General features: G+C 46.8%; 1 protein-coding gene across 2 annotated transcripts; it reads right to left on the reverse strand.

The window, feature by feature from the left end:
- Positions 1 to 34,606: 34,606 nt before the first annotated feature.
- Positions 34,607 to 96,111, reverse strand: P2RY2 (purinergic receptor P2Y2). Of its 2 annotated transcripts, none has more exons than XM_084841591.1 (3): positions 95,797 to 96,111; positions 35,607 to 38,879; positions 34,607 to 35,316 (listed from the first exon to the last, which is right to left on the reverse strand). In XM_084841591.1, exons 1-2 carry the CDS (start codon positions 95,838 to 95,840, stop codon positions 37,808 to 37,810), a joined length of 1,116 nt encoding a protein of 371 aa, XP_084697717.1. In that variant the 5' UTR covers positions 95,841 to 96,111; the 3' UTR covers positions 34,607 to 35,316; positions 35,607 to 37,807. The 2 variants fall into 2 exon arrangements, with proteins under 2 accessions (XP_084697717.1, XP_084697716.1); XM_084841590.1 differs by having other exon boundaries at positions 34,632 to 35,316; positions 36,947 to 38,879.
- Between the last annotated feature and the right edge of the window lie 48,068 nt (positions 96,112 to 144,179).

Consider the following 144,179-nt stretch of genomic DNA (forward strand, 5'->3'; position numbering starts at 1 on the left):
GCCTCAGTTTCTTCCACCACAGGTGGCCACCTGAAGGAACGTCACCTCCCATATTTATGTATCTGGACATTAAGATCATAATCTGAGGCCTTCTTCCAGGTGCCCCTGGAAAATGAGATGAGGTAGGTGGCTACAAGAGAGAATGCCTCTTCTGTGGTGGCACCCTGTTTGTGGAATTTTCTCCCCAGAGAGGCTCACCTGGCACCTACGTTATACTCTTTCTGGTGCCAGGTGAAGAGCTTTTTTATTCTCACAGACATTTTAAGAACTGTTTTTAGTACTTTTAACTCTCTATTCTGCTGCTGGTTTTATTGTTATGTGCTGGAATGGTTTTATCTTGGTTTTAGTCTGTTTTTATGTTTTGTTTTTATGTTTGCATTTTATGTTTATAATAGAGCTGTACACAAATGGCAGACTTTGTGAAGTCAGTGATAGACTTTGTCTTTCTAGGTGCAAAGATTACTGCAGATGCTGACTGCAGCCAGGAAATCAGAAGACGTTTACTTCTTGGGAGGACAGCAATGACAAATCTTGGTAAACTAGTTAAGAGCAGAGACATCACACTGACAACAAAGGTCCGCATAGTTCAAGGAATGGTATTCCCCGTAGTAACCTATGGCTGCGAGAGCTGGACCATAAGGAAGGCTGAGCGAAGGAAGATAGATGCTTTTGAACTGTGGTGCTGGAGGAAAATTCTGAGAGTGCCTTGGATTGCAAGAAGATCAAACCAGTCCATCCTCCAGGAAATAAAGCCAGACTGCTCACTTGAGGGAAGGATATTAAAGGCAAAACTGAAGTACTTTGGCCACATAATGAGAAGACAGGATAACCTGGAGAAGATGCTGATGCTAGGGAAAGTGGAAGGCAAAAGGAAGAGGGGCTGACCAAGGGCAAGATGGATGGATGAGATTCTGGAGGTGACAGACTTGACCTTGGGGGAGCTGGGGGTGGCGACGGCCGATGGGAAGCTCTGGCATGGGCTGATCCATGAAGTCACGAAGAGTCAGAAGCGACTGACCGAATAAACAACAACAACACAAATGGCCTCTCAAAATTCTCCACCCTATTTCCCGGCAGAGAAATTGAGGGGATAATTTCACCGAATTTCTCCAGGTGGAGGAGAAATTCACCCACAGTTTCTCCCAGGTAGGGCTCACCATTGGCAGGGGCTGTAGCACTGCTTCTTTCTCCTTTCCTATGGTTTTTTTGGGGGAGGGGGAGGGTCGCGCTGCCACTGAAGTGGCCACAGCAGCAACTGCCTTGGCAACCTGGCCCCCATTTTACATCCTCCACAATGCCCCATCCGTAGCGTCGTTCCAGGGCATTGTGGGGGAAGAGAGAGAAGCCAGCCACCATATAAAATGAACCAAAGTGCAGGAAGCCAAGGGGGCTGCAGGCTGCCAGAGAGATGATTGTCCAATGAAAGCATGACAGTCACATGCAGTCCTTGGGCACCTCCTAAGTAAGGTAAACACAAGAATTCCCAGCCCATGAGAATGTCTCCAAAATGTTCTTCTCCTTTGAATTTCTTTTCGGAAGCAATTTCTTTTCTATTAAATAGAATGAGAACGGTCGAATAAAATGTGGGAGAATTTTTTGGCACAGCACTCGCTTATACCACCCAGAGAGCTTCGGTTATGCAATGCCCCATTTCGGAGAAGGTGCCTGACTGGTAGCGGTGGTGGCAGCAGTGGGTCAACATGGTGGCCCTTGTGGCAGCACAAGGACCTGGCACTCGCAGGCACAACAATGGGCCCTCCAGAGCCCTTGGCAGGTGCCCAGCCATGCCAACCCTGACACTGGCCTTGAATCGGGGCATAATTTAGAAGAGACATTTGCTAAGCTGTGTGAAGACTTGGCCTCAGAAATGAACCTGTCTTCGACAGAAAGATGAATCTGTGTTAGCCCAGCTGGTTGACAAGTGACCTTGGCTTCAATTCCTTTTCCACCCACCCCAGCTTGCTTACTGTAACCTTGCCTGCATAACAATGCCGCGTGCGTTTCTGGCTGCATCACGCAAGCGGATGCAGGAAGGAGGAGGCAAACATGAAATCATGGCAAACAAAGCCATGATTTCAAACAGAATGCAGAAAGGAGCTCCACAAGTCCAGAAAAATGCAGATCTAAGCAGAGTTGCCATCCCCCTTTTTAAAATGCGCTCTGCTGTTGAGCTTTTAACACAAAAGTGGATAATTCTGATGTGGGTTACTAGCTCCATTTCCTTATTTGTGAGAAACAGAGTGCAGTCAGTAAACTGAATAAGGAATATTATATGCACCCGAAACTAAACTTGGGAGTACTCCATTTATTTATTTATTTATTTATTTCATTTCTATACCGCCCAATAGCCGAAGCTGTCTGGGCGGTTCACAAAAACTAAAACCAAACAACACACAATAAAACAATTTAAAATATATAGAACATTAAAACCACAATATAACAATACAACCACAATAAAACCTAGCAGCAGTACAGGAGTTTAAAATACAGATTTAAAACAGCAAAGATAAAAATTTAGAAAGCTAAAATGCCTGGGAAAATAAAAAGGTCTTCAGCTGGCGCCGAAAGGAGTACAATGTAGGCGCCAGGCGAACCTCACTAGGGAGCTCATTCCAGAGCCGGGGTGCCACAACAGAAAAAGCCCTCCTCCTAGTAGCCACCTGCCTTACTTCCTTCGGCAGGGGCTCACGGAGAAGGGCCGCTGATGATGCCACAGTCTTCCCCAGCATGGTAGTCCAACACATCTGGAGGACACCATATTGGGGACAGCTGCAGTATCATGTATTCCTATTTTATTTATTTATTTACTTACTTAACTTACTTACTTACTCCATTTCTATAACCTCCAATAGCCGAAGCTCTCTGGGTGGTTCTCAAAAACTAAAACCACAAAGCGCAGCAAAAAACAATATGAAATATGAAAACTTAAAACAACAGAATGAAATTTAATAGGGATAAATGCCAAGTTCTGCACCTAAGAAAAAGAAACAAAATGCACAGTTACAAGATGGGCGATACCTGGCGCAACAATAATACAAGCGAGAAGGATCTTGGAAAAGTTGTCGATCACAAGCTGAATATGACCCAACAATGTGATGTGGCTGCAAAAAAGGCAAATGCTCTTTTGGGCTGTATTAATAGAAGTATAGCTTCCAAATCCCGGGAAGTACTAGTTCCCCTCTACTCAGCACTGGTTAGGCCTCATCTGGAGTACAGTGTCCGGTTCTGGGCACCACACTTTAAGAAGGATGAAGACAAACTGGAGAGGGTTCAGAGGAAGGCAACAAAGATGATCAGGGGACTGGAAACAAAGCCCTAGGAGGAGAGACTGAAAGAACTGGGCATGTTCAGCCTTGAGAAGAGAAGACTGAGGGGAGGTAGGATAGCACTCTTCAAGTACTGGAAAGGCTGTCACAGAGAGGAAGGCCGGGATCTCTTCTTGATCATCCCAGAGTGCAGGACACGGAATAATGGGCTCAAATTACAGGAAGCCAGATTCCGGCTGAACATCAGGAAAAAATTCCTGACTGTTAGAGCAATACGACAGTGGAACCAATTCCCTAGGCAGTGGGCTGTCCCACACTGGTGGCATTCAAGACGAGGCTGGACAGCCATCTGCCAGGGATGCTCTGACTTGGATTCCTGCATTGAATAGGCCCCTCCCAACCCCACTATTCAATGATTCTATGAAATTAGGATATTTGTTCTTAGAAACAGAACCTAAACAGAGAGCCAGCGCATGGTGTAGTGGTTTGAGTGCTGGACTGGGACTTGGGAGATCTGAGTTCTAGTCCCCACTTGGCCATGAAGCTCCAGATAAACTACCTGGCAGCAGTTGTGTGCTTCTCATCATCCCCACACCGAGTTGTTACCTAGGACAGATGTCCCATTTGTTCAGTGGTAAGGCTGGCCCTGGTCAGCAAAAGGGGTAGAGTCTTCTATTCGGAGCAGGGCTTTCTGTTCTATCCTAATAGCCAAATACAGAATTCCATTGATCGAGCCTCTCCTGTCTTGGGGCTGGCTCACACATATGCATGTACCTCGCACGCTTTCTCTGCCTCTGATTGCTGTGCATTTGATAAAAGGGTGAAGTGACTCTTGCCATGTTTCCCCCAAATGCTGGATATACGTAGATCTCCCAGTGCAGTGGGGGAGAAGGCAGGCATGGGTGCTCCAAAATGTTGGCTTGCTGGTCCTGTTGTTTTTCCCCTCCTTTACCCCTGTGGGAGCACATCAGCAACCGGACGGAAGCCACACACAAAACCCCAGACCTAATCACCCAGTTTAACCATTTTTTAAAAAATGTAATAATAAACTACAGCAAATCAAAGCAGAATCAAAAGTGCACGTGTGATGTAAACCACATCACTGAAAACAATAGGGCACGAAATATACAGTGGAGTTTCTGAAGAGGCAGTCCATAATATCCCAAAGTAAGAATGCTCCGCATGGATCTTTACTGTGGAATGGCTAAACCCTTCTTATTATAAAAAATAAAATGTGCAAGGGGGCACCGATCCCACCACCTGTTTCAAAATTATCTGACTTAGGAGCGGTCAGAGATACTAATGCTGGCTGAGGAATGCTGGGTGCTGTAGCACTTTTCTCCATCTAAACATGCAGAGGAGTGTGCCCTAAGATCCATGTGTTGTCAAAATGGCGAAGACAGCTATAAACATGAGCAGTTTCGTCCTCCTTTAAGTTCTCAAGGCGTTGTTGTGGATCATGGTAAGGCTGCACTGGTTTAGCCATGGAATGTTGCACCGAATCAAACCCAAATGTTGTGTGTGTGTGTGTATACAGGGTGGAGGCGGAGGGATGAAAGAGAAGGGGGGGGAAATTGGGTGGAGGTGAGAGAGAAATAAAGGAAGGAGAAACCAGCAAGGGAGAATAAGACAGGATAGTGGGAAGAAGAGAAGGGAAAAAAGAGAAGGAAGAGGAAAATTAATGGACCGAAATGAAGAGAGACTGACACAGGCCAAGCTACACATTACAGGATTGGGGCCATGGCATGAGAGGAAGAAGGGATTACCCTCCCATGCCCTGAAAAATGGGCCTGATCCAGATCACTCACACCTCACCCCACCCAGACTGCTTGAAGTTTTAACCCCGTAGGTTTCCCCCTCAGTCTGGAGCTAACAGCAGCCTCAGGGGGGAGATCTGGACTGGTGCTGCCCTGTGGTGCAAGGGGGAAAGGGTTCGGTCATCTTCCCCATGCCATGATCCTGATCCAACTTGGGGCTCTCTGTGGCTGCTTTTACAGAAAGAAAAACACACCATTGGGAGCTTCAAACACAGAGCTCCGGCGTAACATAGTTTGGCCGTAACTTTTAACATTCTCGAGAAATTGCAGCTAGGGAAGGAACATTTGATGCATATAGTTATTATGTGGTTTTTCAAAAGGAACCACAAGAAATGCACTTAAAATATACTCTTTTTTCCTTTTCCTTTTTATTTTTTGCTATTTAATTTTGAATAAATCCAGGTCAAGCGTTTAGATGTTGCTGAAAATTTTACCTCCTTGAACTGAAATCTCTTTAGCCTGACCCTGACCTCACTCCCACTCCATGAAAGACAAAATGGAGTCTCTGCTTTGGTCATCCCAAATGACCAAAGCATGGTGCATTGGATGACTGAACTGGTGCAATCTCAGAAATGTGCCTCAAAAACACTTGCAATGTCACAAATGGTCTGTGATTGCACACGTCTTCGCTACTGGTCACAAAACTATGGCAGCATAACGTTGCCTAGAGAGTGAAATATTCCACACAGTTTGATGGTGTGGCAAGAACAGTTATCTAATGTGGTAAGATGTTTTGATGCATCAGGGAACATATATTTATGATAACTACATTTGAGAACATGGTGGCAATTATTATTACATATAAAGGAAGGGTTTTTTTAAGTTTATTTTTTTGTTAGTTTGAGATGATGTACCTTCTTTGATTGCACTGTAGCCCCCATGAAGATTGCTGCCCACATTTTGCAGTCCAGCTGGGGTGTGTAAAGGCACATGTACGCGGTAGCCTCAAACTCTAGCACTGTGTACATGGAGGGAAGTAGGCACTGTGTTGGGTGGGAGGAGCTATGATGCTTTTGAACACGGAGGTTCCCTTTAACTATTCTAGCTAACAGTAGTTAAAAGACTTCTCTTCTTCCTCCTCCTCCATGAATTACCTAATCCTTTCTAAAGCCATCTAAGACCATGACATCACACCATCACCTTGCCTAACTCACAGAATTTTATGGGGGCAGGTCCAGATGTCAGAACCTTCCATTCGTAACCCTCCCATGTTTTCCCACCACGTCTTCCATCTTTTTTCTCTGAGGTCGGTTCCCAGAAAACCAGATATCCTATGGCCGTCTAGCCACTGACTAGCGGCCATAGGATTGCTCCCTTACTTATGTTTTTTAGGCTTGTTGGATGAGGGTTAAGGAGAAAAAGACAGAATAGCTGCAGAAATGCCTCCTAATTAGTAGGGCTAGGAGCCCTCTGTATGGAAACACCCCTAGCCTGTGGATTACTTGGGGTTTAAAATGATCTGTGCTAATAGTAATTCTGTATTCTGTATCCCAAACAGCTGAATCCTGCAACCTATATTATGTAACTTAAGCACATGGGCATATAGTATTTGCAAATTTTGCTCATACTTGCTACTAGTCCTGGGGTGGGGGGACAAACAGGGCAATGAATTCCCGGTCCCCTTGGAAATCCTGCTCAACGTTTCACCATCTGTCAGCTGTCATTGTCCACAGTCTTTCAAAGCTGTCTTCATGCTCTTAAGATAAAAACCTGATTTTAAGAAATTAACATGCAAAATAATGCTGAATTCTGCACCCGGTCTGAGCTTCGGGGCACAACGATGCAACCTTGTGCTTTGCGAATTTTTATTTTCATTAATTGGATGCTGCTGTCCTGTAATTGCTTGACTTGGATTTGTAAATTGTACGATGTGTTTTTTTTATGTTCATCGTGTGAGGCATCTTATGAAGACTTGGCACTAAAAGCTGGCATAAAACAAGGATCCAATCCTATGCATTTTTAGACAGAAAAAAGTCCTACAACTCCCAGCATGCTGGCTGGGGATTGCTGAGAGTTGTAGGCCTTTTTGCTGTCTAAACATGCATAGGATTGCGCCCTAAATTTTTAGGGCGCAATCCTATGTATGTTTTTGTGAACTGCCCAGAGAGCTTCGGCTTTTGGGCAGTATATAAATGTAATAAAGAGAGAAAGAAAAAATAGCCTTCAAAATAGCTTTCTGTCCATGTGACTGTGCCAAGGGGGACTTGAAGGAGGACCTGAAGTGTTTAAGGGAAAGAGTGAAATCTGTGATGTACACAACAATCCTAAATGAATGAAGACTCATATTGTAGGAGCTTTTTTAAGCTACATTGCAAAGAACGCCTTTTAGTTCAGAAAGGTGATGATTGTGATTGATTGATTGATTATGTGTGTGTGATAGATCTTTATAAAATTATTAACAAACCAGAGAGAATGAAAAAAAGATCAGCCGTTTTCAACACACGGAGCCACCTATTGCAATGGATTGACAATAAAAAATACATCTCCACATAATATGCACTTAGCTAACGGAACTCACTGCCACATGGTATGGTACAGTGGCCACTGACAAATTGCCCCAAAAGAGGACAAAAGAGGAGAGTGATCTGCATAAAATGTGCATCTGTGACTTTATATGTATTGATGCAAATTTGGAAATAATCATTACAATTTGAATGGAAATAGAGTAAATCTCATGATAGTGCAGCAGACTGGGACCAGGTGACCTGTGTGTGGCTGGCTCTTTGGTCTGCTGCCCAGGTGTTAACTGCGGATGAGCCACAGTTCTGATGGTTCGTTATCTTTAAACGGGAATTGGACAGGGCAGCCTTTTAAATAGCGGACAGTCTGCTGGCAGCCTTTCTAATGCAGGATGGTGCGCTGAAAGAGAGGACACGTGGCCACCCTATGGAGTGGTGAGGGCCACAGGCGTACGTGACTTTAAAAGGGGATTAGACAAATTCATGGATGAGGAGGAGGAAGGGTCGATGCATGGCTGCTAGCTATGATGGCAAAATGAAACTGCCCTGTTCAAAGGCAGTCTACCCCAGTATACCAATTGTTGAGGAGCAATGACGAGAGAGTGGTGCTGCCTCTGTGCCCTGCGTGTGGGCTGGCTGGTGATGGAGACAGAACGCTGGACTAGACGGCCCTTTGGTCTGGGTGTTCTCATGTGCTCACATCCCCTTTGCACTGCACAAAGAGACCCACAAGCAGGAAGCTGTCTCCAAACATCCTACCCATGAGGGCTCCCTGCGGGGGCCAGGGGTCAAAGGCAGGGCCCAGAGGCTGTTCCCACCCTGCCCAGCGGCCTTCCCTCCAAGACAAAGTTCTAGACCACGGCAACGAGACCACCCATCCCTTCCCCACCTTATTTTTCCAAATGGTGTAGCTTAGTCTGTTATCCTTCAACCACCACGGGGGGGGGGGGGGGAGGGCTTTTGATATAGCACAGGATGATGTGTCTGCCAAGCCGCGGTTATCTGACGGGATGTGGCTGCACACATTGCTCAAGACGGATCGGACTGTTTGCTTTCTCTCAGTGTCTGGAGAGGCTCAACTTTCCCTTGCTTGTACCCCACAGGGAAAGAAACATGGCAGGAGAGAGCTGACTTCAAAGAATCGGTATTCTGGGCAGGATGGCGGCAGCTGAGAGCTATTGCTGCATTTGCACAGACCTAGAGCTGCCTGACGCAATGTGTGTGTGCTTTCTGTGCGCGCGGACACTGCCAGTTTCCCCCAGGCGCACTCTTGTGCAGACAAGCATGAAGTGTGAAGATATGCAGCTACGGGTATGGCCTGCAGCAATTCCTATGATCCCCCTGTAATGGCCGGGGAACTAACCGGCAGCTGGCTTAGGCCCAATGGAAGCAGTTCTTTGCACCACGCATAATCAGCTGATGGGATTCCATTTACCGCAAGATGTGTGAAGGCCAGCAGCTTAGCTCCATTTCACAGATTACTCAGCAGCAATTTGGGGCTTCCCACTGAGAATGCAAATAGGACACTGCAGCCAATCAGCTCCCTTGTGGGTGTGGCTTATCAGTACACATGCTTGCAAGCATGTGTTCACTGCATTCATGCTGTACATTTTTCAGCTGTATACTTCAACAAAAATGTAATGTACGAAATAGACCTTACACGGCTTTTTCATCTTTTTTTAAAGGATTAGATGAATTCGTGGAAATAAATAGGAAATGGAGACCGTAGCTCACTAGTGGAAGACGTGCTTTGCTTGCAAGAGGTCCCAGGCTCAACCCCTGGCATCTCCAGCTGAAAGGGCCAAGCAGCAGGTCATGGGAAATAATCCCGCTCAGACTAATACCCTGTAGAAGAGGGGTGTTGAACCTCTTTCCACTGAATTCCAGTGATTCCAGTGATGGACAAGGAGACGCTCTCAGCGGCTGCATTCCAGTGATGGTTGGGGCCCAAGGCAAAGGGGGCAGGGCCAAAAATGCCAGGATATTGTAACTTAAGGGCACAGACCATAGGATTGCAGTCCATAATCGTAGGGACTGCGTCCCAACTCGGAGGTTTCCGAGATTCATATACCCTAGCGGGCTGAAACCAACAGGGCAGAAGGAGCAGTAAAGGCGATCGTTGTCTCCTTGTCCTCTGATCTTTGATTTTTTTACTAGATGGGCTTTTCAGTCCATCTAGCAACGATGCTTCAGAGGAGGAGGGAAGGCGGCTGGAGGAGGCTCAGGATAAATTGGATCCTGGCCTCTCCGGCCTCCTTCCCTCCCTGCCCACTGGAACACCCTCTTTCCCCCCTCTCCAAGGTTGATTTTCCAACCTCACAGAGGCAGCTGGTGCAGTTCTCTCCATGCTGGCTGTGAGGGGGTGGGGCCACGGGTTTCTGTCTCTGACCTCGGAGGGGGGAATCCAAGCTATCCTATGGTCCCTGGGATGCTCAGCCAGGGACCATAGGATTGCTCCCTAAAGCTCTTACTGCCAGCAACAAAGCTGCAGGAAAGGCATTTCACCCCTTGAGCATAGGGGAAAACCTGCAGAAATCCAGGAAGACATCACATGATCAGTGGTGGGAGAAAGGGGGTGGGAGCATGGGGCCAACTGGGGAAAGAGTATAAGACGGCTTTCATATGTTAGCTAAATGGAAGTGGTGTGCCTGTAGTCACCATATAATGGGGTGGGGGGGAGGAAGAGGAATATGCAATAAGAGAGGAATTCCTTTCTGCTCTTGCTTGCATGCAGTTGTCTTCTTTTTGCTCGCACAGGTTGCTGTTCCCGTCTGTAATCATCTCATGCACTGTGGAGAGAGAGTGTGCCTGTGAAATGGTCTGGTTGAACCTGCTGGCAAGTTGCTCTTGAAGGGACCGGGCCTGCCCTCACCCATACTGGGCCAACCAGCAAAACCAGTCACTGACCAGGCCTATGGAATTAATTCTATGGCATTGATTTGTGGATGCAACACACCTTAAGCAATCATGTTTATCCTCAGTGCTGTGGAGCCAGTTGTAGTCACTATGGCGGAAAGTCATGGTTTTGTTTGTTTTGATTTTGCATCACTCTGTCAGCTCATACAGCTTTTATGGCACCAGAAATCCACCTGCAAGCAACAGTCCCCTCTTCCCATCAGCTCAGTACCTGCTATAAAACCATCAGGTTCAAAGGCTGTGACAGTAACAAGCAGGGAGAGGTTGGAATCTTGATCTTCATCCGGAGCTTCTAGCAACCACCCACATGCGACTTTCATGCTGAAAGAAAAGGGAAGCAACCATTACTGCTGTCGGCTTTGTCTCTTCACCGTCATAACAAGATGTAAAAGAGAAGCCCCTCCTACTGTAAGCTGAGTCTCGGGGACCACCAAGCTGGAACAGGCACATGCGTGTTCTTTTTTGCTCTTCTCATTGGGGCAAGACCCACATTTTGTGAAGGAAGCCTTTGGGTGCAAACCTATGCCTGTTTAAACAGAAAAAGTCCTACAATTCCCAATGCTGGGAGTTGTAGGATTTTTTTCTGTCTAAACATAAGAACATAAGAAGAAGAGCCCTGCTGGGTCAGACGAAGGGCCCATCTAGTCCAGCATTCTGTTCACACTGTGGCCAACCAGCTGTCGACCGGGAACCCACAAGCAGGGCTTGAGCACAACAGCACCCTCCCACCCATGTTCCCCAGCAACTGGTGAACATAGGCTGACTGCCTCTGGAACTGGAGGTAGCACAGAGGCATCAGGACTAGTAACCATGGATAGCCTTTTCCCCCAAGAATTTGTCCAACCCCCTTTTAAGGCCATCCAAATTGGTGGCCATCACTACATCCTGTGGTAGCAAGGTCCATAGTTTAACTATGCGCTGTGTGAAGAAGCCCTTCCTTTTATCTGCCCTGAATCTCCCACCAATCAGCTTCATGGGGTGACCCCATTGGGTTCTAGTATTTTGAGAGAGGGAGAAAAATGTCTCCCTCTGCACATTCTCCACACCATGCATAATTTTGTACACCTCTATCCTGTCTCCCCTTGCCCTCCTTTTTTGCAAGCGAAACAAGCCCAGCTGTCGTAACCTTCCCTCATAGGGGAGATGCTCCAGCCTCTTGATCATTTTAGTTGCCCTTTTCTGCACTTTTTCCAGCTCTACAATATCTTTTTTTAAGTGTGGTGACCAGAACACACATAGGATTGCATCATTGTTTCTTTAATGGCTTCCTTGACACAGGAACAACTGGTCACCGTGCTGCCGTCCTCTTGGACTTAGTGGTATTTTTCCTATGGTATACATTCCAGCTTCTATTCTGAGTAACCCTCAAGCCTTTTGGAGAAATTTGACCCTCTTGACTTCCCCTTTCAACCTACTTTTCACCAGTCCCTTCTTTCTAGAGAAATGTCCTGTTTCGAAGACAAAAGTGGCAATTTCCCACTAATGTATACATACAGTTTGATTGCACTATGTATTCTGTCTACTTTGCTTCTCCAGCAATATGGCAAATAAATTGCATAAGCCGATGGCCTCCAGCATCTTCACATATCAATGGCTCACTTGTGGTTGTGATGCATCATGGCTTTTGAAGGGTCATTTCATGTGAGAGAGTTGGTTGTTGTTAGCATAATACAAAGGTCACTGTTGCATAGTCATCATTGTTGAGAAATAGGAGGACAGTTGCGACAAGCAAACTTTGACCCACACCAATTGACTTCAGCCAAGGCTGCTGCATTGCCATGACCACGTTGGCCTCCTCTTCCTGACGCTGAGCAAACGGCTTTGTTTAGACTGCTGGTTCACCAGGCAGGCAGTGCAGACTGCTCTGTGAATGACTTGACCTCCCATTGACAGAGAGTTTCCTTCCGCAATAGCTACTCATCGTTTGGCTCACAACCTGACTCCACACAGCCCCAGTGTTTAGAGACCTGTGGTGGGTTAGCCAGTAGTGCGGCAGCCAATTCAGAAGTGCAGGGTCCCTTTGGGACAGGCACAGCCATGCCCCTTCTAAGATTGTACACCCTTGTAAGATACACAACCGGGATCCAAAAACAGTGCAGCTGAGAGTAAGGTATTTCAATTGGACGTATGAGAAAAAATGCAGGGGTGTTAAAATATTTTTCACTCAATCAAACACGACCGTTTTAGGGACTCTAGGGAAGCTTCACCCTCTCAACTCAGCCCTCATGGACAGATCCCTTCTCATTTAAACAGCCCCAGCCCTGGCACACTCCATTAGTGCCCCAACATTACCCATTAGCCTCCCCCTCCAACAGAAACGTCCAGCTGGATTGAACTACATGCACGCACGCACGCAGGCACACACACTGGTGTAGTGGTAAATTTGGAAATGCAGGAGCTCACTGTGAAAGTCTCCAAGGGCAGTCCAAAAATTTCAGGCAGCCGTGTCGATCCATATCCACAAACCAGTTCTAGGAGTTTTCATCTCCACCAGGAGCAGGTCTTTGGTAAAGCGGATAGGTCTTAATTGCCCATTCCAGATGAAGTCATCCCAAAGACTTTGCATTCCAACATGGAACAATATATTGTTGCTTGGAAAATTCATTCCCCTCACAGGTACAGTGAGGATCGCAGCTAAGCTCAGAGGGAACAGGGAATTCTGAGGGGGGTGGCAGATGACATCAGAGTCCCTGCTAGTGAAAAAGTGCCAGGGCTGCATCCCTGCGAGCCCGGCCTCTACTATACCACTGGGGTTAGTGGCCAACACTGGAAAGAGTTTGGGTTGATAGTGCAAATCTTTCACTTGCAAACCCTTCTTGAACATGCTGGTTGACCATTCAGAAATGTCCCATACTTCAGACTCATCTGCTTATGAGTGACTTGTACATGAATAAGCAATGAATATTTACACTGTGCTTGCATTTTCATGATATGCTAACCTTTTCACACCAGACCATCTTTAACATTTTGAGTGATCATGCATGAAAGCAAATCTTTGTGGAGTCTTAAGCCTACAGAAACCATGACACTCTGACTGCAAGCAAAAGTAAGGGTTGCTTTTGTTTATGTGATTAAGGTTGCAATCCTATGCATGTTTAGATAGAAAAAAAGTCCTACAACTCCCAACATTCCCCAGCCAGCATGGCTGGCTGAGGAATGCTGGGAACTGTGGGGGGTTTTCCTGTCTAAACATGCATAGGATTGCACTCTAAATTGCATTATTACCAGAGTTGCTGGCATAGGCAGAACCAGATAACATTTGAGCAGACAGTTGGATCTGTAATTTTATTTTGGTTTTGCGAAACTCCATTGCTCAGGGAGGGCAAAACAGAATTTCACTTCCAGGTTTCGCACTTGCTTAATCTGCGTTTGTGTTGTGCAGCCCCATCCTGAAGGAAAGTCCACTTGATCCCCGCAGAGCCTTAATCCAGAGACAACCTGGTTTGACATCTTGTCCTGCACTTCCAGTATCATCAGAAGTTCAGGGATGGGCAACTTCTGAAGGTTCGGGGGCCCCTTCCACCCCCTGAAGCTCTGGCATGGGCTGCAGTCTGTGAGGTGCCTAAAAGCTAAATTTGGCCGTTTGGATGCTCTGAAACTGCTATGGAAGCCAGTTTTTCTACGAAAACATTTAAAAAAAAATGGGGAGGGGGCAATGTGGGGGGTGAGAGTTTCAGCTATTGGGCGGTATAGACATGAAATGAATGAATGAATGAATGAATGAATGAATGAATGAATGAATGAAATGCCTTAAGTGGTGGGCTAACAGATGCGAAAGTCGCCCCCTTCTGGCTGGGCAAGAACAAATATATTCAAGAGCTCCAGGTATGCACCAAGAGTAGGGCTGGGCTTGTACACATCCATGGAGAACGTATCCTGTATGCTGCCCTGAGATCTTAATGATATAGGGCAGGATACAAATGTTTTAAATATAAATAAATAAAAATACCCCCAAATAAGGAAACAGGAGAGGGCTCTGTGGTTCAAACTGAGCGTGTGAAGCTGCTTTATACCAGCTGAAGCGCCTGCTCTGACTGGCAGTGCTTCTCTGGGGCAGGAGGCAGACCCTCTCTCAGCCTGCGGGCTGGATTCACTTCCTGAGTTCTCAGGGGCCGCGTTCCAGTGGGGGGTGGCACCAAAGGCAAAAAGGGCGGGGCCAGAAATACCAGCGTATTTTACTTTAAAGCTCTTACTGCCAGCACGTAAGCCATAGCAAAGGCATGTAAGAACATAAGGAGAGCCACAGTGGATCAAACCCATGTAGTCCAGCATTCTATTCAAACAGTGGCCAACCACCTGCCTCTGGGAAACTCACAAGTAGAGCATGAGGGCAACCAGTGGCGGCTGGTGGCTCCGATGTCAGTGGGGCGATACATCCGCACCTTGGAGAGCTCCTTTAAGGTTCTAACTGGTTCTGACTGAAACCCGGAGCAGATCTACCACCCCACTGACATTGGAGCCACCAGCCTCCACTGAATACAACAGCTCCCTCCTGCCGATGTTTGCCAGCAATTGGTGCACATAGGCATACTGTCTCTGGCACTGCCTCTGATTTCAGCCTCTTAGAATGGGGGACAACTGCACAAAAGAAAAGCAAACCAGTAACGGAAAAGGGCTGCGCCAGAGGAAAGGGGGTGTGGCCGTGCAGGACATGGAATAATGGGCTCAAGTTCCAGGAAGCCAGATTCCGGCTGAACATCAGGACAAACCTCCTGACCGTTAGAGCAATACGGCAATGGAACCCATTCCCTAGGGAGGTGGGGGGCTCTCCCACACTGGAGGCCTTCAAGACGAGGCTGGACAGCCATCTGCCAGGGATGCTCTGACTTGGATTCCTGCACTGAACAGGGGATGGGACTCGACGGCCTTGTAGGCCCCTTCCAGCCCTACTATTCTATGATTCTGTGACCTTGGATACTCCGGAGGGCCAAATCGGAACCCCAGTCCTGAGTCCTGCATTGCTGCTCTAGGGTTTCAGCCAATGGTCTGTTTGAGTCCTGCTTCCTGAGCTCCTTTGAGTTGGAGACGTCAGGGACTGATGTCCCAGCCCAAACGTAAAGACTCTCCCCTCCCCTCGCTCTCCACCAGCATCTGGCTGCATGCGAGATGTCGGGTTCATGGCCCAGGGACTGCTTTTTCACCGTGAACTAACAAGTGAAACCGATCCAAAACCAACATTCAGGAACAGCCGCAAGTGATTCAAAGGGACTTCGCTCATGAAAGCAAGCACTCCCACTCGCCAGACTTCCTCTCCGTTTCTTACGAGTCCAGGGTTTCGGCATCTCTGCAGGCTCGATCCATGATTAACACCACGTTTGTTTGGGGCAACACTTCCTGCCCCAGCTGCTCATCGGGACATATTCTGCTTCCCCAGTGACCAGGGGCCGATAAGGCTGGATAAGCCCAGAGATAGGATGGGGCGCTTACGTCTGAGGCGCAGCTCTTGTGCCGGGCGGGCTCTGTGCCCAAGGTCGGCAGCGGCCGTTTGTTCTGTTCCTCTTTTCCACCTACTCTTCTACACTCCCGTGTTCTCACAATTCACTCAGCTTAACCAATTCATCACTGGTTATACAACATAAGCATCCCATTTGGGTTAACCTGGTATGGCTTCTCTCTCTCTCTCTCTCTCTCTCATACACACACACACACACACACGAACACTCACAGGTTCCATACATACGTCCAGCCAGTTCACACGTACTATGGAAAGATATTCTTCAGTGTCATTTGAAGACCTGGGTTTTTTAATTTATTAATTAAATTTCTTAATCGCCCATCTGGCCAGTCACCTGGCCACTCTGGGTGATGTACAACAGTGCAAACAGTTTAAAACAGTAAAATTACAAATTAAAACATCGTATTTCTAAAAATACACTAATCCACCCCAAATGCCTGCCTGAACAACCACGTTTTCAATGCGTGGTGGAAGCTCATTAAAGAGGGGGCATGGCAGAGTTCCCTAGGGAGGGAGTTCCACAGAGTGGGGGCCACCACAGAGAAAGCCCTCTCCCTCATCCTCACCTGCCTACCTGTCCTGGCTGATGGGACAGAGAGAGAAGGCTATCCGAGGCTGATCTTGTTGAGTGGCCTGTCTGGTGTTACTGGAGGTGCTCCTTGAGATAGGTTGGGCTGGAACTGAACAGGGTTTTAAAGGTCAAAATCAACACCTTGCATTTGGCCCAGAAAACAACTGGTAACCAGTGCAGCTCCTTCAGCACCAGAATGATGTGATCATGCCGGCGGCTGCCTTTAATTAGGCGAGTCGTCGCGTTCTGTACCAGCTGCAGCTTCCAAACCGTCTTCAAGGGTAACCCCACGTAGAGCGCATTACAGTAGTTTAGATGAGAGGAGACCAGGGCATGTACTACTGATGGGAGCAGATGGTCGGGAAGGTAGGGGCGCAGCTGCCGTATCAGATGGAGCTGGTACAGCGCTGTCCGGCTCACAGCTGACACCTGAGCCTCCATGGACAGCTGGGAGTCCAAAATGACCCCCAGGCTGCGGACCTGGTCTTTCAAGGGTAGCCGTGCCCCATTCAACACCAGGTTAACATCTCCCAACCTCCTCTCGTCTCCCACCAAAAGTACCTCGGTCTTGTCAGGGTTCAGCTTCAGCTTATTCCTCCCCATCCAGCCACTCACCGTCTCCAGACATTTGGACAGGGTTCAAATCCTTTCTTAACCGTGAAACTCTCTTGGGCCAATCACTACCTCCCAGGCTAACTTACCTCACAGGATTGTTGTGAGGCTAAAGAAAGCATGGAGAGAGTGGTGTGTGTTGCCCTGAGCTCCTTGCCCTGAGCTCCTTGGAAGCAGGGTGGGGATATTAATTAATTAATGGATTGATTAATTAAATGTGATTCTTGAGCACTGGTTCAGACAAGCATGCCATGTTCATTGCTTCATGGCTGCAGCAACTGGTGCTGCTGGGCTCATGCCCTGCTTGTGGGTTTCACGGTTGGCCACTGTGTGAACAGAATGCTGGGCTAGATGGACCCTTGGTCTGATCCAGCAGGGCTCTTCTATGTTCTTATGATTTGTACGTGTGAACGAGAGCGAAACTATACACCACACTCAGCTTTAGTAAAATGCAGATGCAGTGGAAGACCCACATCAGGGTGTGTGAGAGTGGGGGGTGGGTGGGATTCTCAGCCCTTTCACCTCCGGTGGGTTTTCTACTAAAACTTGCCCCCAGCTGCTTTCATGCCCTCCCCCAAATGGGGGAAAGACAGATGTAGCGCACGCCCCTCTGCAGAGTATGCTGCTTAAAAAAACAAACTCAAGAACAGAACTACCCACAACTGAGCACCATCTGTAGCTTGGTTCTGAGTCATCAACCACTACAGGATTATTACATCACTTTATATCAAGCATGGCAGATGGAGTGCTTTTCAAGTGGAATTCACAGCCACATTCAGCTACAAGTCATGAAGCGTTTAAATAGTCCACTTCTAAGAACGCCCAATTACGGGCGAATTTGTAAATTCATATGGGTTAATTGCAGCAGAAAATGTGACTGGTCTCTTGAAAACCCTCTTGCGTCTAAGCTGACATATGGTGTTTGGTGTGCGAGGGCTCTGAAGTGTGCTACCCCGGGATGCTTGCCTCAAGCATGGACAACCCACGGCAAGCTTCCGACCTTCTCAGCTGTAACTCAGGTTGGCTGAATCTATCCATTCTGGTTTCTCTCTGTTTCTCATTTTTCCAATCTTAAGTTCAGTTTGTCCCAAATTTTGAGAATTTTCTTTTTAAAGTTCACATGAAAATTCATGGGCATTTTTGTGCGCATCTCTCTTAATCCATGCATTTTGAAGCACAATTTATATACATTTTTGTTTTCTGTTGGAAAGTTCAGAGAAGTGAGAATGTTGAAGCGTATTGGTTCGAAAACAAATTTCTTCCTCATGCCTAGCTGTAATGTGCAGAAGTGCTTAACACATGACCCAAGGCCACCATGCTGTGAACCCCAGCAGTCCAGTTCAGAAGCTGCTGCAGCAGAGGGGCCAGCTCTGAGCCAAGAGGTCCCTAGGTCAAACCTCACTTCTTCTGCCATGAAATAAAATGGCGGCCTTAGACAACTCACTCTCTAGGCTGCCCCCCCACCTCCAGCATGGGGACAATAATGTTTAACTGCCTAACAAGGTTATTGCAAAGGTTACAACACAACAGTATGTTTCATGTGTGGAATTCACCACCACAAGAGCTGGTGAAATGGCCATATGCTTAGATGGTTTTAAAAGGGGGTTGGGCAAGAAATTGCAAGGAGATAAATAGGTACCGCCTTGGCGGGAAAGGTAACAGCGTTCCGTGCACCTCGGTGTTCAGTCATGCCGGCCACATGACCACGGAAGCGTCTTCGGACAGCACTGGCTCTTTGGCTTAGAAACGGGGATGAGCACCGCACCCTAGAGTCGGACACGACTGGTTGGGGACACCTTTACCTTTACCTTGGGCAAGTTCACAGACGAAAAGGCTATTAGGGCGCAATTCTATGCATGTTTAGACAGAAAACTGCTGGCTGGGGATTGATTGATTTATTTTATTTAAAACATTTGTATCCTGCCTAGGGATGGTGTGGACACCCATTTCAGACCGCAAATCCATCAGACCACCCGTGTCCACACCCACCAAGCTGCACCTGCAAAGACCTCCCCCCAGCTTGGGCCCCTGCCATGTTCGGTGAGCAGCCTGCAAATTAACTGGACCTGTCCACCTCCACAGTGATCGCCATGTTTTTAAAAAACATGGTGATCAGAAGTCTGTGTCCATAGACTTATACACAAAAAATGCCATGAATCTTGTGCGTATGGGCATTTCACAGCACTTTTTGCGTATAAGTCTATGTGTGGGAGGGGCTCAAGCGCGGTCTGGGGACTGGCGAGCAGGGTCAGGGTCTGGGCAGGCATCCAGAGTACTCAGATGTGGGGGCATCCATCCATCCCTAATCCTGCCCTATATCATTAAGATCTCAGGACGGCGTACAGATAAAATCAATGTAGACAGTATAAAAGCATAAATATAAAATGTAGACAGTATAAAAGCATAAAGCCATGTTTTTACTTGGTGCCAAAATGAAACCAATGTACACACCAATTGGGCCTCCAGAGGGAGGGCATTCCACAATTGGGTGCCACAGCAGAGAAGGCCCTCTGCCACGTCCCACATCTTGCACTGGTTCTTGGTTCTTAGTTCTTGGGCAGGCATATATAGGGAGAGGCGCTCCCTCAAATATTGAGGTCCCAAGCTGCTTAGGGCTTTAAATGTCATCACCAAAACCTTGAATTCCGACCGGAAGTGTATTGGCAGCCAGTGCAATTCCTTTAAAACTGGTGTTATATGATCTTTATGAGATTTCCAGTCAGCAGCCTAGTTGCTGCATTTTACACTAGCTGCAACTTCTGAGTCATCTTCAAGGGCAGCCCCACATAAAATATATTGCAGTAGTCTAATCAGGAAGTTATCAGCGTGTGCACTACTGAGGCTAGGTTAACCCTGTCCAGGAAAGGCTGTAGCTGTAGGGATGTACGAATCCCTTACCTTGCGTCCGTGGGGGGTCCGCCAGGTGGGGGGAGGCGATCCGTTCCTCCCCCTGGAATCCTTGCTGGCCGGTTCCACTCCGCATTGACTCCGCGGAGCCGCAGGCCAGCTCTGTTTTGCCAGCAATACGGCCGCCATTGCTGTCTGTACCGCTGCTGAGCAGAAACAGGAGGTGATCCGGATGCACATGGTGTCCGCAACACCGTTTGCATCCCTGTATTTTCTCATGATAGGCTATGCATTTGAATTTGCGTAGATAATTGCATAGCCTATCGCGTGAAAAAGCAGGGACGCAAATGGCTTCCACTACACCATTTGCGTCCCTGCTTTTTCACGCGATAGGCTATGCAACTATCTATGCAAATTCAAACACGTAGCCTATCATGACAAAATACAGGGACGCAAATGGCGTCATGGACGCCATTTGCATCCGGATCACTTCCTGAACGGAGCCGCCGGGAGGGAGGATTCAGTCCTCATGGGTCCAGGAGGTGGAGGTGAGTACATTCGTTCCGCCACGGACTCCGGGGGGCCGAATTCAATGTAATTTGGCCTCATTTGAGTCCGTGGCGGATTCTGCAGACATTCCTACGTAGCTGGTGGATCAGCCAATGCTGGCCCCAAGGACTCTGGGCCATGGAGTCCACCTGGGTCTCCAGTGACAGGGATGGATCTAGGAGTACTCCCAAGCTACACACCTGCTCCTTCATGGGGAGTGCAAACCCATCCAGGACAGGTCACTTACCCAGTTCCCAGACTCAGGAACCACCAATCCACAGAGCTTCCATCTTTTCAGGATTCAGCTTCAATTTATTGGCCCTCATCCAGCCCATTACAGCCTCCAGGCACTGGTCCAGCACCTTCACCGCCCCAGCTGACTCTGACGACAAGGAGAAGTAGAGCTGAGTATCATCAGCGTACTGGTGACGCCCCGCCCCAAAACTCCTACTGACCTCACCCAACGGCTTCATATAGATGTTGAACAGCATGGGGGATAGAAAAGAACCCTGTGGCACCCCACAGCTTAATAGGGGTAGAACAGGAATCCCCCAATGCCACTCTCTGGAATCAGCCCCGCAGGTAGGAGTGGAACCACTGTAGCACAGTGCCCCCAACTCCCATCCTGCAGAGCCGGTCCAGGAAGACACCGTGATCAAAAGCCTCTGAGAGATCCAGGAGGATCAATAGGGTAGCACTCCCCCTGTCTGTCACCCGGAGTAGATCATCAGTCAGAGCAGCCAAGGCCATTTCAGTGCCATACCCTGGCCTGAAACCAGACTGAAATGCTGGGAGTTTTAGGGCTTTAAAAACACACACACAACTTTGAAAAGGTACATACGCTTGAGAATTATACCTCTGAATTTTGAAGGATACCTTTGAGAAGATAACTCCTTACTCAGAATTTGGCAATTAAACTTAAGTCTATAATTTTTTCTAGACAGCTATATTTCAAGCTTTTTGATGTCTGTACTTTGCACAGTATTTTTTGCTCATGAATTGATAAGAAAAAAAACTTTAAGTACACTTTTGACCTGGAATAATACATTCTTACACCTGCTCATTATGCTGCCTCCCCAGAATTCATTGTGAACTTGCTTGTGTCTCTGTGCTGTCTTCACTTTAAAACAATTACTACTTTTTACATTTACAATTACTATTTACATTTAATAGTAATTAATTACTATTACTATTAATTAATTACTATTAATAGTAATTACTATTACTATTAATAATTTAATTGTTCATCAGTAGCTATTTACATTTAATTCTTAATTATCCATCATTAACATTTGGTATTTGCATTTCATAATAAGTCATCTTATATTATTTTAAGAGCGGTGGGTTAGCATTTTCTCCACAGTTTTCCCACTCTAATAAAGCAAAATCATCTGTTTCCTAAAAATCCAGGACACCTTTCCCAGCAAACCTATCATGAAGCCCACCAGTCATCAATGCCGGCATGTTATCACTTGATCCTGTGGGTCAGTAAGTGATGAACACTCTTTTAAACTTCTGTCTCTATACACTTTACTTACAATCTTAAAAGTAAATATGGTACAGAATAAGAAAATTAAAATAAACAAATAATAATAATGAAAAAGGACCGGGTGGTATGCTTTTATAAGAGCACATCACAACTGCAAACAAGGAATGCTTTTGCACAATGCAAAAACAAGAGAGAGGATGACCCTTGAGTCCGCATCAGGGGAGGCGTCTTCTGTGGATTAGAGGCATCCATTTCCGAGAACAAAATTAAGGGTCACTGTACAACAACAGCCACAAAAGGCTGCTTGTGGTGGAGAGGGAATTTCGGTGGGTGCTCAGCTGCCCTTTAGGACAAGCTGCCCCTGCCAAATGCCCCTCTGCTGCTTTGCAACGGTTAAAGGTACAGGAGCCTTGGTCTGCTTGTCAGCAGGTTAGTCTAGAACACCCTCCCGCAACCTGCTGTCCTCCAGATGTGTTGGACTGCAACTCCCATCAACCCCAGCCAGCACAGCCAATGCCAATCACAGTCAGAGTGATTTCCTTAGTACTCTAGTATCCAGCCCGTACAAATGAAAAATATGGGGCGGAAATACATCTCCTCAGCTTCCTTTGCTCAGGGTATCCGAGATGTTTTGGACTGCCATCTTCCCCGACCATTGGCCAGGGCTGATGGGAGTTATAGTCCAGAACATTTTGAGGGTGCTGAGGCTGACTCAGGGAGTCTCCCGTAGGAACGGCCACCAGGGCAGCCACCTCATGCACCAGGCCCTGCGCCTTTATCAGTGGTCTGAACTGTACTCATGAGCAGGTATGGATGGTCACTAAGTCAGTGAAAAGTCTCTCCAGTTGAGTTCTCCATGTCAGGCGGCTGTGAACAGCAGAGGTGCAGCTCAAGTCAGTCAGGCAACCCCAACAGCCACCCGGAGGGACAAGCTGCTCTGCAGATTTTACTGGTTGCAGAATCAGCACCAGGAAACCCTGCGAAGTTGAGATTAGGGCGGGGGGGGGAATGCGATATCGACATAATACAGTTTCTCGCAAAATCCAGAATCTGTGTACTGAAGATCTGTCCAAGTTCCTCTTTGAATATCACAACAGAAACTCAAATTAATAGCATGAGTCTCTTGGCTTTTTGCTAGAGGGACTTTAGCTTTTTCAGTCCTGCCACCTTGTGGTGAATCTGGGCTTTAACAGTCCTGAAACACTAATTTCCAGAAAGTAAATAAGAGCTTACCTAAAACGGTGTGCACACTTCACCTGTTTTATTCCACTTAAACCCTGGTCGCTTCCGAAGTGGGGCCCATTAAGACTTCTGAGAACTCCTGCTCCACACCTTGTTGTTGTTGTTCAGTCGTGTCCGACTCTTCGTGACCCCATGGACCGCAGCACGCCAGGCCTTCCTGTCCTGCGCTCTCTCCCGGAGCATGCTCAAGTTCATATTCATTGCATCGGTGATGCTATCTAGCCATCTCATCCTCTGCCGTCCCCTTCTCCTTTTGCCTTCAGTCTTTCCCAGCATCAGGGTCTTTTCCAGGGAGTTTTCTCTTCGCATTAGGTGGCCAAAATATTGGAGCTTCAGCTTCAGTCTCTGTCCTTCCAATGAGCACTCAGGGTTGATTCCTTTAGGATTGACTGATTTGACCTCCTTGCAGTCCAGGGGACTCGTAAGAGTCTTCTCCAGCACCACAGTTCGAAAGCATCAATTCTTCGGCGCTCAGCCTTCCTTATAGTCCAGCTCTCACAGCCATACGTTGTTACTGGGAAAACCATAGCTTTGATTAGATGGACCTTTGTCGGCAAGGTGATGTCTCTGCTTCTTACTATGCTGTCTAGGTTTGCCATAGCTTTTCTCCCAAGGAGCAAGCGTCTTTTAATTTCATGGCTACAGTCACCGTCTGCGGTGATCTTGGAGCCCAAGAAAGTAAAATCTGTCACTGCTTCCATTTCTTCCCCTTCTATATGCCAGGAAGTGATGGGCCAGATGCCATGATCTTAGTTTTTTTAATATTGAGTTTCAAACCAGCTTTTGCTCTCTCCTCTTTCACCCTCAACAAGAGGCTCTTGAGATCCTCTTTGCTTTCTGCCATTAGGGTGGTGTCGTCTGCATATCGGAGGTTGTTGATAATTCTCCAAGCAATCTTAATTCCGACCTCTGATTCATCCAACCCGGCATTTCTCATGATGTACTCTGCATATAAGTTAAATAAGCAGGGTGACAATATGCAGCCTTGTCGTACTACTTTCCCAATTTTGAACCAATCGGTTGTTCAATGTTTGGTTCTGACTGTTGCTTCTTGACCCTTGTACAGGTTTCTCAGGAGACAGGTAAGGTGGTCTGGTACTCCCATCACTTTAAGAATTTGCCACAGTTTGTTGTGATCCACACAATCAAAGGCTTTAGCGTAGTCAATGAAGCAGAAATAGACGTTTTTCTGGAATTCTCTTGTTTTCTCCATGATCCAGCGAAAGTTGGCGATTTAATCTCTAGTTCCTCTGCCTCTTCGAAACCCAGCTTATACTTCCGGTAGTTCTCGGTTCGCATACTGCTGAAGCCTAGCTTGTAGGATTTTGAGCATCACCTTGCTGGCATGTGAAATGAGCGCAATTGTGCGGTAGTTTGAACACTCTTTGGCGTTGCCCTTCTTTGGAATTGGAATTTAAACCGACCTTTTCCAGTCTTGCGGCCATTGTTGAGTGTGCCAAATTTGTTGGCATATTGAATGCAGCACTTTAACAGCATCATCTTTTAGGATTTTAAATAGCTCAGCTGGAAGACTGTCATCTCCGCTAGCTTTGTCATTACTAATGCTTCCTAAGGCCCATTTGACTCCACTCTTTAGGATGTCCGGCTCAAGTTTAGTGACCGCGCTATCATGGCTATCAGGGACATTAAGATCTTTCCTGTATAGTTCTTCTGTGTATTCTTTCCACCTCTTCTTAATCTCATCTGCATCTGTTAGGTCCCTGCCTTCTTTGTCCTTTATCATGCCCGTCTTTGCACAAAACATTCCCTTGAGATCTACGATTTTCTTGAAGAGATCTCTAGTCTTTCCCATTCTGTTGTTTTCCTCCATTTCTTTGCATTGTTCATTTAAGATGGCCTTCTTGTCTCTCCTTGCTCTTCTCTGGAACTCTGCATTCAGTTGGATATCTCTTCCCCTTTCTCCCTTGCTTTTCGCTTCCCTTCTTTCCTCAGCTACTTGTAAAGCCCCATCAGACAGCCACTTGGCTTTCTTGCATTTCTTTTTCTTTGGGATGGATTTCGTTGCTGCCTCCTGAACAATGTTACGGACCTCTGTCCATAGTTCCTCAGGCACTCTGTCTATCAGGTCTAATCTCTGAAATTATTCAGGGATTAGACCTGAATAATTTCTATTCCTGGTCTATTCCTGGTCTATTCCTCACCTCCACTGTATATTCATAAGGGATATGATTTAGGTCATACCTGAATGGTTTAGTGGTTTTCCCTATGTTCTTCAATTTCAGCTGAAATTTTGCAACAAGAAGCTCATGATCTGAGCCACAGTCAGCTCCAGGTCTTGTTTTGACTGACTGTATAGAGCTTCTCCATCTTTGGCTGCAAAGGACATAATCAATCTGATTTCGATATTGACCATCTGGTGATGTCCATGTGTAGAGTTGTCTCTTGTGCTGTTGGAAAAGAGTGTTCGCTGTGATCAGCGTGTTCTCTTGGCAAAACTCTATTAGCTTTTGTCCTGCTTCATTTTGTACACCAAGGCTATGCCTGCCTGTTATCCCGGTGATTTCTTGACTTCCTACTTTAGCATTCCAATCCCCTATGATGAAGAGGACATCTTTTTTTGGTGTTAATTCTAGAAGGTGTTGTAGGTCTTCATAGAACCGATCAACCTCAGCTTCTTCGGCATCAGTGGTTGGGGCATAGACTTGAATTACTGTGATGTTGAATGGTTTGCCTTGGATTCGTACTGAGATCATTCTATCGTTTTTAAGATTGTACCCCAGTACTGCTTTTCCCACCCTTTTGTTGACTATGAGTGCTACTCCATTTCTTCTAAGGGATTCTTGCCCACAGTAGTAGATATGATGGTCACCTGAATTAAATTCGCCCATGCCTGTCCATTTTAGTTCGCTGATGCCCAAGATGTCGATGTTCAATCTTGCCATCTCATGTTTGACCACCTCCAGCTTACCTTGATTCATTGATCTGACATTCCAGGTTCCTAAACAATCTTGTTCTTTACAGCATTGGATTTTCTTTTCACCACCAGACACATCCACAGCTGAGTGTCCTTTCGGGTTTGGCCCAGCTGCTTCACTCTTTCTGGCGCTACTTGGAAATACCCTCTGCTATTCCCCAGTAGTATATTGGACACCTTCCGACCTGAGGGGCTCATCTTCCAGCGTCATCTCTTTTAGCCTTGTGATACGTTCCATGGGGTTTTCTTGGCAAGAATACTGGAGTGGGTTGCCATTTCCTTCTCCAGTGGACCACATTTTGTCAGAACTCTCTGCCATGAGCTGTCCGTCTTGGGTGGCCCTGCATGGCATAGCTTATGGCTTCACTGAGTTACGCAAGCCCCTTCGCCACAACAAGGCAGTGATCCATGAAGGGGGCTCCACACCTAGCTGGAAGCAAAACTGTAGCCCTAGGTCCCCCTTGAGAAGGACGCAGCCCGCCACACCGCCCCAGTCCCTCCCTGCCAAAAAGAAGGACATTTTTAATGTTGAATTTTATTGCATGAACTGTTTTTATTGTTGTACATCGCCCAGAGTGTCTGGGTGACCAGCTAGATGGGGCAATAAATAAACAAACAAACAAACAAACAAATAAATAAATGGAGCACCTCTTTGCTGCAAATGGAATTCTGCTCAAGCGCAACAACAAAAAAAGTATTTTAAAAATTCTCCTGGCCTTGTTATCATTTTTTAAAACTATTCTCAGTACTGCCGAAGAGGGGAACTGCACTCACAACAAATACAATTTCAGAAATTAAAAATGAGCGAGCCATCTTGGCTCTCCTCAGTGCTGAGACCACGGATGTTTGCTGGGAGTCATAACTGGAATGAAGAAAAAGATATGAATGTATGTATTTGGCTACTGTACTTTGGCTTCCCCTGAAGAAATCCTTCATTGACATTTTACCGGAGTGACATGAGATGAAGCCACAGGGAAGTACAGTGCTGCCGTCGTAAGATCAGGGCTCACAACAGAACACGAAAGAGATGGCGTTCTGTTTCTCCCTGGCATTTGGTATTCATCACTACCTTCCCTTATACATACGACCTTTAAGATCGTCAGAGGAGGCCTTGCGGGTCATTCCAAAACTAACAGAATGCCGCCATGCAATAGAGCGACAGCAGGCCTTCTCGGGTGGCGCCCACCCTTTGGAAAACCCTCCTCTGTGCAGTTTGGGAGGCAGAAAATGTGGCATCTTTTTAAACACCTCCTGAAAACACCCTTGTTCACCCAGGCTTTCCCTGGGCTGTAATTAAATTAATCATGCTGCTCCGTTTTACTGCTCCTTATATTGCTTTTATTGTAATTGAAGTGTTTTAATATTGTGCTTTTAATGGGATTTTAATATTTATTGTGAACTGCTGAGGGATTTTATTATATTTAGCGGTATAGTAGTATCACAAACAAACAAAAAACCCTCCCTCCATGCAATTCAATAAATGGAGGTTCCTAGTAATTTTAAATAAATAAAATCTTTCACATTGGGGAAGCAACTGAGAGGAAAGGAGCAAACTCCTAGTGTCATGGCTCCAATCTGAATTCCCACCCTGGTGCTGCTATTCATATATTTTTTTAAAACTGCAGGAAATCCTGATTGCAGTACTCCTGCACTGTTTCTGGTTTGGCCCTAAATGAAACCTCCATGTTCAGAGACAGTATATCTCTGAATTCTACATACTGGGGAAGAATAGCATGGAAGAATAGCATGCCTTCATGTGCTGCTGGTAGGTTTCCCAGAGGCATCTGCTAGAGATGGCATGCAACAGCCAATGCTGGAAATGGAACATGCCTTTGGTCTGGTCCAGTAAGGCAATTCTCATGTGTGAAAAGAGAGCTGAGGAAGAAATACAACTTTGTTCTAATGAAGTTTCCATGTGCATAGGAAAGGGTCAGGGACGGCATCCTGTTCTACTCCACTTCTAATGCTCGTGTCGAATTAATGGCCCAATGCATATTGCAGGGCTGGCCCTACCACTGGCACAATGAGGTGGCCGCCTCAGGTAGATGGTTTTGGTTGTCCTGAGAGGGCATAAGAACATCAGAAGAGCCCTGCTGGATCAGACCAAGGGTCCACCTAGTCCAGCATTCTGTTCACACAGTGGCCAATCAGCTGTCGACCTGGAATCCACAAGCAGGACACAAGCACAACAGCACCCTCCCGCCTATGTTCCCCAGCAACTGGTGTACATAGGCTTATTGCCTCTGGTACTGGAGGTAGCACAGAACCATCAGGACTAGTAACCATGGATAGCCTTTTCCCCCAGGAATTTAACCAACCCCCTTCTAAAGCCATCCAAATTCGTGGCCATCACTACATCCTGTGGTAGCGAGTTCCATAGTTTAACGATGGACTGTGTGAAGAAGTCCCCCCTTTTATCTGTCCTGAATCTCCCACCAATCAGCTTCATGGGATGACCCCATTGGGTTCTAGTATTACGAGACAGGGAGAAAAATGTCTCCCTCTCCACATTCTCCACACCGTGCATAACTTCGTACACCTCTATCCTGTCTCCCATTATCCTCCTTTTTTTCCAAGCTAAACAATCCCAGCTGTTGTAACCTTCTCCCATAGGAGAGATGCTTCAGCCCCTGGATCTTTTTAGTTGCCCTTTTCTGCACTTTTTCCAGCTCTAGTACAGCAAATTGTTAGTTATTTAAGGCCTAATCCTATGCCTGTATAGACAGAAAAAACTCCAACAACTCCCAGCATTCCCCAGCCAGCCATGCTGGGAGTTGTAGGACTTTTCTCTGTCTAAACATGCACAGTACTGTGCCCTTAATTTGTTTTTACTGTGGGCAGTATCCAGTGCTGGCAATCTGCTAGGTGTAAACACATTGCGCTAGTGGGAATAAACATCAGCACAATGGGAAACTAGTGCTTGCGAGCGCAACCCAGCAGACGATGGACACTAGCTCTTCCAGAACAGGACAAGTCAGCAGAGCTCAGTTCCATGAGCTCTGCTGAGTAGTCCCATTCCAGAAGTGGTAGTTTCGGCCAGTTTCTGTTTGCGCTAGCCAGTGCTAACTTCCCATTGGGCTAGTGGCTGTTCCTGCCAGCACAGTGGCAGTACTGGATACTGCCCTGTATTTTTAGTGCTGGGGAAGGGGAGAGGTTCTTGTGGGATTTTCTGCCTCAGGTGCCAGAACAACTTGACTGGCCGTTGGCACTATGCATCTTAACATGGGCTGTGTGGACTACCCTAAGTAGCTGGTGCGAATCCCCTGCAGAATGCTGGACGAGATGGACCTTGGTCTGATCCAGCAGAGCTCTTCTTATGTCCTTATGTTAGATCCAGACCCCTGCGCCGTGCAGGACACTTGCAACCACAGCCTCTCTGACAGATGGCTAGCCAGTGTCTGATGAAATGCCTCCAGCACAGATGAGCCCACCACCTCCCGCAGTCGTCGGACCCAGTCACACAGCTTTTATAGTTAGGAGGGTTCTCCTAATGCTTAGCCGAAATCTGCTCCCTTGCCATTTCTCCCCAGTTGTTCCAGCCCTGCCCTCTGGAGCAGCAGAGAACAAGTCTGCTCCATTGTTCAAAGGGGCTGAAGTTTAAAGAGAAGCTTTGCCAGAAGCTACGGTAGGCGGGGCAGAAATGGAAGCTGGTCTCTTCCAGACAGTGTGACGTGGTGTCTGGCCTATCCTTCCTTATGGGCAGAGCTGTATCTGGCTCATGTGCAACTCTGGGTAGGAGCAGCAGCCCATCTCGATAGCCTAAACCTAATGGAATGCAGGATCCGGATGGGAGCTGTCTCTGAACAGCTTTGCCAAGTGAGCAGAACATGAAGCAGGAAAACATGTACATATTCAGGATGGGACACATTTTAGGGGCATTATTTTGAATTCTGTGTAGAACAGATTGACCTAGGGTGGACATTTTTACGCAAAGAGGAAATGCATCACGAAAGAAAGCACCGATTTGCATGACATTTGCATTTGCTAATTTATAATTCCTATAATGTAAGTAGACTTACCGTACAATATATCTCACTATAGTGAGGAAGTCTGGCCAGGTGACCTGTGGGCCTGCTCCATCTGCATTCCAGGTGCTAACTCTTGATGGGCACCTTCAGGCCCCTGGCGCTCTCCCTTCCTACAGCCCTTCGACTTTAAACCACCCTTGCACTGGGTAGCCCATCAAACAGAGGACGCCTTCAAAGAGAAGACTGCCCTGGACAGCTTGTCAAATAGAGGAATATTGCCTATAAAGTAGGACACCTGGCCACCCAGAAGCCCTTCTCCCATGGCAAGCATGTCCTTGCCCATTGTTACCTGGTGTGGTCCAGCTCATAGGAAGGCTACCAGGGCGGCCACTTTGGAATGGTTGAGAAAGGTGGGTATGTTTAGCCCAAAGAAGATAATACCTGAAAAATATCTCAGGGGCTGTCATGGAGAAGATGGAGCAGACGTGTTCCAGAGGGTAGGGCTAGAACTAACGGGTGGAAATGGCAAAGAGGCAAATTTCAGATAAACGTTAGGAGAAACTTCCTGATGGCACCAAACGCTCCGCAGTAGAAGAGGCTGCCTCAGCAGCTGTGGTGAAGGCTCTCCCTTGTTGAAGTCATTTACAGGGAGTGGTTGGACCCTCCCTTGCAGATCCTTCCGTGGGGGCCAAAGCCCTACTCTATGATTCTGTGATAGCTACAGCCTGGATCTGGCATCTCAGCAGGACCAGCAGATTAAAGAGGCACTATCCTTTTAAATTATTATTATTATTATTATTATTATTATTATTATTATTATTATTAAACTTCCCAATAGCCAACATTCTCTGGGCAGATTACAAACAGTAAACATTACACATGGGCGTTGAATCCGAAGATCATCCTGATGGAGTCAGCTCCTATATTAATTGAGTAGAGAATGGTGGGAACGGCCCTTACGTTGGTACAGTGAAGGCTGCAAGCAAGCGTACTCCACTGTCAGAGTTGGACCCATTGTGCCTGACCTGTCTGAGTGAAGCCAGGCCTGTTGGCACCCCTGGGCATGGCCCCTACCTGGTGCACCCTTGAGTCCCCTGAGGGAGACAGTCTGTCCATTCCGTTCCCCTCAGGTGGGTGGGGGGGCTGCCCCACAACGGGAGGGGGGAGCTGTATAGCTCTGTTCCTCAACCTATGAATCTCCCCTGGTTTCAAACTGTATGTGCTGGTTAGGGAAATCTGCCCCTGGTGACTGATGATTTTACTGAGAACTTAAACCACATGGATACATTAACATTAATTAAAATTAATACGTTTTAAAAATAAAATAACCCCGAGGTGCACACCCCAGGGTCCCCCCAGAATGCCTGCCAAGTTTCAGGTGTCTACTTTACGTGGTCATGGTACTATGGCAGTGACGGGAGGACAGATGGCTTTAAAAAGGGATTGGACAAGGTCATGGAGGAGAAGGCTATCAATGGCTACTAGTCCTGATGGCTATGTGCTACCTCCAGTATCAGAGGCAGTAAGCCTATGTACGCCAGTTGCTGGGGAACATGGGCAGGAGGGTGCTGCTGCACTCGTGTCCTGCTTGTGGGTTCCTAGTCGACAGCTGATTGGCCACTGTGTGAACAGAATGCTGTAGTTCCTGGACCCTTGGTCCAATCCAGCAGGGTTCTTCTTACGTTCTTCTGGCCAGCACACATCCTCTTTTATTATTATAAATTTATGTTTCTGCTGTGGGCTTGCCGGAGGTATTTGGTGGCCACTGTGTGGAACAGAAAGCTGGGCTAGATGGACCTTGGTCTGATCCAGCATGGCTCTTCTTATGAAATATTAAATTAGGTATTATATATTACCAGTGTTAAAAGGTGATCTCCAATGATATATACATTCCTGGGCAATGGAGTGTCCGGGACAGACTTCAAATGTTTTTCGAACAGCATTATTGCCATTCCTGAACTCTCCAGAGCAATCCTGGTTGGTTAGCAGTCAGTCCTACAAATGACTGCACCAGAGGGGTGGAGATCATCTTTGAAATCTGGGTTGTCTTGGCACATGGCTGGTTGCACAAATAACAACACCCATCGACCCAAATGCAGTCTCAAAAATATACATCGGCCCAATCAAGAAGCAGCAGGCACGGGCTAGCCAACTGGCAACCATGGGTGTGACAAGTGAACACAGGCCTGAGGCTCTACTTGTAATCTGCTATGGTTGCTATGGAGGTGTTTGGCAGGGTCGGGCCCAATGATCCAACAGGCCCGCTTTGGGGGCCTGTAGGTTCTCATGTTTGTCCTTTCTTGGTTCCTGCTCGAGGTTTAGGCCTCTTGCACTAAAAACACACGCCAGAAACTTCAGGACACCCCTCCAAAGAGTCTCACTTTTGTTCACATGGGAATTACAGTCAATTTTTCTCCATGGTGTTTTCTTCACACCTCCACACAAATTCTAGTCCGGACAGGAAGTGTTTACACCCCACTGTCCTTGCAATATTTACAGTTGGCTGGAAGAACTAGATCTTTCAAACCAGGCTAATATTTGAGGCCCTTTGCCATGGGGATATGTGTTGTTGTTTCTGATTAACAACAGAAAGAAACATCTATTGTTTTGCTTCTGAGGCCTGCGCGCTCCCACATGATCTGCGGTTTAAGGGCTTTAGGCTTCTACACAAAGTGTACCTTGATGAGGGCTGTATCGAATTGACAGGGGCCCATTTCTGAAGTCACAGTGATTGAAGCCAGCTTGCTAAAACTATAAAGGCACATTGTGTCATTCCTATTTTTAAATCTGAACTAATAGGAAAAACATTTTTATGTTTGGATTTTTTAAAAATAAGAATGTCTAGCAAAAAAACCAAAGATGATTTACTCGAAAGCAGAACCAAAGCTTTAAGAGGTGCCCCCTGCATTTTTGGAAGAGGAATCAGAGATTAAGGGAAGAATCCTATGGCCCCTAGGTAGCCTCTGGGGGGCCATAGGATAATTCAGATTCCTGGATCCGAGGTTGGCGACAGCGCTCTGACCTTGGACCCAGGACTCTGAGCTCCCCGTCCCTTCCCTGCTGGCACGGAGAGAACCACGCCAGCTGCCTCTCCAAACTCAAGAGGTGACCTCGGAGAGGCAGGAAAGGGGATGTGCCGGTGGGTGGGGAGGGGAGGGGAGGGGACTGGAGAGGTCCTCTCCCCTCCCCTTCCCTCCCCTCCCCTCTCCTCCAACATGCCCCAGCTAGATGTGGGAAAATGCCCATCTAGCCAAAAGACAGAGTGGAAGGAGCATGGAGGTGAAGATCCCCTCCGTCGTTCCTCCTGCTCGACGTTGGATGTCCGTAAGCCTCCAGATTTGGAGGCTTACGGTCATCCCAATAGGATTGTGCCCTAATAGTCCAATCCAACGCACATCTAATCAAAACACAATGGAACTTCCTCCCAGGTAAACTTGCTGAAGAATCAGCAAAATGATTTGCAGAAAAACAGTGTTAGTAGAGGGGTGAAACTATTTATCCTTGAATGACCGGGTCAGTTTCATGATTTTTTGTCAAATTACAATTTCTCCCCAGCCCTAACCACAGTTGTATGTTATTCTTTGTGAGAGATTATATGTTTGCAACCAACCAGAATAGCAAGCAGGATCTCTAATTTTGCTTTGTGTGTTTATTTATTGCATTGATGTTTGCTGCCCTCCCTCCGTCACACACACACACACACACACACACACACACTGACACACACGCATACACACATGCTGATTTGGAGGAGCAAAATAGCATCGCCATTTTGTGAGGGTGCCACAAATCCCTTTGCAGACTCCCCTAGCCCATTCACACAGCTACAGATCCCCCAGAGTGCTTTGGCTAAGAGCCAAGACAATTAAACAGTTTTAGTGTAGACCATGGGATGGGCAGAAGTTAGGTCTGGATCTGCTGGGAGATCTCTGGGCAATTTGAAGCAGATTAGGGAGGATTTCTGACTGTTAATTGTTTAACAATAACAGCAACAAAATGACTCCCTTCCTGCAATAAACTATACTGCTGAAATGAAGAGAGCCTTGGCGTAACCAGGAGTGGATGTTGTGTGGAAGAGCTGTGACCTCCACTCAGTTCTGGTACTCAAAACAGATTCCTGGGCTCAGAATTCTTTAATTCTCAGTGTACGTCTTTTGCAGCAATTGGTGGATCTCAGGGTTCTAGCAAAAAGCAAAGGAGATCCTGCAACCCTGAAATTTGCCCAGGGCTGGCTGGCTGGCTGGCTGGCTTGCTTGCTTTCTTTCTTTCTTTGAATTATTTTTTATTGTGACATTTCAACAAAACAAAACAAAAAAGAGGAAAGGAAAAAAAAGGCCCACGGCTAACTTTGATTAGGGAGAATACTTCTACTTCTAGCTATTAGGTAGCCACCGGTAGACCTCTCTCCATGGAGGAAAAGAACTTCATGGATTTCACACTTGGATACAACCACAATACATTGGCTTGAGCTTTCCAAAATATCTGAGATTTTATTCTTTATTTTTGCAGAAATGTCAGTCATGTTATCAGTCAATAGATCAATGTTACTGAATCATTGGGAGGGAAGCTCCTCAGTTGTGTCATCGTCCTAATGTTGCCAGCTTTCGTTCTAGCTGCACTCCTAGGCCTTATAAACAGCTGCGTAGCTGGCAGAAATTCAGCGGGTGAAATTTTTCATATTGCGTTTTCTCCACACATACCAAGAACGTCTCCTCCTGCTAGATTGCTGCCAACGGGACAGCTGTAGAAGGCACAGCAGCAGGGCTAGCAAAAAAAGGTGGCAACCCTTATTATGACAACCCCCCCACCCCGTCACAAACTAAACCTCAGTTATGCAAAACGTTACTGGCGTGTCTCCACTGTACCGGAATAGCCCTGCTAGATCTGTCATTGTTATCGTTAATAATAATAATAATTTCATTTAAAATATCAATAGGCCCTTCTCCTTTCGAAAGAGCATATATTGAAAAATAACAGATCATAAAAATCATATGACCAAACAGCAAACAATCATTACAAAAACAGAGCAAAACCAACTAATTCAGCCAAATCCCTGCTGAAATAAAATAAATATTACAGCCCTTGTGCAGTTTTAGGCTGGGTGTGTGTGTGTAGGGGGGGATAGGGGGGTTCTATGCAGGAAAAAGCCAAAGACAGACAGCTGCTTATGTCAAAAGATTCCAGTGGAGGCTGGTGGTTCCAATGTCAGTGGGGCAATGAATCAGCTCCGGGTTTTAGTCAGAACTCTAAAGGAGCCATCCAGGTGATGGCTCTTTAGAATTCTGACTGGTTCTGATTGAAACCTGAAGTGGATTCACCACCCCACTGACATCGGAGCCACCAGCCTCCACAGGATCATTTCATAACGCCTTGGGGCCACTGCAGTGAAAGCCCTGCACTGTGCAGTCACAGATCTAACTTCTCACAATGTGTGCACAGGAACTACAGCTTGAACACTTCACAGGAACTGGTATGTGGGCTGATATACGGAGAGGTGGTCCCTCAGGCATGTGGGTTCCAGACTATGAAAGTCATTAGAGGTCAAAACAAGCATCTTGAATTGGTCCTGCAAAAACACTGATAGCCACAGCAATCAGCAATAGGGATGTATGAGAGTTTCATATATGTTCACAAAACATGCGAACATGCACCCTAAATGCAAATGTGAGCAGGAGAGCGTGTTCTCTGAAAATGCTTGCAAATTCCCGAACTTATGTTTGTGCTAAAAATTGCAAATTTAAAAAATGCACTCTTTTTAAAGTGCGCACTTTTTAAAATGTGCATTTCTACACTTTAATCTATGGGGGGAAGGTGTGCGTTTTCAGAATGCTTTCAAAATGCATTTTGCCATTCGAAATGCAGTTTTCCGGTTTGACCGAAATGCAAAAAGCGTGCAAGCAAACATGGGGAACGAGGAGAATAGAGCTTAGGCTTGGTGTTTGGAAAATCTGAGCAATCCCAAAATTTGCTTGTTCACCCATCCCTACGTGGCATAATGCCAGCTGGCTATGGTTGCACCTTCCTGTGTCTGTTAAAAGACAGGCAACTGTGTTTTGAACCGATGGAACCTGCCAAACCATCTTCAAAGGCAGCCCCATGGAAAGCCCTTGCAGCATTCAAACCTGGAGGTTGCAAAGCAGGGGTGAACACAGCGAGGTCTTCTCCACCCGGAAAGGGGTGAGGACTAGCAATAGGTTTAAATCAGTGGTGGGAAACTAAGTGGCCCTCCAGATGTGGTTGGCCTACAATTCCCATCATCGCTGACCATTTGCTATGCTAGTATGTGAGGGACCCAACATCTGGAGGGCCACAGGTTCCCCACCCCTTGTTTAAATGGCAGAAAATATCCCTAGCCACAGCCACATCGAGCTCCTTGAAAAGCAAGCTGGTACCAGGGGAAGCCTGAAGCTCCTAAACGGATCAGATGCGTCACAGCAACGGCACTCAGTGCCTCACAGGATAGCGCTGGTATTCCACCCTTCCTCTAGGGAGTTCAGGGCAAAATACAAGGGACTCATTTCATCTTCACTGCAGCCCTATGAGAAAGGCAAGGGTGAGAGAGAACGGCTTGCCCAAGTATACCTAGTGAACCTTATGGCTGAGCAAGATTTGAATCCAGGTCTTCCCGGTCCAATTGGTTGACTGCATGAGGGTTGTCAGCTTGCCAGAAAAAGAAAAAAGCAGCCCTGGGCTGCTCCTGTGCCTTTAACAGAAGTTTGATCTGCAGAAATTACTAGGTGAAGCTCACAGTGGCATGGCAACAAACGTGATCTCCTACTACCTGCAGCAGAACAAACCGCTATTCAAGGGACGGCTACACGGGCTGGTTCAAAAGCTCTATCCAAACGGCAGATGGAGTGACAAAACTGTTTCTGGACTGTACTACTTCAGAGTGAACATGGGGCATTTCAAGCCTGAATGTTCCTCCAAATAAAAGATTTCCAAAGGAAAGTAGATGTTAAATGGGGAAAGGTTCTAGCTGGGTCCCTCACATGCTAGTTTTCTGTGTGTATGGTCTTTTAGCATTCACACATAAGCCCTCTCTACCTGCAAGTTGAAATGGTGCAGTCCAGGAACAATTCTATCATGTGATTTGATACACTGTTTGCGTAGACTGGGTTTAAGCCCAGTGCTTTATCCACCATACTGCATTGCTTCTCACTGCACAGACAGCCTTGTTTATTCCAGCTTCTGATTAACGGCCTTTTGTAGAATGAATGTTCCCTTTGCAGCCATTTGGATAACTAGGTTTCTATCAGTGGAGGTTGGTGACTCCGATGTCAGTGGAGCAGTGAATCTGCTCCAGGTTTCAGTCAGAACCAGTCAGAATTCTAAAGGAGCTCTCCAAGGTGCTTTGCACCTTGGATAGTTCCTTTAGAGTTCTGACTGGTTCTGGCATCAGAGCCACCAGACTCTACTGGTTTCTATTGTGCTGTCATACAGTTTGCCAGGTGGGACAACACGTTTAATAGTACCTTCCCATAAAACAAAAGTGCATAGGAAAAGTGGGGTGTTCTCACAGATACCCCTGTTGTACCATTTCCTGCTCATACAGGTTGAAAATACACTTCCAGTGTCCCAGAAATTGAGTATGTAAACTCTCCTTCCTGCGATATGGAAATCCTACCAGCGTGGATAGGTAGGTAATACTTTGCAGATTGATGGTCAGAAATATCTCCGGCTAAGACACCATGCTTTTAGTCTTCATAGCTAGATGGTTTCTGGCCCGCATGTGGCAATTAGGCATGCTGTCCGTGCCAGACTGGTTGGTATCTTTTGCTGGTGTTTGGGGGCAGGCGAACTTCACAAATTTTTGCCCTGCTAAAAAGTACAAAATGGGGTCCAGGCAACTGTTAGTGCTAGCCAACGGCCGGGTGACTTTATATGCCAAGTTGATGGCATTGAGGGTGGGACAGCTCAGGTCCCAGTTGCGGAAGGAGTAATACAAGGTGCGAGTCACGTGGAAAGGCAAGAAGCAAACAATGAAAACCACCAAGACGATGATGATCATCTTGACAGACTTCTTCTTGGAGCTGGACATGCGGGTGGTACCACGGGTGGGCTGGAGCAGCTTGCGGGCCATCAGGCAGTAGCAGACGATGATGACCAGGAACGGGATGCAGAACAGCAGGACAAGCATCACCGAACTATAGATGACGAACTGTCCAAATTGCTCTTTAGCCGACGTGTCGTGGCAGGTGATGCTGTTGCACCGCTGACTGGTGGTGACAAAAAAGAGCACCGGGGACTGGCAGGTAATAACGACCACCCAGACGATAGCTGACACCCAACGGGCATAGCGGACGTGGCCCCACTCTAGGGACTTCAGTGGAAGGCAGATGCCCATAAAACGATGGATGCTGATGCAGAGCAGGAAGAGGATGCTACAGTAGAGATTGGTGTAGAAGAGGAAGCGGACGATCTTACACAAGCCCACGGTGAAGGGCCAGTTGTCCTCCATGGCATAGTAGTAAACCAGAAGAGGTAGCGAAACCACGTAGAGAGTGTCAGACACAGCCAGATGGAACATGTAGGTGGTGGAGGCATTCCAGGTCTTGATCCTGAAGATGAAGATGTAAAGAGCCAGCAGGTTGAGGCAGAGGCCCACCACAAACACAATGCTGTAGGAGACGGGCAGCAGGATGTACTTGAACTCCTCATCAAACTTGCACTTGTAGGTGTTGTCCTCCTTGCTGCAGTTGGCATCTGAGAAGTTGGCGGACTGCAGCAGGAGTGTGACGTTCGCCATAGTGCTACAAAAACCAGAAAGGAAGTCAGAAGTGAACAACAGTGGCAGTTTAAGAACATAAGAAGAGCCCTGCTGGATCAGACCAAGGGTCCACCTAGTCCAGCATTCTGTTCACACAGTGGCCAACCAGCTGCCCACAGGAAACCCACAAGCAGGGCATGAGTGCAACAGCACCCTCCCACCCATGTTCCCCAGCAACTGGTGTACATGGGCTTACTGCCTCTGATACTGGAGGTAGCATAGAGCCATCAGGACTGGTAGCCATTGATAGTCTTCTCCAGGAATTTAAGAACATAGTTGAGAGTAATCTTATTTATTTCATTTCATTTCATTTCTATACTGCCCAATAGCTGAAGCTTATAATGGGGTATGGTCCAAACACTGAGAGACTGGTGTGTAGGCTTGGTTGAAGCCATGGCCTCAACCACACAGCACAACCAAGGGGAGGTTCATGCAATTATAAATAGTGCAGAACGAGTGGGAAGGGAGGATCATTTTCTCCCTCTGATAATGCCAGCAGGAAAGTAACACAGTTACATGGACTAGCAACAGGTTCAGGACAGAGGAAAGAATGTATGTCACACATTATTGTTGTTAAGCTGATGTCTGTCCTGGCTTTCCATCAGTAAGATAAACAAGGAGGAGACCAACAAAACTAACAAATAATCAAATATGTCAAATCATCTGATAAATCATAAAATTAGCAATAAACCACAAGCCTAAAAAGCAGAAAACCACAACAGAAGCAGAATGATTTAAAACAGCGAGCAGCTGAGGATTGGCTAAGAATGCAGCAGCAGCCAGCAAGTGAGAGGCAGCTAAGTGACCACATTTCAAAAGGCCTTTTGGAACTGAAAAAGAAAAATCTTTACTCTCCCTGGAAAAACAGCAAGAAGGACGACAGATGGCTCTCTCAAGGGAGAGAATTCCAAAGCCTGGGGGCTAGTTGCAAAAAAATGGTTTGAAAGCAAATTGTCCTTAGTAAGCCTCCATAGTGGAAATTCAGTGGCAAGCTGCTGGTTTTTTCTCCCCTCCCCCTGATTTCTTGGGGGTGATGGGAGGCAGTGTGGACCATGCCAGCGGGGCGGGGGGACATGCCCACCCACGATCTACACTACCATTGTCACCTCTGGCTGCCAGTGGCCCTCCGAGCTCTCAGACAGAGGTTTTTCCCAGCCTTGCTCCCTGAAATCCTTTAGCTGCAGTTGCAAGGAATGCACTGTGCGATCTTCCGAGAGGAGATCTGCCCCTCTGTCATGGCCCCTCTACTCCGTAATTCAGATGAGGCATAATTATGGGTGGGATGGCCACTTATGTATCGCCAAAACAGAGGACAAAAGAGGACTCTGTTTTGCATACAATTTGCATATGCTGATTTATATGCATATATGCAAATGTTGAAATAATCACTTCATTTAAACAGAAATACAGTGCATGTGGTTCATTATTTTTAAACTGAACTTGGACTGCACAGCCCTCCAAACAGAGGACTGTCCTCTGTAAAAGAGGCCACCGTAATTATGGAACTCACCCCCACACAATTTAGGTGTGTGGCTTCTTTGAATCCACAGAGGACTGGTCTGGCAAGGGCTATTGCCCATGAATGATAGCTAATGGGGCCTCTCTATGCAGAGGCATGGAGGCTGATGGCTCCGATGTCAGTGGGCCATGAATCCACTTTGGGTTTCAGTCAGAACCAGTCAGAACTCTGAAGGAGCTTTGCACTTTGAATAGCTCCTGGAGAGTTCCGCCTGGTTCTGGCTGAAACCCAAAGCGGATTTACCGCCCCACTGACATCAGAGCCACCAGCCCCCACTGTACAGAGGTGGTACATCTCAGCCTGTCAGAGGTTGTGGACAAACAACATCACTGTGCCCTGCCGAGAAACACCCCAGAAACATCTGGCTTGTTGGTACTGGAATTCAGCAAAACACACAAGTTGCAAGGAACCTTACAGGACTGCAATTTACCCATCTATATTGTATGAAAAGAATAAATTTTATAATAATTTGAAGACGTGTGTATGGCTGGTGACTGGCTTTTGGAGCACAAGTACAAGTATGTTCTGGAGAAAGAAATTTCCACATTTCATACAATCTTTTTTTTTTTTCCAGATGAACTAATCAGCTCACAATTTATAATAAACACAGGTCCTTGGAATTATTTAATTGACCAGTGTACCACTGAAAATGTATAATATTGAGGAAGTGGAATGTTTTCTTGTGATACCAGATTTCATACTGTACTATATATAATGATTATGAAAAGTGGTCTATATTGTTCCTGAGGAAGACTATTTCTAGTGGAAATGGTAATACACCAGGGTTCCACTGATGGAGATGATTGATATGATATACATGTACTGGAAGTATTTACTTCTTTTGTCATTGACTGATATGGTTGATACGATGTATATGTATTGTAATTATTTATTTTCCCTGCAATTTGGTGTGTGTAACTGATTGCGTCTTAATTGCTTGTTTACATGCCTTCAAATTAATATAAATGTTACTCCTTCCATACAATAAATTGCAGTTCTGTAAGGTTCCTTGCACCTTGAGTATTTCTGTGGAACTCCCTCCCTAGGGAACTCCGCCATGCCCCCTCTTTAATGAGCTTCCGCCATGCATTAAAAACGTGGTTGTTCAGGCAGGCATTTGGGGTGGGTTAGGGTATTTTTTATTATGTTTTTAATGTAGAATGTTATTGTTTTAACTGTTTTGTTGTTGTACATCGTCCAGAGTGGCTGGGTGACCAGCCAGATGGGCAATTAATAAATTTAATAAATAATAATAAATAATAATAATAACTGTAATTGGGGCTCCTTTCTTTTTTGTTTCATTGCAGGTTGATACTGGAAACAGAATGCAGAAGCAGGTCGACTCTCATTCTGAAGCAGCAGGCAGTTCTTCTATTCTTTTATGTGCATGAATTCTGAAATGTACCCAGAGAAGGTAATCCACGTGCAGAAGCAGGCTTCCATATGCATATGGGGAACCACAAGCATAAATGGGATGTGCATGCAAGCCCATATCTGAAAGCAGAAGTTGTCAATCCACACTGCATTGTTTTCAATGGGATGAGGATTTGGGATGCAAATCTGAAATACACATGCTATTGAAAGTTGCAGTGCATAATGACGACTTCTCCATTGGGTACATATTTGGATATGTATCCCCCTTGAGCTTGTGGTTCTTGACAGGTGCATGAAAACCTAGTTCTGCATACAGCTCTCCTTCTCTGCATCAGAGTCTCTTGCTTTTTTTTTTTAATGCAGAACTTTATTTTGGTATAAATTTAGATATCCTGTTTTATTACACCAAGCATGCTGTTGTTGTTCAGTCGTTAAGTCGTGTCCGACTCTTCGTGACCCCATGGACCACAGCACGCCAGGCCAATAGAACTCATGAGCCTTTTGTATCTGAAATTCTGAATCAAAGTAAACAAGGCAAAACCAAGACCCACTGCTCATTTTTTTCCTTCTTTTTAACATGAACTTAAGTTTTTTGTGATGGTTCATTGTCCCTGCACTGCATATTATACAAATAAAAATGACTAACGTTCTGTTTTATGAGAATTTCACAAGCAAAATTCTCTCATTGCACAAGCAAAATGCTTTAATTGCTTGTCATCCCGCCTTTCAAATTACTCTTTCCGGGTTCAGGAGGAAAGTTCGCATTTTAATTATTAACTTGCAGAAGGTGCTGGCCAGCTGTTGTAATGAATGTGGAGATGCAAAGCAAACAGGCCGGTTCTGCGGCATGAGTGGCAAGCTTTGCATTCGATCTGATCTCTAGCAGCAACAGCCAAACCACCCAGGAAGCCTCCTACCGGGCCAGGCAGAGTGACCGAGCAAGATATCCAGGACAGCTCACTGGTTTGAGTAGCAAGCAAATGATCCATCTGACCAAATAATCCTTGCACACATAGGACCTAATGTAAATCAATGTGCTCCCAGACAAGGCTATTAATGTGCAATGGCCCTGATTCATTCATGGAATTTTATGGGGGGTCCAGATGTCATCATCATCCACTTTGCAACCCTCCTGTATTGTCCCATTGCTTCTTCCATCTTCCGTCTTTAAGGAAGAAGAACTGCACAATGCCTTCTTGTTGGTAGGAATCGGAGTCCTCCATCTGGAAGCATCTTAATCCTTCCTGTGAACCTTTCCACTACCATCCTGTGATATCCAATGGTGTAGTAATTCATTTTGCAGCCACTTATCAGTATAATCTCCACAGCCACTTTCCCAAGGAGAGTCCAAAAATGCAGGTATCTGTGTTGCTCCATATCTGTGAGTGCGTGTGAGTGTGTGTGTGTGTGAGAGAGAGAGAGAGACAGAGAGAGAGACAGAGAGAGAGACAGAGAGAGAGATCGTTCACAACAAGATATTGTCGCTGGGAAAATCCGTTTCCCCCCAGCTACTGAGAGGAGTGAAGGTAAGCTCAGAGGGAACAGGAAAGTCTGAGCAGGGTGGAGGATGACGTTGGCATCCCTGCTAATCAAAAGGTCCCAACGCTTTGACCCTGTGAGCCCTGGCTCCAGCACACCAAGGATTCAGGGTGAGTTACTAATATAAGGGCAAAACTCCCAGGAACATACAAGGAAACAAAACAGTCATCACCTTTAAAACCTTTTGAGCTCACAGCCCACAAAACCACAGTAAGTTTGAAACCTCAAAGCCACACAAAATCCCCACAATTGTCAAACTTGTCAAGTTGGGAATTCATTTTGAGTAAATGAGCTGACACTGGCTGCTGGACAGCTCAGCCAATAAGGATCGCTCGTGTTTGTAGTCGCCAACATGGGGAAATTCAAAAGGGGCGCATAGTTCAGCGGTGGAGCTCATGGTTTGTACGCAGAAGGCCCAATTTCATTCTCCAGTTAAAAGGATCTCACATAACTTGTCTGGAAAGTTTGAAAATGGTTACAGGTTGGAAAAAAAGACCGATAAAGCACACTTAGGAATTTGTAACAGGTTTGTCTTCCTCCTTTCCACATGTCAAAAGGGATGTTTCCCTCCAAGGTCCTGTACATTGCCATGCATTGAGGCAGAAGAGTAAGTGAAGGGTTCTTCTTTTAGCAGTCTGTACATTCCACTGTTGCTGTTGTTTACAAATTCCCACGCATTTGACCTCTCAAGACCTCCAGGCCGCGGATTGCTCATTCTTAACGACTTTGCATAAAATTATATAATAATACTACTACTACTAATAAAAAACACATCTTTGCAAAAACTTAATTGCTTTTTCAGCTGAACACTTAAGCAGCATAAACACAAGTGAGCTGCAGGATTCTTCCTTCCTTCCTCCCTTTCTCCACCCTCTGCCTTCTGGAGCATGAATTCCCACTGCCAGACATAGGCACTTTTAGGCAGTAAGGGCATCAGCCTCATTAAGGCTAAGCAAGGTTCCCACCGAAATTAGCATCAGACCCCCATTTCAAATCCTGGTTTAAATGGGTTAACTTCAACTGGTCCAGAATGCTGCAGCCAGAATGCTGACTGGGGCCAGTTACAGGGAGCACATGGCTCCCTTGTTACAGCAGCTTCACTGGCTACCAGCCTGTTTCTGGGCAGAATTCAATGTGCCGGTTATGACCTACAAAACAGCGTTGGGACCAGGACACCTGAAAGACCACCTTCTCCCATATGAGTTTGCCCAGATCTTAAGATCTTCTGGAGAGTTCCTGCTTTCAAGACTAACGCCTTCAGAGGCGCATCTAGTAGTGACCCAAGAGAGGGCCTTCTTGGTGGCTGCTCCTAGGCTAGGTTCACTTCCTCTCTGCTGTCCTTCCAGCAGCAAGCAAAGACCATTTTATTCAAGAAGGCCTTTGGCCTGTGAGTGGGTCTGTTGGGTTGGGTGCTGTTTTTATTCTGTAATTGTTCTGTTTTTCTTGTATTTTAATGTATTGTTTTAAACAATTTTGATTGTCTCTGTAAGCCACCTTGAGTGCCATTTTTTGGTAGAAAGGCTGGGTAAAAATCAAATCAATCAATAAAGTGGCAGACAGGTCTCTCAGTTGTAGAACTGACAAATCCAGAGGCGGTGTGCTTCTGAATACCACATTCTGGGGACTAACCCCAGGCAAGCAGCCATGGCTGGTCCATTAGGTGTATTCCCCTCCCACAAACTCTTGTTCCAGTCACAGCTGCCCAACCCCTGCATGCACAGCCACAAAGAAATGTTGTTAACGCCAACAGCAAGCATGCCGCCACACCTGCAGCACACTGTCCTGAGCAAATTTGCACATGTGCAAAGGAATGGAGCTCTGCGCAGGCTTGCGCTGTTCTCTTCTTTCTCCTCCTCCAGTGTGAGGTGCGAGCAGCAAATCAGCTTCTCTGCTCTGTGGCAGGGGATTCAAGAGACCCCAGCACCCCAGCTGTGGAATGAGCTCCCTAGAGAGGTTCGCCTGGCGCCTACGTTGTGCTCCTTCCGGCGCCAGGTGGAGACCATTTTATTGTCCTCGTATTTTAGCATTTTAGCTTCCTAGTCTTTTAGCTCTGGTGTTTTAAATCTGCATTTTAAATCTCTGCATTGCTGCTAGGTTTTATTCTGGTTGTACTGTTATATTGTGGTTTTAAGCTTTCATATTTTTTATTGTTTTATGCTGCACTCTGTGGTTTTAATTTTTGTGAACCACTCAGAAAGCTTCAGCTATTGGGCAGTATAGAAGTGAAATAAATAGACAAACAAACGAATAACAAACAAAAGGCTGCTCTGCCTTTGGTGTCCGCTTGGCTCCAGCAGTGGTGACCCGGCCCTCTCTCTGCTCCACCAGTCCCAGTGGGCACCAGCTGCCACTGCTGCCGTGCCATCTTCCTTTGCTTATCTGCTTCCCACTTGCATCTGGCTGGCCATGGGTGGACACAGGATGCTGGTTTAGATGGGCATTTGGTGTGACCCAGCAGGGCTCTTCTTATGTTCATAGATGACATCAACACCACTGTTGATTCTAAGTGAAGACGAAGGCTGGAGCAAGGCAGGGGAGGGTGGTGGCTCCAATTTCTAAGGTGCTGAAACTGTTTTGGGGACAGCGTTCAGCACCATGGATGGCTCCTTGAGACTTCTGGCTGGTTCTGACTGAAACCCAGAATGGATTCACAGCCCCACCGAAATCGGAGCCGCCAGTCTCCACTGGAGGTAGGGACTCACTCAGCTGAGAGGAGGGGGCCCATGTGTCCACAGCCCACTCCCAGGTTGCTTAACCATGGTCATGCAACTGGCAGCATTTCCCTTTCTCCTCCTCCTCCTCCTCCTCCCCTGTCCTTCCTCTTCTTCCTTCTTCTCCTTCTTCATCATCAGCCCTGCATGTTATCTTCCTCGGTGGGTGGAGGTAGGCGTTACACGGCCAAGTGGCATTTCTAATCTGCCTGGACTGCTTCTTCTTTGCAAAGCAAAGGGGAGGCAAGGGCTGGATGTGCCTGATCTTGTCTGATAGCCAAAGCTAAGCAGGGTCAGCCCTGGTTAGTACTTGGATGGGAGACTGCCTGGGAATCAGGCTTCCTGCACTAAGCAGGGGATTGGACTCGATGGTCTTGTAGGCCCCTTCCAACCCTATGGTTCTATGAGGTTTGCAGGGGAGAAATGGTGGGTATTACCTTTCCTGTGCCTGGTGCCTTCCCACAGCAGCAGTACCAGACTTATATTTGCAACTGGATTGTGTGGATAGGAGGGGAGTTGCAAGGGGGGTGGGGAAGCAGGGGGAGGTTTAAAGGGGGAGGTTCCATCTCCTGCCTGCCATTCCTCTCCTGAAAATCACTCCCCTGCCCTCGCCTCCAATGCTGCTTTGCAGAGAAGACAGGATGGCTGGGCTTGGAGGTGGGGGCAATGCTTTGGACATGTAACATGTAGCTCCAGCCATATACGTATCTAGCTAAGGACGAGTGACTACCCATATCACTCCATCCATATCCTTCAACAGCCAGATGCAGTTTTTTCTCTGAAAGATGTGTGGTTCTGTCACCTGACCTAGTTTGCATTTGCCTAAGGAAACATGAGCAACTATAGTTTGGGGGTAATGACAGATTATGTAAATATTAGTAAAACAAGTAGGCCCCTATTGAGATTACTGTTTTGCTCTGTGACATTAGTTTATTTCATGCTCTCACATTAGAGCATGAAACATTTCATTTCACACACACACACACACACCCTGGCTGCACGTGCAAAAGAGGCATCATGCAGATAAGGCTTTTGGAACAAACAGAACTTTACCAGAAGAAGGCTAAACATTTTTGTTTTCGCAATTTTCCCAAGGAGGAATGAGCGCTCACCATGGTCCTGATTGCTAAGGATCCGTCCAAATGGATCTTATTACTGGGTTATTATTTCAAGAAGTACGTTTATGCATTGGCTTTTGGCAATTCCACTGTTACGTGATTTTGGTTGGTGGGAGGGACCGTATCGCCTTAAGGCAAAAATGGGGACAAGTGATATACCAGAGGCTTGTCAGGAAATAGGGAGCGCTCTGAGCTGCTGGTGGTGGTGGTTGTGATGATGACGAGGATTAAATTTATATCCTGCCTTTTTTTCTCTTGCAAGGAACCCAAGGCAGCTCCTCTCCATTTTATCCTTCCCACAACCCTGTGAGGTAGGCTAGGCTGAGAGTCAGTGACTGGCCCAGAGTCACTCAGGGAGCTTCACGGCCGAGTGGGGACTAGAACCCAGATCTCTCGAGCCCCAGTCCAACACTCTAACCACTACACCACACTGCCTTTCTCAGTTGGCACATATGTGCAGCCTGTTGCTCCAAGGAAAGATCTGTGCCAGCTGTTCAAAACCAAACACCCTCCAGATGTTTTGTACTACAACTCCCATCACCACAGCCAGCATGGGTGAAGACTGGCCTCTGCAATAGGGTACTATGGCTCGTGTGGCTCTGTGGGGATTATGGGAATTATAGTCCAAAACATCAAGGGGGCTTGATTGGGGGAAACCAACCTTGATCCTTCTGTGCAGCAGCAGGCTGTCTATATGCTCCATTTTCTCAGGGCAGTCCTTTCTTCCTAACCAAAATGCATACACATTTTTGTGTGAGCTGCTTTATAAAATGAAATCAAAATCTCAAACTGATGTGGGAACAGGATGAGTTAAACTCAAGAATGGACAAAAGAGAAACTGCCCAGAGAGCTTTGGCTATGGGGAGGTATAGAAATGATGATGGTGATGATAAATGGGGAGAAATGGAAAGAGACACATTTGTCCATCCCTAGTAGTATATTAACCCACTGGAAAAAGAGTGTAATGGGGCAGCTCCAATTCCCAGCCCCTCCTCAGCGCACATGGGGAGCTGTCACTAGGACCGCAGCAGCTTTCCCCAAGCTCCCTCTTCCCAAACCCGGTTGGGGTGAGGAGGCCGTGATGGAGGCGACACACCTATGTGTCCCATGTGAATCAGTGAGACGCCTCTGCTCTGCCAGGGGGCAACCAACCTCCCCAGGACATAGAAGCTGGGGGAGGCAAGAGGGCTCCACTGACGCCAGGATGCCTTGTCCCACTGGAGCATCACACCCCTGCCTCCCACGCACCCTAGTTTGAGAACCACTGTGCTGGGCACCGCCCCCAGGCTTTCAGGGCTGTCTCCAGCACTGTGGAGGCTACAATCTGCAGAGAGAAACAAAAGGCAGCCTCTCAGGGCGCTGGATTCTTTGCCAGATGCCACATTCCATCCTTGTGCAGCCGTGCAGAACAAGCACACGGCCTTGTCACAGCACCAGTGCTCTACAAAGCCGGCACTGTCCCCTGGCAGCCCAGAATGCCCCGGCCTGTTGATTGTTGACATCCTTTGGCAATGTGAAACTATTGGGTTGCCGGGTTCCGAGAATTGGCCTCCCCTTCTCCTTCTTCTCCTCCTTCTCCTTCCCCTTTCTTGTCTCTAAATGCCTCAGACAAGAGCAGCTCCCTTTGTGACCGAAACCCTACCAGCCCCACATAATGGCACAAGGCGGAGCAGAAGCGCCCGGTGTCAGGCGAGGCCAAGACCCCTTGGGGCATCCAGGGAACCCTTGCCTCAAGGCGTGGCTGGGATGGTGTAGAGGCCTGAGGAGAGTCACGAGCTGTCTTTCTCCAGGGGCACCCAGTGGCTGAGGCTGCTTCTCCAACCAGGCCTCGCCACCCCAAACATTGGGCAAAGGAAGAAAATAAGGGACAAATAAGGTCTCTCCTGCTGCTCCCTCAAATGACTTTTATTAGGGCTGTGCACAGCTTTGGCCTGAGGCCCAAACCCCGAGTCGAGGCAGGCTGCTTCGGGTCACTTCGAGCACCTTCCAAGCCAAAGGGGAGGGGGCACGAAGCGATCCAGAGCAGGTCAGGGGCTCTCTGAAGCACTCGGTGTGCTTCAGAGCTTCGGCACCCCCGGCCCAGCCACGCCAGCGCCTCCAGGTCCTTACCTGAACCACTGTCGCTGCCACCCTCTGTTGCTGCCACCTCCACGGCTGTTGCTGCCGCTGCCGCCGCCTCCTCCTCCGCCGCCACCTCTGCCGCCTTCTCCGCTGCCGCTGCCTTCACCACCGCCGTTGTCACCTCCACCAGCTCTTGAGGCCTGGATGCACACTGACTGGTCTTCTTCAAGGGAGTTGCCATTCTTCAAGTGGCCACCTCCTGGAAGACCCTGGAAGTTGCCATTCTTAAAATGGCGGCTCCCTGCAGTAAGAGTCAGCACGCATACAGGCCTCAGGAGCTGGCAGCAGGGATGCCGGTGGCGGTGGAGAAGGTGGCGGCAAGGTAAGGAGCTGGTGGTTTGCGCGGGGGCATCAGGGGGGAACCCGAAGAGGGGTCCAGCAGGGTTCAGGGCCGAGTCGTGTCAGGGGCCCATGAATCAGCCTGAGCCAAATCAGGCCCGCCTCCGAAGCCACGACATGCCTTCTGAGTTGGATCAGGTGGTCCCTGCACAGCCCTAACTTTTATTTACTTATTTTATTTATTGAACACTATTGTTAGGCTGTCGTTAAGGGTAGAACCCTCCCAGAACTCCTGAAGAAACATCTCCCAGGACACCTGCATGACGCCACCTCTCTTACCTTTTCCACAAAACCTTTACAGGGGTGGGGAAACTGTGCCCACCAGATGTTGATGGACTACAACTCCATCACCCCTGACCACTGGCCATGATAGCCGGGGCAGATGTGGCTTGGAGTCCAGCAACATCTGGAGGGCCACGGGTCCCCCCCCTGATGTTAGCACAACCTCTTCACCTCCCCCTGCCCTACAGTACCCAAGCCAGCAACTAAGTCCAAGTATATGTGTCAGGAACAGTTGCGTGTTCTCCCGTTTTCCCCTGCTTCTACTTCCCTCTGTTTCCTGTGTTGTTCCCCCATCCCAAATTTATACCGTGTAAAGCAGTCTTCCCCAACCTGGTGTCCTCCAGATGTGTTGGGCTGCAATTCCCATCATTCCCAGCTAGGCATGTTGGAGAAATCTGCAAGGGAATCAATTGAGTTTGGATTTCTATGAATCTGCCCTGTGAATTCTGCAGCAGACCAGCTTTTCCCGAGTCTCAAACATACGCAAATGTAGTCATAGAAAAATACATAAAATTAAAAAACACTGGCCAAAAATGTGCATTTCCCCCATAGACTAAAGCATGAAAATGCGCATTTGGGGGGATTTGCACAGGATTCGCAAGTGTGAATTTGCGTAAATGCAGGAAATTGGGGAAAATCTGATTCCACCCATGAGCGGATGACATAACGAAAAGTGCCTGACAAACCATGAAACCCAGACGGGGTGGATTTTACAAAATCCATGCATCCCTATTCCCAGCCGGTATGGCAGTTGATGTCCAACACACCTTGAGGGCAGCAGGTGGATGGTGCTAAATAAATAAAGGCATCGTGCTGCAAGGTGTTAGTGTGCTGGAAGCATCACATGCTGGGTGGCAGGTGGAGCTAGGGAGGCACCGAGTAACAGGATTAGTGGGAGGTGGATGCAGGCAAGATCAAGATCCTGCACACTGAGGAGGGCTGAGCAGAAGCGCCAAGGATCAGTCCGAAGCAGAGTGCTTGGCGTGCCTAAGGCTACTCCATATGCCCTTGCAGCACGGCTGGAAACCATGCAAGCTGAACCTTTGGAGGCTGGTGGGATCATACCCACTGCCCACATGACTGACCTTCATGTGTTCACGGGCACGCAAAGCCCATGAGCATGTGGAGGTCTAGAGTGGGGAACAATGGTGTGATCCTGCTCCCCTTCCACATTTTCTGCCTACACGGTTTCTGCAGTGTGTCAAAAGGGCTTGCGCCACATGCTCCCTGTATGGAGATGATGCCCATGCGGAAAGTGCGTATGTCTAAACAGTCATGTTTGATGTGCCTCTGGCATCCATAGATGGGGCAGAGGACTCACACATCGAGGCACTCAGGGCAAGGGCAGCTGTGCTCACTGGGGATAGTGGGAGTTGGACGACACCAGGTTAGGAGAGGCTAAGGATTGGCAAAAGAGCAGCAAAGAGTTTGAAATTGGAGACAAAGAGTTGAGATTGGGGTGGGGGTGGGGGTGGGGAGAGAAGCACGTAAGTTTGCCCTATTTTTTCCTGGTCCTGTTTCTGTGCAGCTGGCGGGCGTGCTTAAAATTAGGCAAGTGAGGCTTCCGCGTCACCTGCCTAACTTCAGTCCATCAGACTGCTTGTGGAGGCACAGGAGGCAGGGTCAGTAATGAAACGTGATGACCCGGGGGCAGGGCCATTGTGCAGCCAGGCCACATGGGGAGCCTGCCTGATGTGTGACCCTCTCAGCTGAACTGAGCCTCCAGCATTGGCTGTCTGCATGGCATGAGGCTACAAGACAGGTGGGTTGCATGGGGTCTGGGCCAGCTCTGTGGTCAAGGTTGCCACTATTTTTGCCATGCCCTGCTCTTGTGCTTTTCACAGCAGCAGATGAGCACAACACGAAGCCGCCTTGTGCTGAGTCAGGCCACTGGACCAACACTGCCTAGTCCCACTGGCCACAGTTCTCTGGAGGAGAGGTTTTTTCCTGTCCTTGCACTCTCTCTCTCTCTCTCTCTCATTCAAAGTTGGAGGTCCATAGACTGAACTTGAAGGAATCTATAAGAAATGTGTTTCAGTTTGTTTTGGACCAGTATTTACCCAGTTTGCACTTCCTGGAACCAAAGACAGGCCAGAATGCAGCTGAGGTCCATACATTTCCGAGCCTGTGATGCGATTCACAGAACAAAAAAAAAGTGCACATTTGAAAAATCTGCATGAAAAAAAATGCATACTTTGGGAAATGTGCACAAATGCACTTTAATTAATGGGAGAAAAATGTGTCCTTTTAAAATGTACCCAACTGATGTGTACATTTGGGGAAATGCACATGGAAATATGCGCGAATTTCATGCGAAAAGAAAAAATGATGCTGGCAATCTGATATGGAGATGAATCAGAATGAGCTTCAATGTGGAATTCAGACAGCCTCACGAAGGTCACGTTTTGCTGGTTCACACATCCCTTTGTCTACATACAAAGCTCGTTTCGGTCAATAAGCTCCAGCCCCTCTGGCCTGATGTGGAGAAATTTAGGGTACTTCCATTTGAGGGTTTTCATGTGCAATCACCCTGCTGCATTCATGGAATTTTACAGGGGTCTACACATCGTCATCTTCAACTTGTAGACCTCCTGTGTGTCCCTCACCCCCACTTCTTCCATTTTTTTTCTTCCCAGGAAAAATCTGAGAAGAAAGAAAAGACCGAATTGCTGCAAGATGCCTTTTGAGCATTAGTGCTCGGAGCCCTCTCCTCTCTGGAAGTGCCCCTAGTCAGTGAAGTTTTTCCTGGTATAGAGAACAAAAAATATGGAGGAACGTTTTCTGAGGGCACATCGGGCAGAATGCAGCCCCAGTTCTCTACTTTCCCTTTAGCCAGAGAGGAAGATGGTTAATTTCAATTTCCTGATGGTTGAGAGACCTACGGGGAGTATAATTTCGATCCCGCCCTTCTTTCCCTTCCAAGGTCTGTTTAGCTCTCGAGGAGTGTTTGTGTGTGTGTGGTGGGGGGCGGGGGCGGGGGGGGGAGAGAGAGAGAGACAGCTGCACAGCTGAAGTGTTTGTGCTCCACAGAACATCCGTGTTCTTGCTCGCAAGGGCCCGCAATGAGCCAGCAACAACACAGCCCTCTGCATCAGGAGGAGCCCAAGAGGACAGACCTTTCTTCCTCTGAACGCTTTCCCATCTGTTCTGGTGTGGGCAGCGTGGCAGTAATTCAAAGGGTGGGAGACAATCAGCCATGCTTCGGGGCTGGGGGACAGAAACATCCTGCAGTCCAAACATCTCTGGCCAGGCTTGGGAACCTTAATGGTGGTTAAACAACTTAACAGGCCTTGGGACAGGGCCCAGCTGATGGTAGCCCTATCGGCCATGACCCTGCATCGGCGGGTCGCAGTGCTAACATCTCTGCCAAGACCAAAAGGGGAGCTCAAGGCAACTATGCAGGGGCCGGGCAGGGTCCCTTGGAGAAGGGCGCAGCCAGGGATCTTATGGCGTGTCGATCTGTTGTGCAATGCAGTCAGCGCAGGCGCCCGAATCCAACGCGCTCGGAGCGCACCAGGTTGCTTTTGCCAGGCCTCTGCATTCGGCACTTTCAGGGTGAGCTGACAATGGGCGCGCTTGGCTCTTGGTGACCGATGGTTGGCAGCAAGGAGAGTGGCTGAATACTGCAAGCACAGCTGCCGTATCATTTCAAATGCGGTGCTTTCAGATGGGAGGCAATGGTGTGGGGTCAGCTGCTGCAAGAAAACCTTTGGAACAATCCCTGAGTCCAAATACCCTATTGCAGTCTTCCCCAACCTGGTGCTGTGCTGGACTACAGCTCCCAGTATCCCCCAGCCAGCTATGCTGTCACTTGGCTGTGGATACATCTAAAGGGTGCTATTAAACGATAAGTATTTTTTGGTGAGCGATGCACAGACATGTGTGAATCAGCCCTAACGCCAAATCTTCAGCCCTGATGACTGTACGATTTCAAGCCGCTATGAAAATCTGCCAAGTGAACTAAAATAAAAGCAGAGGCCTACAAGCGTAATTTACTGCACTGGCTGCCAGTCCATTTCCGGGCCCGATTCAAAGTGCTGGTGTTAACATTCAAAGCCCTTAACGGCTTGGGGCCAGGTTACCTGAAGGGTCGCCTCCTCCCATATGTGCCTGCCCGGACCTTAAGATCATCCTCAGCGGCCGTTCTCCGTGAGCCCCTGCCAAAGGAAGTGAGGTGGGTGGCTACTAGGAGGAGGGCTTTTTCTGCTGTGGCACCCCGGCTCTGGAATGAGCTCCCTAGTGAGGTTCGCCTGGCGCCTACATTGTATTCCTTTTGGCGCCAGGTGAAGACCTTTTTATTTTCCCAGGCATTTTAGCATTTTAGCTTTCTAAATTTTTATCTTTGCTGTTTTAAATCTGTATTTTAAACTCCTGCACTGCTGCTAGGTTTTATTGTGGTTGTATTGTTATATTGCGGTTTTAATGTTCTGTATATTTAAAAATTGTTTTTTTGTGTGTTGCTTGGATTTAATTTTTGTGAACCGCCCAGAGAGCTTCGGCTATTGGGCGGTATAGAAATGAAATAAATAAATAAATAAAATTTAATCCAGACACAAAACCCACCAAGAATTGCCAGGTTTGGCACATAAGGCGCTATCCTATGCGTGTTTAGGCAGAGAAAAAGTCCTACGTGCTGGTTGGGTTGGGGAATGCTGGGAGTTGTAGGACTTTTCCCTGTGTAAACATGCGTAGGGTTGTGCCCTGGGAAGAGCAGTGCTAGATCAGACCAAAGGTCCATCTTGTCCAGCATTCTGTTCCCACAGTGGCTACCCAGATGCCCCAGTGGGAAGCCCACAAGTAAGACATGAGTGCAGTAGCAGCCTCCCCCTCATGTTCCCCAGCAGGAACTGTTATTGGGAGACATGCCGCCTCCAGTACTAGAGGTCATATAAAGCCACCACGGCCAGGAGCCACGACAGCCTTATCCTCCATAAAATTGGAGCTGGCTCTTTTTCCAACAGGCCTTTAACAACCACTCTATCTGCAGCCATTACACATTACCAGGCGATTGTGATTTATCCCCATGTATCACCTGCTAATTCCTGCAGATTCAACTACTGTTAAATGCACAGAGCAAGCGAGATTGGTTTGTTTTGTTTTCTGGCCAGCTGACAACCCTAGACTCGCCTTGAACATCAACCTTCGACACTGGATCCACTTTTCATGTTTGACATTTCTCCTTTTCTCTCTCTTCCTTTTCCAGCAAGCACTTATACCACCCTTCCCTAACCTGGCACCCTCCAGATGTGTTGGACTACAACTCCCATCATTCTCAGCCAGCATGCTGGTTGAGAATGATGGGAGTTGTAGTCAACACATCTGGAGGGTGTCAGGTTGGGGAAGGCTGCCTTAAAATTCCATGCAACTGGACAGACAAACAAGTTCAAGGTTGCCTTGATTTCCTTCCTCTGACGAATGGGTTCTCCTGAATTGTGTGTGTGTGTTGGGGGGGGGGGGCGGGATGGTATCGCCACACTATTTTTACGGACATCGTAGTTCAGCTATTTTTGCAATATGATCTTGCAACCCAATCTGAAACCCATTTCAGGGAAGCAGGGCTGGCCCTAGGATAAATAGCACCCCAGGCAAGGAGTGTCTTTGGCACCCACCCCGCAGTCAGCCTACAATTCCTTCTATTATTATCTATAGTCCTTTATAATATTTGGAGTTCTTACAGCGCTTGGTAGTATTGTTTCAAAGTAAAGCCGTGTTCTGCTGATTTTTATCTAGAACAAATGACGTTAAACTGGAAATTGAAGATGGAACATACCAGAAACGTAATTCAATTCGAGATGATTTGATCATATAATGCCTCTACCGGACCAGCTGCACTGGTTACCAGTGTGTTTCCATGCCCAATTTAAGGTGCTGTTTTGACCTTAAAGTAATTTGGTCCCAAACATTTTAAGGCTTTAAATGGTTTGGGACCAAGTTACTTGAAGGACTGCCTTCACCCATATCAGCCTGCCCATAAGATCAGCAAGAGGGACTCTTCTCATTTGCCTACCAGTGAGAGGAGTTAGGTAGGCGACCACATAACAGAGGGCCTTTTCTGCAGTGGCCCCACACCTCTGGAAGAAGTTGCCATTGGGTGTCCACCAGTTCCCATCATTTCAGGCTTTTAGGAAAGCCCTGTAAACATACTACTTTACTCTGGCCTTCCCCTGATTATGTATTATTGGACTGGGTTGTGGTTGCAATTGTCTGTTGTAAGTTTTGTTTTATTTTATGATGACGTTTGCTGTTTTTGTAGAATTTCGCTGCTGTTGCTGTTTTTATTATGTTTTTTACTGCTTTGAATACCACATCAGTTTTTATTATGTGTTAATAAAACACGTAAGTATTTCTTGTGTTTTCACACAGGTTCAAATCCTGTGTGAAACTCAAAACACTCAGGTTCAGTTCCAATAAATATTTTAAGTAATAAAATAAAAACAGTAATTGATGGAAATTCATTTTTATAGCTAGTACCCAAACAACCTGTAGAGCTTTACAGGTGTGTGTGTGTGTGTGTGTGTGTGAGGGGGGAGGTTTTTACTTCATTCATTTATTTCATTTATATCCCGCCTTTTTTTCCTCTTGCAAGGCACTCAAGGCAGCTTACATGATCCTCCTCCTCTCCATTTTATCCTCCTCACAACCCTGTGAGGTAGGTTAGGCTGAGAGTCAGTGCCTGGCCCAAAGTCACCCGGTGAGCTTCATGGCCGAGTGGGGACTAGAACCCGGATCTCCCGGCTCCCAGTCCAGCACTCTCACCACTACACCACACTGGCTCTCATTACAGCGGCCCTCACATACTGCTTTTCTGTGCCCCAGCTCACTTTAGGCAGCACACCCAACAAACACTGATTCACCAAGCTCAGCTCTGCTCAGCACCTCCTTCAGCGCCCACTTCACTTGTCCCTAAGTCTGGCCCTGGCCAGCGGTTTCAAGGTCATCCCCTGAGGTGGGCCTTGGGTGGGCAGAAGGTAGAGTGGGGTCTATGGTCGAACCCTGGGCGCTACGGAAGAGATCGGGAAGGGTTTCTCACTCGCAGTGGAATAACAACAGCAGCAGCAACTGAAAAGCTTTTTTCCTCCCATATTAGGTTGCTGAAAAAGGACACTTGGGTGGGGAACTAGGAGTGGGGTTTTGTGTGGAAGGACCTGTGAGCTTGGTTCTGGCACTGATCACAAATTCCTGGGCTGAGAATGTGATCGGAGGCACTCTGCGACTCCATTTTTAGCGTATGCCTGCATGCGTGTGGGCCGCTCTTTTGCACCTGGGTCAAATGGCTGGATCGCAGTGTTCTAGTAAAAAAACAAACCCAGTAGATTCTGGAAGCCTGAAGCCTGCCCACCCCTGATGTAAGGAGATATCTCCTGTGAGTGAAGGAAAGGAGCCAGAACCTAAGTCTGAAATGTACGTTTTGGTCATCACTGCATAATGGACATCTAGCCCCACAAAAGCTTGGATTTTTCACAGGGTGCAATAGAATTCCCAGGGCTTCAGGGGACTTTTACCAGCTTGGGTTGAATGACCCTGCTACAGCCATGCTGGCAGTGAACAATGGGAGTTGACAGGGCTGGCATCAAGGGTGGGCCTGGTCGGGCACCTGCCCAGGGCCCACACCCCAGCAGGGCCCACAGGCAAGAGCCCCCTGGACTTGCTCCTCCTCTCCACCACTGCATCCTGCCTGTTCCCCGGCCTCTCGCTCTGGCCCAGGCAGTGGTGGTGGTGAGGAGGGGGAGCAGGAGATGCCGCAGCCCGCTTGCTCCCGGGCCCTCTGCCTGTCCAGCACGCAAGTGCTTGAGGAATGCTGAGGAAGGGGAGGAGGAGCTGGGGACAACGGCACTGAGAAGGCTGGGCCTGTGGCTCAGTGGCAGAGCCCCTGCTCCGCATGCAGAAGTTCCTGGGTTCGATCCCTGGCATCTCCAGGTAGGGCTGGGAAGGAATCCCAGGAGACCCTAGAGAGCCACTGCTGCCAGTCAGTGTCGATAGTACACTAGGTAGACCCAGGGTCTGACTCAGTATAAAGCAGCCTCCTAAGGTGGACTCCCTGAAGGAGGGGCCCCATGGAGGGTGCCTGGCCCAAGGGCCTTCAAAAACCTGGAGCCGGCACTGGGACCTGCAGCCCAACACATTTGGAGGGCAGCAGCTTGGGGAGCGTGGCTGGAGGGTCTCTCCAGGGCAGGAAATACGGGACAAGAGGGGAGAAACTAAGGAACCGTCTCAACGCCAGAGCTGGAGGAGAGGCCCGTCTGCATGGCAACCACAAATGGTGTGCCCGTGCATTCACAGCAAACACCATGGACATCTTTGCTGCTGTGCTGTTGACTTACCGCCTCCCCCCTTTTGAAAAGCCCGTGGAGCCGGCCAACTCGGGCTGGTATTTGCTGGCGGCTTTTAAATCTGTTGTCTTCAACCCTGGGAAGCGAGGAGATTGGCATGAGCTGCTGCTTCCTTGGGGACCCTAGTTAAACATCCCCAGAAGCCCAAAGCACATATTCTGAAGCACAGTGACCTTCTGACAGAGAGCCTTGCGTGGGCAGGAAAAAATGTGCCAGAGGAGCAGGAAGGCCATGAAATGTATGCGGGGCATTTAGCAACTCTGTGCTGTGCAAGTTAGTGAAGATAAATGGGGTCGGGGGGGAACAGCGGTTTGAAGGGCCGGGCTGTTTTTATTCCCAGGATGGCCCTCTCTATTGCCATCTTTGTGTTCCTTTGACATACCCAATAAGGCAGGCTTCCCCAACTTACAGAGGGGCCATGGATCAGTGGTAGAGTGCCTGCTTTGCATGCAGACGATCCCAGGTTCGATCCCCGGCATCTCCAGGCAGAGCTGGAAAAACGTCTGCCTGAAACCCTGGAGAGCCTTTGCTGCCAGCCAGTGTCGACAATACTGCGCTAGATGGACCCAGGGTCTGACTCGGTATAAGGCTGCTTCCTATGTCGCTATGTTTGTGACCTGGGACCCTCCATCTGGCTGGGGATTATGGGAGTTGTACTCCAATACACCTGGGGGGTACTAGGTTGGGAAAGGCTGCTGCAAGGAATAAAGTTTTAGGGCTTTTTCTACACAAGGCTGTTAATCTGCTGTATCTACTTTCAATTTTGTCACAGAATTGAGACTCAGGCTCTACACAAAGAGCTTTTCATTTACTGCTTTTCCACTACATAACCCTAGGTGGCACTGTGGTATAGCAGAACAGCACAAACACACAAGAGGAAATTGCACTTTCTTTTAATATTGGAAACAATACTCCATGTTCCCTGCTCTCAAAAAAACCTCATGGAAAATGGTGTTTACAAACAGAAGTGAAACTGGAGAGTGAAACATCATTCAAAGAACCCATGAACAACCATGAGTAAGGAATGATGAGTGCACAGCAAATGCTTCATGTAGAAAAGCTCTTAAATAAGGGAGGAGCAACACCTTATGTGGGATACAGAATTGTTGCTGAAAATAGCATCCCTGTGACAGGTTCTCCCATTCTCTCCTATAACGTGCAAGGTCACACCTTGTGTCATGGCCAGAGCTCAGTGGCAGAGCCCCTGCTTAGCGTGCAGAAGGTCCCAGTTTCAATCCCTGGCATCTCCAGTTCAAAGGAACATTGGAAGCTGCCTTACACTGAGTTAATCTGTTGATCCATCTAGCTCAGTACTGTCGACACTGTCTGGCAGCAATGACTCTCCCCAGGGATTCAGGTAGGAATTTTTCCAGCCCTACCTGGAGATGCCGGGGATCGAACCTGGGACCTTCTGCGTGCAAAGCGGGGGCTCCGCCACTGAGCCATGGCCCCCCTGCATGGGTACAGCCGCTGTCATGATGAGCCCCTGCGCTTCAAAATTTACTGCTACACCACTGAGCAAGGGTCTCCCACTCCCACTCCCATTGTCTAGCAGGGCTGGATGCCCTGTGTCTAATGCAGCAGCGTCCAGCACACTCCCGGTGAACTGCCTGGAAGCTGCCCATGAGATGCAAGATTTCAGGATTAGCCGCACAAGCTGACAGACAGCGTCCTGCCAACAGAAACACCAAGGTAGGTAAAGGAGCAGTCCCTATGTATGCTTAGACAGGAGAACGTCCTACAGCTCCCAGCATTCCCCAGCAAGCAGAGCTGTAGGACATTTTTCCTTTCTAAACAGGCACAGGGATTGCACCTGAAGGGCTACCTCAGACATCACTCATTGCCACAAGATCCTGCAATGGCTATTACCAAATATGGCTTAAAAAAAAGAGAGAACAGGTAAACGGATGCTATCCATAAGAGCAAGGAAGCACAAAGACTATGGGCATCTCTACACCAGCCTAAAATCCTGCATTTAAAACACGGCTTTCTGCTTCCATTTTAAATGCAGGATCATGACAGACTCCCTTTACGCGCGCTTCCTCCCTGCCCCGCTTTCCCCCTCCTTTTCCCCCGTATCCCAGTCTTCCATATGTTTCATTATACAGCTGCTAGATGGCGCTGTGGTCTAGCTCCTCTTACTGCAGGTTTTCCTCTTTTCATGGAGGGAACTCAAGTGGAACTCAAGCCGCGTAATTCGAGAGCTCATTATCTCCGCTCTTTCAAAAAACGGAATAAGGGTCATTTCGTGCAGGATACACCCTGGAGGTGGACGACGTCATCCAAAGGGCCTGCAAATTTCCTTGCGTAACCAATCTCAAGAGCAGGAAGAAAGCTCTGTGTGAAGAAGCCCTGTATTACTGGAACATAAGAAGAACCCTGCCAGATCAGACCGAAGACCTCCCTAGTCCAACATCCTGTTTTCCACATTTATGCAAGCTGCCTCTGGGAAGCACACAAACAAGACCTGAGTCGGATGGTAGCCCTCACCTTCTGTTGTTTCCCAGCAACAGGTCTTCAGAAACATGCTGCCTCTGATCCGGGAGGTAGTGTAGATCCGTCATGACTTGTAGCCATCATTATAAAATGACATAGGCCTCAGCAACTGATTGTGAAAGGCAACTATGAACGGATACTTTTCAGTATATATTTATTTGTCTGCGGCTCAATGGCCTGTACAAAAGTGTCCACAACAGAGGGTAAAAGAGACTAGTGATACACAGTAGCAAAAGTACATTGAAGTATATCATAAAACTGTGATAATCATAAAAACAACTGTCTGCCACTGCTGTCTTTACAAAACGTCGGAGGATTTTCTGTGCTGCCACTGCAAAGGTGGCAACCTTGTTAGCAATAGCTTTGCAATAATTTGCCAATAAATCACAAATGATGGATATGTGGATATTCCCATCACGCCTTGCTCATGAAGTTGTGGCATCATCAGTAGACACAGCACTAAGCGAGGCGGGAAGGCTTCTATCAGGGCTAGGGAACCCCTGGCCCATGGGCTGAATTTGGCCCACCAGGTGAGGCCATGGTTGAGGCCCCTCCCCTCCATGAAGTACCGCCCTCGGAGAAGGAAGACTGGTGGGAGAGTAACTGAGCAGCCATCGAGGCCATGGCTCAGCCAGCTTTGCTCAATAGATGGGGAAGGGGAGGGGGAGTGAATCCAGCCCGGCACTCAGCTGGTGCCTCAAGGAGAGGGTCCTTGAGGGACTGGCTGAGTCTGCTTCAGTCCTTCCTTGCCTTGGAGAGGGGGAGCAAAGCCAGCAAGTGCCTGTGGTATAGTGGTTAGAATGTTGGACTGGGGCCCGGGGGATCCAGGTTCTAGGCTGGATCTACACATGGCAGTTTTACTGTTATCATACTGCAGTGATAACTAGCGGTGCACATGACACTAATGGGCACCAATAGTTGTCACTGCAGTAGGATAATGGTAAAACTGCTAGTGTAGATTCAGCCTGAGTCTCTACTCGGTCCTGAAGCTCTGTGCATGACTTGGGGCCAGTCTCTGATTCTCAGCCTGACCTACCTCACAGGGTTGTGTTGAGGATAAGAATGGAGAAGAGGGGGACTATTCCTTGCAAGAGGGGGGAAAAAGCAGGATATAAATGTAATAATAAGCAAATAAATGAATAAACTCAGTAGGCACATTGAGGAGCAACTCCTTGAGGCACTGACTGAGTCCTGTGCATGTGGGAGGGCATGTGGCCCCTGGCGCACATGTCGGGGGCCAGTTCGGCCCTTGGGCTGCAATAGGTTCCTCACCGCTGCCTTATATTCTTCTGTTTACAAAGGGAAGGGCTCCTGCGCATCTCCTGCTATAACAATTTACTCGGACAGCCAGCTGTTCCTTGACAGTAATGCTAAAGATGATGATGTCATCTTGTGGACGTATAGAGAAATCCAAGGCTTCAAATACTAAAAGAAGAACAAACATAAAACCCAGCTAACAAACCAGTCCTGTGGAACTGTACTGCTCGGGGAAATGATGGAGCCCACACCTTCCTTGGGGTAGCACAGCTGAACTCTTGAGAGAGGAAAGAAATCATAATGGCGCGCCTACCGTGCCATCCATTTGGTTGCCTGCTGCATCTTTTCGCTTGCTCTGCTTCATCGAGGTCTGGCACAGGCGTAACGTGGACCTGGCTGCTGACTGCTGGTGCACTAATGCTGCGCTGCGTGTTAATGCAGCCTTCCCCAAGCTGGTGCCCTCCAGATGTGTTGGACTTCATCCCCAGCCACCATGGCCAATGGTCAGGAGTGGTGGGAGTTGTAGTCCAAAAATTGGTCCCAAAAACTGTTTTACATTCCAGCTATGCCCCATCATAGGGCACCGCACACACTAAGTGCATTTATATATGATGGGGCTCATGTGGAATATTTACACCAGTTGGAACTTTTTACCTGTGGCCAAAATCATGGCTGGACCCTGAAAGCGTTTCATCCTCTCCTGGAATGAACTCGGCTGCACAGATTAGAGACTAATCACTAGATGGAACGGCAGCACTTAGCTGCATATATAAGGTTTCCAGGGAAATTCACTGCTTTTTCACTCCATCACCGCACAGATGCATGAAACCCACAATGTCTTAGAGCTGAGAGCTCTTTGACGCCGGGGCCAAATTCCATTTCGGAGGACCTCTTGGGGGTCGCATTCCAGTGATGGGCGGGGGGGGGGGTCAAAAGCAAACAGAGCAGCACCAAAGTACCCCAAACGCCAGCAGATTGTAGCTGAAATCTCTTGCTGCCGGTAACTCAGCCTTAGTAGAGACATTTCGACCTTTCGGAGTGGGGGAGAAACTGCAGGAAATGCTGGAGAGCGTGCGTGTGTGCATGGCTGGGGCGAGGAAGAAAAAGAGATGGGGGGAAATGAGTGGGCTAGCAGGGAGAAGTGGGAGAAAGAAAAAAGGTTTGCCACCTGTAAAATAGGCTTCTATGGGTGCGGAAGACTGTGGGTTCAAAGGAATTGCTGTGTGTGTTGAGGCACAGACCCCACCTCTGCCTTGTACTCAGTCTTCGGGGCAGGTTACTTGGTGGCGCCCAGGACAGTTTCTCAAATTTCCAAATGTGCCCCCAGGTACAAAAAGGTTGGAGACCCCTAGCTCAGCAGAACCTCCATGTTCCGAGACAGTCTATCTTTGACTACCAGATGTGCTGACGACAAACAGCAGGTTTTATGGACTTCCCAGGGGGTATCAATCTAGCCAGCCACTTTGATTCAGCAAAGCAATATCTTATCTTTGTACTTCCCATTTTTGATGGGTCATACGTTTAATCTCATGTTGTTTGCTCATTCCACTCTTTTCTTCTTGTTAGGCTTCACCTTTAACAGCACAGTCTACTGTGCATGTAAACTCAGAAGTAAGCCCCATTGGGTTCAATGGGACTTACTCCCAGATAAGCAGGTACAGGATTGCAGCCAAATGCTCTGAATCTTATCTGTCTTTTCTCCTTAGCTTCTCCATAGATTTGGGATGTTCTTCCTGCATTCATCGTGTTTCCTTCCTTCCTTCCTTCCTTCCTTCTTCTTCTTTAAAAAAAAAAAAACCTTTAAAAACACATCTTTTCATTCAGCCTTTCCTCCATTAAATGGGTTGTTTGTGTTCTCTTATCTCTCAACGTTCCTTCACATCATTAAACGCAAAGCCTTTCTCCTTCTGGCTTCTGGCTTTTGCCAAGATGATGAGTGAGCTGGGTTTCTTCTCAATACCTGTGTGACTCAGAAAGTCACCTTAGGCTTGTACATGAGGGTTGTTTTGATGAGTCACTTGACCTGATCCAGGAGGAGAGAGAGAAACACGCAAGGCAGTTCTTCTGCAAAGACACAAACCTTTTCAGATGGCTGGTGTGTCAGCATCCCCCAACCTGGTCCCTTCCACAACCCCAATGGCTGTGCTGGCTGAGGATGATGGGATTTGTAGTTGAGCATATCTAGAGGGCGCCATGTTAAGGACGCCTGGTGTGGACAGGATTGAGCTAGGTGGACCAAGGGTCAGACTTAGTACTAGGGATGTAAGAACCAGTGATTCTCAAGCTCACCTAATTCTCCAAAAATCACTTCGGAGCTCATTTTGGCTCGCTCCCATTTGGTTGATTGATTGATTGATTGATTGCATTTATATCCCGCCTTTTTCTTCTTGCAAGGAACCGAAGGCGGCTGACATTATCCTCCTCCTCTCCATTTTATCCTCACAACAACAACCCTGTGAGGCAGGTTGGGCTGAGAGTCTGTGACGGGCTCAAAGTCACCCAGTGAGCTTCCATGGATCTCCCAGCTCCCAGTCCAATGCTCTCACCACTACACTGCACTGGTACGCACATTTTTGTGTCTGACCTGTTTTTCAGCTTCTTGAAACAGGAAAAGTGAGCAATTTGAATGGAAGAAATGAGCATTTCTGTACACATTTTTAAAAAATGCACACTTACCCCTCATTGACTAAAGCATGAAAGTAAGTGTGTGTGTGTGTGTGTGTGTGTGTGAAAGCACATTTCAAAGTGCACTTTAAAAATGCATTTTTTGAATGCAATTGCAAATTTGAGGATTTGCAAACATTTCTCAGAATAAAGCAGTCCTGCCCACATTTGCATTCAGGATTGCAAACAGGATGTGTTCACAAGATTTGTTGACAGAAACAAAATTTTCAAACATCCCTACTCAGTACTTTCTTTTGCTTCCTTCCAGTTTCATTGGATGATCCTGGGTTCTAGGAACATGAGAGAAGGAGAGAACCCCCCCTCCTCTCTCCTCTCCACACCATGCATCATTTTATGAAACTTTATCATGTCCCTGACTTAGCCCTCTTTTTTCTGTATTAAAAAGTCGCCATCACTTTAGCCTTTCCTCCTAGGAACGTGCTCCAGGAAAACTATCATTCCTTAGAAGGATGCTATTTCATAACCACAAAGCAGGCTTCAAAACAGATTAAATTCATAATATAAATGGGCCCCTTATGTGTGATCAGGAACCTTGCTGGGGAAAAGGCAGCACCCCTGTGCCTTCATGCTTCTGCTTTGCCCAACGCCGTCCCCCCCCATCTCCTTGTATGGTGCAGCTGTCTCCTGGCTGTGCAGCCACAGATGCTTGAGGAATTCGGTCTATGCAAATCCTAGTGTGAAAGGACCTGATCTGTACCACTTGGGCAAATGTGTGGATTGGAACTTAGCTGCCTGCCAGACTTTTACTTCCCCAAATGTTGCGACACGGTTCTCAACAGTTTTCGCCCCCAAATACACTTTTAAATAAGTATTTCAAGAAAAAATACACATTTAAAAACATATTGCAACGTGATGCAGAAATGGAATGGAATAATGGGGATGCGAAAGGGAAACAGACAGACGCTCATCTGTAGATGCAGCACAGTGGAGGCTGGCGGCTCCGATTTCGGTAGGGCTATGCATCTATTCTGGGTTTCAGTCAGAACCAGCCAGAACTCTAAAGGAGCTTTCTGAGGTGCCAAACCCTACCCCTCAAAGAGGTTCAGCACCTTGGATACCTCCTTTAGAGTTCTGGCTGGTTCTGACTGAAACCCAGATTGTATGCACAGCCCCATCGAAATCAGAGCCACCAGCCTTCGCTGATGCAGCATCTGGAGCGTTTCTGCACTTGTGCAACACCACAACTCACAATGTTGTCCTGGTGCAAGGTCTACCCCAGCTTTCCCCAATCTGGTGCCCTCCAGATGTTTTGGACTTCACCTCCCATCAACCCAAGCCAGCATGGCTAATGGTGGGAATTCTGGGAGTTTTAATCCAAAACATTGCTAGGTACTTAAAAGATCCAGGTTCCAGGCCGATAGGACACTAATCTGCAAACAGTTCTGCATATCCTAATTAATATCTTTATATGTAAATTTAAAATATTTATTCAGATTTATTAAAATTTCACAGGAGACAAAACCAGGCAATTAATTTCTCATCCAAATAATTTCAAATAAAGTAGATTATTCCATTGGTTTCCACTGTGAGCCAGATTGTCCCAAACCAATGGATAACTTTTTTTCTTAACTTAATTGCCATGCAGGGGAAGACTTGAGGGGCAGGGCGCTGCAGCAAGTGGGAAGGGGAGAATTAACCCTTCCCACCCCAGCTACAATCCCCTTGGAGACTGCCCTCCTGCATGGCAATTAAGCTGAGAGAAACAAACAAACCTTTCATTGGCACCAGAGGACACTCAGGGCCTTGACGGACAGATCCGGGGGCTGAGGGAAAGATTCAGGCCCAGGTCTGGCAACAGCCCTGTCTGGGGGGTACCAGGTTGGAGAAGAGTGAGTTACCCATTCTAATCCAATGATCTCCTTGCATGACTGTCCTTAGAATTGCACCATTTAGCCTCATTACTTCATGTCTGTGATATTGTGATCAGGACACATGAATAAAAAAATAAGAGCACCACAGATTAAACTTCTGTATCACCTCAAACGCAAATGTCCTTTGGTAGAACACTGAAGAATGTTTCAACTTTACCTCTCAGCTAACTTGATCCATAAAAAAAAGTTATGAAGCACCCCAAATTGTGCTATTTTGGAAAGACGCTGTCTTCTGGCCTTTGAAAAGGCGGAGGAACAGCCTCCATTAGGAGAACTCAGGCCCTGCACGTCCAAGGCAGAACTGAATATGTGACCCTTTGCAAACACCTTTCTGGTGAGCCCATTGTCTCCTGATTTCCTCTGTCCCTTCCTGTTAACATGTGCGAGTTGCAGATCTTGTCTCAGGAGGACAACAGCCGCAGAAGCACTCACCAAGAAATATTTTGTGTTGATTTTTACCCTTCCTCTTTAAGCCAAATGGAAGGAAAAAATATTGGCCACATTCACTTTTAACCTTTAAACTTTTCTTTATACTTTGTAAAGTGTTTAGCCTGCAATACTGTGTCACAACTTAATTGGAAAGGGCAGGGGGAGGCAACTTTTGCCTCAAAAGAGAAACACAGCAGAGAAAAAGTCTGCTATGACATCTACCGTGCCAAGATAGTTTACGAGAACCACCGAGAGTCTCCTGTCTATCTCTCACCTGAACCTGTGATGGACAGAGATGTTAATGCAAAAAGCCTCCCATAAAGTCTGTCTCCTAAATCTGATGGGCCATCTTGAAGTGAAAACATAGTTCCTAAATCCTGAGAGGAAGGATAAAAGGAGCACCCCAGTCTATGCATAGCTGGATTCTTTCATTACAGGAAGAAGCGTCATTCTCTGCTCAAGAGAACAACAACAAGAACAAATCCGCATGCTTCTAGACACTAGGGGGCAATAGAGAATGTGTTGCATCAACAGCCACTTGCCTTGTTCATCCCCCATGTTGTCCTGTAACTTGATCAGTTCCTTTCCCCTACTCCCTCCCCTTCCTCTTCCTTTTTTCCTCTGCCACAAGCAACATGTGCTCTCTACCTGAGGGAAGCAAGTCGCTATATCTCATGCCTTTGCTTGCTTACACTCACGTGCCCAGTTTTAGGGGGTGCTTGCAGTTATGCAGTGTTAGAGAGCCTTCTTCGATGATGTGTATAAAGGCGCTAATAAAGTAACTTGATTTGAACTTCTTCTGAACTAGCTCTAGCCTGCACTTATTCCCTCTAATACGAAATGCTGTGTTTCCATGCTTTCTTTGAATAAACTCAGCTGTAAGTCATACATGACTTTCCAGCGTTCTTGTCCCTAAAAAAGCTCTGCAGAGCGTCCAGCACCCACGAATCAGCAGATAAGAAGAGGTAAATCCTTACACGAAATCCTATTTTTCCTTCTAGTTTGTCCACAGGAGAATGAGCTCTTTTTCTCTGTTTTTCCTTACATTCGAGTCCCCCCCCACTCCCCTTACCCCGAAACCCCTGGTTTTGCAGCTCTCTATTGCTCTTTTAAAATTCTATCAGCCTTCTTCCAAAACTGCTGCATTTGTTTTACTCCCCTCCAAAAAATGCTCTCATAATTCCAATAAATCTCTTTCTTTCCCATTTAAATCATCTCAGGATCCAAAATCACCAACCTGAAACTTTCCCCCCTTTCTTTCTCTCCCCCTGCCCCCCACTTCTCCATAATTAGCTATACACACACTTTGCTAGGAAGCTGCCCACGCTCACAGACTGGTGATTGTCCCCATGGTATTTTGGGCTGGCATTTGTCTCCCCCTCTGAGGACTAGTTTTCATAAAATTCAGTTCTCTTTGAAGTGACATCCTTCTGTCACCCTCGTTTAGTCAAACACATAAGACCATAAGAACATAAGAAGAGTGCTGCTGGATCAGACCAAGGGTCCCTCTTGTCCAGCATTCTGTTCACACAGTGGCCAACCAGCTGTCAACCAAGAACCCACACGCAGGACACAAATGCAACAGCACCCTCCCGCCCATGTTCCCCAGCAACTGGTGTACATAGGCTCACTGCCTCTGATACCTGAGGTAGTGTATAGCCATCAAACCTAGTAGACACTGATAGCCTTCTCCTCCAGGAATCTGGCTAACACCTTTTTAAAGCCATCCAAATTGGTGGCCATCACTACATCTTGTGGAAGTGAATTCCATAGTTTAATTATGTGCTGTCTAAAGAAGTGTTTCCTTTTATCTGCCCTGAATCTCCCACCAATCAGCTTCATGGGATGACCTCAGGTTCTAGTATTATGAAAGAGGGAGAAAAATGTACACACACACATACCTATGTATCTCTCTGTATCCAGCTTTATACTGGATTTTTAAATATTTTTTATTTTTTCATCTTCCTGGTGTTAATATCTTTTGGATGCATGATCCTAATTCTCCTGATGCATGATTTAATTTCACTTTTAAATTCTTCTTTATTAAGCAAACAATTGCTCTCAAGGACTTTCTCAGCGGTCTTTTACTTCCTTCACTTTGGGGTTATCAGGATTTCCTCTGTGCACAGAGTTCAACACCCAAAGGGACATGCATGTATGTAAGGTGCATGCATCCATGTGAGTCAGAGGATGGATCATAACAAAGACCTAGGCAAGATGTTGTTGTTGTTTTTCAGACCGGTTCCATTGTTGAGGTCTCAAAATCCAACATCTGTGTAGGGATGTACAAATCCCTTACCTGGTTCCGTTCTGGGGCATCCGTGGTGGGGGGAAGGTGTTCCATCCCTCCCCCCGGAATCCTCCCTGGACGGCTCTGCTCCACGGCGACTCTGCAGAGCCGCCAGCCAGGGCCGGCCGCAGCCAGACTTCCGGCTGCTGCCGGGCTGCTGCGGCTGCAAATGCCAGCCACTACGCCGGCTGCCATTTCCGTCCCTGCCAAGCCGTGATAGGCTACATAAGTATTTATGTAGCCTATCACAGCAAAAGGCAGGGATGCAAATGGCAGCCACTATGCCATTTGCGTGGCTGCCTTTTGCCATGATAGGCTATGTAAATACTTGCGTAGGCTATTACGACAAAGAGAAGGAGCACAAATGGTGCTGCAGCCGCAGAAGCCCGGCAGCGGCCGGAAGACGAGCTGGAGCCACCACCGCATCTGCCGCCGCTGCCGCATCCGCTGCCAGGTAGGCTCCGTCTCAGGGGGATTCCGCGGGGTGGCAGGGGGGATTGCTCCGTTCCACCATGGACTCCGGGGGGCCGGATTCCGTGGAGTCTGTGGCGGAATTCTCCAACATCCCTACTTCTGTGCAGAGGGAAACACCAAGAAAAAAAAAACTAGTGTGGATGTCTATACTTTGCATTGGTCCATGTGCATTCTTGCATTCATCCCACAGCTTTGTGAGGATAAAATTGGCTGAGAGGTTGCCCTTCCAGTTGAAGGGAACATCTACAATGCCAGATGCAGTATCAATGGAAATAATGCCATCCGTGATGGAAACTCTCTAGCTTGTGCAGAAAATATATTTTTTGACAGGTAGGAAAAGTGCAATTCTGCAAATTTACTCCCAAGTTGTCCCACTGATCTCACTGAGCCTTAACTGCACCATCTCGGCAGCGTGACAGTTGAGTAAGTTACAACTTTCCATTCATACCACTTACACCTGAAACATGCAGCTAGAGGCTGGAAGTGCACCATTTTACTCTGACCACACACGAGGGCTAGATCTACACTAGTGCTTTTTATCGGTATTGAAGTGCACTGATAACTGATGGGGCACATTATGCATTCCATATACCGCTTTTCTAGCATTTTTTCCACCTTTTATTCTGTCTTATCTAGAATACCGCAACAGCATTGTGTGTGCTATGAGGTATAAATGCGCAACAGCGATATAGCGTCATCATGCTGGGATTGTATTAATATGATACGAGGTGTAGATCTGGCCTGCACTAATTGTGTGAAAGCCACCGCTGTGTGATTAACATGCCTCTAGGATGAATTCTCTCCCTCTCTTTCTCTCTCTCTCTCTCTCTCTCTCACACACATACAGAGCTATACTGATTTTCACCCTGCTTTTGTCCTCACCAAGGGTTTAATGAGATAACAAAAACACCTCGACATTTCCAAGAAGTTCAGATTGCTGATGTGCTCTGGCTCTTTACATATAGAGAGACCTCTGCTCAGATTCCTTGTAAAGCCATCAGCAAAACAGTCTTGTCTCCCAAGGATAAAATATGAGATCTGGAACTGGTCCATATCTGTCACCTTGGCAAAATAGCACAGATTGTCAGCCACTGCTGGAGGAGACATTTCAATGTTGCAACACTGAACCCAGGTCATTTTGGAGAGTTTGGATGTCAGCCATTTTAGTTCCTCTGAAGTCAGCGGGCTGCCCCACCCTGCCAGCAGCATCAAATTCCAGTAAGCTGGAGGATTGAGCACCCAATTCAACGGATGCGTAGGGTTGACACCCCAAACCTTTCACTGAAAAATTTTCTATCACATTGGGAGGGGGAGCGCTGCCGTGGAGCCAGTGTCTAAGTAAAAATTTATAGTACACGTTTCTTTCATAGAATCATAGAATCATGGAACAGTAGGGTTGGAAGGGGCCTACAAGACCCTCGAGTCCAACCCCCTGCTCAATGCAGGAATCCAAGTCAGAGCATCCCTGGCAGATGGCTGCCCAGCCTCAACTTGAATGCCTCCAGTGTGGGCGAGCCCACCGCCTCCCCAGGCAATGGGTTCTATTGTTTGCCCATAGGACATTGCGTACAATGAAAAAGTAAAGACCATAAAAGTTGTGACCTTAGAACTGGATCAGAGTGCATATAAACCAAATTATCAGTTTAGGATTAAATTATCAGAATGCATAAACCAAATTATCATCTTAGATAATATCATCGAGATAGTGCATAGTTTTAAGGAGTTCTTTCTCAGGTTGCTTCCACAGTAGGGCCCTGTAGCACTGCCGAGGCATGGCTTCTCTGCAATTAGCTGGAAGCAGAATTAAAACAGCGGCTCCACTTGGTATATAATTATATTTGTGATGCGTGAATCGAGATCATGTGAATTAATAATCTGCTCAATTAGTTACGAATCCAACGTTACGGCCTTGGAAGAACACACTCTGAAATGACAAGATTTTGAAGCACCCTCACATTTTTGCACAAGTGCATCACCAAAGTGCACCTTAGGTACATGGCATGCATAATATGGTGTTCTTTTCCACACTGTGCATCATGACATCATGTACCATGACATATTTTTATTATTATTACTACTACTACTATTACTACGACTATCACATTTATATCCCACCTTTTTTTCTCTTGCAAGGAGCCCAAGGCAACTCACATGGTCCTGCTCCTCTTCCTCCTCTCCATTTCATCCTCACAACAACCCTTTGAGGTAGGTTAGGCTGAGAGACAGTGACTGGCCCAAAGTCACCCAGTGAGCTTCATGGCCAAGTGAGGACTTGAGCCCGGGTCTCCCCAGCCCAGTCCAACACTCCAACCACTACACCACCTCCTCTGATTGGCTGTTATCACACGTGCTTTGTTCACAGTACAGCCAGAAGCTGCAAGGAGGACACTTGTAACTGAAATTCAGGGGTCACACAGGCAGTGGCATGCGGCCCCAGGTCCAAAGGTTGTGCACTCCTGCAATAGTAGATCAACATAAAGCCGCAGACAGATGCAGAACAAGCAGAAGCAGCAACAAAAATGCCTGTTCATCAGCTCGATGCTGCTGTCAAAGAGAAGACAGAGTTTGGCTGCTGAGCTAAGATGCAGACCATACAGGAGCAGAAAATATAAGTTATTAAGGGCGCAATCCTATGCATGTTTAGACAGAGAAAAGGCCAGCTGGGGAATGCTGGGAGTTGTAGCCCTTTTCTCTGTCTAAACATGCATAGGATTGCGCCCTAACTCATTTAAAAAATCATGGTTTCAATTATGGAAATATTCACATCTGTTGGGCTGAAGCCAGCGCTCATTATACATTTGAGAATATCAAACCTATTAAATTTGGCCTATGAACTGACTAGTTTTGAGTTTTGGCAGCATCCCCACTTAATATATTGCTATAGAGGCAGTGTGATGTAGTGATTAGAGGGTTGGAGTGTTGATAAATAGATAGACAGACAGACATTATCTGGTAGTCCCCATGACCATCATCCTTCCAGAAGTAAGTTCTGTTCAGCAAAGGTCCCCCTCAACTTTAATTACAAACTTCCTCCTGGCAGTTTCCAGATCCAATTGCTTCCTGTTCAACATGGCCACATTACTAACGAATTGCTCCTTAATTAATAATTACAAGGAGGGGTGTTTTACCTGCTGGTTTAGCCTCATTTTTTAAATGTTTCTTTTGAACGTTGTGAAATACTGTCATTTTGCAATTCAAAAGGAAAAGGGTAAAATAATGAGAGGAAGCCAGTATTTCACTCCACCCCCTGAGCAACAGGAATTGGCTAATTAAAAGTGAGTTATGGGGCAATTCATGGCAACACTGAATGTGAAGCAACTGCAAGATGAAGCCACAAGTTGGGAGATTATCATTCAAAACTCAGCAGCTCTTTAAAGACTCAATAACACTTTGCTAATCCCCACTGGACCGGGTGGTGCTACAGTTGACAGTTAATAGGTAGGTGGGGGAAGAATAATGGCAAACTCGGTTTGAAAAAAAGACAGGAGAAAACACCGGATTGCAACATTTGGACAGCAACGTTGTCTGGATTCTTCATACAAAGCATGGGTGAAGACAGGACAACAATTCCAGACTAAAGAGCTTCTGTAGAAGCAGCCCATGTTTTGCGTTGCCATGGCAAAGAAAGGAAATCTGCAGGTGGAATATCTGTTTTGACTTCCCAGTAAATGACACATTTTCTTCACGTCCTCCCTAGTGATGCTGGCGAAACTCGAAATTTGGCTTGCAAATGGTATCTGCTACGTTTGTGATACTCATAGAATTACGGAATAGTGGGGTTGGAAGGGGCCTACCAGGCCGTCGAGTCCAACCCCCTGCTCAATGCAGAATCCAAGTCAGAGCACCTTGACAGTCCAGCCTCGTCCTGAATGCCTCCGAGCTTGGATGGCTATCCAACGAACCTCATTATTCAAATACAAACCAGTTATGAATACCTGCATGTTTTTCCCCCTCAGTCCTTTCATCCACTAAGGAGCTTTTCTAAAGCTCTTTCTACACCGTTTATGCTTGCACTTCCTGGAATGGTCATGTGACCAGGGCCAGTGTCAAGGGTGGGCACGGCCAGGCAGCTGCCGAGGGCCCACCGGCAAGAGCCCCCTGGAGTTGCTCCCCCTCTTCCCCATTGCAACCTGCGTGTTCCCCTGCCCCTTGCTCCGGCCCAGGCACGGTGGTGGTGGGGAGGAGGGGGAGCAGCAGCAGCACCAGGCCATCAGGGGCAGCGGTAGCGAGAGATGCCCCTGCCGACTTGCTCACGAGCTCTCTCCGCCTCTCGTGCAAGCAAGCGGGAGCAACGATGAGGAAGAGGAGGAGGAGCAAAAGCAGCTGGTGACGATGATGGTGAGAAGGCGGGCTCACGGAGTGAGGGGCCCCACTCGGGGGGCTTTGTCTAAGGTCCCTCAAAAACCTGGAGTGCGTCACATGGGACGGTCACATGGGCATTCCAGGAAGTGCTGCCTGGTTGAAGACAGCGGGGCTTCCTAGGAGCACACGGAGCTTCAAGGAAGAGGCGGTTGGGAGGGGAGCAATGCAGCCCCGGGGCCTGGCTGGTGAGCGGGCGAGGGGGGGATCTGTGCTTCTGCAGGAGTTTGAATCTACAAAACGAGAACTCGGAATAATCGAGAACTTGCACCCGAGATTGGACAGAGGAGTTTGGAAACTGGGGAGCGAATGACAAGTTCTGTTGGGGAAGGTTTGTCCATCACTTGTCCTCCCCAAGGTCATTCCTTGAGAACTGGGCAGGAGACGGAATTTTGGCCAGCCCCGCTTGTCAGTCAGCGGCGAGGCAAGCTCTGCACACACACAACATCGGACTGCTGTTCTCTAGACTGATGAAGGCCAGTGGGCGGGGGAGATTATGGGCGCTGAAGTCCAACACATCTGGAGGGAACCAGACTGGGAAAGGATGCAGTGGAGGCTGGTGGCTCCGATGGCAGTGGGGCGGTGAATCCGCTCCGGGTTTCCGTCAGAACCAGTCACAACTCTAAAGGAGCTCTCCAAGGTGCGAGGGGGTGTGTGTGCAAGTTGTGTGTGTGCAGTGGAGGCGTCACACCTTGGATAGGTCCATTAGAGTTCTGACTGGTTCTGACTGAAACCCAGGGCGGATTTACTGCCCCACTGACATCGAAGCCACCAGCCTCCACTGAAAGGATGTGTTCAAAGCAGTCAGAAGAAATCAAGCCGATTAATATTTAAAACATACTTTGGAATTAAGCAAAGTTGGCACCACCACAAAGTGAGAAAAGTAGCAAGTATTGCTCAGTGAAAAAATGCTGGGTTTGGTTGGCAGAAGCCTGGTTCCAAGTCCTTGATCAGCAAACCAGTGGGTTTTGTGATTTACACATGTTTACACCAACCAGTGGCTGCAGCATGCTGGGAGTTGTAGGACTTGTTTCTGTCTAAAAATCCATAGGATTGACTGTGGCCTAAATTCAGGGTCTAAAATTACCTAGTGACACCACTGGCAGCAGATTCTCCTTTTTACTTTTAACTCTGCTGCTGAATTGGGAGCTGAGACAGCCACGGTTTCTCTCCTGCCCTATTTCTCCCCCCCCCCCAGCACTCCAGGTCTTTTTCTCAACCTCCCTTGGGTCCAGCCTGGAGTCCTGCTTGCTACTGCGATCAGGGAAGTGGAGTGGACAAAGGACCCCAAAGAAAATGGGCAGAAGACGTCACAACGAGCCCATCTCCGACATAGCAGTGGTTTTAAAGGTCAACTGGAGAGCTCTCCTTGCAAACTGTGACCCAGCGCTTGGCAGTCCATTCATCTACATTCTTCCTCAGAAAATAAAGCCCCACTAAATTCAATGGGGTATAATCCCAGAGAAATGTACGTTGTTTGGCAACCGTGCAACCCAATGCTATGCGGAGCCAAGCATTCCGAAAGCTATTGAAACCATGGAAGTAATGCTGAAGAATGGAACACCGTTAAATTTAGACAGTGGTGGATAGCCAGCTTCAAAGTCTGGCAGAAAATTCAGATTTCAGACGCCCTCCCCTCCTTCAAAAGAGGCCTCTTGTTTAGCTGATTCTTTATTTTGGGAGACAAGCCTCTCCCATTCCATCTTATCCTGACTTTTTGACCAGGCTTATATTTCTGCCCTCAGGGATGTGCCGGCTGGGCCCTTTGATTTACCTGGGACTTATGCCACACACGACTTGGGAGCAAGATTGAATCCTGTGCTGGCCCCTTGCCATGAAAAGAGTAAGACCTCCGACCAGGGCTGGCGTCGAGGGTAGGCATGGCCGGGCACCTGCTGAGGGCCCACACCCCGGCAAGGGCCACTGACGAGAGCCTCCTAGACCTGCTCCCCCGCTTCAGCACTGCAACCTGCTTGTTCCCCTGCATCTCGCTCTGGCCCAGATAGTGGTGATGGTGAGAAGGAGGAGCAGGAGATGCCATGGTCTGCTTGTTCCCTGGTTCTCTGCCTCTCAAGCAAGCAAGTGGGAGCAGTGATGACAGCAAGGATGAGGAGCAATAGCAGCTGGTAACAATGGTGGCGGGATGGTAGCCTCACTGAGGGAGGGAGGCATTGGGGTGCCTTGCCCAAAGTCGCTCAAAACACCTAATAATGGGTAACATAAGAACATAAGAAGAGCCCTGCTGGATCAGACCACGGGTCCATCTAGCCCAGCATTCCGTTCACACAGTGGCCAACCAGCTGTCGACCAGGAGCCCACAAGCAGGACACAAGCACAACAGCACCCTCCTGCCCATGTTCCCCAGCAACTGGTGTTCATAGGCTCACTGCCTCTGGCACTGGAGGTAGCACAGAGCCATCAGGACTCGTACCTATTGATAGCCTTCTCCTCCATGAATTTGTCCAATCGGCTTTTACAGCCATCCAAATTGGTGGCCATCACCAATAGTTTAACTATGCATTGTGTAAAGATGTAATTCCTTTTGTATGTCCTGAATCTCCTGCTAATCAGCTTCATGAGATGACTTTGGGTTCTAGTATTGTGAGAGACAGAGAAAAAGAAATGCCTCCCTATCCACTTTCTCCACCCCACGCATAATTTTGTACACGTCTATCATGTCTCCCCTTACTCACCTCTTTTCTAAGGTAAAGAATCCCAGATGTTGTAACCTTCCCTCATAAGGGAAAAAATTGATGTAGTAGTTCTCCCATCTCTCTCTCTCTCTCTCTCTCTCTCTCTCTCTCTCTCTCTCCAACCAGGTTGCCAGGCTGAAAAAGGAGGCTGCTCAGCCAGAGATACTATTAAAGACCTCTTTGCCTCACACATCAGTCCCGAGAGAAAATGAGTAAGCGGAAGAAGAGGCTATCAGTGGGAATGAATTTGGCATGGAATTAATGGTGGAGTGAGATGATGGGAACTGTAGCTGCATTTATTCTGATTTCCACCCTGGTCCACCCTGAAGATGAGGGATGGGTACTATATTTTAAAAAATGTCCAAATCAAAATCAAATATGCTGCGACTGCTACCTGAACTCTGGCATCCAAGTCGTGTTTGGGGCCCCACATTCTACACTCGGATGTCTGCTGCCATTGTGCATGTCAATAAACAGATAGGTACACAGGAAGCTGCCTTCGAAGGCCCTATGCTGAATGTTTATTCAGCCAAACTATTTTATTTATTTAGGGCACAATCCTATGCATGCTTAGACAGAAAAAAAGTCTTACACCCCCAGCATTCCCCAGCCAGCCATGCTTTATTTATATTTATTTTTAACATTTATATGCCACCTTATTTGCTAAAAAGCCATCAAGGTGGTGTAGAACAATTTAAAACCATAAAACAAGCACATCAAAAATGGTAAAAACATTAGAACATTAAAGGGCACATTTTAAATGGCTAAATTGAGGAGATCTCAATTTCACACCCTTTCTATCAGCCAAGGGAATGGCAGCCAATCATAGTTCTTGAGGGAGCACATTCCAAAATTAGGGAGCAAATCAGGAGAAAGTCCTTTCAGGTAGGCCTAACAAATAGGCTTCTGCAGGTAATGGCACCCTTCTGGGAAGGCTCATAGTGAGTCAGGCAGTCCCTTACAGAGCCAGGCCCTAAGTAGGGATGGCACAAGAGTCCAAGGGAAGGGTGGAGTCTGGTGGACTCCCACCCCACCCAACCACCCCCGGGCCATGGGGGGCTCACTTGCCCACTTGGTGACTGGCGGGAAGTGCTGAGAGGCTGTCTGTCACCTTACCGAGCTCTCGTTGTGTGCAGAAGTTGTGCCTTGCTTACTTCCGCGTATCTAATATTGCATCTACGGCTGCCTTAAAGGGGCAATCATTCAACATGACAGGGGTAAAGGGCTTGCAGCACTTCTTGGGTGGTCTTGCAGTGCTTTCCAGGCTGCTGCTGAGCTGTCCTGTACCTGCTGCAGCACAGCTTGCACGGGCGGGCAGTGACAACGGCTCACCAATCACCCAAAGGGACTGGATGGAGGGGAGTCCATCCATCCCTAGTCCTAAGATGTTTAGGGCTTTAAAACCAACACCTTGAATTGCAGCCAGAAAGCAATTGGCAACCAGTGCAGGTCTTTTGGGACAGGAGTAATATGGTCTTGATAACACTGGTTAGCAGCCTAGCTGCCACATTTTGCACCAATTAAAGCTTCTGGACATTCTTCAGGGGAACCCCACATAGATTGCATTGCAATAGTCTAAATGTGAAATAGTCTAAAGTATTCCCTTAGCTCCTGTATAGGGCTGAGATACGGGGTCAGGGACAGGTCTCTGTAGTTCAGACCATCCAGAACGGGTTCCCAAAGGAACTGCCAGCAAACCTTTCAGGGGTGCCTTCTTTTTTGCTGAGATCATAATCTGGACTACCACCTATTAAAGCAAGAATCCTCAAGGCATCTATTTTGTATGGTAAAAGATGGCTGAATGCCAAGGAAGGAAACCTGGCAAAACAATGCTTTGTTGAGCAACTTGCCAAAGACGAATGGCCACATTATTGGCTAACATTGTCACAGTCTTATTCTGAAGAAGCTCAGACTACCTTAGTCCATAAGGATAAATGGTTCATCAGAGACAGAAACGCTGAGGCAGATTGTCATGAAAATGTACGTTCCAGCCAATTTCAAGCATTTCCCCCATGGTCCAGCCTTTTAAGGAGAGGTGAACAATGCACATCAGTTGTGTATTTTGTGGCACTGGGGATGTAGAAGATGTAGTGCATTACCTGTCAGATTGTCCTCTGTAGAAGGAATCCTGGGCTCACTTTCAGGGGGATCTTTTGAAGACAAAAGCCGGTTGGCCTCCGACTCATAATAACTATTTGTAATCCACCCAGAGAACATTAGTTATTGGGCAGATTAGAAATATAATAAATAAATAAATAAATCTGTGACTTGTTGGCAGATTACACTAGATCCATCGCAAACAAGGTTGCTACCTTTGCAGTAGCAACAGAAAAAAAGATGTCATTTTTAAAAAGATGTCTGTGGTGGACTGTCTGTTATACACCTTTTGTAAAAGGGTCTCACTGATTGGTTCATTTTTATTGGTATTTTTGTATTCTGCATTGCTACATTTTATATAGTATTACATTTTGTAATACTATATATGGCACAGACAAATACATTCATTTGAGTTCATTCAAGTCAAGACTTTGGTCCATCTAGCCCGGTATTGTCAGCACTGGGTGTCTCCTGGGTTTCAGGCAGGAGTTTCTCCTGCCCTACCTGGAGATCCCAGGGATCAAATTTGGAATCTTCTACATGTGAAGCAGGAGCTCTGCCACTAAACTACAGCTCTGGGATGTCACAGGTGTGTGTGTGTGTGTGTATGCATTATGACTCTGTATTTTTCTGCTAAGTAAATCTAGAGTGTGAGTGCTTTGTTGTATTTGTATATGTGAGATGATTGGCTGAGTGAGCGGGGGGGCGGGGTTCGAAATGGTGCATGATATATAAACAGGGAGCAGTGCCTGTGGAGTTTAGATAGGGTTAGATAGGGATAAGGAAGAAATAGGGAAAGGACTGAGAAGAAATAGATAGGGCTTGTGAGGAGATAGATAGGGCTTAGTATCTGTGTTTATAGGATTAGAGTGGTGATCGAGTGTGTATGTGTGAGAGTGACTTATTACTGTAAGTCAATTATTTATGTGCAGGAGGAGAATAAAGTGGTTATTTACTGGTTAACACCTTAATTCTGTAAATAATAAATATTTCTCTGGTTTTCAAAATCCCACACCTGTGGCTTGTGGCTACCAAAGGGTAAAAGTGATAAGAGAATAACATATAGCAGAATCAGGGGGCAGTGTGTCTTCATTTCTCGAGAACTGAAGGTTTTGGACCTGAGGTAAAGGTCTTGGTGGCAGTGCCTGTAGTGAAAAGTGTTGCCTGCTATGGTAAAGGTCTTATAGAAAACATTTTCACACTAGTAAATAGGCAGGAACGCCACAGGCCCCCACTGCTCAGTAATCACCAGGCCTTTCCCAGGCAATAGACACCTGCTCCACACTGCAATAAGCAGCCAAATTATGGGTCATTGCAGCGCACAGACCAGCCAGTGCTGCTGTCTGCAACAGCAGAGCTGGGCCAGGAGGGTCGAAGTCCTTTTTCAGTTGGGAGTGGAAGAGCTGCTTAGAGAGCAAAGAGCGATTTGGCACCAGGAGTGGAATGCTGTGCGTTCAAAGATCTCTCTGCCTGCCCAAAGCCATTTTGCAACCTCTTCGCTGTATTCTGTGTGTTCTCAGTGCTCACACAGGACAGAACCGTGGCTCTGGGTCTGTTTCCAGATCTGTCAGTGAGGGGAGGGGAAGAGATTTCAGTGGGAGGGAGAAAGATTCTCTGCAAGGTTTAAAGGTCTGTCAGTGGGTATTAACCATGATATACTATTTCATTGTGTTGTATTTTCTGGTTTAAATTGTTGTGAACCTCCCACAGAGCTTTGGCTGTTGGGCGGTATAGAAATGTAATAAATGCAAATAAATAATTGATAGATCCATGGAGTCTCCATGTATAAAAATGGTATACATCTAAATATGAGATGTTAGAGACAATCACTAATGGGTAGGAAGACAGGAACATCGAAGCTGCCTTATAGTGTGTCATACCATTGGTCTGTCTAAGTCAATACAGCTCTCCCGGGTTTCAGGCAGGGGTTTTTCCAGCCCAACCTGGAGATTTCATTTCATTTCATTTATTACATTCCTGCACAGGCATGGTCTTGGTGTACAAAATGAAGCAGGACAAAAGCTAATAGAGTTTTGCCAAGAGAACACGCTGATCATAGCAAACACTCTTTTCCAACAGCACAAGAGACGACTCTACACATGGACATCACCAGATGGTCAATATCGAAATCAGATTGATTATGTCCTTTGCAGCCAAAGATGGAGAAGCTCCATACAGTCAGTCAAAACACGACCTGGAGCTGACTGTGGCTCAGATCATGAGCAAAATTTCGGCTTAAATTGAAGAACGTAGGGAAAACCACTAAACCATTCAGGTATGACCTCAATCATATCCCTTATGAATACACAGTGGAGGTGATGAATATATTTAAGGGATTAGACCTGATAGACAGAGTGCCTGAGGAACTATGGACGGAGGTCCGTAACATTGTTCAGGAGGCAGCAACGAAATCCATCCCAAAGAAAAAGAAATGCAAGAAAGCCAAGTGGCTGTCTGATGAGGCTTTACAAGTAGCTGAGGAAAGAAGGGAACCAAAAAGCAAGGGAGAAAGGGGAAGATATATCCAACTGAATGCAGAGTTCCAGAGAATAGCAAGGAGAGACAAGAAGGCCTTCTTAAATGAACAATGCCAAGAAATCAAGGAAAACAACAGAATGGGAAAGACGAGAGATCTCTTCAAGAAAATTGGAGATCTCAAGGGAACGTTTTGTGCAAAGACGGGCATGATAAAGGACAAAGAAGGCAGGGACCTAACAGATGCAGATGAGATTAAGAAGAGGTGGAAAGAATACACAGAAGAACTATACAGGAAAGATCTCAATGTCCCTGATAGCCATGATAGTGCGGTCACTGAACTTGAGCCGGACATCCTAGAGAGTGAAGTCAAGTGGGCCTTAGGAAGCATTAGTAACAAAAAAGCTAGCAGAGATGACAGTATTCCAGCTGAGCTATTTAAAATCCTAAAAGATGATGCTGTTAAAGTGCTGCATTCAATATGCCAACAAATTTGGAACACTCAACAATGGCCGCAAGACTGGAAAAGATCAGTTTACATTCCAATTCCAAAGAAGGGCAACGCCAAAGAGTGTTCAAACTACCGCACAATTGCACTCATTTCACATGCCAGCAAGGTGATGCTCAAAATCCTACAAGCTAGGCTTCAGCAGTATGCGAACCGAGAACTAGTGGAAGTACAAGCTGGGTTTCGAAGATGCAGAGAAACGAGAGATCAAATCACCAACATTCGCTGCATCATGGAGAAAGCAAGAGAATTCCAGAAAAACGTCTATTTCTGCTTCATTGACTACGCTAAAGCCTTTGATTGTGTGGATCACAACAAACTGTGGCAAATTCTTAAAGTGATGGGAATACCAGACCACCTTACCTGTCTCCTGAGAAACCTGTACGAGGCTCAAGAAGCAACAGTAAGAACCAGACATGGAACAAGGGAGTGGTTCAAAATTGGGAAAGGAGTACGACAAGGCTGCATATTGTCACCCTGCTTATTTAACTTATATGCAGAGTACATCATGAGAAACGCCGGGTTGGATGGATCACAGGTCGGAATTAAGATTGCTGGGAGAATTATCAACAACCTCCGATATGCAGACGACACCACCCTAATGGCAGAAAGCGAAGAGGATCTCAAGAGCCTCTTGTTGAGGGTGAAAGAGGAGAGTGCAAAAGCTGGTTTGAAACTCAACATTAAAAAAACTAAGATCATGGCATCTGGCCCCATCACTTCCTGGCATATAGAAGGGGAAGAAATGCAAGCAGTGACAGATTTTACTTTCTTGGGCTCCAAGATCACCGCAGATGGTGACTGTAGCCATGAAATTAAAAGATGCTTGCTCCTTGGGAGGAAAGCTATGGCAAACCTAGACAGCATAGTAAGAAGCAGAGACATCACCATGCCGACAAAGGTCCGTCTAATCAAAGCTATGGTTTTCCCAGTAGTAATGTATGGCTGTGAGAGCTGGACTATAAGGAAGGCTGAGCACCGAAGAATTGATGCTTTCGAACTGTGGTGCTGGAGAAGACTCTTACGAGTCCCCTGGACTGCAAGGAGGTCAAATCAGTCAATCCTAAAGGAAGTCAACCCTGACTGCTCATTGAAAGAGCAGATACTGAAGCTGAAGCTCAAATATTTTGGCCACCTAATGTGAAGAGAAAACTCCCTGGAAAAGACCCTGATGCTGGGAAAGACTGAGGGCAAAAGGAGAAGGGGATGGCAGAGGATGAGATGGCTAGATAGCATCACCGATGCAATGAATATGAACTTGAGCACACTCCGGGAGAGAGCGCAGGACAGGAAGGCCTGGCGTGCTCTGGTCCATGGGGTCACGAAGAGTCGGAAACGACTGAACGACTGAACAACAACCGCCCAACAGCCGAAGCTCTCTAGGTGGTTTACAAAGATTAAAATCTTAAAATATATGATACATATTATAAAAACCATTTACATACAAACATATAAATGGACTGCACACACAGAGACACACATATATGTTAAACAATTGTAAACAATCAACAATAAGAAAAACCCAGGACCTGATTAAATCGCATCATATGCTGCCAAATGCCTGAGAGAAGAGGAAGGTCTTAACCTGGCACTAAAAAGATAACAGCGTTGGCACCCGGTGAGCCTCGTTGGGGAAATCATTCCAAAACTGGGAGGCCACCACCGAGAAGGCCCTCAGAGGAGTCTCCTGCATTGTCACCAGGAGTGCCCAAGGGAGGAGGCCACCGAGCAAAGAAGAAACGCCTATATCCTCATTGCAAAAGAAAAGAAAGCCACATGTTTAAAGGCAGAACTGCATGCAGCTTCGGCAAATATGTGTTCGTAAACTTGGCTTCCTCCAGATGCTGGCTAGGAATTATGGGAGCTACAGTCCAACACATCTGGAAGGCACCAGGTTGTCCTAAACCCATCTTTCTAAAAGTGAACATGATTGCATGGAGAGAAGCAGGGGCATTTGTAGGGGAGAAATGGCAGATGGGAAAGGGTGCTGATAATCCACCTTGCACCCCACTGATGTTCCCTTGCACATGCTCCCCTCCTGGTCACTACCCCACCCAACCCCTCAGCCAGATTTACTTCTGAATTCAGAGGCCAACAGATAGGGGAGAGAATTAAAAATAGCCCGATTAAGCACTCCCTCCTCCTTGCCACCATTTCTCCCTGCCACGGTCTCCCCTCCCCTCCCCAACATTTTTCATTGATTTACAAGGAAGACACAGGCTGGGAATTCCAGGTTTTCTGTGTGATCTGTAGTTCCACCCAGGAATGGACGAATCTGTCAGTTTTGTGTCTCCCAGTTTCTTATTTTTCCAATCTTGCATTCAGTCCATCTCAAACTTTTAGATTTTTTTTTTTAATTTGCATGGAAACTCATAAGCATTCTCATGTACATTTCTCCTAATGCATGCAGTTTTTGCTTAATATACAGATTTGTTGAAAACAGTTTTCCAAATATAATGCATACTTGAACATTATTTTCTCTGGTACACACATTGTTGATTGGAGAACTCCATTGCAAAATTCAGAAAAAGTGTGAATTTCTAAGGATAACTGCATTTCAATTCAGATAGTGGTTTGAAAGTGCAAAAGTAGGTGAGTTAAAATGCAAGCTGAATTACTTTCTCCCCCATCCTTAGTTCTACCAATATGAACAATTGTTGTGGTTACTTTTATATACCTCACACTAGCAACGTTACCAAGGCAGGTCAAACAGTCATCTTTTCTTTTTTCTTATGAACAGAGAGATTTGAGTGTATGGCATGCATCTCCAGTACATTTCATTATTTCTAAGAATAGCCACCGTGTGCATAGAACCAGTGAGCCAGCCAGAGATGAAGGCTATCTGTGTATGCCCCATTGAATTCAGTGGTGCTTACTCCCAGGTAAGTGTGCGTAGAATCGCAGCTACAGTCGTTTGTTTTGAGGATAATTTAACTCTGGTGAATTAGTAGTAAGGGGGACTGAAATAGGAGATGAGGCCTTTGCTTCTAATCAAGGTGGTCATTTTTGTTTATTAAATTGTACTTTGGCTCACACCTGCTTTTGAATCTCTAAAAGGGGGCCTACATATTGAAGTTTTGCTTATCTGCAAGTTTATTTAAATGTGGTCAACTAATAATTGCTATTTATATAGTGCTCTCTGAGCCTTCAAAACATTTCAGGTATGTTATCTGAGTCATCATTGCAAGAACACTGCAAGGTAGAATAGTCATAGAATAGTGGGGTTGGAAGGGGCCTACAAGGCCATCGAGTCCCACCCCCTGCTCAGTGCCGGAGTCCAAGTCAGAGCATAGAATCATAGATGAGCATTTCTTATTACAAGGGGGACCTGCAACAACATTTTGCAATGTAGGGTGCTCCTGTTCAGGATTCCAGCCAGCTAGCCAAGCCCTTTTCTAGGATACTCCATTGCACTGCCCTCTTAGCATTTTCCCTCCTCCCCATTCTCAACAGTATCCATGTAATCCTATGCATGTTTAGACAGAAAAAAGCCCTACAACTCCTAGCATTCCCCAGCCAGCTATGCTGGGAGTTGTAGGACTTTTTTCTGTCTAAACATGCATTGGATTGCACCCTAAGTCAGCATTCTACGGCCACTGAACATGCTCAGTCTTCACTGGAATGGGGCGGGGGTTCCCCTTAATTTTTTTCTAAGACTTGCCAGATGTCAAGATCTGAGTATCCTCCATTGAATCAACCTCTATTGATAGAGGGAGGATTCACATTCCAGCTGGTCATTGTAAGAATCACTATTTAACTCTAAAAGTGGGTGCATAGGTTGGCTTTTTTTCCTCTTCCTTCCTCACCTCCTTTTCCTTTTGTGTCATGTTTTTATTGATTGTATGTAAGCCACACTGGGAGGCTTTTGGTTGAAAAGCAGGGTAATAATAATAATAATAATAATACCGTTGAATCATTGCAATGCTAACCTACTCCAGAATCTATTCCCACCGCTAAATCTTGCACTCATTAAGGCCTGCCAGTTCTTTCAGGAGTGAGTGGCACTGGGTTTCCCCAGGGTTCTTTATATTTGGCACTGAACTCCAGAAAGTGATCTTGCAGATGCTGTATTCATACTCAGAGAAACAAAAGTAAATGGAGGCCAAATAGCTGAACAGGATCGTCATTGGTGTCAGGAGATGTCTACACTGCAGCAGAATGAGGTGGGAATGAGGTGTTATAATGCTGACATGGTAGAATATACTGCACCACTTCAAATTGTGGGTGGTGGGTACTAATTTGAATGCTCCCCCAGCCCTTTGCTTGCTGTACTAGATTTCTATTTGCAGGGAATTTTTAAATATAGAGCAGCATTCAAAAATGTGATTCTGCACTAGGGATGGGAGAACCAGCATTTTTTGAGTTTGACTAAATTCTCTGAAAATCACTTTGAAGTTCACTCCGTTCTCATTTTTGACCTTTTTTTTTTTGCTGGTTTGAATGGGGAAAGTGGGCATTTCTGTGTGTATTTTTCAAAAGTGACCACTCCCCCCCCCCCGACTAAAGTGTGAAAATGCATGTTTTGGGGGGAAATGTGCATTTCAAAGTGATCATGGTGTTTTTTAAGACTTTTTTGAAAGTGAATGCAAATTTGGGAATTTGCTAATATTTCTCCAAAAAAAAGCGCTTCTGCTTGTATTTGCATCTGGGATTGTGAATGGATGTGCTTGCATGATTTGCAATCAGAAACAGAATCCTCTGATATCCCAGTTCTTCACCTGCACTCTGAAGTGGACACTCTGTTCTACTACCTCACTGCACAACCATATGCATGTTTACACAGAAGTAAGACCTGCTGTGTCCATTGGGGCTTACCCCCAGGAAAGTATGCAAAGCTTGTAGCCTTAGCTTGTTTTAAATCTCCAAATGCTCTTACCCCAAACAGGCACTGAGAAGGAGACTACAGGTATCAGTGGGCAAGCAAAACCATCTTGTGTGCCTGTTCTCTCTCTGGCATTCAGGTTACCGTACTTTAAAAACATGGCAGGGGGCATTGGGAATGCAAAGATGGAAACATGGGACCCGTTAAACATTTTGACACTGTTTAGAGAAGGGGACGGCAGAGGATGAGATGGCTAGATAGCATCACCGATGCAATGAATATGGACTTGAGCATGCTGCGGGAGAGAGCGCAGGACAGAAAGGCCTGGCGTGCTGTGGTCCATGGGGTCACGAACAGTCGGACATGACTGAACGACTGAACAACAACAAGACAAGGAAAATGAGTGCCTCTCACACTCTTCCCATTTGGTGAGAGAGAAATTGTTTCGAGGCCGTGTTTTGATACTCCTACGAACACAGGAAGGTCAAGCCCAGCAACTGGCTGAAGCCCAGATGGGAAGCTAGAGATAGAGCTGCAATTTCTCTGCTTGCAGGTCCAGCCCGCTACAACGGGGCTGAACAAGCAGGGAACCACCTGGAAGGCAACCCCTGCCAGAGAACAAACAAAGCACATCTGTAAACCAAGAGGAACAGGATCCACTCAGCAAGCAGATGCCCAAAGCGAGGGCCTTAAGCAAGCAATAAAATAGGTTATGGTGCAGGATCACCTGACTACTCGGCACACTAGGATTCTGGTCCGTGTTTGCCTGAATCCTCGCTTGAAGGGCCTGCAGTTCCCTCCTCCAGCACTTGGCTTAGCTGGCTTTGAATCCCACCCGTCCCTGATGCCTCATTGCAGCCTTCCCCAACTTGGCGCCATCCAGATGTGTTGGACAACATCTCCCAGAATCCCCTAGGCTGCCTGGGGGATTCTGGGAGTTCTTGTCCAACATATCCAGAGGGCGTTAGGTTGAGGAAGGCTGCCTTGTCGTGTTCAGCTTGTTCACTGCATTTGTGCGTCATGCCCCCTTGGTTATCATAAGTGGTTCATAGAAAGCTCTGGCGTGTACATCCCCCACTCAGCTGCATGGCACAGCCGTGAACCTCCAGGTGGAGGGAAGCGTGCACCCCCACACACATGCAGGACAGCGCACTGAAACCAGGGCATATATGCCTCCACCCCCCACAATAAAAAGGGCATAGGAAGCTGCTTGATATGGAGTCAGAGCCTTGGTCCATCTAGTCCAGTACTGTTGACACTGACTGGCAGCAGCAGCTCTCCAGGATTTCAGGCAGGAGTTTTTCCAACCCTACCTGAGATGCTGGGGATCAAACTGGGGACCTTCTGTCTGCAAAGTGGGGGCTCCACCACCGAGCTACAGCCCCCTTCCGCACTTTTCCTATTACCACTGCTACTGTGATGAGGATGATTCCTGAAACAAGTGGGAGCTACAAGAAATACAGCATGGGGCTCTCCCTCTTGAGCATTCCAGCCATTCCATTCCCCCACCCACAAGGGACGGACAAATCTATCAATTTCAGTTTCTCATTTTTCTAAACTTAAGCTCGGTTCATCCCATTTCCACACCAGTTTGGGTTTGTTTTTAAGTAGGCAGGAAAAAAATGTAAGCATTTTGTGGACATTTCTCCTAATACGCACATGTCTGTATGCAACTTTGCCTAATATATGCATTTTTGCAAGCAATGTCCCCCTTATAAAATGCATTTTAACATTATTTTCACCAGTACATACATTTTTGTGTGCACTTCCCCCAAACATACACAAAGTGCTAATTTCAAAGAATAACTGAAATTCAGTTTGCATGGTGGGTTGGAAGTGCAAAATTAGGTAAGCTCGTATTAATATGTAAAGCAAACAGATTTCTCCCTCATTCCCACCTCCCCACTATTTTTCATCCCTCCCCCAGCCAGCCAGCCAGCATTCCATGATCACAGAGCATGCCCAGTCCTCATTGGGCAGTTTTGCGGGGCCATCCCTGAGCTGGGGGGTCCTTAAAGATTGTTTGTACTTCTGTGAACCTGTTGATACCTCCTTCTTGAGTGTGGGTAGTGTCAATTTAGGTACAGAATAAACTATTGCCTAGGGAGGTGGTGGGCTCTCCATCGCTGGAGGGCTTCAAACAGAGACCTGTCAGAGATGCTTTAAACAGGATTCCTGCAATGAGCAGCGGGTTTGACTCCATGACCTTAAATGGCCCCTTCCAACTTTGTGATTCTATGAACAGCACTCACAGCCTGCACATCATAAATGGAGGAAGATAAGAAGCTGCCTTATACTGAGTCAGACCCTTGGTCCATGTAGCCTAGTATTGACTAGGTATAAGGCACCAGCTCGTCAGGATTTCAGTCTCTCCTGAAATCTGGGGATGCCTGGGATTGAATCTGGGACCCTCTGCATGCAAAGCAAGTGTTCTACCACTAAGCTGAGGTTCCTCCTCATCAACGATTGCTATATCTAATCAACAGCCAATATATTTTCATCCTGTGAAAGAGCACAGTCATGTCAAGAACAAATCCTGCCAGACAAAAATCTGTTCTCATTTTTTGATCAAGTAACCTCCCTTGTCCCCTTCATGGATCACTGCCTTGTTGTGGCAAAGGGGCTTGCGTAACTCAGTGAAGCCATTAGCTACGCCGTGCAGGGCCACCCAAGACGGACAGGTCATGGCAGAGAGTTCTGACAAAATGTGGTCCACTGGAGAAGGAAATGGCAACCCACTCCAGTATTCTTGCCAAGAAAACCCCATGGAACGTATCACAAGGCTAAAAGAGATGACGCCGGAAGATGAGCCCCTCAGGTCGGAAGGTGTCCAATATGCTACTGGGGGAGAGCAGAGGGTATTTCCAAGTAGCGCCAGAAAGAGTGAAGCGGCTGGGCCAAACCCGAAAGGACACTCAGCTGTGGATGTGTCTGGTGGTGAAAAGAAAATCCGATGCTGTAAAGAACAATATTGTTTAGGAACCTGGAATGTCAGATCAATGAATCAAGGTAAGCTGGAGGTGGTCAAACATGAGATGGCAAGACTGAACATCGACATCTTGGGCATCAGCGAACTCAAATGGACAGGCATGGGCGAATTTAATTCAGGTGACCATCATATCTACTATTGTGGGCAAGAATCCCTTAGAAGAAATGGAGTAGCACTCATAGTCAACAAAAGGGTGGGAAAAGCAGTATTGGGGTACAATCTTAAAAATGATAGAATGATCTCAGTACGAATCCAAGGCAAACCATTCAACATCACAGTAATTCAAGTCTATGCCCCAACCACTGAGGCCGAAGAAGCTGAGGTTGATCGGTTCTATGAAGACCTACAACACCTTCTAGAACTAACACCCAAAAAAGATGTCCTCTTCATCATAGGGGATTGGAATGCTAAAGTAGGAAGTCAAGAAATCACCAGGATAACAGGCAGGCATGGCCTTGGTGTACAAAATGAAGCAGGACAAAAGCTAATAGAGTTTTGCCAAGAGAACATGCTGATCATAGCAAACACTCTTTTCCAACAGCACAAGAGGCGACTCTACACATGGACGTCACCAGATGGTCAATATCGAAATCAGATTGATTATGTCCTTTGCAGCCAAAGATGGAGAAGCTCCATACAGTCAGTCAAAACAAGACCTGGAGCTGACTGTGGCTCAGATCATGAGCTGCTTCTTGCAAAATTTCGGCTTAAATTGAAGAACGTCGGGAAAACCACTAAACCGTTCAGGTATGACCTAAATCATATCCCTGATGAATATACAGTGGAGGTGAGGAATAGATTTCAGGGATTAGACCTGATAGACAGAGTGCCTGAGGAACTATGGACGGAGGTCCGTAACATTGTTCAGGAGGCAGCAACGAAATCCGTCCCAAAGAAAAAGAAATGCAAGAAAGCCAAGTGGCTGTCTGATGAGGCTTTACAAGTAGCTGAGGAAAGAAGGGAAGAGAAAAGCATGGGAGAAAGGGGAAGATATACCCAACTGAATGCAAAGTTCCAGAGAATAGCAAGGAGAGACAAGAAGGCCTTCTTAAATGAACAATGCAAAGAAATCGAGGAAAACAACAGAATGGGAAAGACTAGAGATCTCTTCAAGAAAATTGGAGATCTCAAGGGAACGTTTTGTGCAAAGACGGGCATGATAAAGGACAAAGAAGGCAGGGACCTAACAGAAGCAGAGGAGATTAAGAAGAGGTGGCAAGAATACACAGAAGAACTATACAGGAAAGATCTCAATGTCCCTGATAGCCATGATAGTGCGGTCACTGAACTTGAGCCGGACATCCTAGAGAGTGAAGTCAAGTGGGCCTTAGGAAGCATTAGTAACAACAAAGCTAGCGGAGATGACAGTATTCCAGCCGAGCTATTTAAAATCCTAAAAGATGATGCTGTTAAAGTGCTGCATTCAATATGCCAACAAATCTGGAACACACAACAGTGGCCACAAGACTGGAAAAGGTCAGTTTACATTCCAATTCCAAAGAAGGGCAACGCCAAAGAGTGTTCGAACTACCGCACAATTGCGCTCATTTCACATGCCAGCAAGGTGATGCTCAAAATCCTACAAGCTAGGCTTCAGCAGTATGTGAACCGAGAACTACCGGAAGTACAAGCTGGGTTTCGAAGAGGCAGAGGAACTAGAGATCAAATCGCCAACATTCGCTGCATCATGGAGAAAGCAAGAGAATTCCAGAAAAACGTCTATTTCTGCTTCATTGACTACGCTAAAGCCTTTGATTGTGTGGATCACAACCAACTGTGGCAAATTCTGAAAGTGATGGGAGTACCAGACCACCTTACCTGTCTCCTGAGAAACCTGTACGAGGGTCAAGAAGCAACAGTCAGAACCAGACATGGAACAACCGATTGGTTCAAAATTGGGAAAGGAGTACGACAAGGCTGCATATTGTCACCCTGCTTATTTAACTTATATGCAGAATACATCATGAGAAATGCCGGGTTGGATGAATCAGAGGTCGGAATTAAGATTGCTGGGAGAATTATCAACAACCTCCGATATGCAGACGATACCACCCTAATGGCAGAAAGCGAAGAGGGTCTCAAGAGCCTCTTGTTGAGGGTGAAAGAGGAGAGTGCAAAAGCTGGTTTGAAACTCAACATTAAAAAAACGAAGATCATGGCATCTGGCCCCATCACTTCCTGGCATATAGAAGGGGAAGAAATGCAAGCAGTGACAGATTTTACTTTCTTGGGCTCCAAGATCACCGCAGACAGTGACTGTAGCCATGAAATTAAAAGACGCTTGCTCCTTGGGAGGAAAGCTATGGCCAACCTAGACAGCATAGTAAGAAGCAGAGACATCACCTTGCCGACAAAGGTCCGTCTAATCAAAGCTATGGTTTTCCCAGTAGTAATGTATGGCTGTGAGAGCTGGACTATAAGGAAGGCTGAGCGCCGAAGAATTGATGCTTTCGAACTGTGGTGCTGGAGAAGACTCTTACGAGTCCCCTGGACTGCAAGGAGGTCAAATCAGTCCATCCTCAAGGAAATCAACCCTGAGTGCTCATTGGAAGGACAGAGACTGAAGCTGAAGCTCCAATATTTTGGCCACCTAATGCGAAGAGAAAACTCCCTGGAAAAGACCCTGATGCTGGGAAAGACTGAAGGCAAAAGGAGAAGGGGACGGCAGAGGATGAGATGGCTAGATAGCATCACGGATGCAATTAATATGAACTTGAGCACGCTCCGGGAGAGAGCGCAGGACAGGAAGGCCTGGCGTGCTCTGGTCCATGGGGTCACGAAGAGTCGGACACGACTGAACGACTGAACAACAACAACAACCTCCCTTGTGGACTGTGGGAATGCTGTGGACATAATATACCTCGACTTCAGCAAAGCTTTCCATGAAGTGCCCCATGATACCCTGATTAGCAAACTAGCTCAAAATGGGCTAGATGAAACAACAATCAGGTGGATCCACAGTTGGCTACAGAATCGGACTCAAAGAGTGCTTATCAATGGGATCTTCTCAAACTGGTGAGAGGTACTCAGCACTCGTTCGGCCTCATCTGGAGTACTGTGTCCAGTTCTGGCCACCACCACACTTTAAGAAGGATGCTGACAAACTGGAGAGGGTTCAGAGGAGGGCAATGAAGATGATCAGAGGACTGGAAACGAAGCCCTGTGAGGACAGACTGAAAGAACTGGGCATGTTTAGCCTTGAGAAGAGAAGACCGAGGGGAGATAGGATAGCGCTCTTGAAGTACTTGAAAGGTTGTCACAGAGAGGAAGGCCAGGATCTCTTCTTGATCGTCCCAGAGTGCAGGACATGGAATAATGGGCTCAAGTGACAGGAAGCCAGATTCCGGCTGAACATCAGGAAAAACGTCCTGACTGTTAGAGCAATACGACAATGGAACCCATTCTCTAGGGAGGCGGTGGGCTCTCCCTCACTGGAGGCGTTCAAGGCGAGGCTGGACAGCCACCTGTCAGGGATGCTCTGACATGGACTCCTGCACTGAGCAGGGGGTTGGACTCGATGGCCTTGTAGGCCCATCCCTACTACTCTATGATTTTATGATTCCCCACCCCCGGTTTGTTCATTGACTAAAATTTGAGTTCCCCTGATGATGTCAGCTAACAACTTATCTCTTCAGAGCTCACAGGAAATGACCTCAGTTCCTGTGACTCTCCTCATTTTGCACACTCCCTGTCCTTTCAGCATGAATGGCAACACACATTGTGAGAGACAAAAATCTAAGGAACAAAATCGCTTCATCTCTACTGGCACTGCACTGACTCCAAGCAAGCAAACACCTCAGAAAATAAACTTGATTTTGTTTAAATAATAAGCAACCTAAAAGACACTTAGGTTGACCAGAAATTAAGGGATGTTTCGAAATTAAGGGATGTTGTGTGCGTGAGTTTATGTGTTGGCATGTGTATCATAAGATTCTGTGGAGTCATATGAACTCTAGAGTTACAAATCTTCCGACTGCAGTTATTAAATAGGTACAGTGACTATTCTCTCTGTGTATATCTTGGCAATGTGTACTGAATTTGTTCCTAATCCCGTAGCTCATATGCCACCTGTGCCTATTTTGGTTGTCTGGTGCGCTCTCTCATACACTTGAAACTGGATCTCACCTTTTTTTCTAGCACAAATCCTTTTTTAAAATATTCCCCAAACGGTAGTGTTTTCGAAGCAAGATTTATCGTATCAGCATGCATTTCTTACAGCTTTCCAGACTGAAGGAAATGTATACTTTGAAGTGGATAGTTCAAAACAAAATGGCGGTGCATGCTGCTAGACCTCAGAGAAATTCAGTTGTGCTTGCTCCCTCTGAATCTCTCACTGTATGTTAAGCAAACAACTGTACTTGGTTTAAATACATTCTGTCAGGTGTTGGAGGGTGTGTGGCAAACTACTAATTTATGGAGGCTGGCCTGTCCAGAAGGAAACACATTACAAGGTTCATGACAGTCCTTGTGAGGAATGTGTTCTATGCTATCTTGTAATGCTCTGGTCTCCGTACTACAGGGAAACAATTTGCTGTGACCATGGCCAGCTAACCTGTACTGTGGGGCTTCAGGGGTTATGTGTGTTCAGTCACTTGATAGGATTTTGTTACATTATTTCTGTATTTGGATGTTACCCCATCCAAATTATAGGATTCTCAGCAGGTCACAGTATATAGTTAAAAACCATGCATAAAAATAAATCTTCAAGTATGACAGAGAAAGAGATTGAGCTGATCACCACCACAGCCTCAGCCTGGGCAAAACCCCAACAAAGAATAAACAACAACTCCTTAAAAACCAGATTCCCTGTGCTGAAGACATCTGTGCTCTGTGTGAACTGAGGCATCTCAACAGAAATCACAATATATCTTTAATTAAAGTATTTTTCCAAGTTTGCCTTTGTCCTCAAAACTGTTCCAGGAAGACAAGTAAAGAATTCAACTCATCAAAGACCTAATTGTTTAATGACTTTTTACACAGATTTATTTGTGGCCAAATCTGTTTGCTCCCAACACAGCACACAAGACTGTGCTTACTAACCCATTTACCATCTACAGGGGATACGATACTGATCTTGGAAGCTCTGGGTTTCAATCCCTCGTCAGACATGAAGTTTATTTGGTGACTCTCAGTCCTTAGTCCACCTTGCAGGGTCGTTATGTGGGCACAATGGGGTAATAATATCTTTTTTATGTTGCTATAGGCACCTTGAAGGAAGGGTGGGATAGAAAACTAGGCCAACAGCCAGAGTTTGCTCATGTCTTCTCAGAACTAAACAGGTAGCAATCTTCTTTGAATTAACTTTTATAATGTAAATACAATCATCCTGAAATAACTATTACAGATAATTATATTATGCTGCCATAAACCAGAAGTCTTTTTCTTCTCTTATACCATTTTGAAATCCAAATGGTTGTCCATATCGCTTCCCTAAAATAATTTTAAAAACATCCTTTATTTTTATTTTTTAATGCTCAAACCCGCAATCTAATGCACACTAATCTGGGATCGAGTTCCCCCTGAATACAGTGGGGCTCACTTCTGAGTAAGTATGTACAGAGAAGCGGTCTATAACTCCCTCTTCACATCTTCCCACATGGAAGACCTAGGGGGTGTGATCTACGAAACTAGGTGGGAGATCTGTTCTGTGGGTCATTCTAGAGCTGACTTCCCCAACAGCTGGGGATGATGGGAGTTGTAGTCCAACACATCTGGAGGACACCTAGCTGGGAAAGATTGTTATAAAGTTGTTCACACCTGTCTCTCCAACTTCAGGCAGGTCATGCCCTATTTAAAACCATGGGTTGAAGAAACAATCTAAAAATAAAATGTGTGATGAGAGAGATACCCACATCCTGATAAGATTAAACAATCACAAAGTGCAGGAAAAGAGGAGGAAAACTGTGAACGGGGGGTGGGGGCACTGGTGTGTGAGCTATGGCACCTTTACAGGGTATCTGATCTCTAGAGTTTGATGTATGGATCTCGGTGCTGGAGTATGCAGAAATATGTGAGGCACTGAGAAACGTGCTGTGCAAGATGTTCAGGAACCTGAATGCACTTGCTCACACACACACACGCACACACACACACACACATGCACACACACAGAGATAACTTACAGTTTCAGATTTCCTGGGCTGTCTCTCACGTTGCTTGGTTCCATTTCTTTTCCATGTTCAGTTGCTTTTTAAATAAATAAACGAATTGAAAATTCGGCGTTTCCTCCCTAGTGGCTCCTCTTGCCTTCCTCCTGACACTTTGCTTGTTTCTGTCCCGGCTTGTGAGAACAGCGGCGGCAGCAGCAACAACAGGGGTGGTGAAAGAGGAGGAGGAGGCGGGCCCAGTATGGCTTTGCTGCCTGCCCAGACTGGCCCCAGATGGGACGGGAAAGAACTGCAGGGAAGGCTGCCCTGCTTGACTGACTGAGCCTCTCTGTCTCTTCCACCAAAGCTCACACCCGCTCCCAGTCGGACAGGAAAGCTGGCCCATGCCAGCTTGCCCTGTTAAGTGTGGCAAATGCGACACCCAGTTGTCACCGGCTGTCAAAGCAAAGCAAATAGCTCTCGGGTTGACTCACGGCTAACCCTTGGCAAAGGAAACACCTCCCCAACCCCCAGAGAACAAACAAGCAGGCAAGGGAACTGTTTGGGGAGCTTCCAATGTAAGGGGGACATCTGGAGAAAATTTCGCTCACCTTTGCAAAAACTCTTTCCGCTGCTTTTGAAATCCCTCAGGTGTTTTGCCTGTGGAGGAGTTTGGCTAGGGATGGGGAGAATCCGTCCATTTCGCTTTCTCCCACATTCGAATTTTTAAAGCCCGTGTCCTTTCTCTCCCGAATATGGAGAACTTTGCAAATGTTGTTGGTAAATTCTTCTCAAAAACAAACTGAAATGAATTTCTCACCCCTTTGCACCTGCGAAATTTAAGAGGTAAAGTTATTCCCAGTATGGAGAGGACCATCAAGTACCTGCCAGCCACGTCGCCATTAAACACGAGGCACCTGTCCGAAAAAAGAGATGCAACTAACTCAACACAACAGGAATTGAATGCCCAGGATTTTAAACCCAGACTTTTAACAACAAAGCACTCCAAGTCCTGGGCCGGGATGGACAAAGTTTCTGTTTCTCCCACATTTGATTTTTTTAAAACCTCCAGTTCTTTTTGTCCTGAATACGCAGAACTTCATGAATTTTGGTAAATTCTTAACAAAATCAAACTGAAACAAAATGCTCACCCCTCCCTAGTTTAGAGTTCCCTTTGGAAATTCAAAGCTATGCTAGCCAGGGCGGGGGCTTTGCCACTCACACTTCGGCCCCATTGTCATATGAAGCAGCGGGTGGGCTAGAGACTTAGTTTTTACCCAAAGAAGGGCCTCTTCTGCTGTGGCACCCCAGCTGTGGAATGAGCTCCCTAGACAGGTTTGCCTGGCACCTACATTGTACTCCTTTTAGCACCAGGTGAAGATGTTTTTATTTTCCCAGCTTTTTAGCACTCTGGTATTTTAGCTCTGCTATTTTAGATCTGTATTTTAAATCTCTGCATCGCTGCTAGGTTTTATTCTGGTTGTTCTGTTATATTGTAGTTTTAAGCTCTAGTATTTTATATTGTTTTATGCTGCACCTTGTGGTTTTAGTTTCTGTGAACTGCCCAGGGAGCTTCAGCTATTGGGCAATATAGAAATGAAATGAATGAATGAATGAAACATGGGTGAGGAGGGCTGAACCCAATCCCCTCCCCTGCAATACGGGCCTTTTTTTTCCCAGCTGAGATCTGACACCAGAAAGCGATCCAGGCTGGTAGAAAAGAGCCTGAGGCAATGGCGTGTGGGGTGGTAAGGCCAGGAATGGGGGAAGATTCAGTTCCCCTTGCCTGCACCCCCTGTTGTTGTTAAGGCAAAACAGTCAGTGGTTGTCAGGGACCATAGGACCGCTCTGTAAAAAAGTTTAATTCAGAATAAAACTAGAGAAATACAGGAGGAGGAGCTTGGTAGCCCCATCAAGAGCACCTGGGTTGAAATAAATGGAGCAAAGAATAAAAGGAACCTGGTGGTCGGAGTCTACTACTGGCCACCCAATCAAGGAGAAGACAAGGATGAAACTTTTGAAAAGCAAATAGCCAATGTTTCAAGGAAGCATGATGTAGTAGTAATGGGGGACTTCAATTTCCCCGATATTTGTTGGGAGACAAATTCTGCAAAACATGGCCCCTCCAGGAAATTCCTGACTTGTGTGGCGGATAACTTCCTCCTACAGAAAGTAGAGGAAGGAACTAGAGGATCGGCTATCCTTGACTTGATCCTAACCAACAGAGATGACTTCGTGGATAAAGTAGCAGTTACAGGAACTCTGGGGGAAAGCGACCATGTTGTACTTGAGTTCTTGGTTCTAAGGGAAGCAAAAGCTGAGTGTAGTCAAACGCGTACCCTGAATTTTAGGAAAGCTGATTTTAATAAACTCAGAACAATGATCAGTAAGGTCCCATGGCAAGCGATGCTAGCGAGAAAAGGAGTCCAAGATGGGTGGGAGCTTTTAAAAAAGGAAATTCTCAAGGCACAAACAATTCCAACAAGAAAAGGTGGAAGACAACAGAAGAAGCCAATGTGGCTTCATAAAAAGCTTAGGGATGACCTGAAAACAAAAAAGGACACATATGGGAAGTGGAAAGAAGGCCAAGTAACAAAGGAAGAGTACAGGCAGATAGCACAGAATTGCAGGGATGGCGGCAGGAAGGCTAAAGCTGAGAATGAGCTGAGGTTAGCGAGGGATGCTAAAAACAACAAAAAGGCTTTCTTCAGCTACGTGCATAGTAAAAGACAGAGGAAAGAAATGGTGGTTCAGCTATTAAATAAGGATGGCAAAACGATAACAGATGACAAAGAAAAGGCAGAGGTGCTCAATTCCTACTTTGGCTCAGTCTTCTCCCAAAAGAGGGTCTATGACCCCCCTGGCAAAGGCGAAGTACAGGCTGAAGGGGCAGGATTGCAGCTTGAGAGCGATAGGCATATGGTCAAGGAACACCTAATTACTATGAATGAGTTCAAATCTCCAGGGCCAGATGAACTGCATCCTAGAGTAATAAAGGAACTGGCAGAAGGTCTCTCAGAACCGCTGTCTATTCTCTTTGAGAAATCATGGAGGACGGGGGAAGTGCCAGATGACTGGAGGAGGGCCAACGTTGTCCCTCTCTTCAAAAAGGGCAAAACGGAGGAACCTGGGAACTACAGACCAGTCAGTCTGACATCAATCCCTGGGAAAATTCTGGAGCAGATGATAAAGGAATCCATCTGGAAGCACCTTGACAACAATGCCGTGATTACTCGAAGCCAACATGGATTTGTCAAAAACAAGTCCTGCCAGACAAATCTGATCTCATTTTTGGATCAAGTCACCTCCCTTGTAGGCCGTGGGAATGCTGTAGACATCATTTACCTCGACTTCAGCAAAGCTTTCGACAAAGCGCCCCATGATATCCTGATGAGCAAACTAGGTCAAAGTGGGCTAGATGAAACAACGATCCGGTGGATCCACAGTTGGCTACAGAATCGGACTCAAAGAGTGCTTATCAATGGGACCTTCTCAAGCTGGGGAGAGGTAACGAGTGGGGTACCGCAGGGCTCAGTCCTGGGCCCAGTGCTCTTCAACATTTTTATTAATGACTTGGAGGAGGAGGTGCAGGGAATGCTGATCAGATTTGCAGATGACACAAAATTGGGCAGGATAGCTAATACTTTGGAAGACAGAAACAAAATTCAAAGTGATCTTGATAGACTGGAGCGCTGGGCAGAAAACAACAGAATGACATTTAATAGGGATAAATGCCAAGTGTTGCTGCAAAAGTGACTATCGAGGGGCGAGGCAGGGACCAAAGGCATTCCTCGCCCAGGGCACTGTTTCTCCTAGGGACAGCCCTGACCCAGACACATCAGATGCTGCTCCCAGAGCATTTTGGAAGCAGTTTGGAAGGGAGCAACCTTTGGAAAGGGAACTGTTGTGGGTGAGAAAGTTCACCCGTCCAAAAGGCTAGCATGGACATTCCCCCACAGGCTGGTATAGTTCGGTGTATTTTCTATTTTTGTTTCACGGTTCAAAATAGATACAATTAAACATGGAAGCAAATGAATGATCTGATTTTGGTCACTCAACGTGTTTATTTCAGCATTTTTAAAAAAACTTTCATTTCCCTATGTAGGTGTGATGTAGAACAAAAATCCAGAAGTTGAGGTTTTCAAAGTGAGTATTCGCATCTCCAGCAGGAAGGGAGGGGTAGGTGGCAGAAAATTCCCGGAAAAGAACTGAGTTAGCAAAGGGTGGGTTTGATGGAGCCAGTGGAGGCTGGTGGCTCAGATTCTGATGTGGCTGTAAATCCATTCTGGGTTTCAGTCAGAACCAGCCAGAACTCTAAAGGAGGTATCCAAGGTGCTGAACCCTATCCATGAAATAGCTTCAACACCTTGAAGAGTTCCTTTAGAGTTCTGGCTGGTTCTGAGTGAAACCCAGAATGGATTCACAGCCCCACCAAAATCAGAGCCATCAGCCTCTAATGCATGGAACTCCTTTTGCTTTACTACTCCAGCAGCCAAAGAGACGAGACAGAAAGAACATGCAAGATTATGAGAGAATTTGGGGGACCCACACCTAGTCTATGTTCTCTCACACTGGCTCTTCAATGAAAGTTTGAAGAACCATTTAGGGTGTACAAAAAGGTTTTTGTTTCACTACTCCATTCACTTGTAATTATTAAAACCTTCATTTGTTCTCTTGTTCATTCATTCAAATGGCATTGGTTTCTTAATTAATGTTGTTTTGTTTTTATTTTTATTTTATTTATTAAATTTCTTAATTGCTCATCGTGGCAGGTCACCCGGCCACTCTGGGTGATGTACAACAGTACAAACAGTTAAAAACAGTTAAATTACACATTAAAACATTGTATTTCCAAAAACACCCTAACCCACCCCAAATGCCTGCTTGAACAACCAAGTTTTCAACACATGGCAGAAGCTCATTAAAGAGGGGGCATGGCAGAGTTCCCTACGGAGGGAGTTCCACAGAGTGGGGGCCACCACAGAGAAGGCCCTCTCCCTCATCCTCACCAGCCTAGCTGTCCTGGCTGATGGGACAGAGAGAAGGTCATCCAAGGCTGATCTTGTGAAGCGGCCTGTCTGGTGTTACTGGAGGCGCTCCTTGAGATAGGCTGGGCCGGAACCGTATAGGGTTTTAAAGGTCAAAACCAACACTTTGAATTTGGTCCGGAAAACGACTGGTAACCAGTGCAACTCCTTCAGCACTGGAGTGATGTGATCTCGCCAGCAGCTGCCTTTAATCAGGCGAGCCGCCGCGTTCTGTACCAGCTGCAGTTTCCGAACCGTCTTCAAGGGTAACCCCACGTAGAGCGCATTACAGTAGTCTAGATAAGAGGAGACCAGGGCATGTACAACTGACAAGAGGAGACCAGGCCATGTACTACTGATGTTGTTGGTTTTAGTTATTTCCTTTTCATTTTTCAATGATTTCTATGGGAGATTCCACTGTTCTCCTGCTGCCTGTAAGTTCAGAATTTTCTGTCCTATTGGCATGAATGGTTCAGGTGTACTACTATCCTTCTAAGGGGTCAGATCTGCCAAATTTCAAACAGCCAGGAAAATGGGCAGGGCTTGGAACAAACAGACTTGGTGAAAACAAACGTAACATTCACTTGTCAGCTTGTGGGCATGTTGGATTTGGGGTGCTTGAAAAATATTTAATAGCATTACTAATGAAACACAATGTATGAAGAGCCCCAGTTGTCATGAAAAGAGATGCAAGGGTTAGACATGCGATGTAGAGCTGCGCCCTGAACATGCACACCAACTTTCATTCCAATATTTCAGTCTTCATGGCATATATAGCACATTACAATAAATTTTGTTCCCCTCCCCCACGCCACATCTGCAAATGGAAATCAAGCAAGTGCTTGAACTTTAAACAAATGATGCCATAGATGTATAGAACATAGCCTTATGCAGACATTCAGCCTAATACGTGAGGGCGTAAGTGTACTGGGGATGGTGGGGGCATGCGCTCTGGCCCCAGCCCAAGGGCCCCGGCCTTTCCATCCAGATCCAACATTCTTGTGTTGGGAAAGTGTGATGGGGGATTCTACACACATTCACTTGAACATGAATTGAACTCAGGGTTCCCCAACACAGGGAGGCTTTGATGCATTTGCAATTGTAAGTGCATAGAAGGTTTTTTCACACCTTCCAGATCAACACTGGAAGGTGTGAAAACTAAAATATATTTAAGTGGAAATTGCCGACGAAGTCCAACACGATCATATTTGTCTTCAAAAGAGAAAACGTCTCTAAAATGAGGGAACTGGTGAAAAGGAAGCTGAAAGGGGGAGTCAAGAAGATTAAAATTCTTGAAAGTTACTCCAAACCACAATAATGGAAGCTCAGCTAAAATCTATACCACAGTTAGGAAAGGTAGCACAAAGTCCAAGAATTCACTGGCATGGTTAATGGTGGTGTCAAAGAAGTTATTAGAGAAAAGAAGGCTTCCTTCAGCAAATGGAAGTCTTGCCCAAATGAGGAGAACAAAAGGAAGCTCAAGCTTGCCTAAGGAAGATGTAAGCCAACAATAAAGAATTCTTTAAATATATCAGAAGCAGGAAACCAGCTAGGGAGGCAGTTGGGCCACTGGATGACAATGGAGTATGGAAGGAGGATAAGGAGATTGCAGAGAAGCTGAATGAATTTTCCTCAACTGTCTTCCCTGTAGAAGTTATAGGACAGATGTTTTCAGAAATGAAATCTGAGGAACCAGGGCAAATACTGGTGACAAAAGGTGAAGTTCTTACCCTTACTGACAAACTGAACATTAACAAATCACCAGGCCTAGATGGTCTCCATCCTAGAGTTCTTAAAGACACGTCACACAATCAGTCAGACACTGCTGATCTTCTAACAAAAATATGCAACATGTCCCTAAGATCAGGGACACTGAAATTGCTGATCTTCTAACAAAAATATGGAACATGTCCCTAAGATCAGGGACACTGCAATTGCTGATCTTCTAGCAAAAATATGGAACATGTCCCTAAGATCAGCTTCTGTACCAGAGGACTGGAAGATGGCCAATGTAACACCTACTTTCAAAAAGGGATCTAGCAGGGAGTTAGGAAATTACAGGCTGGTTAGCTTAACATCTATTCTGGGTAAATTGGTTAAAAGCATTATTAAATATAAAATTAGTAAGCATATAAAAGGACAAGCCTTGCTGAAAAAGAATCAGCATGGCTTCCGCAAAGGTAAGTCCTATCTCAGTAACCTTTTAGAGTTCTTTGAGAGTGTCAATGTAGACAGGGGTGATCAAGTAGACATTGTTTACTTGGACTTCCAAAAGGCTTCTGACAAAGTCCCTCACCAAAGACTCCTGAGCAAACTTAGCAGTCATGGAATAAGAGAGGTCCTCTTATGGATCAGTAACTGGTTAAAGAACAGAAAGCAGAGAGTAGGAATAAATGGTAAATTCTCCCAATGGAGGGAAGTAAATAGTGGGGTCCCACAGGAATCTGTATTAGGACCAATGCTTTTCAACCTGTTCATAAATTATCTGAAATTAGGAGTGAGCAATGAAGTGGCCAAGTTTGCAGATAACACCAAATTATTTAGGGTGGTTAAAACAAAAAGGGATTGTGAAGAGCTCCAAATGGATCTGTCCAAACTGGGAGAATGGGCATCTAAATGGCAAATGCAGTTCAATGTAAGCAAGTGTAAGGAGGTGCACATTGGGGCAAAAAATCCCAACTTCAAGTATAGCTTGATGGGATCTGAGCTGGCAGTGACCAACCAAGAAAGAGATCTTGGTGGACAGCTTGATGAAAATGTCAGCCCTGTGTGCGACCGCTGTAAAAAAGGCAAACTCCATGTTAAGTGTAATTAGGAAAGGAATCAAAAATAAAACTGCCAATATCATGCTGCCTTTATACAAATCTATGGTGCGACCACACCTGGAATACCGTGTACAGTTCTGGTCACTGCACTAAAAAAAAAATTGTAGAGCTGAGAAAAGGGCAGAAAAGGGCAAAAGGGCTCTCATGATGAGCTCCTGCACTTCCAAATTTACCACTGCAGACATACATACCTGCCAGTCAAATGCTGTGTCACTCCTCAATCTGTGTTTCTCCATCATGCATCAGGCAGGCTGTCTGCCTTTGATATTTGTCTTTTGTTTTAGACTGCTACCACAACGGAGGAACACCATCAAAGAAAAGAAAAGAGAAGAAGTTTCCAGTCTCTGATTGATTATTTTCCTCATTCTCTGACTTCCTCTGTGCTAACCTGTCATGAACAATAGAAATACTGAAAGCCACACTATTACCTCATTCGCTTCCCAGAGCAAGGAGGCTCATAGAATCATAGAATAGTAGGGTTGGAAGGGGCCTACAAGGTCTTTCCATTACCCTGGAGTTCTGGCACATGATGTCATTGTTCCTACTCTGAAAAAAGTCCTGGAGTTGTCCTCCCTTGGGCTCCCCCTCGACTACAGCACTGTCTGTCTGGTATGCAAGTTGCAACATTGGTCTCACGCACTATCAGTACCAGGGGTGGGGAACCAAATGTTCATGGGCCAAATCTGCCCCTGCTGGCATCCCAATGTGGCCCTCTAGGTTTCCTCATTGGGCCACACCCCCTTTCCCCCCAACCATCGCTTCATTGGTGGTTTACCGGCTTTTGTGGAGTTTGAAATGCCTCTCTTAAGAGCTTTAAGCTATAATATGCTGGTATTTTGACCCCGCCCCTCTTACTTTTGGCACCGCCTCTTTGCCATTGGCCCCTCCCACCACTGGAATGTGGTCCCTGAGATCTTCTCCCAAACAGAATTTGGCCCTCAGGCTGAAAGAGGTTTTTCTCCCCTGATCTATACATATCTAATCCTCTGTGACTGGCTGCTCTTAGAATCCTATCTTCTGCCTCAGAGGCCACAGACAGAGTGCCTGGGAAGAGTTTTCAGCTCAACTGCCAAGAGACTTGTAGGTGAATACCATATCCAGGTTCGGTGCTTCTTACTCCAGCTGCAATGCTTGTGTGCGTGCGGGGGAGAAGCAGAAGTTTCGCTCTACCAGCAAGTCAGCATGAATTTACAAGAACAGACCTGTTCTGACACTTGCCAAACTGAGGCAGGTCAGTTGAAATACACAAAGGAAGTGCCCAACCCAGTTTTATACAACCCAGCCATCCCTATTTATCACTGAACTTAGTCAGAGCTGAGGCAGGGGGTGTTGGGGAGGGGTGGTAGCTCAGTGGCAGAACACCTGCTTTACATATACAAGGGCCTTGTATATGTAAAGATTCAAAGGCATCTCCAGTTAAAAGGATCAAGTAGAAGGGGATGGGAAATAACGTCCCCTGCCTGAGTCTCTGCAGAGCTGCTGTCGGTCAAAGAAAACAGTATCCGGCTAGATCAGGGGCTGGCAACTTGTGGTCCTCCAAACGTTTTGGCCTACAACTCCCATGATCCCTCACCATTGGCTATGCTGGCTAGGGCTCATGGCAGTTATAGAGTTACAAATTGTCCACACCTGATCTAGATGGACAGACAGTCTGACCTGGTATGAAGCAGCTTCCTATGCTCCTAACCTTATCTGCTTTCAGTGGTCTACAGCTCAGGGTAGAAGAATCTGCTAGTTTCAGTTTCTTTCAGTCTCTCAGTTTTCCAGTCTTAAATTTGGCTCATCCCGAACTTGAGGGTTTTTTAAAGTTAGCATGAAAACTTGTCAGCATTCCTGTGCACATTTCTCCCAATACATGCATTTTTGTAAACATTTTTGCGTGATACACACATTTTTGCATGCAATTTTCCGAATAGAATTCATTTTTTAATGATTTCCCCTAATATATGCATTTTTGTAGGTATTTTTGGATTGAAGGACCTCATTGCAATATTCGGAGAAGAGCAAATTTTGAAGGATAACTGAGTTTCAGCTTGCGTACTGGTTCGAAAGTGCAAAATTAGGTATATTCACATTCAAATGCAAACTGAACACATTTCTCCCCCATTCCTATCAAGAGGAGATCCATTGTCATGTTCGCTGCTATTCCATCATCAGTGATAGTAAAAGGAAAGCTTTATTGCAAGGGTGGAAACAGTGGAGGATGCTGGCTCCGATATCAGTCAGGCAGTGAATCTGATCCAGGTTTCTCTCAGAGCCAGTCAGGACTTTGGATAGCTCCTTTAGAGGTCTGACTGGTTCTGGCTGAAACCTGGAGCGGATTCACCGCCCCACTGACATTGGAGCCATCAGCCTCCATTGGGTGGGAACATAGAATCCTAGAATCCTAGAATATAGGGTTGGAAGGGGCCTACAAGACCATCGAGTCCAACCCCCTGCTCAATGCAGGAGTCCATGTCAGAGCATCCCTGACAGATGGCTGTCCAGCCTCGTCTTGAATGCCTCCAGTGTGGGAGAGACCACTACCTCCCTAGGGAATGGGTTCCATTGTCGTATTGCTCTAACGGTCAGGAAGTTTTTCCTGATGTTCAGCCGGAATCTGGCTTCCTGTCACTTGAGCCCATTATTCAGTGTCCTGCATTCTGGGATGGACGATCGAAAAGAGATCCTGGCCTTCCTCTCTGTGACAATCTTTCAAGTACTTGAAGAGCGCTATCCTATCTCCCCTCACTCTTCTCTTCTCAAGGCTAAACATGCCCAGTTCTTTCAGTCTCTCTTCATAGGGCTTTGTTTCCAGTCCCCTGATCACCCTTGTTGCCCTCCTCTGAACCCTCTCCAGTTTGTCTGCATCCTTCTTAAAGTGCGATGCCCAGAACTGGACACAGTACTCCAGATGAGGCCTAACCAGTGCTTAGTAGAGGGGAACTAGGATTTCCTGGGATTTGGAAGCTATACTTCTATTAACACAGCCCAAAATAGCATTGGCCTTTTTTGCAGCCACATCACATTGTTGGCTCAGCTTGTGATCTACAACAATTCCAAGTTCCTTCTCGCTTGTAGTGTTGTTGAGTCACGTATCCCCCATCTTGTAACTGTACATTTGGTTTCTTTTCCCTAGTTGCAGAACTTGGCATTTATCCCTATAAAATTTCATTATGTTATTTTCTGCCCAGCGCTCCAGTCTATCAAGATCTCTTTGAATTTTGTTTCTGTCTTCCAAAGTATTAGCTATCCTGCCCAATTTTGTGTCATCTGCAAATTTGATCAGCATTCCCTGCACCTCCTCCTCCAAGTCATTATTAATAAAAATGTTGAAGAGCGCTGGGCCCAGGACTGAGCCCTGTGGTACCCTGCTCATTACCTCTCCCCAGTTTGAGAAGATCCCATTGATAAGCACTCTTTGAGTCTAGTTCTGTAGCCAACTGTGGATCCACCAGATTGTTGTTTCATCTAGCCCACTTTGAGCTAGTTTGCTCATCAGGAGATCGTGGGGCACTTTGTCGAAAGCTTTGCTGAAGTCAAGGTATATGATGTCTACAGCATTCCCATGGTCCACAACGGAGGTCACTTGATCAAAAAAAGAGATCAGATTCGTCTGGCAGGATTTGTTCTTGACAAATCCATGTTGGCTTTGAGTAAACACTGCATTGTTGTCAAGGTGCTTACAGATGGATTGCTTTAGAATCTGCTCCAGAATTTTCCCAGGGATTGATGTCAAACTGACTGGTCTGTAATTCCCAGGTTCTTCCTTTTGCCCTTTTTGAAGAGAGGGACAACGTTAGCCCTCCTCCAGTCATCTGGCACTTCCCCCGTCCTCCATGATTTCTCAAAGATAATACACAGTGGTTCTGAGAGTTCTTCTGCCAGTTCCTTTATTACTCTAGGATGCAGTTCATCTGGCCCTGGAGATTTGAACTCATTCATAGTAATTAGGTGTTCCTTGACCATATGCCTATCGATCTCAAGCTGCAATCCTGCCCCTTCAGCCTGTACTTTGCCTTTGCCAGGGGGACATAGATCCTCTTTTGGGAGAAGACTGTGCCAAGGTAGGAATTGAGCACTTCTGCCTTTTCTTTGTCATCTCTTATCATTTTGCCATCCTTATTTAACAGCTGAACCACCATTTCTTTCCTCTGTCTTTTACTATGCATGTATCTGAAGAAAGCCTTTTTGTTGCTTTTAGCATCCCTCGCTAACCTCAGCTTGTTCTCAGCTTTAGCCTTCCTGACGCCATCCCTGCAATTCTGTGCTATCTGCCTGTACTCTTCCTTTGTTGCTTGGCCTTCCTTCCCCTTCCTCTATGTGTACTTTTTTGTTTTCAGGTCATCTCTTAGCTTTTTGTGAAGCCACATTGGCTTCTTCTGTTGTCTTCCACCTTTTCTTCTTGTTGGAATTGTTTGTGATTGTGCCTTGAGAATTTCCTTTTTTAAAAGCTCCCACCCATCTTGGACTCCTTTTCTCTCATTAGAGTCGCTTGCCATGGGACCTTACTTATCAGTGTTCTGAGTTTATTGGTTGTTTATTGACATGTGGTCCTCTAGGTGTCGTTGCACTGCATCTCCCATTAGACCTAGCCAGCATGGCCATGGTCAGGCACAATGGGAGGTGTAGTCCAAGAACAACTAAATGGCCATGTGCTATGGCTTTGTTTTCTTTAAGCTATCTGTCTATAGCTCAGTACTTTAGCTACTTGTTTACTCCCTATAGCAGATAAAATACTTCTAAATAAAGTGTACACCCACAAAAATGTTTTAGGTAGATTCAATTGGGGTTGGACGTGATGGTCCTGTAGGCCCCTTCCAACCCTATTATTCTATGATTCTATGAATTTTGGTTTTGTACTAACAAGAATTAGTACAGGAAAATCTTTTTTTATCCATTTATCATTTTTATTAGAAATATATTTGTAACATCACATTAAAATATATTGTACATATAAAACATTTTTGTTGTTAAACAGAGCATTGCTAAAGATCCTTAGATCTTAATAGCTTAACAGGTAACAGAATTTTTTTAACATTTCTTGTTCTTAGGTTTTTAGTCCTAATATCTTAAAAAGGAGATATCTCATTCTAAGCACCATGTTTCCTATTCATTACTGAATAGGCTATTCAACTGGGAGGTACAAGCCTGGTGAGCTTCTAATAAGAAGCTTCCACATTCTAAACTCAGCACATATTTATACTTTCTATGTAGAAATTACTTCGTAGCTAATATTATCTACTGTCCCATAATTTAGGGCTCACTGTATTAATTATCTCATTGTTATTAAGCATTCTTTAAAAATTAGAATGTACAAAAAAGGCTTATACGTACACCTTTTAGGCTATATAAGATCAATTTTGAATTACACCTTTGAGAAAATAACTCCTTACTCAAAATTTCCCAATTAAGCCTAAGTCTATAAATTGTTCTAGACATCTGTGTATCAAGCTTTTTAATATGTATACCTTACACAATATTTTTTATTCATTAATTGATAAAATTTTTACTTAAGCACACTTTTGTACTTAACTTGTCAAAATAATACAGGTCAAAAGTCTGTCAAAATAACACAGGTCAAAAGAATAATACAGTCTCACAGCTGTTTATTACTCAAATAACTTTTTGGCCCAACCTTTTTTTTGCGGGGGGGGGGTGCTTTAACTCAATATTTTCTCTTTGGAAACCATCCGGGTCAATTTGACCATTATTTTTATGCCAGTTACCCAGAATTCATTGTGAACCTGCTTTTGAACCTGTATCTTTCCTTTAATGCAATTACTACTTTTTACTTGTTTACATTTTCAAATTCTTAATTATTTATATTGAACATTTGGCACTGATTGATTGATTGATTAAATTTCTTAATCGCCCATCTGGACGGTCACCCGGCCACTTTGGGTGATGTACAATAATACAAACAGTTTAAAAACAATAAAATCACTCATTAAAACATCATTTTCTAAAATTTCCCTAACCAACCCCAAAGCAGTCTGCTTTGCTTTGTTATTCAGGATTCAGACTGAAGCAGTGCACAGCCCTACTTTTTTTCCTAAGCCTAACTTTCGTGTGTGGGGTGGGGCTGAGGAAGGGAAGCTGTGAGCTGGATCCAAAGGCACTGTGGGCTACATCCAGTCCATGGGCCAGAGGCTGCTTACTCTTGATGTAGGCAAACTGGGACAGGTTTAGAGGAGGACATGAAGATGGTCAGAACTATGGGAAGCAAGCCCTCATCTGAGAGCACTCTTCAAATATCTGAAGGGCTGCCACATAGGAGTTATTTCTTGTTCTCTGCTGCCCAAGAGGGCAGGACTAGATTGAATGGGCTGAAGTTACAGGAGGATAGGTTTGGACTGAACATTAGGAGTTCTCGGCCATAACAGCGGTTCAGCAATAGAGACCATGACCAAGATGTCTTCAAGCAGAGCCTGGGCAGCCATCTGTTGGGGATGCTCTTGCTCTGGATTTCCTCCACTGAGCAGGGGGTTGGACTAGATCACATGTGGGCAGCCGTGGGCTGCATGCCAACCTTGGCCACCCTCCATGCAGCCCAGAGAGCACCAACCATTTCCCTCCACCACCCAGCTGGTCAGCCATCAGCTGGGTGGTATGGAAAATACTGCTGTTCCGGTGGTTGGGCATAAAGGGGTCCTAAGAAGGACAGAGTATGTGGTTGCAATTCTGTATCAGTTGAAGATATCATTCAAGTGCTTCTACACTGCTCTGTCTATAATGATCTTAGAGCCAAATATATTCATCCACTGTTAAAATCGTTGAAGGGAAGGTCATCTCATGTAAAGGTTTGCTTTTTATTGTCTATTGCTGACTGTGAAGGATCCGCTGGGACCGTTCCAACCTTCCGGCAAGGTAGGACTGCTCTGGAACTGATTCCAGTTCTCCTACTAAATTTTGTTGTTGTTCAGTCGTTCAGTCGTGTCCGACTCTTCGTGACCCCATGGACCATAGCACGCCAGGCCGCCCTGTCCTGCGTTCTCTCCCGGAGCGTGCTCAAGTTCATATTCATTGCATCCGTGATGCTATCTAGCCATCTCATCCTCTGCCGTCCCCTTCTCCTTTGGCCTTCAGTCTTTCCCAGCATCAGGGTCTTTTCCAGGGAGTTTTCTCTTCGCATTAGGTGGCCAAAATATTGGAGCTTCAGCTTCAGTCTCTGTCCTTCCAATGAGCACTCAGGGTTGATTTCCTTTAGGATGGACTGATCCAGGGGACTCGTAAGAGTCTTCTCCAGCACCACAGTTCGAAAGCATCAATTCTTCGGCGCTCAGCCTTCCTTATAGTCCAGCTCTCACAGCCATACATTACTACTGGGAAAACCATAGCTTTGATTAGACGGACCTTTGTCGGCAAGGTGATGTCTCTGCTTCTTACTATGCTGTCTAGGTTGGCCATAGCTTTCCTCCCAAGGAGCAAGCGTCTTTTAATTTCATGGCTACAGTCACCGTCTGCGGTGATCTTGGAGCCCAAGAAAGTAAAATCTGTCACTGCTTCCATTTCTTCCCCTTCTATATGCCAGGAAGTGATGGGGCCAGATGCCATGATCTTCGTTTTTTTAATGTTGAGTTTCAAACCAGCTTTTGCACTCTCCTCTTTCACCCTCAACAAGAGGCTCTTGAGATCCTCTTCGCTTTCTGCCATTAGGGTGGTATCGTCTGCATATCGGAGGTTGTTGATAATTCTCCCAGCAATCTTAATTCCGACCTCTGATTCATCCAACCCGGCATTTCTCATGATGTACTCTGCATATAAGTTAAATAAGCAGGGTGACAATATGCAGCCTTGTCGTACTCCTTTCCCAATTTTGAACCAATCGGTTGTTCCATGTCTGGTTCTGACTGTTGCTTCTTGACCCTCGTACAGGTTTCTCAGGAGACAGGTAAGGTGGTCTGGTACTCCCATCACTTTCAGAATTTGCCACAGTTTGTTGTGATCCACACAATCAAAGGCTTTAGCGTAGTCAATGAAGCAGAAATAGACGTTTTTCTGGAATTCTCTTGCTTTCTCCATGATGCAGCAAATGTTGGCGATTTGATCTCTAGTTCCTCTGCCTCTTCGAAACCCAGCTTGTACTTCCGGTAGTTCTCGGTTCGCATACTGCTGAAGCCTAGCTTGTAGGATTTTGAGCATCACCTTGCTGGCATGTGAAATGAGCGCAATGGTGCAGTAGTTTGAACACTCTTTGGCGTTGCCCTTCTTTGGAATTGGAATGTAAACTGACCTTTTCCAGTCTTGTGGCCACTGTTGAGTGTTCCAGATTTGTTGGCATATTGAATGCAGCACTTTAACAGCATCATCTTTTAGGATTTTAAATAGCTCGGCTGGAATACTGTCATCTCCGCTAGCTTTGTTGTTACTAATGCTTCCTAAGGCCCACTTGACTTCACTCTCTAGGATGTCCGGCTCAAGTTCAGTGACCGCACTATCATGGCTATCAGGGACATTCAGATCTTTCCTGTATAGTTCTTCTGTGTATTCTTGCCACCTCTTCTTAATCTCATCTGCTTCTGTTAGGTCCCTGCCTTCTTTGTCCTTTATCATGCCCGTCTTTTCACAAAACGTTCCCTTGAGATCTCCAATTTTCTTGAAGAGATCTCTCGTCTTTCCCATTCTGTTGTTTTCCTCGATTTCTTTGCATTGTTCATTTAAGAAGGCCTTCTTGTCTCTCCTTGCTATTCCCTGGAACTCTGCATTCAGTTGGGTATATCTTCCCCTTTCTCCCTTGCTTTTCGCTTCCCTTCTTTCGTGAGCTACTTGTAAAGCCTCATCAGACAGCCTCTTTGCTTTCTTGCATTTCTTTTTCTTTGGGATGGATTTTGTTGCTGCCTCCTGAACAATGTTACGGATCTCCCTCCATAGTTCCTCAGGCACTCTGTCTATCAGGTCTAATCCCTGAAATCTATTCCTCACCTCCACTGTATATTCATCAGGGATATGATTTAGGTCATACCTGAACGGTTTAGTGGTTTTCCCGACGTTCTTCAATTTAAGCCGAAATTTTGCAAGAAGCAGCTCATGATCTGAGCCACAGTCAGCTCCAGGTCTTGTTTTTACTGACTGTATGGAGCTTCTCCATCTTTGGCTGCAAAGGACATAATCAATCTGATTTCGATATTGACCATCTGGTGATGTCCATGTGTAGAGTCGCCTCTTGTGCTGTTGGAAAAGAGTGTTTGCTATGATCAGCATGTTCTCTTGGCAAAACTCTATTAGCTTTTGTCCTGCTTCATTTTGTACACCAAGGCCATGCCTGCCTGTTATCCCGGTGATTTCTTGACTTCCTACTTTAGCATTCCAATCCCCTATGATGAAGAGGACATCTTTTTTGGGTGTTAGTTCTAGAAGGTGTTGTAGGTCTTCATAGAACTGATCAACCTCAGCCTCTTCGGCCTCAGTGGTTGGGGCATAGACTTGAATTACTGTGAGGTTGAATGGTTTGCCTTGGATTCGTACGGAGATCATTCTATCATTTTTAAGATTGTACCCCAGTACTGCTTTTCCCACCCTTTTGTTGACTATGAGTGCTACTCCATTTCTTCTAAGGGATTCTTGCCCACAATAGTAGATATGATGGTCACCTGAATTAAATTCGCCCATGCCTGTCCATTTTAGTTCACTGATTCCCAAGATGTCGATGTTCAATCTTGCCATCTCATGTTTGACCACCTCCAGCTTACCTTGATTCATTGATCTGACATTCCAGGTTCCTAAACAATATTGTTCTTTACAGCATCGGATTTTCTTTTCACCACCAGACACATCCACAGCTGAGTGTCCTTTCGGCTTTGGCCCAGCCGCTTTTTTCTGGCGCTATTTGGAAATACCCTCTGCTCTTCCCCAGTAGCATATTGGACACCTTCCGACCTGAGGGGCTCATCTTCCGGCGTCATATCTTTTAGCCTTGTGATACGTTCCATGGGGTTTTCTTGGCAAGAATACTGGAGTGGGTTGCCATTTCCTTCTCCAGTGGACCACATTTTGTCAGAACTCTCTGCCATGACCTGTCCGTCTTGGGTGGCCCTGCACGGCATAGCTTATGGCTTCACTGAGTTACGCAAGCCCCTTCGCCACAACAAGGCAGTGATCCATGAAGGGGCTCCTACTAAATAGGACTGCCCAAACCCAGCTTTCCAGTCCCCCCAAAATACCCAGTAGCCCCCGTCCTAAGCCAAGAGGCACTGAAATTAGCACTGAGGTTATGCAGAGAAATCACACCAACTAAAGGTTTGGTAAAGGTTTATTAAAAATAAAGGGGTCGAGGGAAAGGGAAGAATGGAAGTAGCAAGTTACACAAGAGGGTACAAAGCCAAATAACTTAACCATATACAGAGAGCTTTATGAACGCACAGCCAAGCAAAATAATAAAGCTGCCTGGCCCGTCCTTAACATACTTAAGCATGGATCTCCCCAGATAGCAACCAGCTGTCTCCAGGTCCAGAACCACGAGGACGAAGGGAGACCCCATGCCTCTTTTAAAGCCCAGTCCTGGCAACCCAGGGCAGATTTTCCTTCAGCCAGTCATTGGCTCACAACATCTGAGCTCGGAGTCAGGAAACCGTGCTTCCCTCCCCCTCCCCTTCCCGGCCAGCACAGAAGGAACCGTGCTGGCTGCTGTTACAAGTTTGACCTTGTTGGGGGTGAAGAGGGCATTCCCGGGGGCAGGGTGAGGAGGAGACTGGGGTGGCAGCCATGCGACATATCCTATAGCCTCCTTCCTTCCCCCTCCCTGAAGCCTCCGCTAGACAGGCAAAAAACCCTGTCTAGGCTAGCTTAAATGCAGAGTGGGAGATGCGATGTCAGGATTCCTTTTGCCCCCACTGAACTTCAAATGCTGAATCAAACACAGACAAGAGGCTTTAGTCTACAGCTTTTAATCTATTACTTTACAGGGTCATACAGATACAAATTCTCAGTGACTCTCAATCTACAAGGAAATGTCTTCAGGGGCTTCAAAAGGTAGCTACGAAAGTTGCCCGCCGTTTGAAGAGGAAGGCGGGCTCCCTAGCGTAACTTAAGGGGTGGGGGGAGGTATCTGTCTCTCTTGTGAGACTGCTAAGCGCCGCTGTTCATGCAGGGCCAATCAGGTAGACCGTCTAAGTTCCGCCCCGGCCTTCTCTCTCTTGGTTCTGCACCTGTGCCTGGCGTCTATTAATTCAGACTCTGCAAACCCCACCTCTCCCTGTTTGCTATCTCTCACAGGGGCAGGGGTGAAGCAGGACCCACCTCCTGCAGCCGGACCTTTGAAACCTGAGGAGCCTTCCTGGCCATGTCTGGACTAGGCTGGGAACATACCTCCCCCATGTCTGGAGGTTCTTCTTCAGAATCTGAACTACTATCCCACTCCCTGCACTCAGAAACACTCCTGACATGCAACACACCTCCCCCTTTGCATAAGAACTTCATAAGCCTCTGAGTTCAGAAGCATATGAGTACCCAGGGCAGATCCCATTGGATTATGCTCTAAAAAGTTAGAAACCATCACTTTAAATGGGGCTCGGAAACACACTGACAATTGATGCAGCTGCTGCAGTATTGGCATCATATGAGCGAACCGCCCAGCCCCCACCAATATCCAGGCAGCTGCATTCTACACCAACTGAAGTTTTTGAACTGTCTTCAAAGGCAGCCCTATGTAGACCACATTACAGTAGTCAAGCCTGGATGTCAGAGGATGAATGTCAGAGCCTAGCTGTCAGAGCATAAATGACTAAGGCAAGATATTTATTGATGGGTGGCCATAATAATGAATAATGAATAATGAATAAATTATTATTATTATTATTATTAATAATAATAATAGTGGTGGTAGTAGTAGTAGTAGTAATAATAAGTTGTGATAGTTAATGGAATCTCCATGCTGAGAAGCAGTCTACCTCAGGAGTCAGCAGGGAAAGACACCAGCCTTGTGGGCTTCCTAAGGGGTCTAGGCCAGGTGGAACTCGGTCAGTTCCAGCAAGGCAATTCCTGTCTTTACATCATCCATATTAAGTGCCGGTAAGACAATCATCATTAAATCCTGTCTGTGAAGAATGATCCCATCCCAGAAGTGATTCAGTTTTGTAAACCCCCAGCAGTTTACAGAGAAAAACAATGGTTTAATTCTGTCTCTGGTACAGATACTCTTCAGGGGAGTCAGATATTTTTCGGAGCCCCCTCCCCGTGATTTCCATGGGAATGAGTTGCATGGTTTCCTGTGGCAGGAGGCGGTTGGCTTTGCTCTTTGCAAGGCCAAGGCAGCCTTCGGCTTAGTCTGAATGGGCTATGTTAACGCACAGCACAATGCCCCGGTTTCCCCCACATCTGGGCCAATCACATGGTTTGTGGGAACAACAGTGGCTCTTGCAGGATCACACAGAGGACGGCGCTGGTGTGTACATCTCCCATGCATTTCAGTGGGGAGCGGAGTCTTGTGCAGGAAATGTTCCTACCAGACTGTGACCTCCCTCTGTGCTCATCCTGTGGATGTCAGGTCCTGAATAAAGCATGCAATTCATTGAAAACGAGCAAAGCTGCATGCATTGGCAGCATGCTCCTATGTATACCCATGTAGAATTGGTATGGAATTATTGAGTTAAGTGGAATTTACTCCCAGGTAAACACACCGCAGGTTTAACAACTGCAGTGTTTAGGCTAGAGTGGGGAACCTTTTTAGTCCTGAGGGTCAGATTGCCTCCTGAGACCAATCCAGTGGGCCAAATGATGTCAGGGGGTGGAGCCCTGTCCCCCTGCCCCTGATGTCATCAACCCCAACCCCACCATGACACCCATTTTAGCTTTCTCCATGCAGAGCGAGACATGGGAGAGGGTCTTCTCGGTGGTGGCTCCACAGTTGCTCTCCCCAGTGAGGTCTGCCTAGCACCAACATTGTCACTGTCATCTTTTCAGCACCAGGTTAAAACTTTCCTCTACTACCAGGCTGTTTATATATATGTATGTATGTATGTATGTATGTATGTATGTATTTGTTGTTTATTCGGTCAGTCGCTTCCAACTCTTCGTGACTTCATGGACCAGCCCACGCCAGAGCTTCCTGTCGGCCGTCACCACCCCCAGCTCCCCCAAGGTCGAGCCTGTCACTTCCAGAATATAATCGATCCACCTTGCCCTTGGTCGGCCCCTCTTCCTTTTGCCTTCCACTTTCCCTAGAATCAGCATCTTCTCCAGGGTATCCTGTCTTCTCATGATGTGGCCACAGTACTTCAGTTTTGCCTGTAATATCATCCCCTCAAGTGAGCAGTCTGGCTTTATTTCCTGGAGTATGGACTGGCTTGATCTCCTTGCAGTCCAAGGCACTCAGAATTTTCCTCCAGCACCACAGTTCAAAAGCATCTATCTTCCTTCGCTCAGCCTTCCTTATGGTCCATCTCTCGCGGACATAGGTTACTACGGGGAATACCACTGCTTTCACTATGCGGACCTTTGTTGTCAGTGTGATGTCTCTGCTCTTCACTATTTTATCAAGATTTGTCATTGCTCTCCTCCCAAGAAGTAAACGTCTTCTGATTTCCTGGCTGCAATCAGCGTCTGCAGTAATCTTTGCGCCTAGAAAGACAAAGTCTGTCACTGCCTCCACGTTTTCTCCCTGTATTTGCCAGTTATCAATCAAGCTGGTTGCCATAATCATGGTTTTTTTGAGGTTTAACTGCAACCCAGCTTTTGCACTTTCTTCTTTCACCTTCGTCATGAGGTTCCTCAGCTCCTCCTCGCTTTCAGCCATCGAAGTGGTATCATCTGCATATCTGAATGTGTGTGTGTGTGTGTGTATATATACACACACACACACACACACACACACACACATATATATACATACATACAGCAGAGCTACTGATGTGGGCAGAAGCCATAAAGTTGAGCATAAATATATTTTTTGGCCCAGTAGCTTTTGTGCTAGGTGCAGGCACAATTTGGTTTTTTCAACAAAAACTCTCAAAGAAAGTGCTATGACTTTTCACTGCTTGCACAGAACTGCATGGAATCTGGGCACCATTTTAGAAAGGATCTAGGAAGGAAGGAAGGAAGGAAGGAAGGAAGGAAGGAAGGAAGGAAGGAAGGAAGGAAGGAAGGGAAAACTACTAAGAAATAGTTGAATTGAGAAGTGGGGAGCCAAAGAACAAGGCAAGGCAAGGAAACTATAGTACTTTAAAAAAATGTCTTTTTAAATACAGAATCTAGAAAAGAAAGGGAATAGTTGAACTGAGAAGGGCTGGGTGGGAAGGAAGAAGAAGGACAAAGCTGCGGTACAACACACACACCACACAGATCTAACCAGCTCTCTCTCACACAGTGAAACAAACGCAGGCTGATCTCCAATACATACAGTATATCCAATATATACAGTATCCCCACCATCACCACCACTGTCACTGACTGGAGACTGCTGGGTTAAGTTCAGCCCTAATTTGGCACTTAGAGTCGCCATCCCTCAAGGCTCACCATTTCCCCCTCTCTCCTCCTCCTTGCCCCCTCCCTGAGCTTTCACAAGTTGATACCTTTAGAGACAGGCTGTCTGGGCTTCAGAATGGTTCAGAGTAGCTCCGAATTTTCAAGGCGGACCAAGGCACTTTGGCAGGGACCCGCTTCGCTTCAGACCACCTTGGTGCTGTTCTGATCCGCTTTGAACCTGAACGACGCACCCCCGAAGCAGCCCGATTCACTTTGGTATTCAGATTTGGCACCAAAGCAATGCACAGACCTAATTTTTTTTTAATACTCTGTTGTTAGTCTTTCTATCTTTCGTGTGTGTGCGTGCGTGTGCGTGCTGCCTGTTTGTATGTAAACAGCTCTTATACTATGTATAATTTTGTATTTGTAAGGTTTTTAATCTCTGTAAACCGCCCCGACAGCTTCAGCTATCGGGTGCTATAGAAATGTAATCAATGAAATGAAATACGATGGGACTTTTTAATGTTACTGGGTCCTGGCAGTCTGTTGTTAATGATTTTTAGCTATTTGAAACTGGTTTAACTTTTTGTATGTTAAAGGTTTTATATTAAGTTTTATCATGTTATATTTTATGATTTTAATTTCTGGGAACTGAACTGGATTCTGAAAGCTCCAGAGAGCTTTGGCTATTGGGTGCTATAGAAATGGAAGGAAGGCATGAATGAGTTCCTCTCTCTGCCCAGTACGGCACTTGGAGGAGCCGCCCCTCCAGCTGCCAACCCAGTCACGTCTGCTTCACCCACTGCTCATGGTCCCGACAGGGACGGGTGTGGTGTGCAAAAGGGAATCCCTCCTGTTCTTTCGAAGAAACAGAGGTAACAGTTGGGATTCCCCTTCATGTGTTGCATGATGCCCCAGTCGAGATGATGCATGTGGCATGAGGGGGCTCAGCTGGTGCTTGGAGGAGCTGCCCCTCCGAGCACCAGTCGAGTCACACGCCTGCTTTGCATGCCACGTGTTGTCCTGACTGGGATGGCGTGCAGCGCGCAAAGGGGAAGCCTCGCAGTTATCTCTGTCAATGACTGGGGCGAATAGTGGGGATTCTGCTCCCCACTGAGTGGCATGCAAAAAGCATTCCCAGCAAAGAGGTGGTGGGCTGGTGGGGAGGGACCTTGGCGAGGGAGAGGGGCCTGGGAGGAAACCTCAAAGGGCCAGATTTGGCCCACGGGCCAAAGGCTCTCATCCCTGGTTCAGTGGATCAATCAGTTAGATTAATTGATTAAGGGTGCAATCCTATGCATGTTTAGAGAGACAAAAGTCCTACAGCTCCCAGCATTCCCCAGCCAGCTAGGCTATGCTGGCTGGGGAATGCTGGAATTGTAGGACTTTTGTCTCTCTAAACATGCATAGGATTACACCCTAAAAACCTTCTGACCTACTAAAACAGTGCCCCTGAGTAATCAGACAGCATATGTTTTAAAAAGTTGATTATTTTTAATATAAGTACTCACAAAAAATAATGGCAGTGGCCATGTCAGAAGAGGCACTTGCACTCCTTCCCTCTCCTATACGAGGGAATGCCTCTTCTAGGGTGGTGTCTCCTGCGACATGTGTGGGCATCTTCTAAAAGCCGAGAACAAAGGCTTTGTTCTTCAGAATTACAGGGTTCGGGTTTTGTTTTGTAAACCTGCCTTTCCCAATCTAGCATCCTCCAGTTGTTTTGGACTACAAGCCCCATCACCCACAGCCAACATTGGCAACCTTGGCTGGCTGGATGAAGATCATGGTAGTCCAACACATCTGGAGGGTGGTGGGTTAGGGGAAGCTCCTTTCAGTGCTTCCTGCTTCATCACTTCCAATGTAAGACCTACATTGCTCATGGGAATACTCATTTGCATTCCAAGCATCTCTTTTCATTGATCAAGATGCTCATTTGCATAACAAATGTCTCTGTGAGGAAGCTTATCCTGAGTCAGACCCTGGGTCCATCTAGCCCAGTATTATCGGCACTGACCCCCAGCAATGACTCTCCAAAGTTTCAGGCACGGGTTTTTTCTGCCCTTCCTGGAGATGGCAGGAATCGAACCTGGGTCCTTCTGTATGCAAAATACATGTTCTGCCACTGAGCTATGGCCTTCATAGAGCTATGGTCCCATAATGTGAGAAATGTTCCAAGGTAACTGAAGCCTCATCTCCTCAAATGTCCTAAGAAGCAACTTTTCTAGGACAATTTTTTCAAATGGATGGGAGGACTGCGATCCGTGAGAGAACGAGAAATTCTTGTAAATAATCTCACAGATGCATTAGTTTAGTAATTACGTGGAGGGGGCCTGACACATCTCTATTTTTCTCACGAACAATAACAGGCCCAGCAGGTCAAGATGCAACATGGTCACTGTTGATACAGAAATGTCTTTTGCAGTGCCAAGTACAATTTAATTCCCAGGGCTCACCCCTGTGGTGCATGGGACTTTAAGGGTTTGATATTTGTAATAGTGTGTGAGTAAGCGACAAGGATCCAGGGTTCAGCTGGCCAGGATGAGGCTGCCATTTGTCTTGTTTTCAGCATCATTTGGCCACCAAATGAGATCAGAGAAGCAGATTTGCTGGTCCGTGCTTGTTTTTCACCCAAGTAGAATGGAGTCCAAACTAGATGTGAGAAGGCTCTCCTGCAGTTTTTGTTTTACTCATTAACTGTTCCATGGGGATGCTTTGACGAGCAAAGACGTGGTGCTCTGGGAGAGGGTATTTAATCCTTTCCCCATGTCCTTTCCTCAGTGAAAATCTCACCCACTCCCTTGAACCTACTATTTTGCTGGGGAGTGTGTGCGTGCATGTTGGCGGTGGGGGGATAGGGAACCTGTCTCTCTTTTCCTCCATACGGTTATACAGTTGGGGTGTGGGCAGGGCACAGGGGAAAGGGTTAACTACCCTCTCCCAGACTGCCACTTCTCCACTCTTCAGAATAGGCTGGTGGGGCTGCTAATTAGTAAAACAAAAATCATGGAGGAGCTTAATCAGATATCCTGAGTCACGTGTTCCACCCTTAAAGGCGGCCTAAAAAATAAAATAAAATGTGTAGTGCTTGGGGAGAGAGGGAGTCTGTGGGGAGGCAATCCCCATGGCAAGGGGAGAGTTCTGCACCTCCTCACCCATCTGCCCTTTTCACTCCCCAAACTGAACTTTTTGCTTTCTGCACAACTGTTGCAAATCCAGGTGTGACATCAACCAGTAGAAACGTCATTACTACTTTGGTCCTCATATATACCTCTGCCTGCAATATAGTAGTGTAAATAGACATCTCCAACTGGGCAAAAACATGGGCATCCAAATGTTTCCTTATAGACAGAGAAATGTGCCCCGACAGGTTCCCAGTTACTTATTAATCAGTTGTAAAACTGCGGTGGCATTTTCTGTCCGTTGAGGGCACTGCACCTCCGGGGGCATGTGATGCCTAACAGCCATGGACAGGGTTTCCTGCCCTCCATAACAATAATAATGCGGGACCATCCATGTACATGGTGCGTTACCAAACAAATGAGGAGACAGGTCCCTGCCCCACGGGGCTTACAATATGGGGGGGGAAGATGGAGAGACAACACAGAGATGAGGAAGGGAAAGGAGGCAGGGAAAATGGGAAGAATATACTATTATTTCAGTCAGGCAAACTAAGAATTAGTTACAATAGGACAGGGGTGAGCATGGTGGTAGGAAGCAGCAGCCGGGGGGGGGGGGGCGGAAGAGGAAGAAGCCAGCAAGAGGGCGGGCAAGGTGGCAGAAGCAGCTGGCCAGGAGGTGGGGGAGGAGTGAGCAGGCGAGGGCTGGTGGTGGTAGGAGTGGCGGCAGAACGTGGGCAGGCGCGTGGCAAGAAGAAGACAGGAGAAGAGGCAGGCGAGGGCTGGTGGTGGTAGGAGTGGCGGCAGAACGTGGGCAGGCGCGTGGCAAGAAGAAGACAGGAGAAGAGGCAGTCGCAGGTGGGGCTGGGGGTGGGGATCCCAAGCCAGGGAAGGGGGATGGGAAGGGGGAAGGAGCTCTAGGGAAGAGAGGGCAAGAGAGGAGGGAATGCAGGGAGAGGGCAAGAAAAGAGGAAATCCCCCTCAAAATGGCAAAACTTAGATCTGCGCCCCAGACCTGGACCAAAATTACAAATGCTCCCCAAACCCAAAAAGGGTGCCGACCCCTGTAATAGGATCAGTGGAGGCTGGTGGCTCCGATGTCAGTGGGGTGGTGAATCCGCTCCAGGTTTCAGCCAGTCAGAGCTCTAAAGGAGTGATCCAAGGGGCAAAGCATCCTTTAGAGTTTTGACTGGTTCTGACATCAGAACCACCAGCCTCCATTGAATAGCGTATAGGAACTAGGAGATGGTGCTAATATTGCCTTGAAATAATATTTCAAGGAAGTATTATTTAGATTACTTTGCAAAAAAAGGAATACTTTGTTCTCTCTCCCTCCCCCGGCCCCCTCTGTGTCTTTGTGTGTGTGTAGCAAAGTGTCAGGCCCACACCAGATTGTGAAGTGGGAAAACCCATTCCTTGATTTTCTGCCTGTCCTGCACCTTCTTCAGTTCAGCCCAGGAGCCCTACCGTTTACGGAATGGCGTGAAATATTGCAAAAATGATGTTTGTCATGGAATAAAGAAGTAAACCAAGACCGGACATACAGTCATCACTCAAAACACAACATAAGCCAAAGTCTTTATCAACCCTTCAATTTAAACACCATATCTAAGTGCAAAGGCATTTTGATTGAACAAGACTACAATGCCCCTCTTTTAATTAGAGCTATCAAGGAAGTTCTGTAACTATTAGTTATCAACACCGCAAACCTGCAGTTAGTAGCTGAGGGCCTCCAGGCACTTTTGAGCCTGAGATGGGAAAATCTGAATTTCCCCGCCCCCTTAACCTCCGCCACTTAAATGTTATATTAAACAGCCAACAATTTCTTGCTTTTTAAGGGCAACGAAAGTTTGCTTCCTAAAGCAGCCACCTCATTCTGCCTCACGGTCACACACACCTGGGACTCTGCAACAAGATGTCGCAGTGCGGAGTTCGGGGCTCTAGCCACTCCTATTTTGCTCCTCCATTTTTTCCCTTGGGCGGGGGCGGCAGGCAACGCACTTCACAGCTACATTCAAATCTTCAGTTACTCCACTAGTGCCTATGAGAAGCTCTCCATTCTGTTGCTGGAGACATTTTAAAAGAGCTTCTCAACGTGAACCAGGAAATGACAGGTTCTCTCTACCCTGTTTAAAATCACTATGTGTCTCTTCCTCCCTCCATTTTGTCCAGCCACTCCATACTATTAACACCCCCTCATTATTTCACTCTCTGTCAACATTCTATTGAATTATCACTGGGCTGCTATGGGGAGGGGGTTCCCCTTCTTAGGTTTTTTCCTTAAGACTTTTTGTACCCCTGCAAAACTGGTGTTACCGTATGTCTCACGATACCTCCCTCTTGTACATGTGTGGTGCAGTTTTGGCTTCATTTGCCTGAGCACAGGAACAAGTGGGAACCTACAACAAAATGTAGGTTCCCACTTACCTTACCCCCCTCCAACAGCGAATCAACCTTCCATGTCCACTGAGCATAATTGATCCTTACTGGCCTGTTTTGGGGATCGCCCCCTGCCCAATAGTTTCTCATTGTGAACCAGCAACTGACCTATCCAAACAATAAGATGGGTCTTTCGCCCCTACTTGTATCTATGTGTCTCTTCCTCCCTTTCCAGCCACTCCGTCCTCTTCCTCTTCCTCCCCTGTGGTCAGTTCGGGGGCCCTCCCACTCACTCAACATTCTATGCCATTGAATTACTATGGAGCCAATGTTGGGTTTGTTTTTTGCCCCACTAGGGCTTTTCCCCCCTAAATACTTGTTCATGACTTGGAGTTCCCATGAGACTGCTGATACCTCTCTTTCGTGCATGGGTGGTGTGGTTTTGGCTCCAGCTCCATGAGCACGAGAAGACTCCAATTGGTATTAGAGGGATTGCTGAAATGCGTATTTCCTGACTCAGAAATATGGCCTCGGATGATGGCTGGTGATGCTTGTCTCAAATACAAGGGGAGCGCCGTGGCCCAGAAAGTTCCTCTTTAGAGACTGACTAAAGTCGAGGCCTGGTGTCAAGGGTGGGCAGGGGTGGGCAGCTGCCAAGGGTTCAGAGGCTCAGAAAGACCCATCCCTGCCTCTGAGCCTGTTGCAGATGCTGCCATTCTCCTCCTCCTCAACACCCACCTGGCTGGGCTTGCGGGCAAAAGGAATCACCGTGGCCAAGGCTCCATTCCCATGGGGCCCCATTTTAAAAGAATGCCACCATCCACCGTGGCCCCTCACCCACCCAACAGCCACTGTCCACCCACCCATTCCACCCAGCTCTTCTTTGACTTACTCTTTGAGTAGTAGCAATCTGAACCAATCAGACACTCCCTTTGGGGGGAACATGACCAATGAGAGCAAAGGGCAGGCTTTACATCACTCCTGTGCCTTCACTGGCTGAGCTGCTGGGGTGGTGGTGGTGGTGAGTGGCCATGATGGACAGTGGGTGGATGGGTGGGGGCAGCAGCAGGAGTGGTGGTGGGGGCCAATCAGGAACACTATGCTATGGGCCCACTGGAGTCTGGAACTGGCCCTGCAAAAGTCCCCCCCCCACTTGCCTTCCTTCTTGCTCAGGCAATGGCGGATTGGAGGGAAGGAGGGGGTCTCTCAGCCTGCTCCCCAGGAAGGCCTCAGCAAAGAGAGGGGGAAAGGGGACCTCTCCCCTTTAGTCCCTTCCAGCACTGCTGTGCAGAAAGCCAGGGGCGTTTGATGGGAGGCCAGCAGAGGGAGGTGGCTAGGCAGGTGGGCGGGTCAGAGGGAGGGGTCTCAGAGGCTCTCTGGGGGGTGGGATTGGACTGTGCCACACCCAGTGGCACCACAGGGAGCTCCAAAGAGCCCAAATTGGGCTCGAAGCAAATCGAGCTCTCCCCCCCAATTTTCAGAAATTTCTCCAGGCTCTCCCTCTCCGGGCCTGATGGGGGAGTTTTCTCTGTCCCTGCCCTGGAGTGTTCAAAGGGGCGTACAGCATAACTAGTGCACTGGAGGGAAGCGGCAATTCGTGACCCTAATCTGGTGCCACTGCAAATGTCAGTGTCAAATCGGCGCTTCCCCCGATGCGCTACTTGTGCTGCACACGCGCTGGATCCTCCCTCGCATTTTGCAGCCCTCCCCTACCTGGCCTTTAAGGGGGCTGCGTGAGGCGCGCCTCCAGGTGCCCCCGGCACACCAGGCAAGGTCAGTGGCTACACGCTGTGTGCAGAATGCTGTCCCCGGGGAAGCTTGCCTGGCACCTATGTTATGCTTTTTCTGACACCAGGTGAAGACCTCTTTATTCTCCTAGGCATTTTAAGAACCGCTTTTAGTACTCTATCTTTTGCTGCTGTTTTTTCCTTGAAGCATCTCTATGCCAGCCTAAAGCCCTGCATTTAAAAGGGGGCTTTCTGCTTCCATTTTAAATGCAGGATCACAACGGACTCCCTTTACATGCACTTCCTTCCCCCCCACCTTTCCCCAACCTCCTCCCCATAGCTGAGTCTTCCATTACCTTTCATCGATCTCACTCCTCTTCTTGCGGCTTTTCCTTTTTCACAGATGTACACAAGTGGTACACAAATGGTACACGGTACACAAGTGGGGTAATTCGATACCTCATTATCTCTGATCCACTTAAAAATGGAACAAAGATCATCTAAAGGACCTGCAAACTTCTGCGAGTAACCAGTCTCAATAGCAGCAGGATAAAAGCTTCGTGTGAAGAAGCCCTTGGTTTTATTCTGTGCTGTTTTTTATTGTCTGTTTTAATAGGTGTACTGTATGTTTTTAATGTATTGTACCCCATCCCGACAACTTCAGTTATTGGGTGGTTTAAAAGTACAGTAAATAAATAAATGAGCAAACAAACATCCCTGTACAGTTGGGCAGTATTATTTTAGCCAGAAAGCTGATTTAATGGAGGGGGGAAGCTGAGGCTGGGAGAACCTGGCTTTTCTAGGGCCACCATGTAAGTCCATGGCAGAGGCGAGATTTGAGCCAGAACCTTCTGCCCCAAACGGTCCCTCAGTCCCCACGCTGCTACATGACACCACCCCTCTCACTTTTCATATTGCACTCGTAGCGTCAGCATGAAAGCTGCTTATATAATCAGACCTTCTGGCCAGGGCCGAAAGGGCTGGGAAACTCATTCTGTCAGCCTGAGCATCACAGAAGAGTTGTTTTTCCTTGCACGGCACTCCCTGCATGTGGCACAGCGCACTCTAAGCCCCCTCCTCTGCAGAGGAGAACAGGGTCATGCACGCTATACTTCCATTCTCGCGCTGAGCATCAGAGCCGGAGCTCCATTAGCAGCCACACGTTATTGGACGCTCCGCTCATATTTGTTTGTTATGCAATATCCTGCCTCCTACTGACTTAAGAGCCAAGGGTGTGCTTGTTCTTTTGGTTAAGAATAAACTAGGAAATATCATTAACCTGCAATATGTTTTCTACAGTTCACAATATACCTCGAGCAGCTGCAGTATGGGAAATGGCAGGCTGTGTTCAGTGGCATAGGGGGCACGGTTTGAAGTGCAGGCACTCATCGTACCAGTCACCAGAGCCAGGCCTCTACGGAGGGTCCAAGAGGCAGGCTGCTGTGTTGATCCATAGCCACAAACTGGTTCTTCCTGTTCTCCTCTCCTCCAAGAGCAGGTCTTTCGGAAAGCTCATGGGTCTTACTTGCCCATTCCAGACCAAGCCACCCTGAAAGACTTTGCATTGCAACAGGGAGCAATATATTCTTGTTGGGAGAACTCACTTCCCCCCAGCTACTGTGAGAATTGCAGCTAAGCTAGGAAGGAACAGGGAATTCGGGCGGGGGTGTGTGTATGACATCAGCATCCCTGCTAACAAAAAAGTGCCAGCGCTGCTTCCTTGTGAGCTCTGTCTCCACGGCTCTGTTCCCCGCATGGTGCGCCAACGTTCATGCAAGTGCACTTGCATAGGTGTGCGCTGGTGGGGACAAGATGCATCCAGCCGCCACTGAGAGAATCGACTTCTAGAGGTGCTGGGGAAGAAGTAGAACCCTCTGGAATGGCAGCAGGAGCACAGGGCCCAGGCAATTTTCTTTTTCAGCACACCAGTTAGACCAGCCTTCCTCATCCTGGTGCCCTTCAATGTTTTTGGACCACACCTCGTCCATTCCTGACTATTGGCCATGTTAGCTGGGGCTGATGGGAGTTGAAGTCCAAAACATCTGGAGTGCACCAGGATGAGGAAGGCTGAGTCAAACAATTTCAATAGGGCTATCCATGTTTATTAGGGGTCAATCCTATGCATGTTTAGACAGAAAAAGTCCTACAACTCCCAGCATTCCCCAGCCAGCTATGCTGGGAGTTGTAGGACTTTTTTCTGTCTAAACATGCATAGGATTGACCCCTTAGACATTATAGCTAATGTCAAGGGCTCCTTGGAAGCCTCTCTCAGTCTAATCCAGTATCCAAGTCCAGACACAGACGAAGGGATTCCTTTCAAAGCTTTATTCTTCTTTTACAACTTAACAACTCTACTGTTTGCAACTAGATCTGAGCAGCACCGAACCTATGCCCTAAGTTGGAACAGTTGGTCCCCATTTGAAAGGGAATTACTGGCAGACCCCTGAACTTAAGGACTAGGGAGAGTCCCTCCCCTTTTCCCTTGGATCCTCTGGGCGCAGCCATTGTTTGCGCGCCAACCGGGCACTCCGCCTCCTTTCCGCGCCCTCCAATTGGCGCCGCTCTCTGCGTCGGCGTCACGTGTCCACCAAGTTTGCTATCCGCTCTCTGTTACTCCCTGGACTGCTATCTAAACTAGGAATGTTGGTGGGAGGAATCTCCGTCAGCTGTTGGCCCTGGAAAAGAGGAGCGCACTCCCCTCCCAGGAGCGACTGCTCTTCCTCAGAATCAGAACTACTCTGGGATTCTATGGGCTCAGTGTCCACCCTGACAGCTAAATGGGGCTTCTGTGTAGAGAAGGAGTATACCTCTGATTCCCCTTCATGGATCACTGCCTTGTTGTGGCAAAGGGGCTTATGTAACTCAGTGAAGCCATAAGCTATGCCGTGCAGGGCCACCCAAGACGGACAGGTCATGGCAGAGAGTTCTGACAAAATGTGGTCCACTGGAGAAGGAAATGGCAACCCACTCCAGTATTCTTGCCAAGAAAACCCCATGGAACGTGGATGTGTCTGTGGATGTGTCTGGTGGATGTGTCTGGTGGTGAAAAGAAAATCCGATGCTGTAAAGAACAATATTGTTTAGGAACCTGGAATGTCAGATCAATGAATCAAGGTAAGCTGGAGGTGGTCAAACATGAGATGGCAACATTGAACATCGACATCTTGGGAATCAGCGAACTAAAATGGACAGGCATGGGCGAATTTAATTCAGGTGACTATCATATCTACTATTGTGGGCAAGAATCCCTTAGAAGAAATGGAGTAGCACTCATAGTCAACAAAAGGGTGGGAAAAGCAGTACTGGGGTACAATCTTAAAAATGATAGAATGATCTCCGTACGAATCCAAGGCAAACCATTCAACATCACAGTAATTCAAGTCTATGCCCCAACCACTGAGGCCGAAGAAGCTGAGGTTGATCGGTTCTATGAAGACCTACAACACCTTCTAGAATTAACACCAAAAAAAGATGTCCTCTTCATCATAGGGGATTGGAATGCTAAAGTAGGAAGTCAAGAAATCACCGGGATAACAGGCAGGCATGGCCTTGGTATACAAAATGAAGCAGGACAAAAGCTAATAGAGTTTTGCCAAGAGAACATGCTGATCATAGCAAACACTCTTTTCCAACGGTACAAGAGATGACTCTACACATGGACATCACCAGATGGTCAATATTGAAATCAGATTGATTATGTCCTTTGCAGCCAAAGATGGAGAAGCTCCATACAGTCAGTAAAAACAAGACCTGGAGCTGACTGTGGCTCAGATCATGAGCTGCTTCTTGCAAAATTTCAGCTTAAATTGAAGAACGTAGGGAAAACCACTAAACCGTTCAGGTATGACCTAAATCATATCCCTGATGAATATACAGTGGAGGTGAGGAATAGATTTAAGGGATTAGACCTGATAGACAGAGTGCCTGAGGAACTATGGACTGAGGTCCGTAACATTGTTCAGGAGGCAGCAACGAAATCCATCCCAAAGAAAAAGAAATGCAAGAAAGCCAAGTGGCTGTCTGATGAGGCTTTACAAATAGCTGCCGAAAGAAGGGAAGCGAAAAGCAAGGGAGAAAGGGGAAGAGATATCCAACTGAATGCAGAGTTCCAGAGAAGAGCAAGGAGAGACAAGAAGGCCTTCTTAAATGAACAATGCAAAGAAATGGAGGAAAACAACAGAATGGGAAAGACTAGAGATCTCTTCAAGAAAATTGGAGATCTCAAGGGAACGTTTTGTGCAAAGACGGGCATGATAAAGGACAAAGAAGGCAGGGACCTAACAGAAGCAGAGGAGATTAAGAAGAGGTGGCAAGAATACACAGAAGAACTATACAGGAAAGATCTTAATGTCCCTGATAGCCATGACAGTGCGGTCACTGAACTTGAGCCGGACATCCTAGAGAGTGAAGTCAAGTGGGCCATAGGAAGCATGACTAACAACAAAGCTAGCGGAGATGACAGTATTCCAGTTGAGCTATTTACAATCCTAAAAGATGATGCTGTTAAAGTGCTGCATTCAATATGCCAACAAATTTGGAACACTCAACAATGGCCGCAAGACTGGAAAAGGTCAGTTTACATTCCAATTCCAAAGAAGGGCAACGCCAAAGAGTGTTCAAACTACCGCACAATTGCGCTCATTTCACATGCCAGCAAGGTGATGCTCAAAATCCTACAAGCTAGGCTTCAGCAGTATGCGAACCGAGAACTACCGGAAGTACAAGCCGGGTTTCGAAGAGGCAGAGGAACTAGAGATCAAATTGCCAACATTTGCTGGATCATGGAGAAAGCAAGAGAATTCCAGGAAAATGTCTATTTCTGCTTCATTGACTATGCTAAAGCCTTTGATTGTGTAGATCACAACAAACTGTGGCAAATTCTTAAAGTGATGGGAGTACCAGACCACCTTACCTGTCTCCTGAGAAACCTATACGAGGGTCAAGAAGCAACAGTAAGAACCAGACATGGAACAAGCGAGTGGTTCAAAATTGGGAAAGGAGTACGACAAGGCTGCATACTGTCACCCTGCTTATTTAACATATATTCAGAGTACATCATGAGAAATGCCGGGTTGGATGAATCACAGGTCGGAATTAAGATTGCTGGGAGAATTATCAACAACCTCCGATATGCACTGCAGACGATACCACCCTAATGGCAGAAAGCGAAGAGGATTTAAAGATCCTCTTGTTGAGGGTGAAAGAGGAGAGTGCAAAAGCTGGTTTGAAACTCAACATTAAAAAAACGAAGATCATGGCATCTGGCCCCATCACTTCCTGGCATATAGAAGGGGGAGAAATGGAAGCAGTGACAGATTTTACTTTCTTGGGCTCCAAGATCACCGCAGACGGTGACTGTAGCCATGAAATTAAAAGATGCTTGCTCCTGGGGAGAAAGGCTATGGCAAACCTAGACAGCATAGTAAGAAGCAGAGACATCACCTTGCCGACAAAGGGCTGTCTAATCAAAGCTATGGTTTTCCCAGTAGCAGCGTATGGCTGTGAGAGCTGGACTATAAGGAAGGCTGAGCACCGAAGAATTGATGCTTTCGAACTGTGGTGCTGGAGAAGACTCTTACGAGTCCCCTGGACTGCAAGGAGGTCAAATCAGTCCATCCTAAAGGAAATCAACCCTGAGTGCTCATTGGAAGGACAGAGACTGAAGCTGAAGCTCAAATATTTTGGCCACCTAATGCGAAGAGAAAACTCTCTGGAAAAGACCCTGATGCTGGGAAAGACTGAAGGCAAAAGGAGAAGGGGACGGCAGAGGATGAGATGGCTAGATAGCATCACCGATGCAATGAATATGAAGTTGAGCACACTCCGGGAGAGAGCGCAGGACAGGAAGGCCTGGCGTGCTCTGGTCCATGGGGTCACGAAGAGTCGGACATGACTGAACGACTGAACAACAACAAATACCTCTGAATTGCTGGGGGGTTGCTGGGGAGAGACGGTCGAAGAAGGCCTCTGTGCCTTGCTTGTCCTGCCAGATTCTGTTCTGGAGTGACACTTGGCCTGACCCAAGGCTCTTCTGCTATGACTGATTTCTAAAGAAAACATTGTCCAGGCCAATGTCAGGAAGGCTTGAAGTGCAGGATTCAGGAAGGCAATCGAAGTGGATTGTCCACCGGACTACGATTTCTATTTTGATTCGTTCTCTGTGCATCTCAAGACCGGGAGAGAAGCCAGCACATTCAGAAAGCTGTGAGTGGCAGCATGTGCCATAGTGCAGATGTTTCCCAGGGAGATTAATCCTGCCACCAACACCTAAGTAACATAAATATTATGATTCGGAGAGGTACAGGCCAAGTTAGCAGGACACAAGAGCAAAAGGGATGCAGCCGGGCAGGCTACAAGTAATAATGCCAAGAAAGAGCAATGGACGCGATTGCCTGCTCTAGCTGTCCATTGTGTCTAAGGCTGCTCTTCACCCTGGCCAAAGCACTTGTCCCTTTTGTTCGCCCTCCGCAGAAAAAACTGTAAGAACCTTGGATTTCAGGTCGTCAGTGTTCGGGTGATTCCCGCTGGTCCGATTGGCTCTCGGACCCTCGCTACTCATTGAAATCACTTTGCTGAAATCACATTTCAGTGTCACAGAACCCGAGGCTTTGCCAGCGATCGTCAGCAACACTTCTCCCCAGGACGCTCAGTTCTGGCAGCCAAAGTCCCAGTTCTGCTAGAGTGGGGACCCGGCACACCACAGCTAGGAGCCATGCCCAAGACCCCTTCCCCACAGCAGTTTCAGGAGTTTCTCCACATGCATCCCAACATGGTCTTCAGGAAGGATCTAATGGGGTCCCTGGAGAGATATCTTTCAAGCCCTCTCCAATTTTCTGGAGGCCCTTTCTGTACAAATTGTATCCTCCACCCCCTTTATCCACTTCCCTGTCATGTGCTTGTGTGAGTGTTGAGAAGTTAGAACTAGTATACTAGTTAGTCCCTGGGCTACTGCACACAAACCCTTCTCTCTCAAGCCTGTAATTCTCTCCCCGATCTCTTCCCCACACCCCATAATTCTTAGAGCCCCAGTTTGCTTAGCCCCAACCCCAATAGTGCTCCCAGAACCAGAGTCCAGCTCATGTGTGTCCAGACACACCGCACATGTCCACAGCCTACACTACTAGGCACACCAGCCCTTGGCTTAGACACTGACTAGGGCTTTGAGCTGATTTCCCCACTTTTTGAACCTGGTGCATGGGTGTCTACAGAATTCATTTCGTTTTCTGTACTATGCTTCAGAGCACTCCTATACATGTCTGCTCAAAAGTAAGTCCCATTGCATTCAGTTGGGCTTACTCCCTGGAGTTCATATAGTGCCTATTACCAACCAGCTAATTCCCAAAGTAATGATTGTGTACATTTAAAAACAAAACACTTTATTGTGGTTTATTTAAGTGCACAAAATAAGCTTTTCTGTATGATATTATGTTTCTCATTCTTCTGTTCCCCTCCCATGTAAAATGGAAGTAACATCCTTCCTCACAGTACTGAGGAATGTGGTGGGGTGGATACATGAATACTCTGTTCATCCTGCATCCAGATGATGAGGATATGTATTGGGCGCTTGATTATATCTAAAAAGACATCTCAGCGTGGTTCACAACATAACAATTTAAAATACAAAATGTCCACAGTTAACATGTTTAAAAGAGAATACAAAACGGCTCAGTCAAAAACATCTAAAACCAGAAAAATCCGATTCTCAATTAAAACATCTACAATTCAACAAACTGAGGGCCACAGTCAGTTGGGGAAGACCTGGGTGAAAAGATAGGTCTCTAACTGGGGCCTAAAACGTGCCACAGTTGGTACCTCCTGCATGCCAAAGTGGGTGCCATCACAGAGAAGGCCTATTTCTGGGTTGCCGCCAGATGGCAATCTGCAGGTTGTGGTTGCACCAGAAAGGCCTCCTCCGATGACTTCAAATCAATACATTTTCCATGACTGTTCTCCCCCAACTTCTACTTTCTGACAGGGCTCATGTGCCTTTAAGCATCATGCGACAAGCAGACATTTCAGAGGTGGAGATTTTTCTGCCAAGGATATGAAATGACAAGAGCTGCTTCACCTGTTGAATGGCTGCCTGCAGCACAGCTGGAACAGGTGCCCCATTCTTGCCCCCCAAAAGGCTACTTTGGATTGGTTTACACTGACAGGAATACCTTGTTAGCATCAACCACATGTTGAGTTCATAATGTGGGTTAAAGAGACCTGCATTCAACAGTATACTAATTAACGTTACTTAAAACATTAGGAACACCTAATTACTTTGAATGAGTTCACATCTCCAGGGCCAGATGAACTGCATCCTAGAGTAATAAAGGAGCTGGCAGAAGAACTCTCAGAACCGCTGTCTACTGTCTTTGAGCAATCATGGAGGACGGGGGAAGTGCCAGATGACTGGAGGAGGGCTAATGTTGTCCCTAGGGGTGGACGAAAGTCACTTACCTGTCGTCAAAGCTTGTTCGCGGTGGGGGGGAGTCGCTTCGCTGCCCCCCCCCGTGAAGTTCAGGCCGGGGGGGGGAGGCTTCCCGCCTCGCCCCGGCCAAAATTCAGGCCGGGGAGGAGGCTTCCTGCCTCGCCCGGCCACGAACTCGAAAGTTTAAAAAAAAAAAAAAACGCCCCCGTGATAGGCTACGTGACGATTAACGTAGCCTATCACGGCTAGATCTGCAAAGTCAGCCGCGATAGGCTACGTTAATCGTCACGTAGCCTATCACGGGTGACTTTAAAAAAAAAAAAAAGCACGTACGCGAATGGCGGCCCCCATAGGGAGCCGCCATTCGCGTTCCTTATTTGGTCGCTGTAGTCTACGTAAATCTTTACATAGACTACGGCGAAAATAAGGGCAACGCAAATAGCGTTGCCCTTATTTTCGCCGTAGTCTACGTAAATCTTTACGTAGACTACAGTGACCAAATAAGGAACGGGAATGGCAGCTCCCTATGGGGGCTGCCATTATCCGTACGTGCTTTTTTTTTTTTAAGTCACCCGTGATAGGCTACGTGACGATTGACGTAGCCTATCACGGCTGACTTTGCAAATCTAGCCGTGATAGGCTACGTTAATCGTCACGTAGCCTATCACGGGGGCGTTTTTTTTTCTTTTTCTTTTATTGGAATGGCAGCGGCGGCAGCCGGTCGAAAGACGGGCTGCCACTCCCGCCCCGCACGAACACCTGCCGAACCACCGGCCGGACCCGCCGCTGGGAGGGACATTCGGCAAAGGTAAGTCCCGTCCCGGGGGGGTGTGTGCAAGGGGCGGGGGGGTGCGGAGGATTTCTCCCCGAAACTTGTTCGGGGGGCCGAACACGTTGGCGCTCGGCCCCCCGAAGTTTCGGGGAGAAATTCTCCGCCATCCCTAGTTGTCCCTCTCTTTAAAAAGGCTAAAAAGGAGGAACCTGGGAACTACAGACTAGTCAGTCTGACATCAATCCCTGGGGAAATTCTGGAACAGATTATAAAGGAATCCATCTGTAAGCACCTTGAAAACAATGCAGTGATTACTCAAAGCCAACATGGATTTGTCAAGAACAAATCCTGCCAGACGAATCTGATCTCATTTTTTGATCAAGTGACCTCCGTTGTGGACCGTGGGAATGCTGTAGACATAATATACCTAAACTTCAGCAAAGCTTTCGACAAAGTGCCCCATGATATCCTGATGAGCAAACTAGCTCAAGCTGTCAAGGGCTCCTTGGAGGCCTCTCTCAGTCTAATCCACTAGCCAAGTCCAGACACAGACAAAGGGATTCCTTTCAAAGCTTTATTCTTCTTTTACAACTTAACAACTCTACTGTTTGCAACTAGATCTGAGCAGCACCGAACCTATGCCCTAAGTTGGAACAGTTGGTCCCCGTTTGAAAGGGAATTACTGGCAGACCCCTGAACTTAAGGACTAGGGAGAGTCCCTCCCATTTTCCCTTGGATCCTCTGGGCGCAGCCGTTGTTTGCGTGCCAACCTGGCATTACGCCTCCTTTCCGCACCCTCCATCTGGTGCCGCTCCCTGCGTCTGCGTCGCGCATCCACCAAGTCTGCTATCTGTGCTTGGTCACTCCCTGGACTGCTAACTAAACTAGGAATGCTGGTGGGAGGAATCTCCGTCAGCTGTTGGTCCTGGGAAAGAGGAGCGCGCTCCTCTCCCAGGAGCGACTGCTCTTCCTCAGAATCAGAACTACTCTGGGATTCTATGGGCTCAGTGTCCACCCTGACGCAAAGTGGGCTAGATGAAACAACGATCCAGTGGATCCACAGTTGGCTACAGAATTGGACTCAAAGCGTGCTTATCCATGGGATCTTCTCAAACTGGGGAGAGGTAACAAGCGGGATACCGCAGAGCTCAGTCCTGGGCCCAGTGCCCTTCAACATTTTTATTAATGACTTGGAGGAGGAGGTGCAGGGAATGTCTGTTTCCCACCTCCCAGCTGAGCAGATCAGAGCAGAGCAAGCTGCTCCAGCTGGTCCAGGGACTACAGAAGCAGGCAAGCTCCCAGAGAGCGAGCGAACAGAGCGAGCGAACAGGGGGAGCAAACAGGAGTTGGCCAGGGGAGGTGCAGTGGGTGAAGAGACAAAGCAGACAAAGGAGACAAAGGAGACAGAGGCTAAGAGGTAAGTGGGCTGCAGGAAGCCCAGGGGGATGCCCTTTATCCTTCTGATTGGCTGTGAGCTCACCAGGTGCTTCTGAGAGCTCCAACTGAATTGGAGGGGTGTGGCCTGAGTACTCCCAGCAGCTGACTGGGCGGGAAGCTTCAGTCTGTTTCCCACCTCCCAGCTGAGCAGAGCAGAGCAGAGCAGAGCAAGCTGCTCCAGCTGGTCCAGGGACTACAGAAGCAGGCAAGCTCCCAGAGAGCGAGCGAACAGGGGAAGCAAACAGGAGTTGGCCAGGGGAGTTCGGCAGGGGAGGTCAAGGGGGAGGCCCCTAACATTATTTTTTTTATTTTTTATTTTTTTAACTAACTTTTTTCCATTTATTTGTCTTGTAACACACACTTTCACACCAGTGGGACTCTGCTTTTAACCTCTACTGAGTAGAGGAGCAGGCACAGGCTAGTCTAGAACAATCACAAAGCTAGACACAAAAAGGGAAAAGAGGCTATGGAAGGACAAGACTCTCCAGTGGTGGTGACCTGCAAGGTGTGTGCCATGTTTGTTTTCTTGCCTGAGAACAACATGGCCTACACCGGCAACAAGTGCAAGTTGATCACGCTGCTGGAAGAAAAAGTAAGTGGACTGGAGCGGCGACTGTCGACCCTCCGGGGAATAAGAGAACATGAAGAGTTCTTGGACAGAATGGGGGAACTACAGCAGCAAAAGAAAGACCAGAAGCTTGAAGAGCAACAGCAAGATGAGGCAGTGGGAAATGCTGAGGTGAAGAAAAATGGAGTAGAGGATACTCCTTGGAAAAGGGTGACAGTTAGGAGAAGAAGAACTAGATGCCACTCTGCACCAGTGGAAGCAGTGGAGCTGTGGAACCGATTCCAGGTACTTGCGGATGAGACTGGAGGACAGCCTGCAGAGGAAGAATCACAGGGGAACCTGCATGAGAGTGAGCAAGAGGCTGAAGGTCAGTCAAACAGAGGCGATGAAACCCAGGCCTACAAGAAGAAGAAGAGAAGAGTGGTAGTAGTGGGAGACTCCTTGCTGCGTGGGATCGAGATCCAAGTATGTCGCGAAGACCCGTGGACTCGCCAGGTATGTTGTCTCCCGGGAGGACAGATTAGAGACATGACTGAAAGGTTGCCTGCACTCATAAAGCCGACTGACAGGTATCCCTTTCTTCTCATCCATGTGGGAACAAATGATACTGCCAAGCGGAGCTACGAAGAGATCACGTCAGACTTTGAAGCTTTGGAAAGGAAACTCAAGAACTTTGCGGCCCAGATAGTTTTCTCATCCATCCTTCCAGTAGTTAGAAGAGGGATAGAAAGGGAACGAAAAATACTCCAGGTGAATGACTGGCTACGAAGGTGGTGCCGACGAGAGAGATTTGGATTCTGGGACCACGGGCTATACTTCCTGGAAGATGGACTGTTGGCTACGGACGGGTTGCACCTCACAAAGGATGGGAAGAATGTGTTTGGCCACAGCATGAAGAACTTCATCAGGAGGGCTTTAAACTGAATCCTACGGGGAAGGGAGATGTAATGTTGGGGGTAACAATAGACGTAGGCGCATGCACTGCAACGGAGAGAACAGTTCTGATAGCGCCCAATAATAGTCTTCAGACACATGTAGGAAGAAAGCCAGACTATGAAGCACATGGTCTTCGATGTCTATATACTAATGCCCAGAGTATGGGAAACAAACAGAACGAACTTGAACTCTTAATACAAGAGAGAAATTATGACCTGATAGGTATAACTGAAACTAGGTGGGATGACTCTCATGACTGGAATACAGCAATTGAAGGATATAACTTGTTCAAAAAGAACAGGAGGAACAGAAAGGGAGGTGGGGTTGCACTGTATGTGAAAAATACATATCTCTGCACAGAAATACAGGAGGAGGAGCTTGGTAGCCCCATCAAGAGCATCTGGGTTGAAATAAATGGAGCAAAGAATAAAAGGAACCTGGTGGTCGGAGTCTACTACTGGCCACTCAATCAAGGAGAAGACAAGGATGAAACTTTTGAAAAGCAAATAGCCAATGTTTCAAGGAAGCATGATGTAGTAGTAATGGGGGACTTCAATTTCCCCAATATTTGTTGGGAGACAAATTCTGCAAAACATGGCCCCTCCAGGAAATTCCTGACTTGTGTTGTGGATAACTTCCTCCTACAGAAAGTAGAGGAAAGAATTAGAGGATCAGCTATCCTTGACTTGATCCTAACCAACAGAGATGACTTAGTGGATAAAGTAGCAGTTACAGGAACTCTGGGGGAAAGCGACCATGTTGTACTTGAGTTCTTGGTTCTAAGGGAAACAAAAGCCGAGTGTAGTCAAACACGTACCCTGGATTTTAGGAAAGCTGATTTTAATAAACTCAGAACAATGATCAGTAAGGTCCCATGGCAAGTGACGCTAACGAGAAAAGGAGTCCAAGATGGGTGGGAGCTTTTAAAAAAGGAAATTCTCAAGGCACAATCACAAACAATTCCAACAAGAAGAAAAGGTGGAAGACAACAGAAGAAGCCAATGTGGCTTCACAAAAAGCTTAGGGATGACCTGAAAACAAAAAAGGACAAATATAGGAAGTGGAAAGAAGGCCAAGTAACAAAGGAAGAGTACAGGCAGATAGCACAGAATTGCAGGGATGGCGTCAGGAAGGCTAAAGCTGAGAATGAGCTGAGGTTAGCGAGGGATGCTAAAAACAACAAAAAGGCTTTCTTCAGCTACGTGCATAGTAAAAGGCAGAGGAAAGAAATGGTGGTTCAGCTATTAAATAAGGATGGCAAAATGATAACAGATGACAAAGAAAAGGCAGAGGTGCTCAACTCCTACTTTGGCTCAGTCTTCTCCCAAAAGAGGGTCTATGACCCCCCTGGCAAAGGCGAAGTACAGGCTGAAGGGGCAGGATTGCAGCTTGAGATCGATAGGCATATGGTCAAGGAACACCTAATTACTTTGAATGAATTCATATCTCCAGGGCCAGGTGAACTGCAGCCTAGAGTCATAAAGGAACTGGCAGAAGAACTCTCAGAACCGCTGTCTATTCTCTTTGAGAAATCATGGAGGACGGGGGAAGTGCCAGATGACTGGAGAAGGGCTAACGTTGTCCCTATCTTCAAAAAGGGTAAAAAGGAGGAACCTGGGAACTACAGACCAGTCAGTCTGACAACAATCCTTGGGAAAATTCTGGAGCAGATGATAAAGGAATCCATCTGTAAGCACCTTGAAAACAATGCCGTGATTACTCGAAGCCAACATGGATTTGTCAAAAACAAGTCCTGCCAGACAAATCTGATCTCATTTTTGGATCAAGTCACCTCCCTTGTAGACCGTGGGAATGCTGTAGACATCATATACCTCGACTTCAGCAAAGCTTTCGACAAAGTGCCCCATGATATCCTGATGAACAAACTAGCTCAAAGTGGGCTAGATGAAACAACGATCCGGTGGATCCACAGTTGGCTACAGAATCGGACTCAAAGAGTGCTTATCAATGGGATCTTCTCAAACTGGGGAGAGGTAACGAGTGGGTACCGCAGGGCTCAGTCCTGGGCCCAGTGCTCTTCAACATTTTTATTAATGACTTGGAGGAGAAGGTGCAGGGAATGCTGATCAAATTTGATGACACAAAATTGGGCGGGATAGCTAATACTTTGGAAGACAGAAACAAAATTCAAAGTGATCTGGATAGACTGGAGCACTGGGCAGAAAACAACAGAATGACATTTAATAGGGAGAAATGCCACGTTCTGCACCTAGGAAAAAGAAACCAAATGCACAGTTACAAGATGGGGGATACGTGGCTCAACAATACTACAAGCGAGAAGGATCTTGGAATTGTTGTCGATCACAAACTGAATATGAGCCAACAATGTGATGTGGCTGCAAAAAAGGCAAATGCTCTTTTGGGCTGCATTCATAGAAGCATCGCTTCCAAATCCCGGGAAGTACTAGTTCCCCTCTACTGAGCACTGGTTAGGCCTCACCTGGAGTACTGTGTCCAGTTCTGGGCACCACACTTTAAGAAGGATGCAGACAAACTGGAGAGGGTTCAGAGGAGGGCAACAAAGATGATCAGGGGACAGGAAACAAAGCCCTATGAAGAGAGACTGAAAGAACTGGGCAGGTTTAGCCTGGAGAAGAGAAGACTGAGGGGAGATATGACAGCACTCTTCAAGTACTTGAAAGGCTGTCACAGAGAGGAAGGCCAGGATCTCTTCTCGATCAGCCCAGAGTGCAGGACACGGAAGAATGGGCTCAAGTGACAGGAAGCCAGATTCCGGCTGAACATCAGGAAAAACTTCCTGTTAGAGCAATACGACAGTGGAACCCATTACCTGGGGAGGTGGTGGGCTCTCCCACACTGGAGGCCTTCAAGATGAGGCTGGACAGCCATTTGTCAGGGATGCTCTGACTTGGATTCCTGCATTGAGCAGGGGGTTGGACTCGATGGCCTTGTAGGCCCCTTCCAACCCTACTATTCTATGATTCTATGATTTTATGATTCTATGAATGCTGATCAGATTTGCAGATGACACAAACTTGGGCGGGATAGATAATACTTTGGAAGACAGAAACAAAATTCAAAGTGATCTTGATAGACTGGAGTGCTGGGCAGAAAACAACAGAATGACATTTAATAGGGAGAAATGCCACGTTCTGCACCTAGGAAAAAGAAACCAAATGCACAGTTACAAGATGGGGGATACTTGGCTCAACAACACTACAAGCGAGAAGGATCTTGGAATTGTTGTCGATCACAAGCTGAATATGAGCCAACAATGTGATGCGGCTGCAAAAAAGGCCAATGCTATTTTGGGCTGCATTAATAGAAGCGTAGCTTCCAAATCCCGGGAAGTACTAGTTCCCCTCTACTCAGCACTGGTTAGGCCTTATCTGCAGTACTGTGTCCAGTTCTGGGCACCACACTTTAAGAAGGATGCAGACAAACTGGAGAGGGTTCAGAGGAGGGCAACAAAGATGATCAGGGGACTGGAAACAAAGCCCTATGAAGAGAGACTGAAAGAACTGGGCAGGTTTAGCCTGGAGAATAGAAGACTGAGGGGAGATATGACAGCGCTCTTCAAGTACTTGAAAGGCTGTCACAGAGAGGAAGGCCAGGATCTCTTCTCGATCAACCCAGAGTGCAGGACACGGAATAATGGGCTCAAGTGACAGGAAGCCAGATTCCGGCTGAACATCAGGAAAAACGTCCTGACTGTTAGAGCAATACGACAGTGGAACCCATTACTTGGGGAGGTGGTGGGCTCTCCCACACTGGAGGCATTCAAGACGAGGCTGGACAGCCATCTGTCAGGGATGCTCTGACATGGACTCCTGCATTGAGCAGGGGGTTGGACTCAATGGCCTTGTAGGCCCATTCCAACCCTACTATTCTATGATTCTATGAATCAGTTGAAACAGTTGCTCTCACTTTTTCTGTCAACCATCAGAAATATCCTTGGGCTTTGGGTCATGTGAGGAGCTCTCCCTCATGTGGTGAGAGCCAAAACAACAGGAAAACAGCTCAAAGCAAGGATGTGGACTGGTGTACACATAAAAACAAACCATGATTTAAAAATCTACCCCACCAAGCAGCTTTGTTACTTAATTACTAATTATTTGTTAATTATTAATGTTCAATTATTAATATTTAATTAATATTTAATTATTACTTATTAATTAAATTCATATCTGGTCTTTCCTCGAAGGAGTTCAAGGTGGCATACATGCCCCCTGCCCATTTTATCTTCACAGCAATCCTGTGAAGTAGGTTAGGTTCAGAGAAGGTGTTTTATGAGTCTTTTCTCTTTTGGGGTCTACTCTCTTGATTGTTTCTTGCAAATAATTTATGCATTTCTTGTCCCACAACCAGATCTCAAACCCTCTTGTGTTCCCGGTTATATTTCTTTGACGAAGGACAGTGATGACTGAATTCTAAGTGTCACTCTAGCAGGGCTGGTGTCATAGGAAGTACAATTCCCAGGGGACAATACAATGAAGTTCATGTTTATGGCACCACCAGCAGTATTCTGCTCCAGGCACTGTCTTTTCAACACTGAGATTAGTATCCATGGGGAACGGGACCTTTTTGGCTGTGGCTCCAGAGCTGCAGAATGCTGTCCTTGGAGAGGTTCATTTATATTTGTGATGAATAGGGATGTCGGAGAAATCCACAATGGAATCAAATGAGTTCAGATTTCTATGAATCCAACCCACAGATCTTGCAGCAGACTGGCTTTTCAAGTCTCACGGATTCTGCGGACTTGCTGGACTGGTTTTTTACTTTCTGGAATTGTATGCAAATTGAGTCGTAGAAAAATACATAAAATAAAAAAGAACCGGGCAAAAATGTGCATTTCCTCCTTAGGCTAAAGCGTGAAAATGTGCACTGGGGTGTGTGTGCGCATTTTGGAGGGATTTGTGCATTTTCACAAGTGCGAATTTGCACAAATGAGAACGAAAGGCAATCTGACAATCTGCGAAACACAGATGGAACAGATTTTACAAAATCCATACATCCCTAGTGATGAAGTCCATGCGTGCTTGTGCTTGGGTGAACTCTGGCATTCATTCATTCCTTTTATTACATTTATGCCCCGCCTTTTCCTCCAAGGAACCCCTGAAGAAAATGACGTAAACATTTAACTAACTACTATGTTTTCTTTCAATAACTGAGGGTCTGAATGGGTCAACAGCAGAAGAAAAACGTATGCTTTTTATGCTCCAGGCTTGTGCTTGAGGCAGAGTTCGACTGCAACTGTGGTGTGCTGGTAAAATGGCCATTACTGTTACCACTAAGAGTTGAAAATGAAGCCTGGTTCTCTCTGTTTATACGGGAAGGACTGAAATTGCTACTGCCTGATTGGGGAATAACTGAACATTCCAAGGATGCCCACTGGTCCTGAGGATACACAGAGGTGGAGTGACGGAAAATTGGTCAAAATCGCTCATCCGGCATATTGGTAAAAGGTGATGTAAGAGGTGTGCTTTCGATCCCCATTCAAAAGCTGCACGCCCATGGAATGGCTGACACCTGTTTTCTCAGAGGCTGCGCATCTCTCAGCACTAGTATAGTAGCTGCAAGAATTTGCCTGCCTCGTGGGCGATAAAGCTTTACTATAAATTTGGTATCTCTTAGCAGGGACGTGCAAAGCACAAAACTGAGCTTGAACTGGATTCCTGCACTGAACAGGGGGTTGGGCTTGATGGTCTTATAGGACCCTTCCAACCCTACTATTCTATGATTGTCGAGGTTTTCCGAATTTGACCACCTCAAAGCTTGTTCCAACTTGTGTCCATATCAGATTGCAAACATTTTTTTCTTTCTGCCTGAAAATTCATGTGAATTTTCCCAAACGTACACATCAAGCATGCACATTTTTGAAATGTGCATATTTTCCTCCCATTTATTAAAGTGTGTTTGTGCACATTTTTCAAACATACGCATTTTTCCATGTGCATTTTTCAAACACATTTGTTTCATTCTGCAAGTCTCATTGTAAGCTCGGAAATATATAGACCTTGACTGCAAGATTGTGTTGAGGTCCACATCCGGCTCTGGGAAGTGCGAACTGAGCACATTTTGGTAAAAAACACATTTCTCATGCACCCCTATCTCCTACCAGCAGGAACTTTGGAGTGCACATGGGGGTGGAGGGCAGGGGAACATCAGTGGGACATGGGGGTCAGGGCTGGTGAACGGATGCGTTTCCAGCCTTTGGCAGGCAGATTGGCCATGGCCCTTTCCCGAACATAGATGAGATAGTAACATGACAGCATTTACATACCAGCCTTGAAATTAAGCCCACAAAAGTTACTAGCCTGCAAGAAAACTTGCCAGTCTGCTGGGCACTGGCAGAGCCTCTGCCCAGGGCTGGCATCAAAGGTAGGTGTGGTCAGGCACCTGCCAAGGGCCCACCCACCCCCCACTGACAGGAGCCCCCTGGAGCAGCTGCTCCTCTTCCCCATGGCAACTTCCCCTGCCTCTCGCTCTGGCCCAGGCAATGGTGGTGGTGAGGAGGGGGAGCAGGAGACGCCGCTGCCCGCTTGTTCCCGGGCCCTCTGCCTGTCCAGCCAGCCAGGATGAGAAAGAGGATCAGCAGCAGCTGGGGACAGTGGCAGGGAGAAGGCAGACTCACTGAGGGAGGGGGCACATGGAGGGGGTCTTGCCCAAAGGCCCTCCAAAATGTGGGAGTGGCTGCCCTCTCCCTAATCCAGCAGATCACTGCACTTCTATGCTGGGCATGGACAAAAGGGCTTTCCTCCCCTGGCAGACGGCTTGGCTTCTATGCTGGGTGCAGAAGAGGGATGGAGCACACCGCCCCTTCCCAGCCCCCCCGCACCTTACTTGGCTGCA

Source organism: Heloderma suspectum, chromosome 3 (genome assembly GCF_057233095.1).
Source record: "Heloderma suspectum isolate Gila_16-S chromosome 3, 16-S_ref, whole genome shotgun sequence".
NCBI lineage: Eukaryota > Metazoa > Chordata > Lepidosauria > Squamata > Helodermatidae > Heloderma > Heloderma suspectum.

Coding starts and splice junctions, on each gene's coding strand:
- P2RY2 (XM_084841591.1), bottom strand. CDS start 95,840: ATGGAACCAAGCAACGTGAGAGACAGCCCAGGAAATCTGAAACT. Junction 38,880..95,796: donor AGCCCAGGAAATCTGAAACT/GTAAGTTATCTC, acceptor TGGTTTTTGTAG/CACTATGGCGAACGTCACAC.